This window comes from Carassius carassius, chromosome 36, assembly GCF_963082965.1.
Source record: "Carassius carassius chromosome 36, fCarCar2.1, whole genome shotgun sequence".
Classification (NCBI taxonomy): Eukaryota; Metazoa; Chordata; class Actinopteri; order Cypriniformes; family Cyprinidae; genus Carassius; species Carassius carassius.
The window spans coordinates 24,302,995-24,436,994 of record NC_081790.1 but is presented as its reverse complement, the minus strand read 5'-3'; the positions used below and the strand labels follow the sequence as shown (position 1 = coordinate 24,436,994).

Here is a 134,000-nt window from a genome sequence, read left to right as displayed (position 1 = left end):
AAGAAAGTTAATAATAATAATAATAGACATGGTGTGGAAATTGACTTTCAAAATAAAATATGCCCTAAAATAAAAGTGTGTGCCAGCCAGTCCCTGTCTGTATTTGCACACACACAATGCTATTAATGCCACTGTGAGTATTTTCCAGTTATTTAATTATTTATTGCACAATTAATGAAGAACATAAGGATTTATAACATTTAGTTTAGGAAAAGTACATACAGTTTCCTTGTATATATCTATGCAGCTCCAGAGTGCCTCTTATGGTCTTGCCTCAGCCCTCTTTATCTGGTCACTTGAGACCGTCGTAAGGGTTCTTCCATCAGGCTGGCTAAAGTGGGGATTAAGTAGGGCATTTCTCTCTGTCAATATATAATCATTGAGCTCAGCTGGGATGACATAGATCTGTTTCCTCTTTGAGTGAGTGATTGTGCTAGTCTATCAAAGGCTGTGTTGCGCCAAACCACTGATTTATGCCCCCACTTCTGTCACTGTTGTTGTTCTTTTCTCTGCGTGTTGATGTCGAGGGAGTTTCAGTGGAACAGAGGCATGCTGTCTCGTTTAATAATCAGTGACAATAAACTGCAATTGAATAAGCTCACTGAATTCCCAAGCTGGGATGGTGGGGGGGTGACACATCGGGGTGCTTGGATATGACCCAGTTTATATCTGAACGAACATGACAGAAAACACCATAAATGTCTGATGTTAAAGCAGACACACTGATTGTGTGAACAAAACTTGATGTTAACAAGTACAAGTATAGTTCCAAACCTGAATTACTTTATTTTGAAAGATATTTCATCGGGTTTCAAAATGTTGACTTTCTATCGGTTTGGAGTGACATGAGGTGAAATGACTACAATGCTAAATAAATGACTTTTAAAAGGGAAGAAAAAAAAACACTTCCGTTTGTAGTCGATAGCTGTCGACAGTTTTTGTATTTGATCCTAGAAATCTTAAACAAGCAAATGCAACCAAAAGAGTATGAGCGAGAAAAGGAAATATGCTCATGAACCAACTAGGTTCCTTTGAAATAATTGAGTCAGCGGCTAATGGGTTAATTTAATTCCACTAGGCAGCACACTCTGTCTTGTTGCTAACAATTAGCCGGGAATGGAGTTGTTAATTTTTAATGATGAGCAAGGTAAAAGGAGAATACAGAGGAAAAACCTTCTGCACTTAACAGAGCTAACGCCAGTGGCATTTGCTGTGTGCTTTATGCACACAAAATATTACAACTATTATCTATCTATCTATCTATCTATCTATCTATCTATCTATCTATCTATCTATCTATCTATCTATCTATCTATCTATCTATCTATCTATCTATCTATCTATCTATCACTTGCTGCATATGTTTATGGTCTCTATCTCTGTTGTATCTGTCTTTCTCACAAACTCAATATTGTTGATTTGTATAACATCCACAATGATGCTCAAGTCCCTTCACTCACTCGCACATTAAAATGCTGTTATTGTAGATACTGAATCAGCACTTCAGAGACCATTATGAAGGAAGGCATTGACAGAAGCAGAGGGGCAGACAGGAACATAGGGTCTCTAGTTTCTCCGTCCTCACTGTTTATTTCACCACCTGTGTATTTTCCCTTCTAATGTTTATTTTCTTGTGTAACACATTAAAAGATCAGATACCTGAAAAGATGAGGAAGAACGTACAGCAATTATAGTAACATTAGAGTAATCAAACACATGGCACATGCAGCACAACGGTCTATATTTGTAGAAGGATTATAATGCAAATATAATGCAAATTCAAATGTGTGTGTGTGTGTGTGTGATGTGGGAGATATGATAATCTTTAAAATAAGGACATGAAATCATTAAGAAAACTTGGAAATGTCATGTAATTTCCTTTAATTCTTTTTGAAAGCTAGTTTTTAACAAGTTTCTTTGCTTCATCAAAATGCCTTTTCAGTCTCAGCCAACTGCATTCAGAAAAAAAAAAACTTTTTTTTTTTTGCAATTGCTAACTTAGACAAATTTAGGAATAATTTTGTACTGTGATGTAAAGCATGGACACTGTAACATACTCCAGTGAATTCTAAACTGTTGTCATTGTTGTTTTGAAGACATTTACATGATTAATCATTGTATATAATGCAACCTGTTTTTTAAGTTATTGTTTTATCAGTAACAAAGTGTTTGTTGGGTGACATGGGTAAGAAAAACTGTGTTGAGTTTTGAAAAAGTACAAATGTAATGTGTCAGAGTGAATGTAAAAACTGTAATTTTCATGATGATAAACCCATAGGCTTAAATATGAAATATAATTTCCACCTCTAAGTTAAAAAAAATTAAAGTGTGACTATTTCATGTAATAACATTTTTTTTTTTTTTTTTCATAATCTAATTTTATGTTTCACAAGGTATATATAACAATGGCTAAGTAATCATTCATGGTGATCTGGTCTTTAAGCAAGCTGTTTCGTTTATTGATAATTAGCTAAAGCTATGGATAAGCCGAGTTCTTTCCCACACAACTAGTCAAGTATGTGCACATGCATCAAGCAGTACTATTCAGCCTAAGCAGTAAACAAACTTTATTGTTTCGTCTAAATAATTAATGCCACTAAGACTTTATCTTGGCAAGCACAAATATCTGTTGAAGAAGATGCTGACAACTTATTGAACAATCTGTAGCTCAAACAATACAACAGACATTTAACAAAAATGTGTATAACGGTGTGAATTCCCTCACTTTCTCCTATACACACACAGGTTAGGCCCGTGTCGATCAGAGGCTGTTGAAGTGTTTACAGACAGACAGGGCAGATGAATAAGTGATGCCGTTGATGTATAATAAATGGCACTGCTTCGTTACACATTCCCACAATCAGGAGGGCATTCCAGAGGGCAGTCGGGGATGGACACCGTGAGCCCCGGCATGCTAACATCATCAACACACGCCTAACAAGCGTTCTGCTTAAATGTGTGCAGCTGAGCTGAGAAACCTTGTTGTTGTGTCCCACACTGGGATTTGGAGTACTGATAGTATTGTGTCTAAAGGAGATGACTGTGTAAATATACTGTCAATACAACAAATTTGCTGCTAAGGTGAAGGTGAAGAATAGGGTTGCACTTTATGTATACAGAATGTGTACTTACAGTGTACGTTCCCAAGAAGGTACTGGGTAGTAGGGTAAGGTAGCTACATGGGTTAAGGTTAGGTTCAGAGTTAGTAACTAGTTATTACCCAGTTATTGTAATTGCTAGTACAAAGTATTCACACATGGAACAAGATTGTAAAATAAAGTTTTATTATGGCTATTGAGCACATTATATCAGGCATTTTGTACCATGTCTAATTTTCTAGTTAAAATATATCTAAACATCATTGAAACAAGATGCATGTACTTGGGAAGCAACACTGCATAAGATATCAACACTTGTTTTCTGGGGATTTATCTTTTTCCATCTTACTTTAAGTATAAACAATTTAAATCCATGTGAACAAATCTTCCAGTACTGGAAGACAAAATACACATATATATATAAAAAAAGCTGTACAGTCTACAATCCTTTATATATTATGCAGTGTTGATCCTCAAAAAAATCGATTTTGTTTTCGAGGATTTTTAGATATTTTAACTGGAAAATTATACAAAACTCCACTGGATACAGTGTAATTGTTGATATAGGATTTGTTGTATGTTAATACTATTATTAATATTATTATGTATTTTGTTTCTTTATTGTCTATGTGTGTGTGCGCGTGTTTATCTTATCTCGCAAGCTTTCATGAAATGTGTCTCTCTCTTTGTCAATTAGTAATTAATGTCCTCTCTTCAGGGCGTTTGTGTTGTGGAATGCTTTTCATTCTGTTGGTCATTCTGTTGCTCTTGTGTCTTTAATCTGTCCACCTCCTGCTCTCATCCTTTCCTAATCCTCTTCATTGGAAGTAAAGAGGAAACTGATATTCTCGTCCCATCTGTCAGTAGTTTGAAACTCCTCTAAAGCCTGGGCACCGACGCAGAGTCAAAGAACCAAAACAAGTCAACAAATAAATGTGCATCACGCCGGCTCAACGGCTGTGTGTGTCTGTGTTTGCTGAGGAAAATGAACTGAACTTCAAAGTATGGATTTGCATGGCCATGGAAATGTAATTTGAAGCAAACCTTTATGTGGCAGGTCAAATAAATGTTAAATTTGGTCATTTCTTTCTTTCTTAGGAGAACGACAACCGGGGTGCATTAGCGTGCATCTGAATGATGTGGGCTGTGTTATCTGGCGTGATGTTCATCCACAGCTTCATAAAAGAATTTCATGGGAGCTGAAATTGTTGCATCAAACCTGTTTTATCAGTGGGCACCAATGATGGGATTTTTGTGGTATGTTATATCTCTCTGAAAGCATTTCTACCTTCTTTTGTAGAGATGTGAAGAATGTTTAAAAGCAGTTGGACGTTCAAGGCTTTGTGGATTTAATATAATTTTTTTGAGAGGAAATCCTAATGTGTTACCTAGTCGCACAGCTGGACACAGACCCTGAATGGCTGAGCCAAATGGAGTGAGTGCCGAGATGATCAAAGAAGCCGCCCTGAGGGGAATTCGATGACAGGGTCTGACTGTAACTATCTCTATTAGTTTTATTGGCTTGCCCCTCTAGTAAGCACCTCCTCTACTCCCCCAAGGCCTGCCATATGATGAGCGTCCAGGGGGCCTCTACCCCCAGGGCCGTCCTTATAGGGTCACACGGGGCCCTGTCAGCTGGGAAGCCTGCCACCAGTTGCCTGGTCAAAGTGGTGAAGCATGGACCATGTCGGGATGGTTTCTCTCCCCATCTAATTAGATGCTTAGCCAAGTCATTAAACTACAGTTGAGCTGACACAGAACAAAGTGTGTTGTGTGTCGCTGTGTTTTGGGTCTCCTCTGAAAGGAACCTGCGTGAGAGGGGCGCAAAGGGTCAGCTGTGAAACTAGGAGTTTTTTGCAAGTCTCGTTCCACTTTGACCCCTCGCTCGCATTTCTCAGCAGTGAGAACGGAGATACAATAGGACCCATGGGCCGTTGTGACCAGTTACAAAACTGCCACTGCAGGAGACAAATTGAAGCTGTTGTTCAGGCTCAGAGTTGCGTTCACAGGGCTAAAGACCTCAGCCAGCTTTTATGGAATCATTTCAGTCTGTAATATGCTTTGTATTACTGCTTGATCCAAAGCAAACTGAATTGTTCTTTATCAGTATGTTTAATGAATACATTTCTTTATGTTTGAGTATATGCATGCAAAATCGATAACCCTAATGATTCTTAAATGTAATATTTGTATCTGCAAGTGTAGGGTCATATACACTTCTCGATAGTTTGCAAGAAAGTCATCACAGGTGAACAGCTTTAATATTCAGATTACAGTATGTTCAGTTTAGGTTTTTATGATTTAAGCTGAACTAGTGAGCACAACATTGATGTTATGGATTTAACAGTGAATATCATGGATGTGTCAGAAGGACGGAATGAAAATAAATGTATGAATTATTGAATACATTTAATGGAATTGATTCAAATATGTAGATGATATTACATTACATTAAATATATGGAATAAATAGCATGTATCACATGTATGCTAAAATCATTATGCATTCTATAAATTAAATATTAAGAACCAGTGTTTAAATTCTTAAACACGGTAAGAAAAACAATTGTCCTGGCAGAAAACTACCAGAACATTTTCTGTTGATTTCATGGACATTCCCTTTAACCCTAAACCACAAAACAATGCAATGCATAGTTTAAAATCAATACAATCAATACAGAAAATATTTTATATTAACAGTTTATTGAACCTTATTTTATACAAACTTATATAGAGAGAATATTTTGACAAATGTATCTAAAGTTAAGCGTAAATAATACACTTTACTTTTTAAAAGATTTCCATACATTGACGTTTATACTTTTCTTATGTACAGTATGTGTGCTAGAACTACACTTTACACACTTTACTGTACTACATATGTACAAATATTTACAAATTACAGGTCACGTTGATGTAGGAGGAACTTTATACTACATTGCCTTTACAGGGTGCATTAGATAAAGTTTTAGCAATAGTACTAACTATTTAAATTTACTGACAAATTGAAATAGATTGGTGTAAATGTGTATGTGTGGGGAAGGTGGATTATTTAACTTTTTCACTAATCTCTGTTGTACGACATAGACTCACGTTTCTCTTTCATTTACGTCATAGATTGTTTTCAATAACTCCCAAAGTTTAATGAGTCCCAGAGCTCCTTAAGTCTTTCTTCATTCATCATTAACCCTTGAGTTGATCCACAATATTTTCCTTTTCTATTCAAATTTCTTATTTAACTTGCCTCAGGCAGCTGGTTTCAAACACTGGATGGAACAGAAAGAGCTCCACAATTAGAGAGAATGGCAAATTGACAAAAAAGATATAATTTGGATGAGCGCAGAAATGCTTTCGCTGAAATCTGTCTGCAAACGTTGTGCGTGTTGAGCGAGCAGCTGTTGCAGATGCATGAGAACTCTAAGCCTGACAGTAAATGAAGTGAGTCATCTCCCTTTTCCTGCTGTTCTCTGGCACTTTCTTTCTCTGTTACTCTTTGTGTGGGCAAACGGACAGTGTGCAAAGTAACACCCTCTGTCTTGCCGCGCGTGGCTTGTAGCATTGTCTTGGCTTTTCTATTGTGAGGTATAGGCAAATCAATGACTGAAGCGTTGGTGGGCAATTTGAACTGCACTTTTCAAGGACTTGCCCTCTGTCTGCCGGCTTGTAAAGTCAGTCACATGCATTGTTTCACGATTGTTGAGCCCTTAGGGTGAGTTAACTGCCGGTCTTCAGAAACATTACTTTGGAGGACAAGACCATATGATTCATGTGTCTCTTAACGATGCTTATTTTCTAAGGAATATCCTTTCACTGTCTTTCAAATGTCAGAGAATTTAAAAAAAATAAATAAACAAGAATAAATAATGAAACATTTAGTACTGGTTCTAGAATTACAGTACTGGTCAAAGGTTTTCAATAATCACTTTTTCTTAAATGACGTGCATTTATTTGATAGTTATACTGTGAATTTTTTATAGCATTTTTCATTCTTCAGTGTTACATGATCTTTCCGAAATCATTATAATATGCTTAATACGTTCAAAAATCTTTGTAATTCCAAACTATTGACCTATTATGGATGTTCAGTATATACATATAATATAATATGGAATGTATTAATTAATATAGATTAACAAATGATGAAAAAAGTATGTTCTAATATTATATCATAATATATATAATGCATTAACAGTGTTAATGAATTGAACCTTATATAAGTAATTGAAGTATATAAGTAATTGAAAATGCTTTATTTTCTCATTTAATACAACATTTTTACTATCAACTTAAATCATAGTTATTAATTTCATAATTTCTTAGTATTTGGTTTATCTCCTTCATTGTGTATTTGATTAATGACCTAGAAATCTGAATCAAAACATTATTTTTTCATTTTATGTCAGAATTCTGAAATTGTGTTTTTTCCTCTTAATATATGAATATCACAGATTGTTTCAGCCCCATTCCCAAACTCCCAGTGCTGTTCCCAGATTGGTTTAAATGCATTAAATTGTTAGCAAAGTGCTAAAGCTTGGCTGATTAGCCACAAACAAATGTGGTACCCTACGGTCCACCTCACAAAGTGATAATTCATGTATTTTCGAGATTTAGTCAATCTTTGCTAGTAAGAAACACTGGCACTGGTCCTAAAATGTGGTAAGTGATAAAGCATGCTGATTAATGGCGGTATTTTATTCAAATCCACTCATGCAGGTTTATTGAAGCTTGTGTCAATAAGTACTTGTGCATCTAGATTATTTGTGACCGCTATCGACTGGCCACATGTAATTTGTCCACTTTGATTCCAGTTTGTGCTTAGACCTGACATAAGAAAAACATCTAGAAACCTGCCCCCAAGTGCCACAGTATTCCCCGTCGCCGCTGGGACAAGGAGAGACATCTCCAGAGCTTTGTCGCCACGTGCCCTCAGTAAGAAATCCGTCAAGGAACAGCTTTCATGGGAGTAGCGCCTTTGCCGGATCAATAAATCTGTGGAGCACTTCCCAAGATGGATGACACAGTCCCTTCTTGTTAGCGATACTCCGTCATCCAGCCATGATCCGGAATTACCTGGATCACAGAGCAAGATCCTTAGGGACCCTGATCAGACTCCATCACATAGCAGTCGTTTAAGGCTTCTAATGAATGTTAGTGTTGACAATGATAGATCTAAACAACTCGGATTTAGGTAATATACTGTATGATTTGCACATGGGGGGCTGGAAATAGTAAGGGCATATTTGGAACATTGGAGGTTGATGGGTCTTAAATGAATTCATGGTTAAATGCCTGTCAAATTATTCTGAACATTGTCTTTAATAATCACGTCATAGATGAAACCTCGCACATTCATTTAGCTGCGAATTACAGTGGCCGTAAAAATGGTTGGACACTGAAAATGTCTGAATGGTGCTGCATTACAGTAGATACAAAATAGATTTTGTCTTCAATTCAACAGTCTATTGGTATTTAAACCAGAACAGTTTTTTTTTTTTTTTTTGTTGAAATATTTAGCTTGAAATGTGTTTTTTTCCTATGGTACTTCAACATAAATGCCACTTGGTTGATATTTTGCAAAGGCATTCATACATTTATAAAAGTATGGGTAAGGTTTCAAATTAAATTAAATTAAATTAAATTAAATTAAATTAAATTAAATTAAATTAAATTAAATTAAATTAAATTAAATTAAATTAAATTAAATTAAATTAAATTAAATTAAATTAAATTAAATTAAATTAAATTAAAAAGTTACTAAATAATAACAAAAGTATTTTATTTATATAACAAATATGAAACAACATTAAAATAAAGAAATATTGATTTCTAGTAAAGCTGAAAGGAAATGTATAGAGATTTGTGCAGGTATATATCATGTTTGTTCAAAGCATCATGCTGTGCATTGCATGAAAATGAGTATGAATTTTGTATTGTTTTGAGTTTTGTTTTAGTTCATTTGTTGTATATTTTATCCATATAAAAATAACTTACACAATATTCTAAATAAAATAAAAATTAATGATTTCTAGTATAGCTAAAAGAAAGCGTATGCAGATTTGTGCAAGTATACATAAAAATATAATGTTTGTTCAAAGCGTCTGGCTTTGCATTGCATGAACAAGACTTTGCATTCAGCGTGACTCCTTATTTTTAACAAATGCCTAATAATAGACAAGTGACAGATTTTAAATGGGAGTTGTAATCTCATTGTTGTGCCTCACTGGAAAAGAAAATAACATGCCACATTTTCATTGTCATTTCCACCACAGCAGGTGTGGAATACAGACTGAGCTCAAGGTGGCATGTTTAGGCCCTGAAGCCAGTCAATCCCTATAAGCGGCAACAACAGCATGAGAGCTGCTGGTTAGCATGGTCATATCAACTCAAGTGGGACAGTGCCAGTAACCCAAGTTGATAAAAAAATTGAGATTAACCCTGCAGAGGAACAAAAAGAGGAACTGCAACCACAAACCAGTGATTCCCCAGAACACCCTGACAGTTCAATAGGAGTCCTTATGCAAATATGTTGGCCACTAACGGTTTTTGGGTTATAATTTGCTTTGTCAAAGTTTGTTGAGGTGTAGCGTATCTGATGTTTGAATTTTCAATTGTGCAGCTCAAAACTAACTACACTGAACACATTTATGAATGGGGGTTTTAGTCAAATTTAGTTTTTCATTTTGGGAGGTATAGTCATATAGGACTGGAAATAGATGGTCTGTTTTATAAAGCATTATTCCAGCTAGCTTATGAAATCGAAGCATATCGTTTATTGATTTTTTTCAAAGCTAATTTTCTTGCATAGAAAATGTTCAAAAAACCACAAAGCACTTTCTGGAGAAATCAGTTTGAACTTTTTCTTCCATAGAAATGATGAGATTGGGAGCCACCCGTCGACACGCTTCATTTATTGATCAACTGATGGTTGGGCAACGACACTAGTTGCTTAATAATGAGGGACTGATGGAGAGCCCTACTAAGTGTGTGTACAAAGGGAACAAAACGGGGTTAAGTACACAACTCACAGGAGGCTGATGACTTCAATGAACGCTATCCACACTAGTGAGGACTGAAGATCAGTTTGGGGCCAATAAAACATATGTTGAGCTGCTGGCTGTCAGCTTTGTGTGGTTATCTGACACACCTTTTATTCATGCCTGTCATTCTCTTTGCCAGCAACCGTTCTACCTCCACCCAAACTGTCCATTCTCGGCGTCGACAGTCTGTTTTGGTGTATTGGTGGGAAAGAATACCTTGCTTGTTTGAAAATTATTGTGGTCTCTAATGTCTGTCCTTATAATTCACTTAACGCTTCATATTAAAATATAGTCATCGAATTCAAATAGTTGTTTTCTTTTGTCTAAAGTGGGTGTGATGTATCAGTAACCAGATGAATGACAGACTAATACGACACGATGTCAATTTGTCATTAGCTAGGATTCTGTTAAGACAGAACACTATAGGCATATTGTTTCTTCATGCACGGGTCAGTTTTGACATTTTGGGTGGCTAGAATTTCATAACATGTTGTTTCAGACTAGTATAAAGAAAACACCCAAAGTACACTTTTAAAGATTTATTTTATCATACTTTATCTATTTGCGTCTGTAGATTTCAATTACCATACATAGTTTAAAAAAAAAACTGTTTTCTCAGAATACAGATTTTTTTTCTCTAGCACTGAGCCAAATAAAAAAAAACTACTTAAGTAGCACTTAAACTACTTATTCTTATTTATTTATTTTCTCCTGGCTGTATTTTCTGATTTATAGAATGCTAAAAAGAGAATACCAATATCTCCTCTGTAAAACAAATGTCAACAAAATTAAACAAGAATTTTGAACCTGGCTTCATCCAGCGTTCACATTTCTGTTCTAGAAATGCATGCAAACTAGTGCATATTTAATATGATAATCCCTTGTTTGCATATTTAACATAACATTTCAGAAAACTTGTTTGCAGTGTCTGCAATTTTCAGTATAATCAATCATTTGGGGAAGTATGGTGATTTTTTTTCACCCAACTTACCGGGGGTTTCTTGCCTTAATTTCACTCACCTTTAACAAAACAAATAAATTAATAATAATAATAATAAAGGAAACAATAAATAATGACTGACATCCCCACCCTGCGATAGATTAATGCTCCTAACATTGACAAAAAAAAAAAACACTTTTAAGAAATGAACTGATTCTTTGACAAAAACAACATACAGCTTCACAGAGCATTTCAGTGTAAATCAAAGGGATATTTTGATTTTTCATTATTATAGAGGTCACGTTTGGCTTTCTAACAAGACCTGAGACGACTGGGCCTGTGTGACTGTTACTCATGAGGCTCACTGCAGTGAGAGAGAGGTGGAAATGATTCACTCTGCTGTCTATGCAATATTTAAGGCCCTTATCCTGGGTCCCATTAATGGATACCTTTCGCTGCTGTTTTCTTCCTCTCACTCAAGTTCAGAAAAAAAACTCTCTCTGACATGAATTACATTTACATCTCTCCAGACTGGAGGGATCGCCAGCTTTTGCCACTTCTTTGTTGAGGCAGAAAATGATTTTTAGAGTTAATTATAGTGAAACCACTCTGCGGAATGTGTATCATATGGATTATCCATTCATTCCCTTTTCGCCTGCATAAAAAGCAGTGCAAGGACTTGGGGCAAAATACTATTTCAATATGAAAGTGTAGAGGAGGACTTATTGGCTGATTTTAAGTCCCAGTAGCAGCTTATATGATTCCTGCGGGATGCAATCTATCTGTTGATGTGTTTTGTCTAAGGATGTGTTCCAAGTCATGTTGGATAGATTGTATTTAAGAGTTCAACGCACGTGACTACCACAAAGTCGTTGTTACAAATTGGAAACAAAATTTTCTTTAAGCCCGAAGTTTCTAAGGTGTCCGTGAGAAAACGTGCCGGATACAATGAACGCAGCCAAAGATTATAGATATGAAGTGTCTGTATTGACAGCTTGCAATATCGAACTGATTTCGTACAGCTATCTGGAAGCGGATGACACCGGAAGCCTTGCACATTCAAGTTACAAATGGTTGCTCCCGCTCTCACATTAAAAATAAGGTGGAAAATAATGTGGGTTAAAACTAAACTTTGCACTGAACCTTTAAGAAGAAGGAATATTTCAGGTTCAGTGTGAGTTAAGCTCAACTGACAGCACTTATGGGATAATGCTAATGAATTTGGGCTTCAAATCGAGTTTACAATGAGACAATGGAAATACGTAAATGTTAAGATACAATTTCATTAGTATAGCCAAAAGATGTATACAACATAACATTGTTTCAGTGTAAAAAAAAATCACCTATTAACCTTCTCTTTGCAAATTTGTTGTGATGAAAATCATAAAAACAGCAGCACAAATAGGCTAAAACAATAATTAATGCAAGCGCTTTTATAAAATTGTAAGTAACTCGATTGTAAGTGCTTCATCGCAACACAATCGTCGTGATTGAGTTTTTTTGTGAATACATTTTTTGTGGTAATCAACATTATTCCACAATGCAATTGAATGAGTTTAACGTCTATTGATGTTAATGTTACTACGAGTGTGGCACAGTTCGAGCCCCATCTAGTGATATCCTAGCACTATGTACAGAAATCCATGCGTTGTTTGTTGTGTGGCAGCATGTCAAGCTCAAGCTGCGATTCATTTTTGATGATGCTCAGCGAGTCAACTCACTCTAGTGTCACTGTTTTGACAGGCTGTTGTGCGTAATGTGACAAGTTACGCTGGCCTCCATTTTCAATTCACCAGCATCAACATGACAAATTCAGTACAGCACATGTTGATCCGCTCCTTCCCAATCAGGCCTTTCGATATCACAGTCCCGGGCCGCAGAGAATAATGACATCTCAGGAGATCATTAGGCCTGGGTTGACGGACAGGCCATGTGATTTTCTACCTCCAAAGTCCACAAGGCTGTGATCCCGGCACCTAACCTTGATCTTGGGGCTTCGGCCCCTTTCTTTTGAGACTGCCGAACAAGTGGCTCCTGGTGTTATGGAAGAGTGAGACTTAAATATTTAATCTTTCCCTTTTTTCGTCCTCCCTCTGCCCTTCCTTCATATAATCCTGCGGTTCCAATGCCCTGCAGCTGTGAGTGACAGAAAGGCACATGGTGCCCTATGAAAAATGTATCTTCAGAAGCTGACACTGTATGGGAATTTTACTACAGGGACGAGGCTTGATCTTGCAATGAAATAAATATGTTTCCTCGGCTTTGTGCCGTAGCAGGCTTCGCGGGATGCCGGCACAGGTGTCGAGTTGAACTTATGTAACATCGGATACCCGCTGTGCTGAAACAAAGAAGCACTCCATCTCCATCTGCGTCTGCAGCCATATTTAAGACAAACTGTTGTTTTGAAGCATGCAAACATCAGAGGCTGGGAAGTTTTCAAACTCAATTCAGTGCTTCGGGATGCGCCGATGCTGCTGTTTAGAGCCGACAGAGCTCATAAAAGGGAGAATATCTTGATAAAGGTTTTCCAAAAGAGTACTTTTTTCTTGTCATTTCTGGTCAACAACTCTATTTAACATTCTTGGTTTGCTGAGGTTGACTTTCTCGTTTATATCTGGCACACCAGGGCCCACGAGGAATGAAGTGTTCAAATAATAATAGTAATTTCCTAATGAATCTCTTCTTTTTCCTTTCAACTTCTTGAAATATGCTCCTCTGACCTTTTCAAAAGCCATGTACTGTGAAATAAAGTTAGCACAGAACTTTTCTAAATTGTGAATGTTATACTGTACGCACTTTAATTTAAGATGTCCTTGTTACAGTGTAATTATACATTTATGTACGGAGTAATATTAATTAACTACATGTACTATGGTTAGGATTTGGCTTAGGGTTACTTGCATGTAATTAAGTATAATGTATTGTTATTATAATAGTAAGTACATGTAATGTGTAACCATATATTCTAGTAACGTTGTAGAAAAATATAACAAAATATATAATAGATAATAAGACGTGACCTTACAGTGTGAACACCATCCAGAGGATCTTGCGGTGTGAAAATGAATTGTATTTAATCCTGTTTTTATAATCGACGCCTCTGAGAATCCAAACAGGTGTGATCTACATTGTGGGTGTGTGATATGTAAAGTTTTGATCATGACCTTAAAATTAGAAACAGTTGTAAAGTATATATTTTTAAGATATTAAATGAGGTTTGGGGATTCTCGGACCCTAAAAAGAACCAGAGTGTGCGTTGTAGATGCCCAGACACATAAAGCTGGTGTGCTCTCTCAGACTGAACATTTATCATTTTAGTTCCTCTTCCTTGTTCCATTTTCTTGTCCTCTCTAAACTACTTTATCAAAGACAGATAGGCTGAAAAAAATGCAAGGGGCGTCCAAGTCCAAGACCACAGTGAAAATATAGGGTTTAAAAATGTATGTGAAATCTCAGTTTGAAAGCTGCAGAAAAATATTTATTGGTTACTAATTAAACATGAAATAAAAAGTTAATTTAGTAATTAAAAGTTAATAGCACAGCTCTTCGGATCGTTCTTAAATCATGCTGGAGAGTATTATCATCAGGTTTTACACAAACATACCCACTTAAGCTAACCGAATACTAAGGTTTTCTAAAATTTTACCTATTTAATTTTTTATGCACACATTTTACTCAGCATCAGACGCTGCTAAAATGATAATACATGTATAACATCAAATTTGAATTAAATTATAAAGAAATATAAGACAGACAGTATTTCTGGACAGACAGTAACAAGTGCAACAAAATCAACTCAGGCGCGCACCTGTTTGTGTGCTGTGAGCTGCAGAGGTCTGTGAGTGTCTCAGAGGTGCTCTAAAGAGAGGGGTGGAGGAAGATGGAGAATGAAGGAGTGCTCTAATGGATTTGCATTAATGGTGCCGGAGCGATTAGAGCAGGAAAGCCTGTGGACTTCCAGCCCTTGTGAACCCTCGCTGACTCTGTGCCATGCAGCTAGAGTGAATTACAGCACATGCTCACATTTACCTTTGCCTATTTTAAACATACAAAAGTTTTTTAAACAAAGCCTATTAGTTTTATTGTCTTGCACACGTGTGAAGAGGAATGTGGTAGTGCATAATTGAATGTAGGTTAGGTCTTTTAATAAAGCACAAACAGTTCAAATGCATAGAAATTTATATGACATACATTTTGTAGGCCTGCCTAACAATTAAGGCATGGCAAGGCAGTGTGATGCATTATGTGTTTGTTTATATGCATGTGTGTGTTTGTGTATGTGTGTGGTGTGGGGGTGGGGGTGGGTGGGGGGTCTTCATTAAGCAGCTTGGCATAATGTTGACAATCTGTAATGTGATGCAGAGTATCTCAGTGGGACTGCTTGAGTGATCTTAATGAAGAGAACATCAGGTGCTAATTAGCCCACATTAAATGTCACTAATATAAAAATGGCTGTTTGCCAAGTGCTTCTTTTGACAAACAAGAGGCAACTTTCTACTGTTGGGCCAGTCACTGTATTCTGGTCAACTACTGCCCCCTGGAGACGTTATGCTGGTAATGCAATAAAAGAGCTGTCGGTTAAATCTAAAATACCTGAAGAGTTCAGTGAGGTCAGAAAAAGTCAGCAAGTTTATTCAACAAGGACACGTTCAACTGATGAAAAGTGACTGAAAAGACATGTAAAATATTTCGATTTCAAATAACAGTTGTTATTTTGAGCTTTCTATATTCATCAAAATAATCCTGATTTTTTTTTTCAGCAGTTTGCACAAAAATATTAAGAAGCACAACAGTAATAATACATGTTTCTTGAGCACCAAATCAGCAAATAAGAATAAGTCATGTGACAATGAAGTCAAGAGCAATGGCTGAATGCATAAATTACTCTATTTTATAAATATTAAAATAGAAAACACTTATTTCAAATTATAATATCACAATATTACTGTTTTTCTTTATTTTTTAATCAAATTAATGCAGTCTTGGTAAGCATAAGAGACTTGAACATATCATGAACAGACATTAATTAACAATAAATAATAATATATTTATTCATGATATATATATATATATATATATATATATATATATATATATATATATATATAAACGATTATTTATATTACATATTTATCCATCTGGATTAATAAATCCTGACAGAAAAATATAATTGTTACCCAATAGATTAATTTATGTTAATAAATGTAAACTTAAATTGAAAAATTTAATAATAAAAAAAATATCCGTGCATAAATCTGTGGATTTTTACATTTTCAGAAGAAAATGCAATCTGTGTTTGCTTGTGGCATACGTGAAGCTCATTTGACCCTTTTCACATGTCCAGGTTGTAAACTATAGCAGAGTGTACAAAATTGGCAAACATAATTTCTGCATTTGCTCCAACAGCAAAAGAAAACCCCCACTATTGCATTCCCAAAACTATGCAAAAAAGATGACCATGCAACATTTTTAGTCACTCCTTTAAAATCTCTAACAAATGAATGAAGGTACTGTGGAAATACGTCATCACAAATCGTCATCTCTAAAAGGGTCCATTAGAGTGTTGTGGGTTTACTAAGGTGTTAAGCATATTGCTATGTGGTAGCTAATGGACTCTTATTGGGCCATTTTTGTCTTGCTCTTATTTTTTCAGTCTAAGGTGTAAAAACAAAATCCCAGAACAGAATCTTTTTCCACAGGCATTGATATCAGTTGACGGGCTTCCACATCTGTCCAGACCCCCTGCTCTTTTTACTTGAACCCCTTGGGGGTTGAATATGGAGAGGGGACGGCGAAGGGTGTCCAGAGTGGGAGGAGGTAGGTCACTGGATCTTTAGATAATCAGTGTGGGCTAATGACCCCTCCAGAGAGAATGTGTCTAATCCATTGAGCCTTAGGGAGCACTTCTCCCTACCCCCTCAATTCACAGACAACACAGCTGAATACTGAATCCAAGTACTGTGTGCATGTGTGTTTCCTTGTGTGCATTTAAAATATATCACCGTGTCTACACTGCAGCAGAGCAACATGAAAATGCTGAAGTCCGCACATTATCAATAAAACGGTGTACATTGCAAGCGATGTGATAGAAGTGAGCACTTACAAAGACAAATCGCTGCCTTAGTCCAACTGAAAGTGAACCTTTATAGTGCATGTAAAGGCACTTATACTGACAGACAGAACCCGATTTAAGCACATAACAGAACCCATGTGTAACTATAAATGACATAAATTTGGTTTATATCAGATTTACTGAATAGAAAATATTTGTGTCTGTCACTGCATGTGGAGCTTTTTAAATTCATGAAAGCCTTTATTTGCAAAAGGTTTATATATCTCAGATTTATAGTGCATTTTCACCACAATTAACCATATGATGCCTAAGAAATAATTTCCTTAATTACCTGTATACTTTTAGATGGACATTTTTCAAAGGTATTTTCCACGAATTTTCACATAAATGTTTAAACTTTATGGCTAGAGTCATTTATTTTAGACTTACCCTTAAAGTCACATAAAAGCTTAAATTGTGGTTAATTCAGAATCATAGTCACTTTATTCACAATAAACTACACAGTTACAGGTAGAAATTTGTCTTAGTGTTTAGTATTCAATACACACATCTGAGACACACAACACAAGTCTCTGCCTGTATAATAGAATAGAATAAGATGCAAAGTGGACCAGACTTGATGCTATTAGTCAAAAGTCTGGCTATCCAAGAGTAATAGCAATTTTATAGATTACACACGCTAACTTGTTCTTCACTTCAGACTGACAGCATGGCTTCACACTAAGACATATTGAAAGAGACAGCAGATTTCTCTAAATTAGCTGACTAACACACTGGAACACTAGCTAATCGATATTCCAGTGTCTATTAACAGTATGTTGTTCAGAAGACTTAACCTGGAGTCCGGATTAGTACATTTTTCTTCATGTTTTTAAAATATGTTTATCTCATCAATCTCTCTGTCTGTCTTTACATTCATCATTGCTCTTTGTCTGGATGATAGATCCAATGTTGGGTCAAAGTCCCTTCTCCAGACTTCCTTATTACATTCAGTAATTTATTACACTACAGGATATCAATTCTTCCTCATAGAGAAAAAAATTACAACAGTTGTATTTTTCCCATAATTGTGAGTTATGTTTGGTCATTACTAAACCACTATCTTTTGCCATGTTAAATGATGTGTGTGTGTGTGTGTGTGTGTGTGTGTGTGTGTGTGTGTGTGTGTGTGTGTGTGTGTGTGTGTGTGTGTGTGTGTGTGTGTGTGTGTGTGTGAAGTTATTGAGGAAGTGAATGGTTTCCTGTGATGATGTGGACATCTGTGCGTCATTTGATCAAGACTGTCTTCTGAGGAATTCCAGCATGGCATTTTTTCAAACAAAGTCAATATTTCAAGTTAGCTTTGGCACAGATCTTCATTTTGCATGTCAGTTGATTGTTGAAATAATGAAATGGATGTTTTGTTTCAACATACTGTATGAATGAGGCAACAAATATTTATGTGCAAATACCTGTAGATTTTCTCTGCTGTCCAGCAGAGGGTAGTGTTAGCCAGAAAGAACATTGCTTTGGACATATATATATATATATATATATATATATATATATATATATATATATATATATATATATATATATATATATATATATATATATATATATATATATATATTATAATAACCAGATATAAATAGTATGGCACATGATGTGATGTCCCAATAATGGCTTACTACAAACTCAAAAGAATGTACTGTACTTTCCCACTAGCACTACTCACAAACAAACTACATACTTTTAGGGATAAGTATGTCAATTCACATGCAGCCAGAATGTCAATGTTTGGCATAATTTATACATTTCTTTTAGGCTAGTTAGAAATATACATACATATACATTATAAGTACATACTTTTAAAAATGTATTTAACCCAATACATGTATGTCAAATCTGACCGCTCATATCAGCACTTCTTCTAGAAAAACATTATCAAACAAAGGAAAGACATTATGTTTTTTAATCAGATTATTCACTGGAGTTATTTACTCTGTTTTTCCACTACGCAAGAGAAGAAAAGTAGTCCCAGCGCTCATGTGTCTGAACACAATGCATTCAGGACACTGAGTAAACAGTTTATGCACATTATCTGCTTGAGTTTGCTTGCTGAAACAGTTTAACTTGCTGATTTCTTGAGTCAGGGCTGAGATTTTTATAATATACAATATAAAAATACATTAAAACACAACATTGATAAACAACAAATTTAACTGTTGGTCTTGCAAGTTTTGCAAGGTCAGATTTGGGCAGATTTATTGCAGGTTTTTTGCAGGCTTTTGTGATTGTTAAATTCAGTCCTTTATCATAGTGTAGGAGTCATTTTTATAGTTTTGGAATAAAATGCTGTGTTTCTCAAAACGGTTTTGTTGAAGGTGTGGCTCAAATTTTTTACTTGTTTGTGTACTTTACATTGTGTTTCTGAATAGATGCAGCATTTTTGTAGATGAGTACAAACCAAGGGTGTAGTAATCATGGACATGGAGTTCAGATTCAGTAGTTTTAACATATGTGGGCAGCTGATCCCACAATTTGGATTTTGAAATGTGCAATATTTAATGTTTACATTTGAGTCTTTTGTTTAATTTTTAAATAGATTTTTAGTAACACACTCGATTGCAATACATTTATTTTATATTATATACATTATAAAGATTTGTATATAACATAAATGTTTTTATATCATATAGAAAGTATTTGTTATACTCAAAAATACTGAAAACTGCAGATAATGGATTATAATTTGATAATTAAATATATAAGTAAATATTTACGTCACATCAGAGGTATTGAAAAGTTAACAGTAAATAGTAATCAATAAAATCATGAATCATGAATTCGCATAAAAGTATAAAATAAAAACACAACTAAAACAATACAATTTTAATAATAATAAATATTATTAGATGATAGATTAGATTTGATTAGATTAGATCAGATATTAGAAAAACCACAATGTTTCCATATATATTGCGAAAAGACGATTTCTATGTTTTCAGAATATGAGTAAATTCTGAGTATTCATAGTATTATTCCTAGTTTTTTTTTCTTTCCTGTGTAATAATTAATAAAATTAACTCCGCCCTAGCCAGTCCCAAGCCCGGTTGAAAAAGAAGGAGGGTTGCGTGAGGGGCTAACAACCCCTCCCCGTAAAAAAAAAAAAAAAAAAGATTGCAACAGAAACGGTCGTACTTTTTCAAAGTTCCAGAACTTTAGGGGGCGGGACTTGGGCGCTAAACATCCTGATTGGTTGAGTTCACGCAGCATTGTGATTTCAACCACCATTTATTCGGACAATTTTCAAAATATTACTGTTATTGTGTCATGAAATGTAATTTTAATTACAGTATTTCAGGCGAGAATGTAGTTGTTTAAAACTCAAATCTGCGGTTTATTTATAAAGACAGCGCCTATTTAAAAATGATGTTTCGCTGATCTTGGCAGAGGTGGAAAGAGTACAAAAATACTACTCAAGTAAAAGTACCATTACATTAATGAAATTTTACTTAAGTACAAGTAAAAGTACCAGTCTAAAACTTTACTCAAGTAAAACTAAAAAGTAGCTCAAAATGTACTCATAGTACAAATTACTTAGTTATATTTTAACAGTGGGAGCGAGGCAAAAATGGGACAGGCCTTCGGTGTCAAACTCAGTTCCTGGAGGGCCACAGTCCTGCACAGTTTAGATATAACCCTAATTAAACACACCTGATCCAGCTAATCTAATCATTTAGGCTTATTTGAAAACTACGTGATATATGTGCTGGAGCAGGGTTAGAACTAAACTCTGAGTCTGACAATCCTGGGATAGACCTATTAATCTCAAACTAGTTGTTTTTAATTAAATGAATCAGTTATTTTGAATAATAAGACATTTGGGCTGTTACCAGGCTAATCAGTATCAACAAAATTAATCTTTTCAATGCAGAGGAAACGCAGAAGCTTCATCAGAAGTGGCATTTAGATGTATTTACAGACTGTTTAATGTCGGACATGAATGCATTTAACCTGCAGTTACAAATGCATGAATAATGTTTTGATATACAAGACATAAAATGTTGAATACTCATTTAAAATGATAAGAAATTAATTATTAAGAAACAAATCAAAGTATACTTTAAATGTGAATTTAAATTGGCCAGTATGTGTCAGCAAGTCACTGTTAATAAGTGAGTCATTGCAACTGAACCAATCAATTAAACAGTTGATTCATTCAGGAACTAAACACTGTCATGTTGCTCAGAGACGCAAAACTGTGCTTTGGTGGCTGTGTTTGGAATTGTTTTTTGCTGTAGAAATAGAGTAGAAACAGGCAATATGGTGTCTAAAATGCAAGTCTCTTAATTAACTTGTTTACTGAACTGTTGTAAAAAAATAAATAAATAAAAAAATCAATACAAATCTGTATGTAATCATGCTGATTTTGGAGGAATAAAATGCATTCTTTAAGTGATATTGATTTACTTTATGAAATTATACAAATATATAAATTTTCTGCCCATATCTTTAATTTTGGGATCATTCTAAATGCATTTTAGCAGACTGAAACACACAGTGAAAGAACGCACTTTCAACAATTTATGATATTATCACAGACGATACTGTATATATCAGTACACTCCGCATCACTGTCGTTTTGGCTAATTTGTGCAAAACCTCTTGCTAAAATGTCAATGGTTAATTTTACCACCCATGTAACGATGCAACTATTTAGCTTACCTCTACATGCTTGCGAAGGGTTGATGTCTTGTCGAGATTTTATAAGCTGCTAGTTTGGTCTTCCTAGGCAAGTACAGCTTACACTGCATAATAGAGCATACATATGGCCAGGGGTTCACTTCATTTCCTTCAAGTACAACTTCAGAATATGACGGTGTTTCGTTTTCAGCGGTGTCTGCACCACTAACACTTGTTTTGTCCGTCTGCATCTTTCTTGTGATTTTAGCGCCAGCTTGCCCTTCTGCACATTATTTACTGCAGTAGTTTCAAGGGAGCGATTTTTTTTTTTTTACTAAGTAAATAATGTGTTTTAAAATGTAGCGTAGAGAAATACTTCAAACAAAATATACTTAAGTAAAAGTAAAACATTACAGATTTTAAAAATTACTTTAAAAAGTAGAAGTACACAAAAAAGCTACTCAATTACAGTAACGCAAGTAAATGTAATTCGTTACTTTGCACCTTTGGATTTCGGAGACCGTCAGCTCCATGCGATGAGCGGGAGCTCAGTGCTCAGGTATCCGCCGTAATGGCTGTATATATATACATTTCCCTGAACTAAGTACATTTCTGCTGCTATTTTTATGTTTAAATGAAAACAAAAGGAAGCAGGGGTATTTGATATACTATTTCATTTTATTGTAAATATACAGTGAGGAAAATTGCAGAAGCCAAGGCGAGCTGACTGATGTTATTAAGTACGCTGCTGTTTGCAGAATTACTGGATTTGCGTCGTCACGGACATCACACTCCCGAGTTGAATGCACAAAGTCCGAACTACCAAGGATGCAAGTCCAAAATCAGCAAAATTTGTATTGAGAAAAACGTGCAGCATCTTCGCACCGAAGAATACACAAAGTGACATAGGTATCACCAGACCTGTCTGCTGAAAACCAGATAGACCATGTGTGTATCATAAGCAAGTTCAGGAGATCTCTGCAAGATGTGTGCGTAAGGAGAGGAGAAGATATTGCTTCAGACCACCACCTAGTCATGGCCCGCCTGAAGCTCAAACTGAAGAAAACCTGGAAAGGAAAAGCAGGTCAACGCCAGAAGTATAACACCACACTTCTCAAAGAACCGACCAAGTGCGAAGAGTTTAAACTTGTTCTCAGCAACAAGTACTAAGTTTTGCAGGAGTTGCTTGAAGAAAAAAACCATCAACAAGAGCTGGAAAGCAGTAAAGGAAGCAGTGACCACATCCTGCCACATCCTGCTAGGCCCAAAAAACACAACCACAAGGAATGGATATCAGCAGAATCCCTGAAGAAGATCTAGACCAGGAAAGAAAAGAAAGCAAAATGGAGGTTACTGGGGGCGCATGTGCAAGTGCTGACCCCAGACGCTGGAGTGCTTGTGTGTTTGCTTGCTTGTTTGTTTGTTTTTAAACTGTAAACAGTCCACGTTCTAAAGGCAACATGCTTTTTAAGATAATCGTTGTGTTCTGGATTCTAAAATGCGCTATAGACTGTGTGTCTGCGTTGGGAGATGGAGTGGATTTGGGAAATCTACGGAACAACGGATTAATGAGGACAATGTTTTACAGCCGCGAAGATCTGTTGAGATTCCGACACAATGTTAGAACCCCACCAAAGTTCCTTCATGAACCTCCCGAAATAATCTGTTCCATCCACACAACAAACAGAAAGAAGAAAATAAAACGGAGGGGCTCTAGAGGCGGAATCCGAAACAGACTTAAATCTCCCGGCAGTCGGTTTCCTCTTCCTACAATAACTTTAACTAATGCTCGTTCGCTTCAAAATGAAATGCTCGAACTTACAGCATTGGTGAAATATAACAGAGACTTTAAAAGAGCTAACCTGATCTGCATTACGGAGACATGGCTGACGGGGGGCGATTGACAACATACACTTGGAAGGATACTCATTAATCCGTCTGGACCCCGACAGTGCCAAGTCAACCAAAACAATCGGAGGAGGACTGTGTATGTTCGTTAGTAGCAGGTGGGCGAATAATTTTACAGTACGTGAAACACATTGCTCTGCTCACTATTCACCTCGTGAATTCGGACAAATAACAATTATCTTAGTCTATGTGCCTGGACCAAACTTTGCACTTGCTGCCGAATGCATAGCTGCTAGTTACAACAGAGCACTTTGCAATTCTGCCGATGACCCAGTCTTCTTGCTTGGAGATTTTAATAAATGCAATGTATCTACGCTGTTGCCAAATCTTGAGCAATACGTAACCTGTCCAACAAGACTGGTTAAGACTCTGGACAAATGCTTTGGTAACGTGGAAGGTGCATATGTGCCAAAGCTATATCCACCTCTGGGACGTTCGGATCACAACGTTATTCATCTGTTACCAAAATACAGGCAGCTTTTAAAGAGGATAAAGCCTGCCATTCAGCAGGTTCAAACGTGGTCCAGGGACGAAATAGAAAGGCTAAGAGGCTGTTTTGAGTGCACTGAATGGGACTTATTTTTTAACGATGATGACTGTTGTGGTAATCATGAATTGCTGAATGATACAATAACCTGTTATGTTAATTTCTGTGTAAATTCAGTGGTTCAAACAAAGAATATCAGATTCTATCCAAATAATAAGCCGTGGATTAACAAAGATTTGAAACATTACCTAAACATGAAGAAAATTGCCTTCTTGCAGAATGATCAGCAGAAAGTAAAAGAGTTAAACAAAGCAGTAAAACGTAAGATAAAAGATGCACAGAATGAATAGAAAGAGAATGTTGAAGAGAAATTAAAAACAGGGAATGTAAGAGACGCATGGAAGGGTTTGAATACAATGATGGGTAGACAAAAGAAAAGAGTTCAACAACATGAAGACCCTCATTGTCTTGCAAATAATCTTAATATTTTTTATTCACGATTTGATAATGATTTTAATGATGATTGTCTGTTAGTAATGAATTAATGATGACCATGACTCAATCACAGCCTATGATTATGCAGGAGAGGGAGGTTGTCACAGTGCTTCATAAAATTAAACCGCATAAGGCATCTGGCCCAGATGGCCTGAAGGGGAAAGTTCTGAAAGAATGTGCAGCACAACTTGGACATGTGTGTACAAGGTTATTTCAAATCTTCCTGGACAATGTTTTCGTACCATTAGCCTGGAAGAATTCCATTGTCATCCCAGTGCCGAAAATACCTAATGCTAAATCTCTCAAAGACTTTCGCCCAATCGCACTCACACCTATTCTGTGTAAATGTATGGAACGCATAGTATGTAAGGAACTGTTATCCCAAATCGAGACATGCATAGACCCCATGCAATTTGCCTATAAATAGGAGCACTGTGGATGCTTCTCTCACTCTTTTAAATAAGTTTCAAAATCATCTAGATAACCCAAATTCCTATGTTCGAATACTATTCATGGATTTCTTATCTGCTTTTAATACTGTCCAACCTCATCTTCTTTTAAAGCGCCTCTAAGAGTTAGGTGCAAGTAGTTGGATGATTTCATGGATTAAGGAGTTTTTAAAAGATCGCCCTCAATGAGTTTGTGTTAATAATGTTATGTCGGATTGCTTGGGTTAAGATACTGGGGTACCGCAGGGATGTGTACTGTCTCCAATACTTTTTTCCGTATACATAAATGAACTGAAGTGCAATGACGATAACCTTACCCTTATAAAATATGCCGATGATATGGCATTGGTCTCATGTCAGAAAGAAATGAACTGCACCTCATATTTTGAGTACATTGACAGTATTGGTTTGAGAGTAGTTTTTTACATCTTAATATTGAAAAGACAAAAGAGCTATGTTTGAGAAATCAGTCGAGAAGAGTAGATACCGCATCTGAAGATAAACCAGTTGTCATAAAGGAAAAAACTGTAGAGCAGGTCTCGAATTTTAAATACTTGGGTACAATTATAGATGAGAAACTTAATTTTGAAAGTAATGTGGAGTACATTCATAAAAAAGCACGACAACGCCTGGGTCTCCTCAGGAAACTCAGAAGCTTCAATATTAGTCAGCAGACCCTAACTATGTTATATCGATCAATGATTGAGAGTATTCTCACATATAATATTGTTTCATGGTACGGCAATCTAACATTAAAACAAAAGAACAAACTCTCACAAATAATTAATCAAGCAAATAAGATTACTGGACAAAAACAACAGCCACTTCAGAGCTTGTTCAATCATTTTATGGGTAAAATGGCAATTGCGATTTTTAAAGATAACACACACCCTCTTCACTCTGCTTTTGAATTGCTCCCATCTGGACGTAGACAAAAAATTCCCTTGGCTAGAAAAAATGTCTATAAAAAATCTTTTCTTCCAAAGGCAGTGATTATCTTAAATCGTACAGTGTTTTAATTGAAACAACAGAACGGTTGTCAATATTTTTAATTTTTCTTTCTTACAGTGTTTAACTATAGAATTTTTTTTGTATTTGTGCTGTTGATGTGTGATGTGATTTTTAAGCAGTGAATGTATGTTACAGTGTCAAAGAAAAATTTCCTCTCTGTGAAAACAGACTGGACAATAAAGTTCAATCAATCAATCAAAGCAGCTCTCAACAACAGCCGCACAAGAGCAGAGAAGACCAAGGTGCAAGAAGCATACAGCAAGGCCAACAAGTGTGCCAAGCAAATTATAAAGGCAGACAAGAAGAACTACATTGACTGCTATTGATGAGGCAGAAGAAGCAGCTCAACAAGGCAACATTGCCACAAAGATGTTGTCCAAGAAGGTTGGCAGACCAGAGGGACCCGTGAAGGACAAGCAAGGGAACAGGATCATGGTAGAAAAGAGAGACAAAGAAAAAGGTGGATGGAACACTTTGAGTTGCTGAATAGACCACCACCAAAGAACCCGCCAGAAATAACTCCTGCAGACAACGACCTACCTATAGACTGCAGCGAACCCACCAAGGAGGTTATACGCAAGGCTGTCAAACACATGAAAAGCGCAAAGGCAGCAGGGCCAGACAACATTCCAGCAGAAGCTCTGAAAGCAGATGTACTGTAGAAAATGCTGTAAATTTATTCTACCCACTCTGCAAGAAGATAAGGGAGGAAGGACAGATACCAACAGAATGGAAAGAAGGCTACCTTATCAAGCTCCCAAAGAAAGGAGACCTCACCAACTGCAACAACTACAGAGGGATAACTCTGCTATCCATCCTCCACAAGGTTTTTAACAGAATTATTCTCAACAGAATAAAAGACGCAATAGACACACAACTACGTGATCAGGAGGCTGGCTTTCGGAAGGAACGATCATGCACAGACCAAATCGCCACACTGAGAAGCATCCTGGAGCACTCCTTGGAATGGAACTCATCCCTCTATGTCAACTTCATTGACAATGAAAAGGTGTTTGATAGCATGGACAGAGGAACACTGTGGAAGCTGCTGAGACACTACGGAGTTCCGGAGAAGATTACCAACGTCATCAAGTACTCATATTAAGGAATGACCTGTGAAGTAGTCTACGGTCAACACCTTACGAACGCCTTCCAAGTGAGAACAGGGGTGAGAGAAGGATGCTTGCTGTCCCCGATCATGTTCCTGCTGGCAATTGACTGGGTGATGAAGACCTCAACATCAGAGTGGCAGAACGGGATATAGTGGACAATGTGGAAACAGCTGGATGATCTGGATTTTGCAGACAACCTGGCGCTACTCTCCCACACAAGCCAGCAAATGCAAGATAAGACCACAGCTGTTGCAGAGAACTTGGCACGGATAGGCTTAAACATCAACAGAGGGAAAACCAAGACGCTACGAGTAAACACCAACAACGGAGCACCCATCAGCCTTGAAGGAGAAGCACTGGAGGAAGTGAATAACTTCACCTACCTTGGCAGTATCATCGACAAACAAGGAGGCATAGATGTTGACATGAAAGCCAGAATCGGCAAAGCAAGAGCAGCCTTCAACCAGTAAGGAGCATCTGGAAGTCTGGAAACATATCCATCAAGACCAAGATCTGCCTCTTTAACTCCAATGTGAAGGCAGTTTTGCTGTACGGAGCTGAAACCTGGTGGACCACAGCGACAACCACTAAAAATATTCAGACATTCATCAACAATTGCAATGGATCCTCCACATCCACTGGCCCAAAACCATCAACAACCAAGAACTTTGGCAAAGAACAGGACAACAGCCGACAGAAGAAACAATACTCCAGAGACGGTGGAGATGGATTGGCCACACCCTGAGGAAGCCGCCCTCAACCACCACTAGGCAAGCAGAACGTATTTCACTTTAGCAAAAGCATATTCTATAATTTCACATAGTGCTTTAAAAAAATCACACACATATTACAATATATTACAATAATATATAATAAACATATTAAAATTGTTTGTGGCTCAACTTGACAGATTTATAGCACAGATGTTTAAATGAAAAATATTTCGTAGTTAAAGCCTTACACTGTAAAAGAAAAGAAAAGAAAAATTCGCTGCCTTAAGTTTTTAAATAAAGTTGATTTGTGTAACTTATATAAAAAGTTGAAAATTGCTTAACATTTTTTATGAGTTAAATTAACAACACATTGTCATGACATATTGATCATATAATGTTTTACAGTGTAGCTTTGATTGAAGTTAACTTAATATATTTTTTAATGTGTACTTTCATATTTTAACCAACTTAAGTTTAAGATCAAACTATAATTGATGCTGTCTACTAAAAAATCCTGCAATTATAGAATACAGAAAGAAATTTGTTGACAACATGGTTACAGAGGGTCCATGATGAAATGATGACTGAGTAGTATTTTGTTATTTCATGAAAAGAAAAAAAAATTGTGTGTGTGAGAGTGTCAGTGCTGTCTTAGACATCAGCATTGTATTTATCCGCTCCATCTTCACTACGCATCCACCCTGGGAAAAGGCCTGTGACAGCACTGCGCTGTGAGAACAGGTATTATCGATGTGTTTTCACATGACCGATGTAATAATCTGTCTGTGTGTCTGTGTAGTCCATCTACACCTGTCACTGATGGAGCTTATGGTATAAAAGTATCAGTGTAAGCGTTACATGTCTGGACAATAGAGCGATAACCCAAAAGTGAGTGCATGTGTGCGTAGGTCAGGTTTACATTCAAACTTAATTAATGGTCTAAGTAATGTCAATTAAAATCTATAAATTGCTTATTATGGCTTGGTTTAGACATAAGTAGGATTGAGTTTATGTATAGCAAATATTAATATAAAATAATAAAGGTAAAAAGTTTGAATTGGAGTTTTAGTTTACTTTATTTGCTATTGTGCTCATAATCATTTTAGCAGTATACACACAGAACAATGGTTCCACAGCGTTCGGCACAGCTCATCTTTCTGTAAAGTTGGCTCAATGATTTCCATGTTGGCTCTGCATCAACAGCAGTCGTCATTATAGCTCATGTTAATCTTGTCATCCGTTTGGCACAAAGACACCTTAGACTTTTTCACTGACAGCTGCTGTCTAAAAGGGAGGGTTACTCAACCAAAACACACCCTCAAATATCATGCTAAGGACGTTATCATTGCCCAGATATTAATTCACCTTAGACCTTAGCGGTTAAACCCAAGGTGGACATGAACATATGAACATATGTAAATCACAGTGTACTAGACATCAACAACAAAAGAGATTTCTACCATGGAGAATGTAGAAGCCTTTCAAAATAAACATTTCTTTTATTATTTTTAGATTATTATTTATTTATATTTTTTTCTGTGAAACATTATGTTCACCTTTTTTTCTTTTTTTTTTTTTTTTATGTACTATGATTTTGTATTTTTCATAACCACAAACTAATGTTCCCAAAACATTCTAGAAACCAAAAATTGTTAGTGTTATTTCATTTTTACTTGACTTTCAGACAGAATCATTTTTTTTCATCCTACAATTGAACGTTTTTATCATGTTTAACTGATTTGTTTAACATCTTTGTAGATCTTAGATCTTTGTTTGTGCTCTTTTTACATATTAGACTGATGATAAAATTATATTTAGGTGCCATAAAGACATTTACACCATTTTAGCATTAAACGAACGTGCTGCATCAAAAATGAATAAAAAAAATCAGTAATATTTTAAATATTATTGTAATTTATAATAATGGTTTTCTATTTTAAAATATTCTAGAATTAAATGTATTTTCTGTGATGGCAGAGCAGAACTTTCATCAGCCATTCCTCCTGTCTGCAGTGTCACATGATCCTTCAGAAATCATTCTAATATACTGATCAGGGGCTTTAAAAATTTTTTATTTTTAAACAATTGCCCCAGTTACCCTAATGTGACTTATTGTAGAAAATATTCTATTATAGGCTTTGTCAGGCCACATCTTTCACAATATAAATTGGCTGTATAAATAGACTAAATTATATATATATATATATATATATATATATATATATATATATTTATTAGGGGTGTAAGGGTTCACAAAATTCACAGTTTGGTTCGATACAATACACTGGTGTCACTGGTGAAAAAATTAGCAGATAAATTTCCTTGATTTTTATAAAAATGTTTTATTTATTAAAACTATCAAAGTATGTTTTTTTTTTTTACATTGAACAATGATGGAGCTATTCTTTACCCATCTTCTATGGTGTTTTCTTAGCAGCATACTGTATAAAACAAAAACAGCTCCTTATAAAAAAAAAATGAAAATTTTATATTAGTTATGAACAAATACAAAGATGTAACTTTTTATATGGAACTCTATAACTCTTTATATTGAGTGTGTTTTTACTCAATTGGTTCTCTATAGGGCTTATGTTTTTTGGAACAAAGCAGGAATTACGGTCTGTCTGACATGGGCTCGTGAAGGAATATTGTAACGGGGCTCAATTACATTAAGCATGTTCTTAAAAAACCTACGTTTTCCACTACAGAGTAAGGCGCTCGCTCACTCAGTACGCGCTGAAGGCTCGTTGCAAAATGGCTTATGCGTTTAACAGACCAGAAATAGAAGATCCTCCAATAACCAACAGGTCTGGTGTTTGGGTGCACTTTGGATTCCCTGTTAAACGCATTGGCCATTTTGCAACGAGCCTTCAGCGTGTATTACTGAGTGAGCGAGCGCCTTACTGAGTAGCCTAACATAAACATATAAGTTAAGTTGGTGTTTTTTTTCTTCTTCGGGGGTGTCAGGGGCGTTGCCTGTTACGTCGTTTGGGTTATTGGGCTACCTTGTTGAACGCATATCATTATATTTCACAATTTTTTTTATTTTCCAAATATAATTAATTAGTCCAACGAACCATTCGGTCCATAATGCGTACGGCGTACCGAACTGAAAGCCTCGTACCGAACGGTTCAATACGAATACGCGTATCGTTACACCCCTAATATTTATATATATATATATATAAATTATGTATGTACTCTTTTTCTTATCTCAAATAGTTATGCCTGCTTTTACTTACTATTAATTGTCAAGTAGTATTAAGTCTGTTGGCAAAAGGGAACCTGCTACTTGTACCAACATATCCAATGTGTTATATTATCCGACAGTACTTCCCTAATATCAAAGTCTACACAATAACACGACGGCAGCCTAGACTGCTGTGGTTTCTTTGAAATATTTAACCTCGTGTCCAAACAAGTCACAGCTATTTCCTACAGGAAAGTGTTCATTTTCATACAGCAGGCGTAAATTGTCTTTAACTCTCTTGTCATGATCTGTCAGTTGCTAAGAAAATGAACATTTTTGTGGTAAGACTACAGTAAGTCTCAGAACTACATTTTTAGGCACTGCATGATCTATGAGCATAAAAAATCTGATAAGAAGGAAAATGCAAGGATAAATCTATTCAGATGTATGCTTCATAAATGTTTATGGCCATTTTAATTCATTCTGAGGACTTGCAATTGCACAAATTTGATTCAATGAAAATTGGGGCTTTAAGGGATTCCGGTAGTCACATTATCAGACAATTAGCTCCATTGTCTGCTGTCAAAAGTGTAGTGATGAAGCATTGCTCACACAGAAGTCACTTTCAAATCAAGCAGCTTTTTGTTTCTGGCAAATGTGTGTGACCAACATGAAGCTGTTGTGAAATCTGTGTCGCAAAATCTTTCGTCCTGACATGAAATTCCTGATTGTGCTGAATTCTTTTGAAATGACTGGTTTTCACCAGAACATTTTTACAGCAAAAGTTATTGCACCTTTATCTGAGTTTTGGGGCTTGAAGACAGATTTTGTGTTTCAGTGCTAGTTGCAAGTATTCTCAAAAAGTTTAACCAACTATTTTTAATCAGTAAAGGCAGGAGTTTTCACCATAATGTTTAGTAGTACTGCTGACTGGTGGTTTATGAATGAACGAAGAAAGACAGATTGATTCCAGCAGTCCTAATACATGAGTACACAGCCAAGATTTGGGTGCATAGGTGTTATCACCATTAACCATTCTGTTCATTCACCCTGAAATCCCACCAAATCCCAAAGGAGAAAAACGACACCTCTGGCACAAATCAAAAGTTAATTCAGAGCCCTTCTCATTTTCAGTTTGCCGTTGTGTCTCGCTCTGCTGTTAGAGCCTTTGTTTTACCGTGTTTTGTATGGCATCTATGTGAAAGCTGACCCCACAGATGCAGGCGCTGAAATAATTTATCACTTCTGGCACCTTGCGGCAGCGTCATAATGACCCAAGGCTCTAAGTGAGGAAACAACATCTCGCCACTCGTGCTGCAAGACAAAAGCACAGGTGAAATTCCACACTAGTTACCGCTTAGTTGGCTGCGTTACCACGCATGCAGCTCCCCGAGGTCCTGTCGCTTAAGTAAACGCTGTTTGGCTGTCACAAGTTGCCTGTTGCCTCGGTTTACCTCGCGCTTTGTACATGTCATGTTTGTTAGGCTCTTCTGGTAGTGTGATGTTACCATATCTAGCTGATGTTGCCATGTTTAAGTGGTGAAGATGGTGACACAATTGTGATTTCTTTTAGTTTATTTTTTATTTTTATAAAACAGTTCATTAAATGTGCTAGTTTTAACAGGTCTGTTGCAACTTCAAATTAATTATTCGGCTTTATTCAATTAGTGTGGGTGTGTTTTGCATGTTTTTTTCTTTTTATCATGTCATTTTTGTATAATTGTTTGTTTTTATTAATTCACTTTCAATGGGCATATCCAGCTGAATTTGACAAGAACAAACACCACAGGCAATTCACTCCCCTTACGTAAAATCATTTTTCCATTTGCTCAGCAAGTCATCTGTTGACATTGTCATTGGGCCTGTGTTGCGCACGTTACCAGGACAACCATGAAAAAGGAGAGCCTAACATTTAAATCACACGCAAAACTAAAACCACAAGAATGTACAACTGTTCCCGCCCACTGCTAATAGCTCTGAATGGAGACTCCTGACGTTAGTAGGTGGACCGTCATACCTCCAGCTGTGAGAAACTTCTTGAAAAAAGCGTTGATTGACACAAAAGTCCTTAAGTGAGAATAAGTCATTGTATTGCACCATTGTTGTGGCTACCTAACAAAAAATTTATATAAAACACAATGGTAACACTTTATTTTACAGTGTACATGTTAGGGTACATGTACTCACTATTATAATAACAATAAATTATGCATAATTACATGCAACCAACCCTAAACCTAACCCTATAGTAAGTACATGTAGTTAATTAATATTACTCAGTTCTTAAATTATAATTACACTGCAACAAGAACATCTTAAGAAAAGAAAAGAAAAGAAAAATGGATGTTTGAGAGTTACTTAAATTTTGTATATATTTTATCGTACCTTTAAAACATAGTTATAACAGGTTTGACCTGTTTTGTATTCGAAAATGTGCTGATAATGCAATCTTACTATGTGACAGTTCAATGTTTTTTGTTGACTTAATTAAGTCCTGTCAATTGTCTTTTACCAAAGTTGAACCATCTAGAATTTTATAGGTAGGGAAAACCTCAGCTAGTTCAAAAATCTATATTTCACATCATAGTTATACCTCACACTCCACCCATTTTTGGAAATGTACATAATCATTATATTCATACAGTGTTGGGGGTAAAGCATTACAATGCAAGTAACGTAATCAGATTACTTTTTTCAAGTAACTAGTAAAGTAACATATTACTTTTTCAAAAAAAGTAAGGCTAGTTACTTTGTTTTCCATGTTTTGACTGACAGCTCTCGTGTTGCCATGTTGAGAGAAATCGGGAGTAAGTGCAGAGGCGTTGTGTGCACTGTTATGTTACTGTAGTTCTAGACTAAATATGAACATTATTTACTCTTCTCATGGCACAAAAACAGATTTAGTATTCCTCAAAATGAATAAAAACAGTCAAATGCAAACTCATAATATTATCTAAACCTGCAATAATTAAATATGTTTAATAAGACCTATATCATTTGTTTTTAATCCCATTTTATTAACCAATGTCTTTGTTACTGACCTTCGATGATCTAATTCAACCATACTAATAAGCAAAAATGGCACATTTGTGTTTCATTTCTGTTATTGCTGAATAGTGTTGAACTTTCTTCTCCTGCGTCATAGTCTTCATGCAATTTGTTTGAGCTGCGTCCTCTACTGTATAGACATGAATTTACATTTCCTTTAGCCTGAGGCGTATTAATTTCACTTTTTGTCTGAATTGGTTACATGTGTAAAATAAGGACTTTTTTATGTTAAAAACAAACAAACAAGCCCTGCCCAGATTTTAAAGGTAACTCAAAAGCAATTTAATGCATTACTTTCCACAAAAGTAACTAAGTAACGTAATTTCTTACTTTTTTAGGGAGTAACGCAATATTGTTATGCATTACTTTTAAAAGTAACTTCCCCAACACTGTTCATACCATTTGCAACCCCCCCCCCCATGCACCTCAAGTGTCTTATTGTCTTTATAATACATTTTGCTACTTAATAAAAATATCAGCAAAACTGTTTGTTTGTTTGTTTAATGTTTTTGTTTGTTTGTTTTGTTTTACAGTATGTGCAGTGAACTTACCTGTACTTACAGTGTACTTACCAAAGAAAGTATTGAATAATATAAGGTTTAGGGTTAGTACTATTACCCTGTTATTGAGATTATTATAACAAGTACATAGCATGTACATGTGGAATAGGACTGTAAAATAAAGTGCTACACATTTTATATAAGGCTCATTCAGTACATGCCAACATTCTACTTAAAGATATAGTCCCTGACTACGTGAACAAAAGTCAATATTTGGCTTGAATGGTTGCTGAGTAATAATATACACAGTAACGGGGTGAAAAGGAGTTTGCCTCATACCTGTCACAATTATGTGTGTTTTAGCATTAATAGAGTACTACACCAACTCGCATCCAGTACTGGTGATACTGCTTATTATTGTTCTTATACTTTAGATATCAGATCAAAAATATTCTATCACCAGCTCAATACCAAAGATATTCTAATGGGCAAAAAGGACCATAGTTTAATTGATTTCTCAAGCCCAGGAGATCCAGTAGACTGATACTACACTTACTGTAATAGTTTACCTTCAGTCATGATTCATACTGAAACAACCAACCGCTCTTTGTTCAGTGGAAAGTCCACACGTCCTGTCATTTTTCAAGTACTTTCTAGACCTTTTAAATCCATGCCTTAACAGGAACTAAAAGGAAATTGCTTCATATGGTCATTTGTGTGAATTCTTCCAGAACTATTATTTTCTTAATCAGTATTTATGTTTTATTATAAATTGCATGATATATTTAGAGAATCTTTAGAGAATTTTTGCTTTGTTCAAATAAAATCTAAAATAAAACTGTTATGTTAAAGGAGATTAGGACAAAAATATTTTTTTACAGTTTGACCAATGGATGGAAGATTTGCTTGTTACAAATGGGCAATCAAGTCTTTTTTCATTCAGATTTTGATCAGGGATGTTTATTTTAGACTGTGAATAACAATGCTTTATGACACTGTTTTATTCTTCTTATTTCTGCAATGTTCTCACTGACACTTCCTTTTGGGATTCTAGAGGAAATTATGAAATGTCATTTATAAATGAGATCATTACAGCCCCCATTAGAGGCTTTTGACTGTTAGAGCATCAATACAATACAAAAGGATTCTCAGACCAGATCTTCCATTGTTGATGTGTTGACGCAATTAATCTTTTGACTGACGTCCTGAAGTTACATCAGAAGAAGGATCTTTTTATTTACTGTTTGTGCCATGTTTCCTAGATACCTTTGCATTTGTCCCACGAACACAGTCTCTCAGTAATTCCAGTCTGTGGGTTTTCTGGCATATTCTCTATACTCGACATTTTCCAAATGCTGCAATCCATCCACCAACCACTAAAAAGAGATGACACTTCAAAATGAAATCTTTCATATCATCAGATGATCTTTAAAACTTGTCTTTAAAATGCAAACACTGCCATTTGGCATAAAACTTCCTAGAAATCAAAACATTGAGTATGCACTGCAAACCACGCATAAAGACAATAAACCAAATTCATTACAATAGCAGTATTGTTCTTTCCTGTTGGTGCAATTCAAAACTGTTCAGAAATCAGAAAAATTGAATTTTGTCCAGTTGACGTGGGAGGCAGGAGGATGCAGGTGGAAAAAGAAATAAAAGAGCTTTTTAAGATGTAGAGTGTGGGAATCTCCTGGCCCAATTGTTATTAGTTTATGGAGTAACAATAGAGAGTTGATCCCAGAGCCTTCTCTCAGACTGGACTTAAGGTAACCTGACACTGTGGGACCAAAAAAGCAAATGCAAACACACACGTTTCTTCAACAAAGTAAAAAAAAATAATAAGGTACCTATATATTTTTATGAGCAAACAGACACTTGAGAAATTCTGCATAATACTTTCTGATGAAAAATCACATTGAATTTGTCAATTAATACAAAAAACGTCCCCTTAGCAAACTCTGAAAGTTAAGTTCTTTGTTGTGATCTTTTTTCATTAACTTATAAATGATGTTCTGTACATTTCAATATGTAGTTATTGGAGTAACAGTATTGTTAAAGATTTAACTGTTCTTCTTTGGTCCCTGCGAAGCAGGTTTTCAAGTTTAAGCATCATATTATTGACCAGTTATGCCATAAAAGCTTGTGTGCAACAGATGGTTACTGCCTGTACAAGGACAGAATACTATTTAAAAGACTTCAGCAAACAAGGCAGCTGCTGTAACAGGTGACATACACAGTGAGATCCAAAAGGCTGAAAATACATTGAATATATATATATATATATCAAATTTAAAATGTAATTTGCAAATAAAGTTTTGAAAATTTTCAAAAAAACAAAAACAAAAAAAGTCAACCTAAAAGTAAATTGAAAATGTCTAACGTTCAACAATATACATTTATACATTTTTAATAAACAAAAATGAATATGCTGATACTCTATAAATAGATATGTAGGTAAATGCCACATTTGACCACTCCAGACACTGCCATAACATTGCACAGCCCACGGTTGTAAAACCTGGTGAATTTAAATTCCTGGCAAAATTAGATAAAGGTTTACATGTCAAAATGTGTTACTTTGTGTTTTTAATATGTATTAACTCTATATTACAGGTTTTTTTAATGCCTTCGTCTTGCTGTATTGTGTTAGTTTAGCCAAATCATCTGCTGAAGTCTATTGCAAATAAAGATATTCATACAAGCGGATAACTAGGGTTACAGACACAGAGGCAACTTGCTTTTGAGTGTTCACAGACATGCTTTCAGCTTTTAAATATGGCAGATGGCTTATGTTTTCTGCTTTGTAATATATTTTATTTATTTCTGTGATGGACATTATTTCAGTCTTCAGCATCACATGGTCCTTCAGAAATCATTTTAATATGCTGATTTGGTGTACAAGAAACATTTCTTATTGTTATCACAATAATAGTTATGCTTCTCATTATTTTTGCAGAAACATGACACATTTTTCAGGTTTCTTTGTTGAATAGAAAGTTTATGCATACTTTATAAATAAAAGTATTAATTTATTTCAATAATAATAAAAACAATAATAAATTAAATAAATAGTAATAATATTACTGACCGTAATCCTTTGAACAGTAGTGTATACATGTATATATGTATAAAATGGGTGACATGTATAAAATGGGTGACATAAAGGTGCTTAACGTGCATGAAAATGCACAAATTCGTATATTACATCATCCATTATCACAAGTTTCTTCAAAAAAATATGCAGTTGGTTAGATTAAGACATGTTGACAGTAACGTTTCACTTTTCTCACACAAGGTTGTTGTGACTTAGTGTACTACAGATAGGCGTATCAATGGTGAAAGACTCAATGGTGAAATTGCAGATTTTATTGATAGTGCACAGAAGTCATTTAACTCCTTGTTCTCTGACCCCATTACATTGAAACGTCATTCCCTATCTCACCTGAAGAAATCCCAGCATTTCCGGGACCCATATATGTTCACCTCCCACTGAATTCCGGTGCTCAAAATTGCGCAACTACCCCCTTAAAGTTATATTCAACATCCTGCTTGATCTCAAAGACGTTATATTGGACATACGTCATATTGTTAGAGCATAAAGCAAACATGTCTTCATTAACCCTTTGGTTTCCTTGTGATTCATATAACAGTTATTAATATAATGTCTGTGGGTAGTCAGTTATTTTCTGTGTATTGATATTTGCTCTTTGTCTTTTTTATCAATAGGATCTTTGAAGTCTTAAAAAAAAAAAAAAAAAAAAAAAGGATAAACAATCTGGTTAAAATTTACAGTAGTAAGAAACAGACTGTCTGAAAGTCAGAAAACTTTTTTTCTGTAGACCAGTAAAGCTTAGCAGTTATATTAATAGTCAAGATATATCACATTAAAACAAACATTATCTTCTTAATGTCGCAACAAATGCTTTCATTTCAAGATGTTCAATAGCTCACATTGTTTGCAACATATTTGTAAAGCTTCACATGACCTATATGAAGTCCTTCTGCGCTATTGTGATTTTGCCCATTTTGTTTATCCAGGTGTCTCTTTTCAGAACTGCAATGTATGTGAAAAGTTGTCTGTGTCCTTACTGAGATTCACAAGCAACATTGCTCGACCCTTACTGATCTTCTCATACTGTTTGTACAGTAGTCACCGATTTCTGGACAAAATTATTTCATACTTATGACTGCAGACACATGCTGTAAACACTAATGTGCTGTGTACTTAAAACTATGTTTACTATGTTGTTATATAGTTATATTTACTTACATATTCACATTTACTTCTCAACACTTGTAGTGTAAACTGTAGAAACATCATAATAGAGGTGGTGCAAGATAATAAATCAGAGTTCATCATAAGGATGACATTAAACTAAGCCAATACTTATTTATAGATAGTGAACAGGATAAAACGCAGTAAATGTGTCACACAAAGACGTCTGGAAGTGTCCTTTACTGTTTTTTTTACCATAAATTCATCATCACATAATCATAATTTTGATAGCATTTTAAAATTATATATAATGCTAAACTAGTTTTTTTTTTTTGCTGTATATTATAAGGTGACTTACAGTTAACCAATTAACATGTGTTTACTGTATAGTTTGTACAGTTTAGTTCTGTAAAATTTAGAAACTTACAGTGTACTATTTGAAACAAAACTGAATAAACCTAAAAAGTAAAAAATACAGCTTTTTATGTACATAAAAACGTACATTTTTGTTGAAAACAGTTGGTTACCATTATGGTGATTAGTGTTCAGTCTCACACTTATCAAATCTTTTTTCAGCAGTTTACTTTACAGCATCCAGTAGTACACAAAGCATGCTAGGAAAAATCCCTGTCCATCAGAAATCATGAAATGAAAACAACAGTAGGCTATTTTAATTGCAAATTTTAGTTGACTGCAACTGGTTAGTCTTAATGGAATGATTATCTTAACTCATTGTGAAGGCCACACTAGGTGATCCTAAGAAATTAGTTTATAAATATACATAAAATAAAAACTTTGTCCATATTGAACATGCTGATTAATTCTCCTGAAAAGTTCACATGTAGAGAGATGTTTTGGTTTCAAAATCCTGTCACTGAGGACATTCAAAGCCAGGAGCAATTTTAGATTTGACATACATTGTTTTGAATGTGTATGTATTTATATGTGAGAAAGTATGAGGGAGAGGGTGAGAAACATAATTTTTCTGAATGCTTTCAGTGTACAGACAACACAAAATCCCAATTGTGAATTATAGGACACAGTAATGCATTTCTACATTATGAGCATTGTGTTTTAGAAAGTGGTCCTAGTTTGTATTCACCATAGGAACAAAAAAATCAATTTTTCACCTTTTGTCATACTACTCTTTTTGACATTTAACAATGAGAGTCTGGGTGTGTACACGGTTGGTTAGCGCTGCACGGTTTGCTTAGATCAATGCTGATTCTTACCTTATTGAAAAGTACACATTTTAGCTGCTGTGCTGTAATAGGAGTGAACAATCAGAGCCTTTTCAGGGCTGAAGGACACCCTCCCTCAGTCAACATTTGGCTCTCAAATCCATAGCCGGCACCGGCTCTCTGGCCCCCGGAATGCATCAGTTACTTTCAATGTTCAGATATTCATTTACAGAGTTGTTTTGAGGCCATTTTGTGCTGTTGACTGTGAAAATGTACTGAGAGAGGTTTTCCAGCTGCAAAAAACAAGATGCTAAATGGTGAATGTTCATGGTAGGACATCTGTCATACCCTCTGACACTGCAATTGGAAAATTAGGCATAAAAATGAAGCAAAACTGCATCGAAACGCAGCACAAGTGTATACCTGTGAAGTGCCCCATAGCACACGTGTTCAGGAGTGTGTGAGAGAGAGCTGCTGATGTAATTTGACCTCAGGAAGGTGAGCAATTGCAGGCAGAGCACTAGTAACCACACACTGAAACTCACCACAATCCATCAACCAATTGCCCATGCAAATTTGATACGAGTCAGGCAAGGCAGGTCTGTTGATTACACAAGCACACATGCTGCTCTCAAGGTGCTCAGGCAAGATTCTTTATAGTTAGTGTACTTAATTCTGCATAAGCACACATTCAGTATCCTAGTGATTCTTTTTCTGAATGTTTTCAGGATACCAGTGATTTTATATGGCAGATATTTTTACCTGTTTTGCCACTATTGGTTTCAAAATGTTTTAAAAGTTCCTGTATTTACTATTTACATGAATTCAAGTGATGCTGATTGATTGTTACAGCTGTTAAAGCAATAGTTATATTAGAGTTAAATAATATGATTTTTTTGTTTTATTTATTTTATATGTTTAATTTTCTCTTGTTGAGTACAAGAGGAGATATTTCAAATAATTTTCATGCAGTTCTTTTCAAAGTATCCCCTCTTGTGTTGCATAGAAAATAATACTATACGTGTTTGAAACAACATGAGGGTGAGTAAAAGAATGCTGTAGGGTTAATTGTTCCTTTAAAATGTGTTTATTATCATGTGAAAACCATCTATCTATCTGTCAGGTTTGTATTGACGTGTTTTTTTTTTTCAATAAAAATATCATACATAACAAAACTTTTTGCAATAATCTTTTAATTTTAACTCATCCTATAATATTTATACTGGAACAGCATCCTGTTTTTTGTTGTTGTTGTTTTTTGTTTGTTTGTTTGTTTTTTGTTTTTTTACCACAGTTCAATTTCTGTTTAAATTCATGAATGAGATAAAACAATTCATCAGGGACACCGCAATGGTTTCTGGTCCCCCGAACATCATATCGACTCGGGGCCCCCTATGATCGTGTAAAAATCGCACTTGGAATCCTCCTAACCTTCCCCCCTTTTCGGCGTCCCTGCAAATCATACACATATACCCACACAAGTAATACTTAATGTTCTGAACTGTGAGGTGTTGAGTCTTGACAACCAACATTTTGTTGTAAATTATTATAATTACAGTGTGTAACAGACTGTTCTGTCACCAAGGTCCTTCCCTTCCCCACTTTGTATGTCCATATACTTTAACATTCATATTAAAAAAATAATAATAAGCATTTTGTTTTAAAGAAACAGCAGGGTTTTTTTTTTACTCAGTGTGTCTTTAACTGGATTTTATATAAAAGTAAGCATTACTATCCTTTTTGGCATTACATAATGTACATTATATAATGTGCGCATTACACAATGCATGGCTGTTTTTTGGCATACTGCACTGAGCTCAGTGAATCTTTGCATCATGTAACTTTCGTGATGCAGCAACCTCATTTAAACCCAGGAACAGGTGTTTCCACCTTGTCTGACCTCTGACAGTTGCCTTCCAATTGGCCTTAAACAATGTCACCTGCAGTGATCACATCTGTTTTTGACTGACCCCGTCTGTACTCAGGCTCTTTGATGAGGCATGTGATGGAAACTAATTAATGCTCTAATTTGTTTCGACCTGAGATACGTTTCAGACAAAACAATAACAGCTTTCAGATAAGTGGGATTTACAGATTTTCAGTTGTAAGTTAGTCTGCTTTAATATAATCACTAAACATGGGCATGTTACAATATGCACGGATGTCTTATGTAATGTCTGTGTGGGAGCTATGGAATTATGTTATTATGATTGAGAGAGCCAGACAATGAAGTAATAAAATATATTTATTTATGCAAGCTAAAATATGTTGTTTTTAGTCAATTCAGTTTAAATTATGTTTGATTATGAATAATGTCAAATAAATAATGCAGTATTTAAACCTAAATTAAGTTTACTTGCAACTAGTAGTGAACATTATGTCTGAGGCAAATCATTTTTTCTTAATTTATTTATTTAATTTATTATTATTATTATTTTTTTAATACATGAACAAGCTTAGGTTGTTTGCTGGTTTCCCAGCCTGTAAGCTGGTCTATAGCTGGACGATAAAGTGATGTACAAAACCAGCCAATAAACCAGACTTGAGAGTCCTGCTAAGACCATTTACTAGCATGATATTTTAATTCATAAACAAGGTTCTCATCACAAAAAAAAAAAAAGTTCGTTTTCATGGTGAGCAAAGAAATAATTTTTTATAATACTAAAGCCTCAGCATAAATTTCCTGATGGGTATACAGAAAAGCAACGCCTCCATGTTAAACACCTCTAAGGTGAGCCACGCCTACCTGCTTTGTGATTGGAGAAGGCGCTCTTTCCTTCGCTCTGAATGGCTAACGCAGCTGTCACTCAAGTACTACGTTTTCACAATGTGATACTTTACAACAGGTAAGGCTACCTGAGTGGCACAGGGAGGGTTTTTGGATACACCGCTCATCTGGATGTAACGACAAGGACGTTAAAAATAATCACGTATATGTGTATTCGTAAATAAAAATAAGATTAAAATATAATATCCGATATTTGCATATAGAAATGGCAAGTGTAGGACTGGCTGTTGGCGCACCGAATGCAGAAGAGAGGGCGGTTTTCACGCAGCTGAAACCCGTGCGGATGTGTAGCGCAGATGGGCCGGAGGACTCGTCTGTGTTTGGACACGTCAAACCCTCGGTGAGACTAGTAACAAACGCTGTCGAAATGGCTCAGGTATGACAAGAGCTCTGTGGTATCTGAATTAAACTGGAGAACAAAATATTTCAATGTCAAAACCTCACAAAAAATATATTAGAACAGATGCACTTTTAAGAGAAAGCACTTGCTCAGTAACAACAAATGATCTTCACGTACGGCGTTTTTTTTTTTCAAACTGCTCTCGTTGAAGTGTGCATGTTACATCTTCACATTAGGGTCAACTAAACTGTTGAATGTTTGTCTCGCATTGCGTTTACATTTATTAATTTAGCATAAGTATGAATAGTTGTGCAATGTATTTTTAGTATGAGTATTCATATTATTATTACTATTAACACATAAAAACAATAAATCTCATAGTATTTTTATGGTTGTTTTTTTTTTTTTTTTACATTCAGTAATTGAAAGAAATCAGAATTAGATTAATTGTGAAGTTACTAAAGTAAATGCCTCAACACCGTTCTTTATTTTATGCAGTAACACCAATTTATCTTTAAATTTGCATGTCAATTTTGCAATAAACACTGACGTCATATAGTTCTGTACATAGTCTAGTTTATAGCTGACTCGAACTTGACTTTATTTTGAATATATTATCTCAGATGGAGGAGAGATCATTGAAACAACTTTTACATGTATACTACGACATTAACACAAGTTCAGGCCCTTAAAACAGCCTATATTATAAGAATCAAATGTGTGTACTGTAAAGTGTACTTGAAAGTGTTAGTTAAATGTTTAAGATTTAGTTTGCTCTTTGCCTTTGGTCAGACTGCCTTTAAAGTATCACAAAGGCCTTAAGTATCTTATATACATATCTGTTTTAATGATCATATCTGAGACCACAATGGTTGGGTCTGAAACACAAATGGAATGTGCTGTGTTGGATCTAGGGATATGCTGGTATCAAATTTTCATGTTGCAATTAATTGCTAATGCTTTTATCACGGTATACGGTATTATCACGATATTGAAAATTAGTTTTTAAAAAGTGGTCATAATATAACATAGTATAACATGTTTAATAACTTTTTTTCTTATAACAAAAATAACTATGCAACAAAGCAATACATAAAAATATATAAAGTTAAAAGTTTTACACAGATTAAAGTGCAAAAGAACTATAAAGACCAATAGGTATCATGTTACAATAAGATCTCATTAGTCAACCTTAGTTAATGCATTAACATACACAATGAGAAATAGTTGCATTTGCTACAGAAGTTATTAATCTTTGTAAAAAAAAAACAAAAAAAAACCTTAGTTCATGTTAGCTCATGTTAGCTCACAGTTGCAATTTTCTATTTTAACAACGTGTTATATGTTGGATCACCCAAGATTAATGAATGTTCAGAAGAATTTTTCATTGAAGAATTTATGTTCACTAATGAATTAACTAATGTTAACTAATGAAGCCCTAATGTAAAGTGTGAACAAACAATAAAGAATCGAAACAGTTTCAAACAATATCTAGTGTATGTTGTAGTCCAGATTAAAATGTAAAAAAAAGTTTGAAAATAAATAACCTATTAAGTCTAAATATTTAAGTATTTGGCTCTGTGATGAACAACACAGCAAATCCACAAATCTGAATGGCTATTTAAACACTTTTAGAAAGTAGAGCAACGTTTTAGAAAGTAGAGCAGCTGCTTTATTTATGGGGTTTCCAGGTTAACGGCTGCATTTTCTGCAGTTTAGCGCCATCTGCTTTCAGAGAGTGAGTGCGCTTTTATTCAGCGCGTCTCTCACGTGTTCCTCCATGTGCTTCTCATGAGTGCTTGTTTACATCAGAGCACACACGCGTCTTTTAAGCAGCATACAGCGGTGTTGTGCATTTTTACCAGTTGATGGGAAAAGTATTCTTAAAATGCATTCCAAATTCAGAGTAATTTGTAATATATAATTATTCACAGTATTTAGAAGTGCCCACGATAACTATGTTGTGCATATTTATTACCGTGATATATCGCATTACCGAATACCGGCACATGTCTAGTCTGATCATATGGCGTCCTAACTAGAACACCACTAGTTTATGACTGGCTGAGCCAATGACTGATGACCTTGTTGTACTCCTTCAAAACTTTGTAAGGCCACAGGGAACATGTAGGTTGTTGGCTACACTGAAGAAAACAGCCTGGGCTGTTGCACGGTCTGTTTGACCTCATGACCCCCAGTACTTGTTGGCTCTAAATTAAACTAGATTACTAAAATAATCCGAAAACCAACAAAAATCATGATTGTAAATGATTATCTTAATTACATGAATGATTTGGCACATCTATTCATAAAACATGGCTGAGTCACATCGTCTCGCAGTGTCACACATCGCTATTGCAGTAATTAACTTTAATTTTCTGTTACAAAACCAGCGGTCACTGCTGTGAAGAGTAGTCAAGATGTTTCCTTCAGTAGTCATGGTCCTGAAAAGCCAAAACAACTGTTATCTATTTCCCCCAAAGCCATAAAACATCATTTTCATCTCAAAGGTTTTGTTTTCTCTTGCTGCTGCCCTCGGATGATTTGTGCAGTTATGGCTCCAGTAAACGGACAAGAAGCCTATCAGTCTGGTTTTATGGGGATCTGTAGACGAATCTCCATCTTTCTGAATTCCTTTTAGGCCATAAAAATGATTATTTCAAAGGGAAAGACGTTTTGTGTTGTAATTAGGAAAAAGGTCTTTGGGCTAACAGGGTTTTTGGACTCTGGAATATTCTGTGAAATCTCACGTCGGAGAAACAGTTCGGAAGACAAATATCATGCCGTTTCCAAGACTTCTGAGCTTCATGTGCTCCTTTACAAATAATACGACTTTTTTAATGGATAAGATATTTGATGTTTTAACGCATTCTAAAAGGGATTTTTCGGCAAAAACTATAATGATATTCTGTAATCATTTACTCACCTTCATGTCATTCTGTGAAAGATAAAAGGAGGTATATTTTTTATGAAATGATGTCTTAGTGTTTCTTTTTGGTGTCCATGCAGTGAAATGTTGTTCTAGATCTGATTGACTTTGATTATATGGACAAAACATTCTTTACATTTTTACACTTTAGATTTTATTGGTTTATTGATTTTTTTTTTCTGGCTTAAGAAATAAAGTCATACAGGTTTGGAACAATGTGTAGGTGAGAGAATTGATGGCAGAATTTAAATTTTTGGGTGAAATAACTCTTTAAAGAGTGAATGGAGTGAGCAATATTTTCAACGAACATCGACGCTGAGCGACACGGAAACCTCCGGCTTATTTATCTGAAAGATAATTTTTATGTCTAACTCGGCTCCCAGCCGTTATCGGTCCCTAAAATACATAACTTAGCTGTTGTAAATGTTCTCCAATCATTAACTCAGTTCTTGGGCCAGGGTTCAGCTGCTGTTCATTCTCCTTACACAAACCCAGTGAACAGAACCGGGTCTCTAAGGCCAACGGAAGCTGTAGCCAAGGGCACTTGCCTCTTTGCCAGTACCACATAACACAAGGCCTGTTTGTGCACAGAACTAAGGGCAGGGGCAGTACGCTTGCCAGGTCTAAAGCTATTTTCCATTAATTACCTGGTTTTAGCTTTCCAAAGCTGGCCTGATGGGGATGAAGGTGATATTGTTGACGTTAACATTGTGAGAGTACAATTGTCTGTAATAAATGGCTCATCCACAGCGATATGAAAAGCTGCAGAAGCATCAGCATTCATTGTGCATTCCCCGAGAGTACATGACCTCACATGTTAGGGTATGAGTTACTTGAAAGGATGAAGATATTTGTACATGAAACCACATCAGTGGGTTGTCAAGGAAATGCATTTTGACAATATATGCCATATTGTTGACATAGCTGCCACTTTAGACAGCTGGACATTACAGTTCTTTTGAAAAAATTATTGTAAAATATAATGACTGCAGTAAGTTCAACAATAAAGGCAGCTGTGTGTTTTAAGCGGGGTACAAATGTCTGCAACAACATTAAAATTCTTAAAAAAATAGAACTTATATTTTTAGTTCTTGTATAGTTTTCTCTCTATATATATGACATTTAAAATATTTTAGAAATTAAAAAATAAAGATTATAATTATGTGCTCTCGTGTATTCAAGGTGTGAATTCAATGTGTTATTAATTTTACTTAATAGTTACACCACAAGTCATTTAATTGAATCTTTTCTTGAAAGTGATGTGTATATATAATTATATTTTTAAAAAAAATCATGAATCCAACATGAATACAAAGAGTGTGTTTCTTAGAATGTAGCACTTGCAGCTTGAGCACGGCTGTCCTTAAAGGGTTAGTTCACCCAATAATCAAAATTATGTCATTAATAACTTATCCTCATGTCGTTCCAAACCCGTAAGACCTCCGTTTATCTTCGGAACACAGTTTAAGATATTTTAGATTTAGTCCAAGAGCTCTCAGTCCCTCCATTGAAACTGTGTGTATGGTATACTGTCCATGTCCAGAAAGGTAAGAAAAACATCATCAAAGTAGTCCATGGGACATCAGAGGGTCAGTTAGAATTTTTTGAAGCATCAAAAATACATTTTGGTCCAAAAATAGCAAAAACTACGACTTTATTCATCATTGTCTTCTCTTCCGTGTCTGTTGTGAGAGAGAGTTCAAAACAAAGCAGTTTGTGATATCCGGTTTGCGAACGAATCATTCGATGTAACCGGATCTTCTTGAACCAGTTCACCAAATCGAACTGAATCGTTTTAAACTGTTCGCGTCTCCAATAAGCATTAATCAGCTAATGACTTAAGCTGTTAACTTTTTTAATGTGGCTGACACTCCCTCTGAGTTCAAACAAACCAATATCCCAGAGTAATTAATGTACTCAAACAGTACACTGACAGAACTGCTGTGAACGAGAACGAGTCAATCTTTTGTTCGTTATCTGGCTCGGCTCGGTGTTTATCTTCAGTTCTCTCTTCACAGCAGTTCAGTCAGTGTACTGTTTGAGTAAATGAATTACTCCAGGATATTGGTTTGTTTTAACTCAGAGGGAGTGTCAGCCACGTTAAAAAAGTTAACAGCTTAAGTCATTAGCTGATTAATGCTTATTGGAGACGCGAACAGTTTAAAACGATTCAGTTCGATTTGGAGAACTGGTTCAAAAAGATCCGGTTACATCGAGTGATTCGTTCGCAAACCGGATATCACAAACTGCTTTGTTTTGAACTCTCTCTCACAACAGACACGGAAGAGAAGCAAATCTGAATAAAGTCGTAGTTTTTGCTATTTTTGGACCAAAATGTATTTTCGATGCTTCAAAAAATTCTAACTGACCCTCTGATGTCACATGGACTACTTTGATGATGTTTTTCTTACCTTTCTGGACATGGACAGTATACCGTACACACAGCTTCAATGGAGGGACTGAGAGCTCTCGGACTAAATCTAAAATATCTTAAACTCTGTTCCGAAGATAAACAGAGGTCTTACGGGTTTAGAACAACATGAGGGTGAGTTATTAATGACATAATTTTGATTATTGGGTGAACTATCCCTTTAAAGCAATATGATGGCATACCAAAGTCATTCTAAAATCCATTGAATCATATTTTTCTGTATAAAATAATATGCTAAATATAAGCATTTTCACTAGAGGTCTCATGCTTGGTTGGTTAATTTTTGGGGTTATTTTGGTTCAACACTGAACGTTTTGTTCAAGACAGGTATTTAGGCTGTTCAGGTTTTTGCATATGCTAACCAGTTCATCATCACACATTTGACTTGCCAATTGACTGGTTTGGTAAATCTGGTTCTTCATTATCGCACAAATGCCCTCATCTATCAGTCTCGGGAGTTCACAGCACTGTTGCACCTCAATGGCTCTCCAGGGTGCACTCGTTTTTAGAGTTCTATTTTTGTACATTGTTTGTGCCCAGATCTCCTCTTGCTATCACATGTCACTGTTTTGGTTTTGCTTTGTGTTCCAATCCTTCATGGCCGCCACACCTATGAGGTTTCTATTTACTCTGTGTTGCATTGGAGCACTGTGCAGAGCTGCTCCATTGAACTTGCCATTGTGTGCACGGTTAAAGCAGGGAATGATCTCCCCCTGCTTGTACCTGGTGCTGCAATCACAAATCAACTGTGAAAGACAATAACACTGTATGTGCTTGCCTGATCTCCCTTTTCAAATACAATCTTTTAAACAGCTGTGGTGAAGCGGAAAGGGTAAAATGGCAGAGCAGACATTTCAGTTTGACGGCAGCTAATCCAATTACTAAAGCATGCACAAAACCTATCAACATGGACTGCATACAATTAAAAAAATAAAAGCATACAGTGAACTTTAGAAAAAAATGTTTCCATGCAATTAAATGAAGGCATAATTAGGATCTCCGTATCGTCTGTTGTTTTGCAACTTAGAATTCTTTATTTATTTCTACTAGATGCAAAGAAAATTCAAATAAATTCTGCTGCAACAAACAATTTTAATGCATTTTGCCAAAATAGAGAGGGCCACTGGCTATTTTATAGGACACAAGAATTCATAAATAAATAACTTTTATTTATTCAATTGCTAAATTAATTAAACCAAAATGTTTTTTATTTTATTTAAACAATATATAAAGTAATGCTCAACTTAAAATCTGGTTATGACTGATGAAAATTATTCAGACAAAAACATTTTTAATTGATAACTTCCATTTTACAAATTGAATTTGATTGCACACAATGACATTAAATTTGGATAAAGTAATCAATTTTGAATTAGTAGGAGCGATGCACACTTTATGTTTTATGTTATCTCATAATTGTCATCTTCTGTTTCAGACACGGATGGAGATGGATAAATATTTGCCCCAAATCACCCCACTGGTTTCTCCAAACATTACGGATAAGAAGTTCCGTCGGGAAAGCGCCTCGGTGGTGGATGAGTATTTTGCAGATGAGAAGCCAGCCCCTTATAGTCTCAACATCAACGTTATCCTGCCTAATACCACACACCTTCGCACGGGCCTTTATCGCCCAAACAAACCTCAGGTGCATCAGATCAAAACTGAGCCAGGGGTGGACGAACCCTGTAGCATTCAGACACTCCCCGAATTCACCTCCGTCTTCAGCGTGCCCCAGACGGTCAACAGCCTCTTTATCAAACCTGACATAAACGTCACAGACGAGCTCCACATCGGCCCTCAGCAGCCAGCGGTCTACCAGATGCCCGTCAGCAGTAGCGACCTTACCACAATGACCTTCTCCCAGAGTCAATCGATGAATGGAATCAGTGCATCTGGCAGGACCATGCTCAACCTGAACACAGTGGCCTTGACGACGCAATCTGGCGAATTTGTCATGCCCGAGCCATTCTACACTTCACCCCAGCCGCACAGTTTGCCTCCGTCGCCCCCCAACTCCCAGCCTGGGAGTCCCGAGAACCAGGCAGAGCTCATTACCTCTGTTCACCCTCCCCCGCCGTACCAGGCTAGAATTGGAATGAAGGTTGGACAGATGACCCCTCACTCCATGCTAATGGCCCACGGTCAGGGCATCCTCACCGGACCCAGATACAACCGACGGAGCAACCCTGAGCTGGAGAAGAGAAGGATTCATCATTGTGACTTCCCAGGTTAGTGTGCCATTCCAATGAGTAATTTTGGATTGCATGTGACATACCATCCTGAAGATGGGCAGAGATTATCAGGGACGTTTGTCAACTAACATCTGGGCAATTTTTCTCTGTACCAGGATGCGCCAAAGTTTACACGAAGAGCTCTCACTTAAAAGCACACCAAAGGACTCATACAGGTAAGAAATCAAATCAAACTCTAACATAGACACCCTAAAATAAAAATTCTATACAGTTTTTTTTGGAGAAACATGGAGAAAGGGGAAAATGAAGGACTTTTTCATGCAGTTACAAAGAGACTGAGGCTTTTCAAGCTTCAAAAGGTCTTCTGATGTTATACAATAGCTTTGGGTGAGGAACAAATAAAATGTGCTGTATCGTAATCTTGACATTCGTGTGTCTGATTTGAATGATTGATAATGTTTGCAAAACCAACTTAGTAAAAAAAGTAATATATTTAAAATACATTCATCTCATAATCAGTATAGTTCAGATCTATTATCATATTTACTGACATATCGCTTAAGACTTACTGATATCAAACTTTTAATTCAAATTTATTTGGAGTACTACTTGTGCACAATGCACATTTCTTAATATTAACCCTAAAATGTGTTTTAATGTCACTATTGATGAGGATTTTAAGATATTTGAATAATATTTTTGAATAATGTCTTTAAATTAAGTATACTTGCAATAGTTCCACTTTAGCACAATCAAATATATTGTATCTTTAGTTGGACTTCAGCACTACTTCCGCACAATTAAAGTGCATTAAGTACAAAATTAGTTGTTCCAATTTAGCAGACTTTAAGTATACCAGTTTAGTATACTAAAAGTACAATATAAACATGTAAATGTATTAATATTCTTATTTAACATGAAATAAATGTATTTCATATACATTTCAGAATGTATTTTTCCATAGGGCAGACTATGGAAAATTAATCCAAACTTAAAGAAAAACATGACCGTTTATCCATATTCCTCTATGTTCTTCCCTCAGCTTAGATGTGTGGATACATACCTCTCCCGTCCCACTGCGTGCACTCAATCGCTGTAGCGCGCGGCGCCACTATGCTAGAGTTTAGCTTAGCACCATTCATTCCTTAGGATCCAAACAGGGATGGATTTAGAAGCCACCAAACACTTCCATGTTTTCCCTATTTAAAGTAGGTTACATGAGAAGTTACACAAGTAAGTATAGTGACACATGGCGGAAGAGCACTTTGCAGCACTTCGACCTCGGTGCAGTAATATCATCAGTCCTGAAAACTCCTCACTTTGGTTGTATTGACGGAAGTTAGAGGGAGAGGGGTAGTTTTCAGGAGTGATGATATTACTGCGCCAAGGTCAAAGTGCTGAGAAGTGCTCTTCCATCATACATTATAATTATAATTTATTATCCACTTAGAAAATGCCACGTTTTATTTTGTGTCACCATACTTGTGTAACTACTCATGTAACCGTCTTTAAATAGGGAAAACATGGAAGTCTTTGGTGGCTTCTAAATTCATTCATTCATGTTTGGATCCTAAGGAATGAATGGTGCTAAGCTAAATGCTAGCATAGTCGCGCCGCGCACTACAGCGATTGAGTGCACGCTCTGACAGGTACATTATTCAAACTTTCTTCAGAAGATTGAAAAGCCATAGAGGTTTGGAATGATATAAGGTCGAGCTAGCTATTCAAGCAGTTGTTTCTACTTGACCAGTTGCAATGTACCATCAACACAAAAACTACAAATGCTGCAACAGCTCACACAGAGATGACAGCCCAAGGACAAGAGATGTAGAAAGACAGAGAACAGGGTGGAGGGAGAGATTAATTGACTCTCTTTTCATGCTTTTATACACATTGTGTCTGCATGCCTGTACAAGCCCTGCATGCTTTCCCGAGGGGGAAATCGGCAAGTAGTGGAGGAAAAACCTGTTCCTCCTGCTTTTTCTGTCTGTGTTCGGTGGGGAGGAGGAGTGCACCGCCGGGACAAAAGAACTTGGCAGTTTCCGTGTGTTCAGCTCAGCGTAAGATGAAACCCACTGCAATCCCACCACAACTTAGAATGAAACCGAAATCTTCTTTCGCAACACAAATGGGTCTAATTTTGTTCACATGACGTTAAGATGATAAAAGCATCTTTTCCGCCTGCTTTTTTCATTCTTTTAGAATCTATTCCGGGTGGTCACAGTCACCGAGAATGTACAGGGATTCCCTGTAGCCTGAGGTATAATTATTGTTGTACTCTCACTTCCTGGCACCCTAGAGGTATCTTCGTAACTCTTTAAGCTTTGTATAAAACGTATGTTCCCGTGTGGTACACTGTAAATCAAGTACATGTTGCAAGTGTGCAAAATGTGTTATAATGTATACAACTAAAGAATTATAGTAATTTGGGCAATGTGATTACATTAATTTTATCACAGGGCATTTTTAGGCATAAAACCATGGTAAAATCACTGTAAAGCATGGCCTTGTGTGGCTTATTGCCCTATGGTAAAAGACACTAATATTTAATAAAAAGTTAAATGTATTATAATAATTGGGCTGTCAATTAATAATAAAAAAAAATACAAGTAATTTAATTTAAATTACAGTAAATTAAGGTCAAAAGTCAAAGAATTAAAAAATTTAAAAAAATTAAAGTCAAAGACATGAAATTATTTTGGCAAACAAAAGCAGAGAATATGTCACATATCACAGTTTTTCATCTTGGACCATAAAAAAACACGTTTGTAACTCGATTGACCAGTTTTTAAAAATATTTTTTGAGATTTTAAATTTTAGATTTTTATATAGGTCATTTTTAAAATAATGAATTGCACTAAAACATAAAACCTCCCACATAAAATAAAATCAAACAAAATTATTTGACCAAAAGTGAAGTTATGTATATGCATTCCCTATTCTAAAGTGTTACCAAACTATTTTCAGTAGGTTTTGTTGCTTTATTATCACGTTAATCTTTTAGTGTTCTTGCCGGACATTCAATTTCAGAACTGCTGCGATATGTACAACAACCAATTTAATACATGTTGCCAGATTAATGTTCATATTTCAGATAAAACTGACTTTTTTTTTTTTCTGATGAGCCTGTGTTGTTTGGCTCTCTATCCATCTGTAAGGTGTGTTTATGTTGTCACAGGTCAGGTAGTCACTCCTCAGGTGGACATGGTGTGGAGTTATGTTTCAAAAGATTTTGGGGGTTGGGAATGATCCCGCCACACAGAAAGCTGTCAAACAACAGTTTAAGAGCTCTAGAACATTCCGTGCTGACAGATGAAAGTCAGAACAGGTCGATAGCACATGTAATTTTGACGTCTTCAGGAATGACATGTTCTATTCATGATTAAAAAGTATGTCAGGATGTACTAGATGTGCTCTAACAAAGCAATTAAATACAAGCCTGCAAAACTTGTTAGCTTTGTAATTTAAGGAGTAATCTAAGCAGCTAGCTTGGATCATGCTAGCGGCTCTTCAAAAAAACACTTTGCCAGTTTGGTGGTGCATATCTAAACATGCTTTACAGGAATGTTACAGAATATATTCTAGAAGCCTGACTTTGTGTTCACAACCTAAACCGCTTTCAAAAGGCTTGTGATAATTTATCAACTTATTATTTCAAGGGCACTTGGTGCGTTTGTGAAAGCCTTGTATTATCTTAGTAATGGAACTTGTTGCCCACCTTCCTCAAATAGAAGCCACTGGTAAAAACCTTACAATTGCCTTATTTTATGGGTATCCATTCAAGTTTGTGGTGATTAGTAGCGATTATTGATTAGTATTCCTTGTGGTTTTAAGTGAATACAGACTAATACTGATGGTTGTTCTTCGTATTCTTATGATGGTGAAATAGATGTGTAGCAATATTCAACTTCCACATTTAAAGGTTGTGTGAGCAGTAAAATACTTTAGCGATAACAGATTAACCGTTGCCCAACCTTAACCTAACCAAATAGTATCTCTGTCTGAAGTGTTTGAAGGGGCACATTAACTTGTTCAAGACCCTGAGCTATTGGAAGCCTTTGCCAGATTAAGAGGACATCAGTTCATCTCCTTTTGAATTCTGGTTTCAAGTATAGAAAAGAGGGAGGGATGAGCGCAATTCAGAGAGCCAGTCAAAGAGCAAAGATTGTGCTCTCTTCAGTTATTTCTGAGAGCTGTGGAGTTTCACTGTGCTGAAATTAGTAGGTTGAACTGAAGCATTGTGTTTCAAAACAACAATTATTGTTTGATGTTATGTGGTTAAACACTTCTTATGGAAAACTTGTTTATTGGACTATAATCAGAGTCTTAAGTGACTAATGAAAGTTAAAAATGTCTTTGTAGAGTAAATGGTAACTTCATAAACTTTTTTTTTAAGCAATTTATATTTTTATTCAGGATGGATTAAATTGATCAAAAGAGACAGTGAAGACGTAAATCCAGTACTTTTGAGTTTTTGTTTTGTAAATTTATTGAAGAATTTAAAAAAAAAAAAAAATTAAGCGGCATTACATCTTAACATTGATAATAATAGGAAATATTTCTTGAACACCAAATCTGAATGATTTATGATGAATTATGTGACACTGACAACTAGTAATGGCTGCTGAAAATATAGCTTTGCATCACAGTAATAAATGATATTTACAAATGTATGAATTATGTTGTGTATTACTGTATATGGATTTTTTTAAGAAACTCGTGGGCGGTTAGCAATATTTATGGCTGGTAAAAAAAAAAAAGTCGCTTCTCATAATAATAATTCATGACATGCACAACAACATACCTGTACTAAATAAATATTTATTTCAAGCATTAAACACAAACCTTACCTATTGTTCATGAAAATCAACTGAACAAAAGCTCCTGCTTACATCTGTCAGTCAAACTTCAGTTGTCATGAAATAACATGTTACCAAAAGAAAGGCTAGGATTTTAGTTTGACATTTGACATTAATGCAACAGATAAAAGATTTGAATTATAAATTGGAAATATATTAGAAATCCTCTCTCAGTTTGTTTCTCTTTCCCCTTAATTTATCTCTCCATGATGCACAAACATACAGATACAGTGGTAGTTTAGGGTCACATGTGTTGAATGAACGTTATCTGTTCTCTCTGAACGTGGCTTTTCAGGATTCAGTGCTATGGCAAACCTCACAATGTCAGATCTTATCAGCGTGTGTTAAGCACCATAGGAATGACTTCCGTGTTTACACATGGGAGTTGTATTACTCTCTAAACCACAAGCACATACACGTCTAATTCCTCTATAACTGCCATTTAAAAATGTAACGATACACATTGTAACATGTTCAAGCTGGACGTTGTATGAATTGCCAAATTAAAGTATAGAATCATTCTGGTTAGCTGTTTAAGTTCAAAGTAGTTGCTTTTAAAGTAATTATTTTTCTATTTGAATATATTGTAAAATGTAATTTATTCCTGTCATGGCAAAGCTGAATTTTTAGTATCATTACTCCATTCTTTAGAGTCACATGATCAAAGAAAGAAAGAAAAAGAAATTTTTACTGAGCAAGGACGCATTGATCAAAAGTGACAGTAAAGACAGTCAAAAATAATTTAATTAACTTTTTATTCATTAAAGAATCCTGATAAAAACAAGGTTTCCATAAAAATATTAAGCAGCAAAAACATTTTAAAAATAAAAATAACCACTGCTCATAATTGAGCAGCAAAATGGCATATTAGAATGATTTCTGAAGGACCATGTGACACTGAAGACTGGAGTAATTGCTGCTGAAAATTCAGCTTTGTCATTACAGGAATAAATTATGTTGCAACAGAAAACCGATACATGAAGCTGTTTTTAAGGTAAATCAGCATAATGTTTTTGTGATTTTTCTAGGTGAGAAGCCATACCGGTGCAGTTGGGAAGGATGTGACTGGCGTTTTGCCCGCTCAGATGAACTGACGCGGCATTACCGCAAACACACCGGCGCAAAACCCTTCAAATGTGTCGCCTGCAGTCGCTGCTTCTCTCGTTCAGACCACCTGGCACTGCACATGAAGCGCCATCAAAACTGACCAACTTCACATCCTTACTTTTTCAACTTTTATAACAGTTTTATTGTTCTAAATATTTCACAGCCAGTTATGTACGATGATCAAACCAATGAAAGCTCTGCCGTACCAGCACTCCAAACGTTTTTACTGTAATGAAGAGGACTGGACATGACTACAGCATCACAACACAGGGCTCTAGTAGAATGTATACTGTATACTGTACATATGTTTTGTATGTGTGGATGTCTGTAGATTAATGTGAAAAGATGTTATGAGTTTTATACTTGACTTTCCTCCACTTTGTCTGGCTAAATTTGAAAATGTTCCTTTGGGACAGTCTTCCTAATAACTTGAAATGTAAAGTTTGATTCATTAATTCCAAGGTAATAGTTAATTGTTAATTTTGGATGACAATAACAATATTTATATGGAATTTCCCGCTCACAAAAAGCCATTTGCATTTGGGTAAAATGCTACGATAAAAAAGTAGTAACTCTAATGTTTGCTGTTCTCACAGTTGTGTGTCCATGGACACAGATCTTTATGAGACTCTTTAAAAAAGGCGCTCGGATCAGTCATGTGTTTGACATTTCGTCTCTTTGAATGCCAGAGAAAAGTCTGATGAATGAGACAAATGCGTTCTCAGAAGCATTTGAGCATGTGTGCCAAATTTTCAGATGAATATTAGCTGTTTACGTGTATTTTACAAGAGAGTTGATTGTTTTTATGCAAACCAAAATGCAGCATTGTCATCTAAAACTTAAAAGAAAGTGCATCAATCCCTCACATTTCCCAAGAACAAATTATTCATATTAGTTGTGAACATTGTAGCATTTCCCTTTTGTAATGCCCTTGAGACCTGTCTAGGGCTTTTTGCAGCATAATGACCGCAATTTATAAATGCCTCTCAAAAAAGTTCTCAAGTTCCCTTTATTTGCGTCCTTCACTTATGAGGGGAACTCTGGTGGATCAAAAAATACTGTACATACTGTAGTTAAAGTTAAACTTCTTGTAAATACTTTACTCTTTGAAGATAATTGTTTTTATTATGAACAAATGGGATTTTTTTTTTTTTTTTTTTGAATGTGGGTGAATTGAGTTTGTAGATCTTGCATACTAAGTGATCCGTTTAGCATTTTGTATGTACTTGTATGAATACAGAATTTTGGAAAATAAAAGAATAATTACATTTCTTGTTGAATAGGGTTTTTTTTTTGTCATATGCTAACCTGATTAGGTCCTAGGATTGTAAATAAAGTCCTCACTGGAATGTCATTTCAGTATTGACTACCTAGTTAATAGGCCTACTTATGTGATGGAAACTGATATTTCCGTGTTAGCCATGTTATATGAGGAACAATGTTCTTGGAACTATATAAAATGGTTACTTTTTTATGCATCTATGTAGGTCTATATCATATGAGACAACTTCCTTAAACTAAGGTAGGCTATTTAAGGATCGATTATCTTTAGTTTTCGACTGTTGTAGTTAATTATTGTTTTAACCTTGACATAACTGCTGGGGAATAGGCCTGGGCTATATTACGAAGTGGTTTTAAATAGTTTATAAATAGCATGTTTTCAGATTTCGCCACATTTTTTATTAAACACACGCTTGTTTTGTTAAGTATTAACTTTCAAACTTATATTGTTTAACGTATGTTTAAAACAGTGAGTCAGCTTGTAAAAAAAAAAAAGTCTTACCAGTTGCAGTTAGCGGAGGACTGAATTGGGTGGGGAGCAACTTTAAGATGAAATTTATACTAATTATAGTCTGACAAGAAAATTTACTTCAGCCTACAATAACAGACGATGACTTGAGGGGAACACCCATTTACTACAGTACAGCATGTGTTCTGTGGAAATGAAAATATGTAAATCATTTAAAAACAGTGAGCGCTACTGCTCTGAACAAAAGTAAAACTGCGAGATTTTGTCTAAAGCCTCGCTCATTCCTGAGGTGTTAACTGTGCTTAACGCAGCAGAGCAAATCCAGTTAAAACTTGCCCTGCTTCTTACACAGCTCGACAGAAATAAAGCTGGTCAGACAGTCTTTCAAGTCTATAAAAATGAATTAAATATATTTCAGATGGGTTAAATGTAATTTGTTCGATATTTGTTTGCTGAAAGAAATTGCTGTAAAGAACGATCAATAAATTCGCATAGCTTGTATCCGTGTCAGTGTTAATCATTATTGCACCAGTTGAGAAGTGAGTGTCATAAAGATTGTGGTTTGACCATAATTTATCCCCCCAGACACTGGGGTAATATAATTTCAGGAACAAACAAAGGACTAGCACCACTTATGAACTTTACTTTAAAGTCCTGACCGAGTTAGCCTACAACATTGGACTTTGACTTCAGTGGTTAGACTATGTCGGGTAATTTTATTGACAAAATTATAAAATATTTCACCATAATACATATTTACCTACTTGATATAAGTGGAATGATAAAACTAAACGAGGACACTGACATTTTGCACATTTATCACACAGTCCTCCAGTGCTTTGACGTCAACTACAATGTGCACCACTAGATGGCGCCAAACGAAAGACCTGAACCTGAAACAACAGCAGGACATCTCACTACCGCCACGTGGTTGCACAGCAGACACTGAACACCGAATCGTTTTATTTGGATCATTTATACATTTGAACAAACAGCATGAGTATGGAAGCTCTAAAATGAGATTAATACCATCGTAAGTGACGTGATTTTATCAAGTAAGACACATTCCTTTAGGAATATTCACGTCAAAAAAGTGCCAGAAATAAAGAAAATGATAGTAGAACACATCCTACTAGGATAGTGATCTCAATGAAATTAGCCAGTTTTTTTTTATCAGTTACAAATCAATTAGACAATATAGACTGTACCAGAATTATAATACACAACACATCTTGTTGCACCAAAAACATTTTATTCTATAAAAGGAGTGGGTAATCACAACTGTACAGGGGAAACTGACTTTTAACACCATTTCTCACAGTATCAAAAAGCTCGCGTTTTCCTTGCTGATCCTTACACACTTGTTCTGTACAAATACAAAAGAAATAACATTAATTACTTGTTTTATTATAATGATAACTGCATTGCACTGAGTAATATAGTACTGGCCCATAAGTTACTGCATTCAATATAAAATACCTATGATTCTGAAAGTTTAAAAGAGAATTTAATGATAATCACACTTGCACACATACACTCACACAAAACCCAAACTCTTTCATGATTCGAGCACAAGGTCGCACACTATTTTAAACAAATCAAATACAAACGATGAATGCAAACGTGCTCAGATAGACAAGGATGTCACAAATTTCAGTCGTGGGCAATTAAACATTGATAAGGGGCCGACTCCTAATGTTACGCCAACTTGGAATAGAATAATGTAAATTTAGGATGATATGAAGATATGTTTTACCATCATGTCTTGTACTAATTGGAAATAGACCATGCATGTGCCACGAATGGCCATGGTTTCATGGATTTCATGTGGATTATCAGTGCTTATAGGCCACATTCTGTCAGGGCATCAACGACATGCTCACAGACTTCACCAAAAAAGTTTAAAATAAAGTGGGGGGAAAAACTACTCTCCATGCAACACTTTTGGGGTGTACAACACATAGGGGAATCAGTTCAAGGGATATATATATATATATATATATATATATATATATATATATATATATATATATATATATATATATATATATATATATATATATATATATATATATAAAAGAACAATTACTTTTCAAAGAAACAACAAAAATAAAACGAAAACGAGTATTTCACATTATCTAGTCAGTGTTAAAAATAGAAATCCACCCGTTACATTTATTCAAGAACTTTGTAGATTATATACAGTATGTACATTAAATCTTTAATTATTCATTGTCTGTATGTCTATGATCAGTAAAAAAAAAAAAAAAGGATCACAGTCAAATGCATACACTATTCTAGAAAGATGTGCTTAGTAACGTTTTTTGAGTTGAAGCGAGAGAACGATACAAGATCTTACAAAAAAAATTGCTCTCTGAAAGTCATGCAGCTGCTGCAGACATGCACTTAACTCTCACAGGCTGGAATCGAACAAGCGTTGGTTCTGAAAAAAGGCTTGACGCGCACTTAATTAGCTGCTAGCGACTGAAATTATGACCATGTCTATGAGTGTTAGCTAGAGGGAAGAAATTTGTCAAAGAAACCATCTCCTCAGACTTATGTGGACTGTGCCCAACATTTTCTTGACACTAATGTCAAGTAACATCAACAGAATTTTGGGGGGAAGTGGGGGGGGGGGTGTTAAGGGGTAGTTTTGCATATCATACATATCAGGGCAGGAGCTGTTCAGACATGTTTTGTCACTGTGAACTAGGTTCAAATATGGATTTTCAGAGTGCCTAAAAAAATAGGGGTCCTAGTATCGAACCCTGAGGAACTCCGAAAACCTGTTTACTTCAATTAAGGCTCTGATGGGCTAGAAGAAAGAATGCATCTAGACATCTCTACTATTATATCTCTGATTATGTCTTCTTAACAAATATGCAAACAAGTGTGCTTATACACAGACACACACACACACACACACACACTTACCCCAATTCAGTAAGCTCCCCCTTTCCCTGCGAGTTATGCTTCTTTTTTCAAACGTTTTCACAGCCTTATGAAATAATATCTGAAGGTTAGATTAAGATAAAGAACACCTTCTGATGGGTGTTAATTCTGTTAGACGCCATTAACGACAATAAAATAAAAAGAAGAAAATACTGTTTTTTTTTGTGCCAAACTATTTTTGGGAAGATGCTTAGACAACGCATACTAATAAAGAAAAAATAAGTACAAAAATTCACAGTCTTGTCAGTCCCCTGCCTCTACTTCTCATTTGGTTTAGGGTTGATATCAGAGAAGGAACCCAACTAATTTGTTTAAAGAAAAAACAAGCAAACACTAAAAGAGGGCATGGTACAACTCTAAAATGCATGTAGAGCGTGTGTATACAAATTTAGCACAACAAAAAGTTTGGATAAAATGTAAGAATTCAACAAGGCAGTTGTAGATACATCTCCAACCCACCCATCTCATTAAAATGATCAAACTTATCACATAATTCTACCTTCTCTTCACCATCTTGCATTCATCTTGCATAAAATCCTTTACTTTCTCATATTTTTCTGTACTTGTTTTAAAAGAATCATCACAATAAGGAGTACCTTCCCCAGTCATCATTCTCGGTTATAGTTATAGCAGTGCGGCATGCAGTTTGCCTTTCTTGTAGTCACTTCAAGTAACGACTAATGAGCAGGCATTGAGATGGCGGTGGAGGTCACCAGTGGACGGGTGGTTTGTGGCTTTTGGAAGCATGGCAGAAAACTGCATCCATGTTCTGACCAGTAGGGGTCCCCAATATGGTCGTGCCACCCCTTATATCTCCATATTTAACACATATGTTCACATCTGGAGACTGGGGAGGTGATGTCAATAGCATTTTGGAACCCCCAGATGGGCGTGCATGTCTCCTGAGGAGCAGGCAGGGAGGTGAGGGCTGGTGAGGGATGGGCACAAAGAGTTTCACATCATGACGTGGCGCCTTCGGTGTAGTGCCAGGTGGTCAGAGCGGGAGAAGCTGCGGTCGCAGTCGGTGCAGCGAAAGGGTTTGATGCCGGTGTGCTTGCGAAAGTGCCGCGTCAGCTCGTCCGAGCGGGCAAAGCGCCAGGTACAGCCCTCCCATGTGCACTGGTATGGCTTTTCACCTGTCAATCAACATATGCATTTTATATTTACACACATTTATTTGAGCTGGATGATGTCATCACTGTTTTCTCCAGCGCTGCTTTAAAGATGAATTCAACTCATTCCATTAACAATGGACACAGTTACTAAAATTAATGGATCAACAACAAACAGGTTTTATCTCAATAATGACTGTTTACTATTATCCTTTTAGAGCAGAAGTGAATTCTGTTAGAATCACTAAATCACAATTCTCTTGTTTATCACTGTAATGCTCGAAACTATCTGTATTGTACAGTATAAAGCACTATATACAGCTGACTTGATTTTACTTATACAAGGAAAAAGGTATACCTGTGTGTATTCTGCGATGGGCTTTTAGATGCGAGCTCTTGGTGTAGACTTTGTTGCAGCCGTCATAATCGCACATGTGTACGCGCCTTCTCTTCATGTCTGGTGAGTCAGGGTCAACTTGGATGTCCACATCTGTATTCATACTGAGAACAAAACACGTTTTAGTTATTAGGGTGTGGCGACTAGTTCAAGTCATACGTAAACCTGATAATCTAAAGATTAAGGGAGCATTTGTGCATGTGAAGGCAAGTACAAACATCTTCATGAGTAAAACTGATTAATCTAGCAAACATCCTTGGGATTACAGTGATCAAACTAGACGTTACAATAAAACCATACAATAAAAACATGTATTGCGAAACTCTTAAAGGTGAAGCGTGGCATTTCTGCACCTCTAATGGCACCAAACACGAAAACAGTTTGAAGCTGGAGGTTCAGTGTCGCTGCACAGTGATACCAATAAGATTTCAAATGAATCACCCCTTCTTGACTGTTCCATTTAATAGCCTATATGGCCTTACATTTGATTAATTTATGTAACATTTTAAGGTACAGTGTCTTTGACAATAATAATAAAAAAGCACAAATTCCAATAAAAATTGTTTACAATTAAAAAAAAAAATTCTATTTTTATTTTGGTACCTTTATCTACATATGATTTTAAAATCTTAAAGTTGTGTTCATTTATTAAAATGCAGTAAGTAGATACCATCTTAATTTCTTTATTTTTAATGAGTGCTGATTTAGCAGTAAAAAAACCTATGTAATTTCTAATTTGTAACAATTTTATATCGATATCACTTCTATTTCCTGGGATGTAAAAAAAGATCACCTTTTTAACCTTTTTTTGAGCGTAAATGCAAAAATACATAAAATATTGTAAATACATAAATATATGTGTGTGTGTGTATATATATATATATATATATATATATATACATACATATATAAAACTATGAAAATGTTTAGCTATATTGCCAAGCCCTGAGAAACCTGTTAGGAAACGACCATTATTTTATTAAATAACACATTGCTAAGCTTACATTTGACTTGTTTGATGTTTATTTTTACTATGTTACATAAAAATCTTTTAAAAGCGCAATGGCACTTATTTATTTTAGTGCACAGGATGCCAGATAGCAAAACTGACACCTGTTTTGAAAACCCTACTGATTTTAAACGATACAACCAATTAAATCAAATATGAGCCTCTTATTACTATACATATAATAATCTGGCATTGTAAACACACTACTTAAAATGATTCTGGGGCAGAAGTATGAGTAATATATAGCACCATGACAGGACCCCTGGTACAACCATCCTAACTGGCCACCAGGGAGGGCTGAGGAGCAGGCATGTATGTGTGTGCATCTAAATTCCATACAGCTGGAGAGTTTCCAGTTCAATGCCGATCTCTCTCCCTTTCTCTTCCCACTCCAATCCTCCCTCCCCTTGCAATGTTTTTTTCAGCCCGTGTCTCTCTCCCCTCCTTTCCTTCCTCTCTTTTTCTGTTTCTCAGCCTCTTCCTTTCCCCTCCCAGGCTGCAAACCAGTACACTCCCTTTCCCCTCTTTCTCCCAACTCATTTCCATCAAAATTTCTTTCTCCCAGCAATCATCTGACTGCATGTCCGAACAATTATACACACGACCTTCAAGACCTTCTTGTTCTCTATCCTACCCCATTACCCTGCCACTTCAGTCTGTCCTTCTTTGCATTTTACTCCCGCTTTAAAAGGTTTGACGACATTGCAAGTTATGTAACATTGTTTACACCCAGTTTAGAGAGAACCCTGCCCAGCAACACACACTCACACACACCCAACAGAAAAGGATGTATCCAGCTTATAATCAACGCAAAAAGAGCCATGGGCCTCCAGTGTGCTGAAGGTTACATAATCGTCCAGAGGAGTGGTGCAGTGATGCCATCAGACCAGGAGGCCAGACGCTCTACTACATACATATCCCAACAATGCGATATACAGATGTATCTGGATATGCAGACACACTCTCTCTCACCTGGGTTCCATCCCTTGTGTGCTGAAAGAGGCAGATCCAGACTCTGTGCCACTCTCAGCATCACTTTCAGACTGATACTCGACTGGAGATGTTGAGCCCGGCTTTATACGAACTGAAAAAAAAGAGAGAGAGATTTGAGTGAAATTATACATTTTAATATAAACATGAATTTCAGCTTTTTAAGTATGCCATCCTTCATTTCTATTAATATTATTATTAATTCATTTTTTTAATACTAATTATGTTTTTCAATGTATTTTTTAACTAACAAGATAATTTCTGTAAAATACATAATATGCTAAATCTAACTATGTTGTCACATCAACATGTTAGTAATACTATTTTAAGTATAAGTCCCACCATATAGCACAGTAAGCTATAAGCTGTATGCAAAAGAGTCATTAGTTCGGTAATCGGCTGGACTATACTGGTCACACTGTATTGTTTTGATCCAATAAAAGAATCATTTTGTTTGGAAATTGGATTCAATAGTGTTGTGGTGCCACTAGAGCAATTTTGCATGCATGTAAGAATGCACCTCATTAACAGAGCTGACTTATATTTTTGGTTCCAATACGGTTTTTATTAAATGGTAGTGGTTTTGAATAAAAAATAAGCTCTTACTTTTAAGAGCTGATCTTATTTTTTAAGAGCAGACCCTACCAATGAGCATTTTTTGTCAAATATAATTTAGACAAAGGAGTTCACGTGATCAATGCCATAGATTTGCAGGTTTAAATTTGTGGTCTCATACTTTAGAACGCCACTGAATATATTGTCCTGTACATATGTTATGATTGTTTAAAAAGCCTCACACTGAAATAAGGTGTAAGTAGACCACTGGGTCCATTAAACTTTAGGCCTTCCTGCCTAAAGTTTAATTCAAACAACATCACTTCCAGGACCTAATATGATTCAGACCATTATTATACATTTGCGAGAAGTCTTTGTGTTTTTTGGCACCAGAACATCCAGTTCACAAGTCCATAGGACAAAGAAAAAGAGAGAAAAAAATATCACAAGTTAAATACATGCTCCATATTGACACAGGGTGTGTGGATAGTTAAGTACTGGCCTGAGATCTCTGGATGTGACCTTTAACCCGCCACAGAGGAGATGATTTGTAGAAGCCCCAGAGTATTCAAAAAAGATTACCTTTTAAATGAAGGGGGAAGGGTCCTGCCCATTCATTAATTGTCTCCTCCCAAAACCCAACTGCCCCACATTACTAAAAAAAACATATATAGAGATCCTTTTTCACAAAAAACCTCTCACTAGAGATAATTTGAGGTGCTAAGGGCCTGTTCAATAAAGCACACCGAGTCCTCCACCTTGGTAGTTTTCCCATAAAATGAGTCCAAAAGAAACTGATCTACTTTACAGTCTCTTTGAAGATGGTCCCCACCCAAATAACACAATTCACTGACCTTCATAATTTGTTTATTACATTCAACTGGGTTTCACAGAGCTACATACAAAGTTAAGAACTGAGAAAAAATTAAATAAAAAATGGCCAAGCACAACTCCTCCCTGAGTTCAGACTTTGGGATTGTATTAGTGTGTTAAACAAGCTTTAGTGTTTCCTCATACTTTCATTTGGGTGGGGTTCTCCTATTAAAAAAACATTCAGCATTTGTGTGTGTGTGTGTGTGTGTGTGTGTGTGTGTGTGTGTGTGTGTGTGTGTGTGTGTGTGTGTGTGTGTGTGTGTGTGTGTTTAAATGTTCTTATTACGGTCCAAGACCTGCATGCTGTCTTTTCAGGGAGGTTGAAAGCCGTGAGATTAAAAAGACTCAAGTAGACCGAACCATTTTCCTCTGAAGCGGGGTGAATCATGGAAAGATCCAAGTTTTCGGGAAGAAAGCTGAAGTCTTAAACCTAAATATTGATGGTACCTCTCTAAAAAAATAAATTAAAAAATTACAACAGAAACCATAGTTTCGTCTTGGGACAAATTATGCACCAAAGTTTAATACTTTGGTTTAGAAATTTCAACAAACCCCTAAAAGAAAAAAAATAATAGTGCCAAGCAAGACCACTAATAACCACTGTAACTATGGTATTTGTGGAAAACTATGCTACTACAGTTTTATCATTTGTCCTACTTAAAAGTTAAACATATTGTCAAAAGCTGATGAAATATGTTTGTTTCATCAAAAAGGCGTCATAAACCTAAAAAAAAAACTTTTCATGAGTGATACTGTAACATTGTGTACATATCACTAAGCAATTTCTATTTAATAACAGCTTTTTAATAAAGACCGGTAAGATTTGCTTTATTATCTCCTTTGTAAGTTTAAGCTTGCATCTGCCTCACCCTGAAATCATCTTTTGTGTCTTTTATATGCATGTCCACATGTGTGGGATGAAGCAGCGCCTGTATGCTGATAACTAAACAGCAATGGCACGAAACTTCAAGAGGGCGAAACCAAGGGTGTGACTGCCTAAAGGAAATGGGCAGACAGATGATCAGCAGTGCCAGTTTCAAAAAGAGGAGACAGGATCCATCCCAAGCTCATATTTGCATTCTTGCTTTGCAATGGCACTTCACGCATGCCATCCAAGTAAGAGCATGTCATTCTATTGAATATGGATGGGGTTTATAAAGAAATTAATGATTCTGCTTCTATTCCATTTAATAATTTGGATTTTGAGGAAGAATGAAGAGACAATATATGCAAAATAAGACTTAGTGCATTTACTGCTTTTATAGTAGCTGTCAACTAATGAGATTAAACCTTTCAGATTTCTACAAAATGGTTATAATGACAGCTGTCGAAGTTAATGGTGCAAGTAAATGAAATAGAAAATAGAAAATCTAGAATACGAGTAAAGAATGCTGTTGCATATATCGGCCTCTGTTCAGTTCAGTTATATAGAAACGCGCTTAAACCGTGTATATACATATACATACACACACACACACACACACACACACACACACACACACACACACACACACACACACACACACACACATACACATAAATACATTTCTTATCATAATTAATGTTGAACATAGCTGGGCTGTGGAAACAGTGATAAATATTTTTCAGGATTCTTTGACAAAGTTCAGAAGAGCACTGATTTAAAACAGATAGACATTTGATCAATTTTAATTCAATTTTCTTGGTGTAAAAGTTTTTATCTTACTAACTTTCAAAATCATTAAGAAATTAATAAATTGATTTAAACATTTAATGTTTAATAAATGTATATAAAATAAATATTAACGTTAATAAAACCGAACTACAAGAAAAACATGTTGTACAAACATTATTAAGACTATTTAAAAATAAATTTTCTTTAACATCCTGCTTACTGTAGGCACTGATTATAATATATATAATATTAAGATTTTTTTTAAATAAATAAATAATAAATAAAATAATAATGATAAAGATTTTAATATATAATAAATATAAAAATATTTTATTTTATTTAAAGCTTATAGTTATTATTTATATTGTTGTTTGTGTTTTTCTTTTTTTTGTTGTTGTTAAAAAAAAACTTTAAAACATATAATGTCAAGATTAAAGCGGTTCTGAAGAACAGGTTCATGATTCCCAACCCTACTATTGTAGCTGTTTTGTAGATGTATGAGTTTGTGGAAGCTCATTCTAGTGCTACAGCTGAGCATGTGCAATAGGACACAGTCATATTACCTGACCCCTCCGACCGGCCGTCGCTTCCGATGAGAGGCACTGTGATGGCGGCGGTAGCCACTCCGTCTGTGGGTACGGTTGTGTAGACCACCGGTAAGGACTGCACCACCACAGGAATGGTCTGCAGCTGCCCCATTTTACTGGGCATGCTCACAGAGGGTATGGTGTGGATGAAATGCAGGATCTGCTGACCTCCAACCCCTTGCGTGGACGCCAGGATGGAGCCCGGCGACAGCACCGCCGGGATGGTGGCGCTCGCCGTGATGTTCGCAGGGGTGGAGGTTGCCGTGGCTACCGGAAGGGAGGGGCGGGGCTTGTTGAGGGACAGGTCCACAGGTTCCGTCTGGTCGTCATCGTTGTGTTGGGTGCTGATGTCACGGAGCGGAGGGGGCGAGGATTTGATTTTGAGGTCTGTAGGCTCGGGACAATCGTCTAATGGCTCTTGTTTCTGTGGAAGCACAAAAATAGAAGAAAACTGTGAGGAAAACTAGGGTATAAGGGAGATAAGGAACGAATATGGAAGAGCAAACGAGGCAAGGAAGGAGATTACGAAGGACAGAAAGGAAAGGGAGGGTACAGAGCACTCATGCTCAGCTGTGCAGCAGCTCCACAAAACATAGGAACAATGGCTGGCCAGATTGGGCCTCCGCGCTGCAGAGGAGAAGGCCTGAAGCTGGCACGAGTCCAGCTCAACACAGCCAAGCCCAGACACACACATATACACATATACACAAAGATCTGTGTGTGTGCGCGCAAGCTACACCCACTAAACTCCCTCTGCAGTGAGACTTCTAAGTAGCTTTAAGGCCTGTGTGTTTATGTTTTCGGTGAGGTAATAAAACAAATGAAAAGTTTCAAACTAATTCCTGAATGACACTTCATGCAAACAGAGAAGCTGGCATGTTTTTAGCATCAGCAATGGAACAGTGAACTTAAAATGTTAAACTTGTGCTGCCTTTCTGTGCAAACTCATTTCCAGGATGTTGTGGGTGGTTGTCAGGGTGTTGCTATGTGGTCGATAAAGTGTTCCGAGTGGTTTTTAGCACATTGCTTAGCAGTTGTTGGGTCTCTGTGATATTTCAGTCTCTAGTTTCATTCTTCAATGCAAGTCTATGGAATTCTAATGGTGCGTTCACACCAGACACGAATGAAGCGTTAAGCGCGAGTGATTTGCATGTTAAGTCAATGCAAAGATTAATTGAATAAAGACCAAAAATTACCTGTTAGATTTACCCAAAACAAATTATATTTTATGTTTAACCACTAAACAGACATCAGAGCCAGCAGCAAATGTCCGAAGGACTAGCGGAGTTGAGAGTGCTCTCGCCGGTAAAATGAGCACTAAGCCCCCCCCGTTGATCACGTGGAGCTGATCGTCTCTGAAATCGTCGAAACTCATTTTTAAATAGGCGCTGTCTTTATAAATAAACCGCATATTTGAGTTTAAAACAACTACATTCTCGCCTGAAACACTTTTAAAACTATATTTCATGACATGATAACAGTAATATTTTGAAAATTCTCCAAATAAATGGTGGTTGAAATCACAATGCTGCGTGAACTCAACTAGCAGAAACCCCTCCTAGAATTTCACGCTCGAATGAAGCGAATTTCACGCATGAATAAACTCAAAATGTTCAAGTGTCCTACTATGTGCAAATAGTGCGATTTGCGCAAGTGGTGTGAATGCCCCATGAAGATGTAAAAACACTATCCAGACTATTCAAAAATTATTTTTCTTTTACATCCTGCTTGCTGTAGGCACCAATTAAAATATTTCAAATAATTTTTTTATTAAATATTTTTCGCGCCTTCTACATTTTAAACTGGCATTTAAAAGGTTTTGACACAGTATTCAACAACAAAATTACTTTTGTTATTATTTTATGCTTTTATTATATACTCATCTACATTTTTCTCTGAATAGAATGAAATACAATCATAGGTTTTAAGTTATTATTGTGATGACCGCAATAATAAAAATAAAGTTTTAAGTCAATTTGTTGTAATGAGATCTTTCATCTTGAAGCTGACCTTTCCAATTCACATGCTTAAATGACATCATCAGAAACATAATATAAAATTTTCAGCATGGCAAATTCTCATGACGTCAATCAATAAAGTAAAAAAAAACAAAGGGAAGACAGGTACAGACAGAAGCTGAGTTGAGTATCTGGAAGTGTTGGGAGGAAACGAGTAAGAGAAAACAAGAGCGAGTGGGCCAGGTTGGGAGCGAAACACAGAATAAGGGGAGAGTGGGTGGGAAAGGCCTCCGGTTGTCATGGAAACTGGGAGGTATATCAGCTGACTCATTTTCCCACCCACCTCTCTCTCCATCTCTCTATAGTTCTCCACCCTGCCACCTCACTCTCTCTGCATCCCCACCCTTTATCAAATCCACCTTTCTCATTTTCTTGAGTTGTTTTCCATTGCTCAAACTCAAAGAAATCATGTAAAGATGTAGCACTGGAGTCGGGAGAACAACATCAATAAGTGACCCAATTATCACTAGCGTGCTGTGTGGGATGCTAATTGAGTATGTTCAATATCTATAAACAGTTGTAGGAAACGGTCTGTGAGTGTTGAGAGAAGGACGAGCCTTGATGCTGTCCTTATCAAAGGATGCATTTAATCTGTGAGATCTTTCATATTACAAAATTCATATTAGCTATACAAGTAGGTTGAGTTAATAAGATGCAAACAAAAACTAATTGTAAGAAACAAATTGGTTTCTTCTTGGCATATGGTAACTGTATACAATCCAATAAAGTAATTTTTTGCTATAAATGCAGATTTTACATGACCACGGCTATTTAAAAAACATAATCTAGTGACAATAGTTGCACACTCCATCTTACAGGGCCAAGTCACGACAACAGTAACCTACTGGCTACACTATGGCAGTGTTGCATGACATATCAAAACAACACTAAACTAACATGTGCTTTCTGTGCCTGTGTGAGAGGAGTTAACTCTCTATATCAGCCATAATCAATAGTATATATTCCTCATTTAAACAAGGATATAAGAGATATACACAGATATTCTAAACGTAAACAATGCAGCACTTGCTTACAATTTTGAATATCAGTTATGTTGATATAGAGACTCTGTCTCCCTTTACCTGGGTTACACTCACTTTTAAAATGCCATGTGTAGCGCATTTTTTACAGTCTAGGATTAGACCGTTTGTTTTTTATTTTATTCTTTGCCATCTTATCCAGTAGGGGGCACTCTAGACGTATTGTAGCGTGGGCCCATGACCAAATCACGTGAATAAAAGCTTTTAGCCAGGCACGTCTGTGCACTCCGGACGTGTGTTCTCCACCGTGGGGAACATTGTAAATAAAAAGAGACCCGCACTTAATCCAGATCAAGTTGATAGACTGGTGTTTCTTGCAAACAATATTAAGAAATGAATTAGGCTAGGCTATATGCCTTACTCCTGCTGCTGTTTAAGTTGTCACGTTATTGTTTGTGCCTGTTCTGAATCATTTATTTTTTTTTTTCTAATGTTGTGGGATATGCATAGTGGCACTTCATATAAAGTCGATAACCTGCTGTTTCAAACATTAAGTTAAAAAATAATAATCCAGACAGTACTGTTTAACAGACTGTCACTGTTAATACATGTGTGATTGAATCTCCATTAGGCTACGGGGGTTTTTTTATGTGCGGGGTGTGTGTGTTGGGGGGGGGTATTTGAATATATTCGAATACATTGCATGATATTCGATATCCGTTCGAATTTGTTTTTTCTCAAAAGTGACAGCCCTAAGTCACAGTGAAGACACCAGCTCCCCTGTTTATTTTGTTTACCTTTATCCACTTGGACATGTTATTCCCCTTTTTGGTGCTTTTTGGAGATTTAATTTATGTTAAGTGTAATCCTCTCTACGGCCTGATGCCACACCCACTGAGTCTGCTGTTGCTCCTCCCACTACACAAAGCTGACTACAATAGAAGATCTAGCTGTGGATGTACTGCATTATAAACAAATCACACAGGTAAAACAGACAAACCAATCAAAACAAAATAACAGCCAGCATATCAAATGCACACAGACCAGTGAGAAATTGGCATAAACAGAAGAGCAAGGACAGAAGAGCAACTACTCATGGTAAAGGTAGGCCGCACAGAGAGAACTGCTCCCCGTTTCTCACTGTGTAGAAATGCAGAACAAATTGAGAGTGAGAGAAAGAAACCAGAACTATTAAGTGAGTTTCCGATGAAAAATCCTTCTGTTTAACATTGTTAGCAATGCTGGACTGATGGCAGTAGGACTCTCTGCTGACCTTACCGACAACCATTAATGGGAAAATTGGCCATTAATAATATTCCCAAGAGATTTTACATTCCACCACAGTACTGGGAGATGAAAAAGCTCCGTTACAAATTAGGTTACTAATCAGTTACAACAGCCAACTAATGACTGACTGCAACGATGTGCATTTGTCTTGGATCATGAAGTTCTATGTGTTAATGACAACTGTTTTTACGTTTTACAAAAACAGGGAGGGGCTGCCTATACTACTAAAGTTCAAAATTCAAAGATAGGACAATGGGGCTGCACTGTACGAAGATTACTTACAAATTGTAGCATGACTATACCATGTTATGTACAAGAAGATGAAAAAAACACAGGCGCAAGTGGAATTTTTAATTACATTTTTAAGTAAATATAATGGCCATTATATTGCTCCACCAAAAATTATTGATGTCATGTACATATATTGCACGATAAGTCGATATATTGATTATTGCGACAGGCCTAGCCAGGGTAAAACTCATTTTACATACAGAAAAAGACATGAATATGACAGTGGGCAAATGCATAAAGCGCAGCATAATTTGGAATCACGAGTTTAAAGTTTCAAGTTTCAATTCAAGTCACCTTTATAGAGCATCACAGTCCCGCCCACAGCCCGAGAGAGCTTAGGTGCCGGAAGTAAATTTCCCATTCATTTTTCGCATTGATGTTTTAGAAAATCCGTATCTAAAGAGTTTTAGAGCATGTCAGAGGATAACCAGCTACGGCTGAACTCATAAGCATACAACATATCATTTCGAGTGAAAAAACTAAGAGAAAATACAAAAAAAAGTCAAAGGTACAAGACTGTGTACATATTTTTATCTTCGAGCGAAGGAACTACTCATCCCGTAAACCACCGCGCCTCACTGAAGTCGACTGAAGCCACAACCGCGAAAGAGCCTTTTGAGCGACCTCCAAGTCTGAAGATGGCCATGCAAACTTTTTCCTCCAGTGAATTTTATTTTATATAGTGAATGTGCAGTTAATAGCAGTTCTTTCAGTATTAATCATGTAAATAAATAGTGTTTTATATAGGTATTGTGTATTGAATTTTATATTTATCATTGTGTATTTTATCGTGTATATTATATTGTGTGCGTGTGTGAAAGCGGTTAACGATAACATCAGCAACATGGTGCAGTGCTTTGTACCTGACTGCAATCACCGCTTAGTCATCAACACACGTCGTTGCCATGAATTATTACACAAATGTTCAGTAAATGCTAGAAGATGTATGCCTAGGCTAAATATTGTTTTGACAGTGGCATCATAAAATGCTTGATATGACTCATACCATATGAAGGCTACAGTTAGCCTAGTTAAAGGGAACGATAATGCTAACTAACGTTACCAATCTCCCTGCAAAACTCACCAAAACTTTGTAGGTCTTGTAGGTCTTTGTAGGTCCTCATGCTGGCCCTTACAAAACCCACAAGCTGACCCTCGGACACGCTACACTCAACCACTGTTGGGAACGTTACTTTAAAAAAGTTATTAGTTATAGTTACTCACTACTTGTTCCAAAAAGTAACTGAGTTAGTAACTGAATTACTCTATAATAAAAGTAACTCTTTACCAGGGGAAGTAACTATATGCGTTACTGTTAAAGAAAAAAAGTTGCAATATGTCAAAGAATTTGTATTTTTTTTTAGCAGTTTTCACAAGTCAGTTGAAATGAGTAGAACAGACAGGTGTTTGTACATAACTTTCGATATTTATTGCACATCAACAGACAGCAAGAGTTTATCCTGCACTTCAAGTATTATATTTGTAAGAAAAGTGTTTTTGGCCACTAGCTTTGTTGATGCATGTCTCATATTCCATGTACACATTACATGCACGTTCTTGCCTTTGACCACAATGAATTTGAAGTAGTGCTTATATCTCCACCTTGAAAATGCCAACTTTTCATCGGATTGCTCCTGACTCGCCATCTCTGTTGCTGCCGCGAATCTCTGTTTAGCTGTTGCGTGTTTGTGTGTGTGTGTGGCGCCACTGGCGCGTGTGCTGGCATGTGTGTAAAAACACTGGATCTGATTGGCTACCATGAAACACATGACTCTGCCTTAGCCAATCATAATCACTTATCTCATTATTAACCCACCTCCTCACTAGCTGTGTGAGCCAGGGGTACGTTCAGATTACATAGTTTATTAAATCGATGCATAGTAACGCACCGAATTTAACGTCCAGTAATGTTAACGGCATTGTAACGACGGGAAAAGTAATTCGTTAGATTACCCAGTTACTGAAAAAATAATGTCGTTACCTAACGCCGTTCTTTTAAACGGCGTTATTCCAAACACTGCACTCAACTAACGTTAATGACCCGATCTGAAGTGGGTTTCACCCCTTTGAACACTTTTGTTTTCCTCCTTGAAAAAAGCCATCATGGTAGCCAAGGAGATCTACCGTGCAAAAACGCAAAAGTTTTTTTTATTTTTTATTATTAATTAATTATCTTCAGTCTTCACGGATCTTCGCGGGGTTTAACCAGACAGTTACACGAGTTCAACCAATCAGATGCATCACTAAGGGTTGGGGGATTAATCAGGATTGTAGGTAATGAAGTACTTATCCAAGACATCGCAAATTAAAGGCATTTATCTCAAAACAAGGTTAGTGCCCCATGAACTTTTGGCGTTTATATGAGCATATACTATCGCTTAGTACAGCCGTAGCTGGTTTTAAGTCTACCATGTATGGTTATGTTTTTATGGCTTATAATCCAACTGGCAATGGAGAAAATGTATTGAATTCTTACTTCCTGCACCGGCTGTGGGCGGGACTGTGATGCTCTATTTATAAAGTGCTTTTAGCAATACAGATTGTAACAAAGTAACTGTACAGCATTAAATATAAATAGTGAGTCAATAATGCAAAAAGGCAGTTCATCATTGAATTCAATAATGTTGTGATCCAGCTCAGTTCAGTTTAAATAATATCTGTGCAATCAAGTCAATGAAATCACTGGAATTGAAGAAGTAGTCAAGCATTCAATTCACACGGACCGACCATCACACAGAGAACACGTGATCATGCAGGATAAAAACGCAGACTTCACAAGATCTCACAGCTGGATTCAACTAAGTTTGCAAGGTTTGTGAAATTAAATGTTCCTTAGCCATTCAAAGATTAGTTTAATTATATAAATGCTTATATTTGCCTTGCCGATATATCAGTTGACCACTATTTTTCATACCACAAAACACTGAAAATGGTATACACTAACTACTAACAAAATCAAAAAATGACATGTAGGCTTGAAGTACTGGTATATTCTTGACATCCTTGCAGTCAAAGGTTAGTCCGGTTGTCTCGAGCTCTGCTCATTATGCTGGAAATGAACATTTGGTACATGCTGCTTTAAAGACCCGAAGCGGTAAGACTTCTGTCTGCTTATGTCAGGAACATAAATAAGAGCCCATTTTGTTTTGTCTCTCCAGTCTACCATTAAACTGTCAAAATGATGATCACTGTCAAAGTCCCCAGTGTATCCAGTACACTGCTCCAGGTTCACAGGCAAAATAGCCCTGTAATAAATCCCAGCTACATCCACTCACAATGTCAGTATACGCAGACTGGATTCATGCTTGACACAAAATCCAGTGTGCACAAAATCCTACCCTAAACTCAAGCTCAAGAGCTTCTGAAACCCTGTTGCAGGTTTAGGATGCATGTTGTTTAGTCAGGCCAGTCATTTAGGATTCAGTAGGGTGTGGTGTACAGATACGGATGATAAAATATAGGAGTGGAAGGAAACGGTAGTAACTGAGGGTGATATTAGCATCTAAGTTTGTGGCCCTGCCTAACATTTGAAAGGGAGTGTCATGTAGCCTCTCCCACAAACAATTCACCAACTACCCACCCTGGGCCTCATTGACCTACCGGGTTACAATGTCATGTTGTTTATGAAGACCTACTCCAACTGTGATATGTTTAAGCACACAACTTTGAAATACCTGGCAACCGATGGAGAGCCCCTAACTTCCTTTTCACAACCGCCTGCCATATCAGATTGCGCAGGTGGATTCGACAGCAGATCTTAACGGCAACTCCAAGGTACTTTTTCCCAAACTGAAGAAGAGCAGCTGCCTTCAACTTTTCCTGTGTGAATCTTTCTACAGATTTCTGACCAGTGGCAAAGCTGTTTTATAATAAACACTGGTTCCGAGTCGAGTCTTTATGAAGCGCCGGCTGGGTAAAAGCACATTAGACACAAAAAAAGCTGTATGTGTGTGAAGAGGATGATAATTAACGGGTGTGGAGCACATCTTTGTGCCTAAATGTTACCGTTAGCTCCAGAGTGAGTGCATGGCAGTCATGTATGGTGCATGCGAATGCAAGCATGTGTGTAACCCTGCAGGTATGTGGTGTTCTGCATGTGTCTCGTGGCTTTAGGAGTGTGTGAGGGGGTGGGAGTGTTGTGAGGGGGTGGGGTGGTGTGTCAGTGTGTGTGTGCTCAGGCGGAGGGGTGTGGGGTGGCTAAATCACAGTCGTTCCAACTCCCGGCAGAGCCTCGTTGCCATGACTACAGCAGAACGGAAGCCTCCCTCAATATATCCTAATAGGGCATTGGCGAGACTTGGAAGGAAAGATAGAAGGACAGAGTAGGAAAGGTACAAAAAGATACCCCAACAACATGAAGAGGAAAGAGCACTGGAGGACTAATGTTAATACATAAAATATTATATTATGACTCCTTATGGGGAACTTCAGACTGTAAACAATCGCCCGCCAGAGGGAATTGCCTGTTAATGATCACTCTTCAGTTACCTCATGCTCTCTTGTATATTTAGTAATGGAAAAGATTTCAATTTAAAGATAAGGAAAGGAATACTGTCTACAAATAATTTATTTAGCTCTTTCCTGGACTCAGTCGCAAATGGGATGCATATCTGAAGCACACTGAATGCAAAAAGAGAAGTGCTTTTCGAAAAAAAAAACTGTGATTGGCTGAATTGGCGCAATTTGCAGAGGTCAGGGTGCACGGGTTTGTATCGGTCTGCTGAGAAAAAGTTTGTAAGTTACAAGGGGTTACTATGAGTTTTTTAGTCAAGAGTATTTGTTAAAGTTTGCAAAGGTTTCATGATAGAAAGTAAACACCACAAATAGCGATATGCCAGTATCAAATTTTCCTGTTGCGATTAATTGCTCATGCTTTTGTCACGGTATAAGGTATTATCACAGTATTTAAATTTTGTTTTAAAAAAAAAGTGTTCACAATGCAGAATATAAGGGTTAAATAACTTTTTTCTAATAACAAAAATAACAACTTTTAAATACAATAAAGCAATACAGAAAAATATATAAAGTTAAAAGGTTTTCATTTAAGTTCATGTTAGCTCATTAAATAACACAGCTGCAACTTTATATTTTAACGTGTTATTATATATTGGAATACCTAAGATTAATGAATGTTTAGAATTTTTCATTGGCAGTTTATGTTAACTAATGAATTAACTAATGTTAACTAATGAAGGCCTAATTTAAAGTGTGAATTAACAATAATCAAAACACTTTCAAACAAAATCTAGGGCACGCTGTAGTCCAGATTAAAAAAAATTTGAAAATAAATAGCTATTAAGTCTAAATACTTAAGTATTTGATCTGAATATCTATTTAAAATTATTTAAATGTTTTAGAAAGTAGCGCAGCTGCATTATTTATGGGGTTTCGAGGCAGAATTTTCAGCAGTTTAGCACCACCTGCTGTCAGAGAGTGAATGTGCTTTCATTCAGCGCGTCTCTCACATGTTCCTCCATGTTTTTCTCATGCATGCTTGTTTACATCAGAGCGCACATGTATTTTAAGCAGCATACAGCGGTGTTGTGTATTTTGACCAGTTGATGTGAATAGTATTATTGAATTGCATACCAAATTCTGAATAATTTGTAATATATAATTATTCACGGTATTTAGAAGTGCCCACGATGACAATATCGTGCATATTCATTACCGTGATATATTGCATTACCAAACATCGGCACGTCTAATCACAAAACAATCTTATGCTGGTCGCCTTACATCTCATTCAGATAACACCTTCATGTCTAATTGAGTGGTTCTTAACCAGGACAAGCATTGTGCAATTGGTTTTATTTTAGAAAGCATTCGATTGGACAAAAAAAAAAGTGTAGTCATTAGGATTTTTGGTCTGTTTTCCCAGAAGAAAACTAAATTTCAATGCATGTCTGCAAAGGATGCCTCAAAGCAGATATGGACTAAAAGCCACAAAATTCAACCTATTTTAATTTAATGGGGGACGATGTAACCAATTCATCCAAGCATGTTTGATTAAATAAATGCCCTCATAATTTTTAATTAAAATGTCATAACTATCAGAACTTCATCTTCTGCTGAAACAAATTCCCTCTAGTATGCTGGACTTCTCCAGTCATTTAATCTAAAAATCCCTATCCCTTTCCTTTCCTACAGTCAACTGCAAGCTCACATTCACACCTTCCTCCATCCAATCAACAACCAATGTATAGAAGCAAGTCCCCACCCTACTTTTTTCTCTTTTTGACAATCCATTTCACACAGATGTTATACTGACAAAAGGATCTGTTGCTACATCTGTTTAATTTTGACAGTCAAATAGTCCAGAGGATTATATTATAAAACTATTATTACATACATTTGCAGAATAACATGTAGATATGCCCTGGCCTTATCTAGAAAGAGGAAATCCAAGTCTAGAGGAACTCTGTGGTCCACTGACTTCATCTTAGTGACACTGCAACCACATCCCTTTCCAGTAACTCAAAGCTTCATACTCTCCATCCCACTATGAAGTTCAAACCCCACACACACATATGCCACATTACAAAAGCTCACTCACCACCATACACTCCACCTCCTCTGGCTCCGGCTTGATTTGTATGGATGGCATCTCCTCAACAGGCTCAGAGGTGGCTGCGGTGGATTTCTTCGGACTCGTCTGACACTGCGAAGGAGAAACAGAGAACACTTAAGAACTAATCAGAGCGTCAAGTTGTAGTCTTACCAACAGTCTCATGAGTTAGCAGAATGCTAACCTCTGACCAGATTGACGATATAGACAATCCGCCTGAAGTTTAGATTTAATTTGAAAGAAAAGTTAGCATGAGACTACAGAGAGAGAAAGAGAGTTAATGATCCTCGCCAGACTAATGTGAGAAGAGTCAGAAGAAAGTTAGTCTCTTAAGCACAAGTTAGTTGGGGGAGGAGGAAACAAAAGAGATGGTGAGTGAAAATCAAGTACAGGTCAATCAAATGTGGGGGATGTTTGAAGATGGAGGGAGAATCACAGAAATGGGAAAAAAAGAGAAAAGCAAAAAAGACTACATTAAAGATACTTTAGACATTACGTCTATGGTACCTTTAGAAACCTAATGCCAAAGGTGTAGAAAACAGAAGATTAGAGGCAAAAATATGGTTCTAAAAGACTGACCAGCTGGAGAAAGACAAGAGGAGAGAAAGATTGAACCAGTAGGGAGGAGTAGTCAGCAATCCTGCGTTGCCTCCCTCTTCAAGCCGAGCCGAGTCACACCCAATTCTTTAAGACCGAATAGCAGTCGAGAGACCAGTCTCATAGAGTAGAACAGCAGTATTAATGGAGAGAGAGAGAGAGAGGGAGAAATGTGATAATGCTTAGGCATGGGGGTGGAAGTGGGGGTCATGTGACCCAGCTGCAGTAGATTCCACAAAGAGGTGTGGCCCCCAATAAGCTTGGGTGTGGTTGCCCTCAATGTGCCCCTCCTCCCAACCTGGCACGGACACATTGTGAACACACATGCACTATGAACAAACATATATGCATTCCTTTTAATGGCTAATGTTGTCTGAGATGGCTGGTAAACACCAGTGTAACCCAACGTTTCATGCACACTGAATATGAGCAGAACGTCTGTAAAAAAAGCACTCACCAAGTGGCTTTGGTGAGTAAATAAAATTGTGTTACTTGCAAATGGGCAGGAACTGCCACATTTAAGACAATTGTTATGACTGATGGGCTGACACCTTTTGATGCAAATAAACGAGAACCACAAAGAAATGGAAAACAGTCAACTTGACCGTTTCTAGCTTTGAAAGACACTTACAATTAATAATTAAAAATGAATAATTTTCAACATTAAAACTAATTACACAGTAAATTAGTTTTCTAACATTTCTAATGAGCTCTGAATAGTGTACCCATAAAAAGTTCTCTCAGACAATGAAAACGGGGGAGGGGTCTCTACAGAGGGATACAATCTTTCCATCCATTAAGGAATCCCAAAAAAGGCTAAAGACCTCTGTCCTGGAAATGTTATCATTAGTTTATCTATGATGCCTAAAGTTTTTTTAAACTTTCAAACTCTATTTGGCAACACAAATATCTAATATTCCTTGCATAGAGCCACAAAGATGAAAATATGATGCGCGCTTATGTTTCTGTTTTAGCTGCAGCTAGACTGGGGGAAGGGGACTCACAATGTGAGGCAGTGGCTCAAATATGCAACGAATCACTGCTAAATAAAACCAATGTCAACATTCCCAAAGGATAAACATAGATATTATCTTTAATTTATTCTAAAGCATGATGCAAAATACAATTTCTTGCCAGGTAAGTTTTTTTCTTAATTCATCCACAACTGGCAGAAAGTGACTTTTGGACTCTGTCCGCAAGTTATACACACAAGACTGGCTCCAGCAATATGGAAGTATGTGAGCACTTCAATGATTGAGAGTAGCATTCGCCCACTGGCAAATCCTTTTGGAGAAATGATGATGATGTATATTGGTGAGGAAGCATCTACCAAAGAGTGTGTGTGTGTGTGTGTGTGTGTGTGTGAAGAGGCTCCCCTGGGAGCTTGTGCTGTGGGTAGTTCCAGGAATAAAAGAGGGTGGGGTGGGTGTGACCCCAGTCCCTCTATGCCCCAGCAGGAAGTTACAGAGAGAGGAGGGGGTTCTCATTACTGAGAGAGGGAACATCAATGATTAGAGAGGAAAGCACAAAGTAGAGAGGATAGCAGAGAGTAGAAAACGAAAGAACGGGAAAGAAGAGAGGGAATGATTGGGGGTGGAGGGGGAGAGGAAGAGAGAACCATCACAATGCGGGTCATGGCGATCTCTCTCATTCAGTCACTTTCAAGCCCCCTTGGCAACCAGTCCCCGCCCCAATGCGGCGTGGGTAGAGTGGCCGTCTGGGACTGCATAGCTCACCATGCACACCCTTCTGTCCATCCCTCCTTCTCCAAAGAGTCATACTTTGGTACTCATATTTAGGTTATTAGTATTGGCTTCCTTGAACAATAGTAGAAATTATATAGGAACCTAACAATCCTCATCGTGAGGGGAGAGCAGGAACCGAAAGAGAATGTTGGATGGATGAAGAGTGTGTGAGGGGGTGGGAGTACCTATAATCCATGATAATGATATAAACCAAAATGTTGGGACAACTAGTACAAAAACACTAGTGCAATGCCAAAATTGTTAAAAGTCATCATCTTCTACTTCAAGTGTTTCATGATGGAAAGGCAAGATTTATCAGATTTATGGTGTACAATACTTTTGGCAAAAAGTCCTAAAATTTAACCAAAACTGCTTTCAAATACAGATGGAGTTACATTAGCACATGACACTGTAAGTTTTTCTTTATCTTTACAAAAACACTTGGAATAAAGGAAGCCACACTAGATTAATTGACTATTGCATTTGTTGCAGAAACAGTTAGCAGTACAAACCCATCCCTAATGCCATGACACATTATATCCCTTGGGCACTTCCAAAAAAATAAAAAATATCAGGGTCTTCCCAGGCTTGAATCCCAGTTTTATTTATTTATTTATTTTAAACTTGACCCTCAAATAAAGCCCCTAGGTCAGCAGAACCTTGTTAAAAAAAGTTGTTCTTGATAGAATGATACTTTGGGACTTAGTACGACCAGAAGGGGCTAAACTCCCTGAGAAGAAAGTAGGACTTTAGCTCTGAAGGGCCGAAAGGGTGTTCAAAGCCGTATGTTGCACAATCATGTAACTCGAGATTGGACATTGGCTCGTGCTCCATACCACAGCTAGGCCCAACTGGACCCCCTAGGAGGAGTGGTTGAGAGGGTGAGGGAGAAGTACATGCGGAGGGGGCAGGGAGGTGTGAGTTGTTCTCTGAGCGGTGTGGGACAGTTTTCCTAGCAGCAGGGAGGAAAGGCAGGGCCTCTCCACCTCCCTTGCTGTCATGTGGCTAATTTTTCTGACCACTGTAAGTACACAAGTAAAACCTTTGCCCAAATTCCAAAGTGCAGGACCTGCTCCAATCTTGGACCTTGTCCTTTCACTGGATCATTGAGGCAAATGGAGGTGGGAGGGAATCTAGTAGTGAAATCATTCCGAGTTTAAGAAGAGATGTGGCAGGCTCCTTTTCCCATCATGAAAAATGGGTATCACATATCCACCATCTTCACCAAGATTTTATTCCAAAATGATATTACTGCACTAATTATTGTAGATATTATGAGCACACTGAGAATTCAAAAAATGTAACTTAAAATTTTAATCTTGATGTTACCTTACTACAGTAAATGTTGTCTCAGATTAAGCACTCTGGTCTACATTAACTATCATATGAAAGCTTAGATAAATAGCAGGATACATGAGTTGTATTAGTCTAGGGAGCATTTTGCATATACACATTTACACACAATCTACAGTTTAAATTAAATAAAATTATCAACATAAATGATATTAAAAAGAAACAAGCTAGCACTGCTTTGTTTACGTTTCGTATATCTGCTAATATCTTGTATATTCTTGTTTCGGTTTCTGCTTTTAAATGACAAATATATAATATTGATAACTGCTGATATAGACAGCTAATTCCTCTCAAGCATGCGTAGAATGCATGTGTTTGCAGTTGGCTAAAGTCTGAGCGGTGTTTTCAAGGGCAGCTTTTTGGTCCAGATGCTGCCGAAGCAAGGCGACAACACCTTCAGGTTTCGTCGCTGCTAGCTCTTTGAAGTTGGCTTGGTGTGTCCCAATCTCAAAGCCCAAATAAAACGGGAAAAACATGATAGATCGTCTTTTTTTCCCTTCTCATACGGAGTAAACACAAAAAATATGACAGCAGAAACTGATTTGAGATCAGATTTTGTGACATGGTGCATAGCATAGCTTGATAATACAAAGGTAGAGTAGTTATGTGAAATCTTGTCTCCAAGGATCCTACTCATGAAATATCATTGCTTACCTCAGTGTGACTAACATTTTATCTAATCTGAATTAGTAGGCAAAAATCTTGTTTGCTTGTTCAATCTTTTTTGTTTATACATAATTTACATGTTGGTGTATTTCTGCACTAGTTTGCAGGTTTCTTTCCAATCATTAGCTCGCACACTTCCACTGACAGCGCTTTTTTGCACTTAGCCTTTCTAAAGGATGTCAGGTAAGCTGCTTGGTCAATTGATGTGACACATTTTCACATTCAGCAAGGAAACTAGTGGTGTATGACTTTCTGGTTTGAACAAAGAATGTCATCATTGATTCATGTTTGAAAAAAATAAATAAAGTGTAACTGTAATAATTTATTTCCCTGACATGAAATTCCTGATTGTGACTGTATTTCCCCTGAGAAAATCTCCCAAGCAACAGAGAATGTGACCACACCTTAAGAAAAGAGGATGCTGTTTGACCAATATGTAAAAAGTGATCAACTATGCTAAAACTATTCGGCAGAATGTAGTACATTCTTTTTTAGCTTTGAGAAATGAAGGTATCTATGTGCTAGGGGTTGCATGACTACTGATTTCTACTAGTCGATTTTTTATTTAAAAAATACTCGAGTTACTCGATTACTTGTGGTTCATGCTACTGTAAATGAAAAGACATTAAATAGTTTTTTTTTAATCAATAAACGCTTATTAATTCATAGCCGTATTCAACAATTACATATGTAAATTGTCAATATAATCATGACATTACATATAAAAATGTTCATGTAACAGCGAGTATTTGTATCAGTATTTGTGTCTGTAACAATCAAAAAATTTTCGTATCTGCATTCGGATACAACGTTGAAAAGACCGTTATGGCTATCTTTTTTTTTCATAGTTATCACTGAACAAGTATGTCGTGTTAAACTAAAATAATTATTAATTTCTTAAATAATATTTATCATGCAAGCAGAGAGATGTCATGACAAACGTTTAGTGATCATTTGAACACAACTGCATAAATTCAATGCACAAATTTTCATTATGCAGAACTCTTTAAGCGAGTCCATAACGTTTAGTGAACATCACTAAACAAATGTGTGTGTGCTGCCCAAACCAGCAAAAGGTAAAGATGCAAACACGTAGGACAAGTAGAAAATGTATCCGTATCTAAGCAGATTATTAGCCTGCTAGAACTGGTTTGGTTTTTGAGAGACTGGCCCACAACGCGGCTGTTTGATTGGTGAGTGCGCTGTGCTTAATCCATTCATTGGTATCATATCGGAGCCTAAGGTTTAAATCATTGCCTTTTAAACATATACAAATAATAGAACGTGTATGATGTATTATTATAGGTGATATAAGGGGCCGTTCACATATTGTGTCTTTTGCGCGCTCAAGTTCATTATTTCCAATGTAGGCGCGCAGAATGCGCGCTCATAATGGAAGCGACGTGGTCGCGACGCGCACGCGATGCGACGTGCTCGTTTTTTCCAGGCGTGTCCGCACCGCATCGAGTTAAAAACATCTCAACTTTTCAGAACGCCGCAAGCGCACCTCGGGGTTATGTGACAAGAACTAACCAATCAGCTTCATCATTTCCCGTAACAACGTTGATAGCTCGGCCAAGATGAAGGAACAGCTGATCATAGCTGTATATGGATTGGCATTTTGAAATAAATTTATTAGCAGAGCTACTGAAAGCGATTTTTAGTACTGCAAATCTATTTATCCTTTGCAGAAATTTCCGCGTCTTCATGGAGAGAGTGGGTCATGGTTGCTTAGCAACGCCAGTCGCCTCAGGAGCGCAACTGCCCGAGCGCTTTGGAAAGAAGGAGAAAGCGGCGCACCAAGCGTTTTCCACGCGTTTTTAGGTGAGATATGTGAACGGCCCCTTACTCTTGCAAAGCTCTGATTTCTGAGAGATGCACGGAGAGACAACAGCTGTGTTTGATTTGCCTCACATTATCACAGTATTCAGGCATTTACATGCTAATGTAATAGATAACATTTTCTGTTATTTATTTTTAAAGCCATTATCCGTGCCATTCCGAATAAGGAATTTGGCTTCAGGCACACCCCTAATTATTACATTATATATTAAAATGTTACATGCAACATAGATAAGGTCATAGAAAGTAACAGCTACACGCAATTTTGTAATCCTAAAATTCATGTTGTACTTGCAAATGTACGCATTATGGTAAATGCATGCTCGACTAGTCGATTGCTTCAGACAGCGCCGACTAGTGGTTGAAGTATTCGATCCCTCGACTAGTCTATGCAAGCCCTACTATGTGCTCATGTAAATTTACATTTAGCAGCTATATATTTTTTAGGTATATTTGGATTTTTGTAACTTTTAGCAGTTGATGACTCATCTAGCACTCAGAGTATAAAACATTCTGTCCAAAAAGAATTAGCAATAGCAGTAGCAAATTATGTTTCACAGCTGTTACATAAGCTAAAAGCTATTCTATATACATAAAATAGAAAGAACCCAACAGTATGTTCCATCTTGACTTGCTGTTTCAATAGGAAATAGTTAGCATAGGAAGTTAAACTGTACTTTTAAAGACATTTCATCAGGTCTTTAAATATAAAGTTCTCTCTCCTTTCTGTAAAATGTTTCTGGGGATATTTTTCTGTCCTTGTTTTTGGTATGGTAACTTTTCACCTTTCTCTACTGTAATCTTTATGTGAAGTAACAGTATCTAAGCATCCATCTTAGTTTTCTAGGATGCAAACTCTGAGAACCTGTCATTTTTACAAATTTATTTGATGTAATTCTTGTATTCTGTAAAAATAAGTTGTGGTTATGAGGGTGAAGTGAACCAAACTCTAAAGGATGAACTGACTGACACGTAAACTTACTTTGTCATTGCTTTTTTCCACTAACTCCATGCACTGCCAAATAAGGTGTTCGAAGACCAGCTACAAACACAAATGAGATGTTCCTTTAATGCTCGTGGAAGAAGACAGCCTCTCCAGCACTTAGAGGAAACTACTCTTTTGTCAAGAAAATAAGGTCTCTGGTTGTGTATGCATGTGTGGATCTGTGTGTACGTGTACATGTTTGCTGCTGCTGTTTAAATATGTCAGAACAGTGTAATTTAAATGCAGTTTGTTGGGGCCTGGGGCACATCTTGTTCTGTGTACCAGCCAGTGCTGTCACCACGTCCCTCCATGTAATCAACTCATCGGTCCAAAAGCTAAAGAAGAAAAACAAAACGAGTGAGACAGAGAGAAAGGAAGAGGCAGAAGAGGAGGATACACATGTAAGGTCACAGCTGCATGGGGTGTGTGAGGGGGATGAGCAGGCAGAGGGTTTGGTGACACACACAGAGCACAGGCTGTGGTGCAAGGACTCTGTCCTACCCTCTGGTTCTTTCCATTAGCCTCTTGAAGGTACAAGGCCTCCCTTTGGCCAAAGACCACCCTGTGTTTCAGGCTTCCCTCTGTAAAACACTATGCCCTTAGACAGTACTGCTTTGGAAGCAGTAATAGTTTCCGGTGGTAATACAATTGCACTTTGATATTAGTTTAGTTTGTCAGCTGCCATAAGGTCTGGCCCACTTTACTGCTTATTTTAGAATCACTGCACACTAAAGGTAGTGTGCGTCACATGAGTGAAAAGGTAGTGTGCGTCACATGAGTGAAATTTCTGCAAACTTTTGTAGGTAAAATAAGTCTATTGTCAGTAGTGCAGCGATGTATGAAGCACAGCTCACACTGAAGTTACTTTTAAACAAAGCAGCTTTTACACTGCACACTAAAGGTAGTGTCACATGAGTGAAATTTCAGCAAAATGTTGCAGGAAAAAAAGGCCTACTGTCAATAGCGTAGCAATGTATGAAGCACAGCTCACATAGAAGTCACTTTCAAACCATGCAGCTATCTTTTGGTCAATGTAGCATGTGACAAATTTAAACCAGTAGTGAAATCTGCATGAGGAAACATTTTGAAAATTCATTGAAAAAAGCCAAACCACGGTAAATATCACCGCTGTAAATGTGACAAGGACGAAATTGTTTAACCAATATGTAAAGTAAAATGTACTGTATATGTATTGTGAAATTATATGTAAAGTTAAATCAATTCGGCGGAACTTTCCAGCACATAAAATTCAAAAGCCAGTTCCTTTTGAGTTAGAATATTATGATTACAAAAATAGGAAATCTTTAGATCAGTACTACACCTCCCCAAAGCAGAGACTAAGAGATTGGCCTTGAGTGAAGCTTCTAGGCTGCCTACAACTCCACCCTTCCTCTTCAGCGAGATGTGTGAGACAGCGTTGTGTCACCCTCACACACACAAGTTGTGGTGGAACAAAAGGGCTGTGTGCAACAAGAAGGGGCCCTGCCTCAGAAGAGTCTGCTGGAGAATGAAACAAGAAGCAGCAAGCAGCGAAAAGAGAAGCGTAGGAGTTTTTTGAGGTGAGAGTTGATACCAATGTAAGATAGAATCACCTGAATAGGTCAAGGCCAACTGAATGGCTGAAGCAGGAAACACAGGGATTACAAAGGGTCTGAAAGAAGGACACCACTCTACTTTAAAACTTCACCTGAAAACAATGAATTCCAAGGAATTGTTCTCAGAAAAATGAAAATTCTATTATTATTTGATACTTTGCAATCTTACAATAAGTGTAAGATTAATGGATTCTGGTCTGTTCATCACACAAATCAAAGCCATTATTTACTGAACATTTCCAGAGTAGCTCTCAAATCAAACATGGCACCACTGATGTCAACAAAACAAGGGGTGCTCCGATCAACCAGGTTCCGATCACTATCTGCTGGTAACTGGCTCCTATTGATTCACTGTGATTGGTGATCTCTCAAAAACATTATAATTAAAAGTAAATATTATTAATTAATAAAACCCCTGGGTTAGAAATTAACATCAATCTAGCATTAAGCATTGTAGGCTCTTTCCTTATAAGCCTGTCTGTCTTAATAATAATTGTTGTGTAAGCCTCTATTTAAAAAATATTTTATGTTTTTTTTATTTTATTTAACTTTTTATTTGATCAATATACAGTAAAAAAATCATGTTATAAAAATGTTTTCACAATTTGAAATAACCATTTGTAGTTGAATATATTTTAAAATATAATGTATTCCTATACCCCAATCTTCATTGTCACATGATGCTTCAGAAGAAACCTAATTTTATTATCAATGTTGTACTGCTTAATATTTTTTTGAATCCGTGAAACAGTATCCCAGGATTCTTTGATGAATAGAAAGTTCAAGAAGTAAAAAATTGAAAGTACAAAAATCTTTAGTAACATTATTTTTGCTGTAAATTTTGATCAATTTAATGCATCTCTGCTGAACAAAAGTATTAATGTGTGGGAAAAAAATCTGATCAGAGCATGCCTATAGCATGATAAAAGGACGGCTTCAAAAGATGGTCTGTGATTGGTATTTCTTCCAGTAAAAAAAACTAAACAAAAAAAACTGATCAGAGCACCCTTACACAACACATGCAAAAAACATACCAAATGGAATCAAACAGCAATAGCATTAGCACTTTGTAATCATATAATTTTAGGATATTTTTAATATAGTGCTATTTCAAGGATTTATTTTATTAATTTTTTTTGGTCCTTTTTGAACCTTGTCAGAGTGGTCACAATAAACAGGAATTTCCTCTTATTTTGTGTTCCCCTGAAAAAAATAACAGTAGGAGTAGGAGTAAATAATGACAGAATTGTAATTTTTGGCTGTACTGTTTCTTTAAGAATACCAACAAAACATTTTAAAACACACAACATTTTTACACTTTTGTGAATAATTACCTGCCAGGGTCTATTTCTGTGTATCGGTACTAGGGCTCCACGATATTGGGAAAAAAATGACATTGCGATATTTTATTTTTCTGCGATATATATTGCGATATGAAATCTAATCAAATTTTTTCTTACAAACAAAAATGGGGTGGCACACTTACATTCTCATTTTAAATGATTTAAACATCGACACCATCGTGTCAAGTGATTATTATGCACGAGGGAGAGAGAGCAAGACAGCGCTCGTGTTGTTTGAAGACGGTGAGCGTGCGCCCGGGGCTCTCTCGCTCTCTCGCTCTCTCTTTCTCTCTCTCTCTCTCACGCTCTCTCTCTCTCTCTCTCTGGCGCTCTCTCTCTCTCTTGCTTTCTCTCTCTCACGCACGCCCTCTCTCTCACGCTCTCTCCCTCTCTGCCCTGTTAAACTGACAGGACTTAAAAACTATGATGGTTAAGCTGGGCAATTAATCCGCGAATCACATTCCTCAAGGGCCGGGGAGCAACTGGCCCGTACAGTTAATGAATAACGGATCAACTACGACAGCCTACATCGCGCATCCTGCGATGTGACTATCGTGGATTCGTACATCGCGATATCGATGCTTAAACGACACTTTGTGCAGCACTAATCGGTACTGTTGTCCAATTGGGATTTTCACTCCAAAATGGCGGTCCCAATACTGAAGCGCCACCTATCAGCTATTATCCAAAACGTTTTTCCTCTTGTGCTGCATCCAAGAGGCAACATTCTGGTCTCTCTCATGAAACCAACACAGAAGTTACTAAAACTGCAATTCATTGACTGGCCCCTGAGGCTGGCTCCAAAAGAGAGTAAGTCCCATAGACTCCCCATGTGGAAATGCCCAAATGTACAGCAGAAAAAAATATGTTTACAGCTTGGAACAAAAAGTGGTTTTGGTCTTTATGGCTAATTTTGCCCTTCATGACAACTGTGAGGGGGGTGGATTTGTTTTTATAATTCATCAGTTTCAATTATAGTAAGCCTTAATGTTCTGCATAATTAAGGGTATGGCCACTTGAGTGACAGGTAGATTGCCAATGTTGACACTGCCATCGAGCTAAGTGGGCGTGGTTTCAGCAACCACTTCCTGCCTCTTTACCCATCGATTATCCGGAAGTGATGCATGTCTGGTTTCACCTACTTTAGGCTTCAAAAAGTCTCTTCGGAAACCTACAGGTGACATCACGGACAATACGTCCACGTTTTTATACTATGGCTGCATCCCAGTGTGCAACGAGAGAGAGAGAGAAAAATCGGTTCACTCCGGTTTCTTTTCATGCATTTCTCTGTATTATTACTGTTCAGAAACCGGTTTGAGTGGTTCAAAAATGGTTAGCGTCATTTCATCATAGCATCAAAAAATATGAAGAGAGTCTTATACTAAATTGCATTTAGTCATAGCCAGCATTATCTTTTCTAGATTATGGCCAGACTAAAAAAAAAACCGGTCAAAGCTTTAAAGATATTAAAGCATTTTTCAAGATATTTTAAATGTTTGCTGCATGGATAAAAAAACGCTACTTGTATAAATTTGTGTTTTGAGAGGGGAAAAAAAAATATGTCGCATTTTATTATTACATTCAGAATAAATGTAGGCTAAAATACCGGAAAATCGAAATGTTTACAAACATTATAAACACAGGCTACTTCCCTCCAAAACAAATCCTCTTAACAGTAGCCTATTTAGTAGGGGGGTAACGGTACGCAAAAATCGCAGTTCGGTACGTACCTCGGTTTTAAAGTCACAGTTCGGTTCATTTTCGGTACAGTAAGGGAAAGAAATGCAAACATTAAACTGCAGGTTGTTTATTACTCTAAACTTTTTTTAACAATGTGTTTACACTTTTTTTAAACACTTTTTAATAAAATATTATATATAATAAAAAAAGAATAAGAAATCAAATACTGCTGCAAAGTTCTCCACTAAATAAAATACTCAAACCAATATCACATAATAAAATATAATGAAAAATATAAATAAATAAATAAATAACTATGATTACAGTGCAGCATTACCAATCCCAGCTTGTAGGCCTGCTCATATTTAAAAAAAAATATATAACTTTTCCAAAGTGTAAAGTGCAGCGACAACAGTTTCAGTTTTAAGACCTGCTCAGATTTTGTTATAGCGTTGGCCCGATCGGAATTAAGAGCAAAGGTCTGTTTAAATGCCGATGGGAGCTGCATTTGAATTACGGTCGTTTTTTTCCTAGTTGTAGTGATGTTCACACTCGCGTGATGCCTTTTGAAAACTTTAGAATCAGCTGCAGGGCGGGATTTGTGCTGAACGCGGAAACTTCCGCCACTTAATATGTTCGTGTGGAAACACGAAAATGTACCTATGTTCCGCACACAAAATATTGCATTCGGCCATTCGGTGCACACGTGCACCGTACCGAAAGCCCTGTACCGAAATGGTCCGGTACGAATACATGTACCGTTACACCCCTACTGTTTAGACTATATAAACTTCGAGACAAAAATAAATTTAAAGGTAAAGGAGGCCAACCTCTCTCTCGGCACAAATCCAAATTTTTCCATATTCGCGACATATTTGGATGCTAAAATATTTTTAAGTTTTACACTTAGCTCACATTATCTATGTAAATCATCATCCTTCACAAAGGCTATAACAGCACAGTGATGCTCTGGTCACGCTGAATGCAACAATGGACTATTTCAATTGAGCATTGTAACTTTTATATGTTTCTTTTGTATGTGTATTGTTTTGTTTTGATAATGAACAGGCTGCGATGTCAAGGAAGCAAAAATGTTGTGTGTGCACGCATGAGGTGCCAGTGTGATAACTGCATGGTTTTTCCAACTGTTATTCGTAATTATTCAAATACGAACACTGGTTGGTCATACAAGCAAGACATCATTCATCACTGTAAAGCTATATGCATGTGTTGTGAAGGATTTGCAGCGTGTTTCGTTATATGCATGTGTTGTGATGGATGTTTTTGAGGATTTGCAGCATTTGTGTTGTCAAACTGATGAAGATGTTTTATTTTATTTGCTGGTGTTTTTTCAATTTGCATGTTTTCTTAAATTGCAGCGCGTTGAGCCATCTTGGCCACCGTAGGATTCCCCGCGCTCGCCACATTGACAATAAGCTGCAGTCAAAGACTTTGCGCACCAAGACGCTTGGAGAGCGCAAATGATTCAGTAGAGTTTTTGCTTGTTTGTGCTTGTCACTTAATAAAAAGAATAAATAAGATAATTGTAAAAGCTGGTAAATATCTCAAATTATCACATATAGTTTTTACTTGAATTTGATTTTCTCCTAGTTTTTTCTCTGTTCATATACTGAAAGACATGAATTTTGCTTGCATATATATATTTTTTTGTATATACTGTATATGTATATACAACTGTATATGTATATGTTTTGTATATATACTGTTTTTTTTTTAAACAGTTAGCGAGTCTTATGTAGAACAGTGTTTGAACTGAAATGTGTTGGCCATTAGCCTACATGAATTGCATCAATGCAATGATAATTCACCACATTCACTCAGTAGTATACTTGCAGCAGGTGCACAATAACTTTTCGTACATGACATCACTGCTGGTGGGAGGGGCCCCATCTCGTTCTTTGCTTGGGGCTTTAAGATGTGCGGTATGCCACTGCCAATGTGCCTACATATACTACACTGTTACAGTATGTAGTTTTTTGGAGAGGAAAAAGTACACACTTTTGAGTGTGTAGTACAAAATTACGCGAACATTAGGACATACTTGGAGAGGAAAAAGTACACACTTTTGAGTGTGTAGTACAAAATTACGCGAACATTAGGACATACTATCACGTCATACAATTTTGTCTTTTATTGAGCGCTCTGTGGCGCTCCACCACAAATAAATCAATGTATGGGAAACCCTGGATAACATAAAACAAATACTTTTTTACAAGGTTAAATGTTGATTATTAGTAACTCAATACCTTTTATCTAAACCTATCTACTTAACCCACGGTCATGCACATCCACTATGTAGTTTTTTTAACACTTTTTATTCATGTTTGTAGTTCTCAACCGAATCATTCGTCAAAGCGCAATGGTTTGTGGGTAATATTAGCCATTGGAGTGTGCAAGGATCCACACTTCAAAAATCAATCTGAAATAGTAGACTACCCGACCTGACTTTTGGCATACTCTTTTCAACATACCATGCTTTGGGACACACTAATTTTAATCTCACAAATGGATAGTATGAACATTGGGATGCATGGTTGGTCTTCTATACTCTTTGGCTACGTTCACACTAGGGATGTGCATGGATAGTCGAACATTCGAATATTCGTTCTGCTCTAATTATTCGATAAATAAAAATGATATTCGAATTTCGCAAAAAAAAAAAAAAAAAAAGTTCACAATAAAACCTAATTTGGTCACTTTCTGTGATTCTCCACGGCATATTTGAAGGTGTATGCAAGCAAAAAATAATTAATGAATGATTAAGGGGCCATTCACATATCGCGCCTAATAAGGCGTGGAAAAGGCTATGCGCGCCGCTTTCTCCTTCTTTCCAAAGCGCTCGGGCAGAAGCGCTCCTGAGGCGACGCGTTCTCTCCATGAAGACGCGGAAATTTCAGCAAAGGATAAATGGATTTGCAGCACAAAAAAAATCGCTTTCAGTAGCTCTGCTACTAAATTTATTTCAAATTGGCAATCCATATACAGCTATGATCATCTGTTCCTTCATCTTGGCTGAGCTTTCAACGTTGTTACAGGAAAGGATGAAGCTGAATGTTTAGTTCTTGTCACATGACCTGCGGTGCGCTTGTGGCATTCTGAAAGTTGAGAACTCGATGCTGTGCGGACGCGCCTGGAAAAAACGGGACCGCGTCGCACCGCATGCGCACCGCGACCGCGTCGCTTCTATTATGAGCACGCCTACATTGGAAATAACGAACTTGAGCATGCAAAAGACGCGATATGTGAACGCCCCCTAAAAGAACTGCGGTCTTCTACAGTACTTCAAATATGCAGTGGAGAATTACAGAAAGTGATCCAAGAACATTGTTGCAGCATCTCTCAAGCAACGAATAAACACCGCTAACTTGGAGAATGCAGTGAAAACTCCTCTTCTCGCGTCTGCCCTAGACCCTCGGCACAAACATCTCAGGTTTCTCGATGAAAACATGAGAGAAGTAAGAAAAAAAACTTTTTTGAACATTATCAGAACATTTTCCTTGATGCGAGTGGTGCGGATGCAGTCGCCACGATGAAGAAGATGCAATGCCCACTCGTCGGAAAAGGCTGAGCCAGTTCTCCAGCGATGATTACAGAGAGTCCAGCCAAGACGAGTGGGAACAGTTCTTGCTGGAGCCATGTATTCCACCAGATGAGGATCCCATTCAGTGGTGAAACGAAAACACGAAGCGCTTCACAAAACGTATTCCCTTAGCACACCGTTATTTGTGAGTCCCGCCATTGTCTGTGTCGTCAGAGCACGTTTTCTACACGGCCGGCCTTATTGTTAACAGACTAAGGAGCCGACTTTCCCCCAATCATGTTTACATGCCCGTATTTCTTAACAAGAACATTTGAAACAATAGAAAAAAAAGCAAAAAAGATTTGCTGACAGTGTAAAAGTTAAGTGTAAGCTACATTCTGTACAATAGCTTAATTGCTGCAGGCTGCTTTATGTTTTTTCTTTGTTCACTTTTTTTTTTTTTTTTGCTTTTAATCTGTACTTTTGTTTGTTTTCACGCATTGTTAAAGGTTTTCAGCTACAAAACACAATGTGTAATGTTCAAGCTTATTGTAAGCTTGTTCAAAATGACGAAAACAAATGTTGCTGAAAAATAACGTCTGACTCATTAAACTTAATTTAAATAAACGAATATTTGAATATTAGTTTTTTGTGAGCTCAAATATTCGAATGTGATATTTGTGGAAAACGCCCATCCCTAGTTCACACTGCAGGGCTTAATGCTCAATTCCGATTTTTTGAAAAAATTCGATTTTTTTGCAAGGCCGTTCACATTACCAATTAAATGCGGATTTTTTGATCTCCTGTGTGAACGTGAAATGACCCAGAAGTGATCCGAATGCGCAAAAGAGTACTCAAACGTCCAACGACGTCACTCGTTGTTTGCGGAAGTAGCTAAACATGGATGTCAACAACAGTGTAGTCAACAGCGGAGCTCGTTTAGCAATATTAAAGTTATTTAAGCAGCATCGTCCGCCATGGTTGTTGTTTATCTTCTCATTCCCGCCTACTTCAACGCAGAATTATGACGTTTGTAGCGTATCGATGATGTACGGGTCGGATACATGTGACCTGGCCGTTCAGACGGAGGTTGAATTTCAAAAGATCGGATACTAATCGGATTTAAATAAAAAAAATCGGAATTGGGTCGTTTCAGCCTGCAGTGTGAACGTAGCCTTTGTCTCACCACACCCCTCTGATGCAAACTCTGCTGCTACTTCCCACAGCCCTACCCACCCTAAAACACACACAAACACAACAATCCTAATATGCTCATTCCTTTACCTCAAGTTCATTTATTTAAAAAAGAAAGGTCTGTCCTGCTGTATACATGCAGAAATGAAGTTTCTTCACATGATGCTTGGCTGAAATGTAGCCTTACTAAAGTGATGCAAACCTCAGAGTTTCAAGCCATTTAATGTCCATGAAGCAGATGAGCACCCAAGACAGGAAGGAAGAAGTTTCTCTCTTTCTGAAAGCCAGCTCATTTCTGCTGCAGAGCTGCACAGAGTGAGAAAAACAGCAAGAGAGAACTGGTGATGTCAACTTTAAGGGCACAAAGTCAAGATGCAATTCCCAAAGAACATACCTGAGTGGATAGTCTATACTTCCACTGGAAGAATTTGCTCGAGACAGATATATTTTTGCGCCTCATTATTAAGCTACAGTAAAAGGCCAATGCAAATGTCCTGCAAATGTCCTGCATGTCCTACATACATTTAGAGGGGGCTACAAGAAAACAAAGCTTCGCAACTAGCTTTCCAAATCACATAATTTTCACATTCTGAGCAATGGCATACTGTTTCCAACATCAATAGTCGCACACACATATGGAGACACACCCTCCCCACCCTGAGCACCCCACCCCCGCTCCCTCTTTTTCATTGCAGACAGTTTGGCAGAACTGCAGGGGTTGCTATGGGGATGGGATTCTTTCCCTGGTTAATGATTGTGCCGCAATGGTAGGGGGTCATTCTGTCACATCTCCTCTAATCTAGGGAGACATAGACAATTTCCTTACAGTCCCATACCACACACACAAGCAAAGCCCAGAGCCCCCATTCTTGCAAAACCTCACCTCTAACTTGTTTTACTTCCTTTAGATCTGGGAGCTAAACCACGTAACGCTGCATGTCCCCTTTAACCTCTCAGTCCCATTTTCCCTCCAGTCAGTACACTGGTGCCTCACTTCCTCTGCTCTCTCGGACAACCGAATCCTCCTCAGGCAGCTCTCAAAGTAAGAAAAGACCTTGATTGTATCTGAGGTACATTCGTTTCTTCTGCCCTCAGCAACATATATAAACTCTTAAAAAAACAAAGCACCACCAGAAATAGTCCAGCACATTCTCCATGCTATTGCTGAACGTAATCTCATTTTTATTTTAAATCAACATGAAATGAAAATTTGCCTTATTTAATTCAAGGGATTGCACCAATACCAATTCTTCCAAAATGAGTACGATACCAATACTTACATTTTTGGTACTTTTTTTGGTACAGATTACCGACATCTGTTTTTTCATTGCATTTGTAATAACACAAAAAATATATATATAATTAGAGAAAAGGAATGTGCAATTCTGAAGAAAAATGAAATATACGATACGACAGTGGCAATATTTGCACTGCAAAATATATGGGATATAAAATAGCTTGCAATATAAAAATGCAATATTCGATATGTGATACGATATTTCTGTTTCTAAAATCAATTTAAATTGAATTCAAATATATTTTAAAAATAATACAACCAACATACATATGTTTCAGAAAGAAAGCATCACAACACTTCTGAAAGTGAACAGCCATGTTTTACTGTTGCTTATTACACGGCTCTGTGGAATACTTGATTATGATTGGTTAATCGTGCCATTCAGTGGTATGTTATTCCCAGATAACAACTGCAAAATTGAATAACACACTGCTCATCCCGGTGCTATGAGTTATCTTGACTGATACTACTTATATGCTTAACAAATCACTCGACGATCATTGACTGTCTGGCGGCATCTTGTGACTGAAAACAATTAACCACCGCGCGTAACAATGGAAGACTTCAGCATTAATTTAGACATACATGGTAAAAACAAATCATTTTTGCCGCGCAATAAGAGGAATAATGTACATCCAGCCGGTTGTTATCTCAGAATAAACCCCTACAGGCTGATACAAGACCATGCCTGATCACCCTGTCAGGGTTTATTCTGCGATAACAACCGGCTGGATGTACATTATCCTTTACATAAAACAAATTCTATATTATTAAAGGGTTAGTTTAAAGGGTAACCCAAAAACTTTAATTAGCCCGTTTTACTCACCCTCAAGGCATCCTAGGTGTATATAACTTTTCTTTCAGACAAATCAGAGTTATATTAAAAATTGTTCTTGCTCTTCCAAGCTTTACAATGGCAGCAGGCAGGTTTTTTTCAGCAGTCCAAAAATAGTCAAATAAAGCACACCCATCTATAATAAAACTGTTAATAAACAACTCCTATAGCAAAGTTTCTGTAAGAAAAAAATAAAAATAAAAAAATCTGCAAGGTTTGCAACTTCAAGTTCTGTTGTAAAAAGTTCCAATCATTGTGCGCTGCAAACTGAAACGCTTATTTTCCAAGTACAGTTTGTGCAAATGGAACTGAAAGCATGTACAAGTCCTGTGAGTGCAAAGAATACGCTCCAAGAGATTTAGCTGGGTGAGGGAACAAAGATATGGAGGCAGTAAACCCAAGATAGATTAATAGATAAACATTAGGGGTGTAACGGTACGCAAAAATCACGGTTCGGTACGTACCTCGGTTTTAAAGTCACGGTTCAGTTCATTTTCGGTACAGTAAGGGAAAGAAATGCAAACATTAAACTGCAGGTTGTTTATTACTATACACTTTTTTTTATACTTTTTAATAAAATATATATAAAATAAAAAAAAGAATAAGAAATAAAATACTGCTGCAAAGTTCTCCACTAAATAAAATACTCTCAGTCTCAAACCAATAACAAAATATAAATAAATAACTATGATTACAGTGCAGCATTACCAATCCCAACTTTTAGGCCTGCTTCACCAGAACCGTGCCGTGCCGTGCCTGCTGCTGTAGGTGACAGGGAGACCGGCGACGGACCAGGCTCTTGTCTTTATGACAACAATATCAATACTTCATGTTGAGCATAAATATAAAGCCTACTGATAAAAGAAACCGTCAACAGTATTGATGGCAAAATAGACTATGTTTGACTGGTGCAATATTTGAAAATCGATAATTATTAATTTATTTTTTAAATTACATTTATATCTGAATTTATGTCAACCTATAGAATTTCAAACATCAAAGAATCATGAATTAATATGTATTTGTGTACAAAATGACATATAAACATATTTTCCTATTCTATTTTGCCTGGAAACGCTTTCAACACGCTTGCGTGTCGGGTGAAAAATAGGCGTCGGTTCTATTTCTAGTATACACGCGTTTTCCATGCGCGTCTCACGCAGGCAGTCTGCAAGCTCTAACCTGTTTACATGGGAGCCAAATTCAAAACGGACACGCCACGCAGCTGAGACGCTTGCGCCACGCATCCAGTGTGTCACCGGCCTTAGAATCAGCTGCAGGGCGGGATTTTCGCTGAACGCAGAGACTTCCGCCACTTAAGTGAAAGTGAAAGTGAGAGTGAAAGTGAAGTGACATTCAGCCAAGTATGGTTACCCATACTCAGAATTTGTGCTCTGCATTTAACCCATCCGAAATGCACACACACAGAGCAGTGAACACACACACACACACACTGTGAGCACACACCCGGAGCAGTGGGCAGCCATTTATGCTGCGGCGCCCGGGGAGCAGTTGGGGGTTCGATGCCTTGCTCAAGGGCACCTAAGTCGTGGTATTGAAGGTGGAGAGAGAACTGTACATGCACTCCCCCAACCCACAATTCCTGCCAGCCCGGGACTCGAACTCACAACCTTTCGATTGGGAGTCCAACTCTCTAACCATTAGGCCACAACTTCCCCCCTTTAATATGTTCGTTTGGAAACACGAAAATGTACTTATGTTCCGCGCACAAAATATTGCATTCCGTCATTCGGTACACACGTGCACCGTACCGAAAGCCCTGTACCGAAACGGTCCGGTACGAATACACGTACCGTTACACCCCTAATAAACATGTATCAGTGATCACGTCTGCGTGTTGGTAATGACATCCAACCAACTCTATTAATCAAATCAAAGTGATGGGTACTAACATTATAATTTAATATAAATCTGAGCAACCTAAAAGCTTGAAAATGCAGATTTATACAGAATGTCTCCATAATCAAGGACTGGCATAAATTTGGCAGAAACCAATCTTCTTCTTGCCTCGCATGAAAGGCAGGGTTAATTTCTGTAATAGAACCCAATCTTTAACTTAAGTTTTGTCCTTAGTTGATTAATATGGGTTTTAAAAGATAAGGAGTCATCAAGCATAAAACTGACATATTTATATTCTGTCACTATATCAATTATAGTACCCTGTGATATTTTGAGTGACACTTGATTTCCCACTTGTTTCTTTGATCTCGATAATAACATAGCTTTAGTTTTAGTCCCATTCAAAGTCAGTTTTAGGCCACAAAGCCTGTGTTGCACAACATCAAAAGCACTCCCCCAAAAGTAGAGGCCCCAAAACAGATTACTGAAGAACACCCCTCATAATCTGCAATGGTGCAAATGAATGGCCTTCCATTTGCACAAATTGTGTTCTACCCACTAAGTAGCTTTAGAACCAAACTTCAATGGTATCGAAAGCCTTGGACAGATCGATAAAAAGTGATACACAATAATGACCTTTATCAAGCACCTCAATAATCAGAGATGTATAAAGTACTAGAGACCCAGACTTGAGTAAAAGTACAAGTGCTCTATCAAAAAAATTACTTGAGTAGAAGTTGAAGTGCTCTTTAAGCACCACACTTAAGTAGAAGTACTAAAGTATTCAACATTTTTTGTACTTAAGTATTGCAAGTAGTCTATTTGAAAATTTACTACTCAAGTACTGAAAGTAAAAGTACAAGTATTGTGTTACAGGGCTCCAAACTGCGACTAAAACGGTCGCATTTGCTACCATAAATATTAAAATGCGAGTGAAGTTTTTGCTGAGGTCGCCACTGGCGACTAGGCCTATGTATTTACATGTTATCTCTTAAAAAATTGCATGTAATGCCTTTTTTCCTGATTGTTTTGCATTCACATCTTTTGTTATGTTCGCGAATTGAGAGAATACGCATCGAAGTTTTAGTGGGAAAAAGAGTTTTAAACAGTCCTCATTTGCCGCGCAGCAGCGCTGACACACACCTGATAAACGCGCGAGAGAGAGAAATGATGGAGACTTGAAGAGAAAGTGCAGAAAAACAGCGTCTATTTCGTTCATAACTTGAACAAACTACAACAGGTAAAGCTGTCATCTGTGTGGATATTGGCAATATCGTTAACAGTTCTCGTTTATAATCATAAGGCTTCTTCTTAACAAGATCTCAGTCCATGCTGTGTTCTGTTAATGCATTAACTTCATTATTTGAAGTGCACTTGCCGTCCAGTAATCGCAAAAAGCTTTGTGCTTTGTTACTTTTTAATTTACAAAGTATCAGCTTTAAAATTATTCCAAATTCATAACAAAATTCAAACAATAAATACAGTTTTGGTGCTCTTTAAGGGGCCGTTCATATATTGCGCCAAAAAACACGTAAATTTCAGCAAAGGATAAATGGATTTGCAGCACTAAAAATCGCTTGCAGTAGCTCGCTTGTCTACATGATTCAACTCCTCCTATAAAATTTAATTTTACTAATTAAGAAAAACAGACTGAAAGTGTGAAAGACATGCACTCTTAAAAATAAAGGAGCTTAAAAGGTTCTTCACAGAACAATTTTGGTTCCACAAAGAACCATTCAGTCAAAGGCTCTTTGAAGAACAATCTCTTTCTGACCTTTTCATAATCTGTTATTGTCTTCAAATGTTAAAGGTTCTTTATGAAACCATTTAGACAGGAAAAAAGGTTATTTTATGGTATCATGAAGCACCTTTATTTTTAAGAGAGTATGACAAAACTCTCATAGGACCCCAAACTATACTCAGGGGCCAAGTGATGCTTATGGTCCATGATATTGGTACAGATTTTGTGTAATAAACAACGCATGACTGTATATTTCAAGTTGGAAAAGACATTTAGCTCCCACTTTAAGTGAACCTTCATTCCCAGGTCATCTACAAGATGGATTAAAATGCTGATAAAGTCAAGAAAAGATGAGACAAACACGTCAGTATGATTAAAAAGTTAAAATGTAAAATAAATAATTTAAATAAAATGCATAAAACATGTTTATTCTGTGGCACCTAAAAAAATCATTTGGCACCTAAATTGCTCCTTACTCGATTTTTTTGTTTGGAGCCCTGGTGTTATGTAGTTATTAAAGAAAGTAGTCAAAAGTTTGAACCTATTGTTTTTACTATTTCAAATGATTAACCTAAAGGACAATCACAATTCCTTTGACTGTAACTTTTTGTAAACAAAAAAACAGATTAAAGGGTTAGTTCGCCCAAATTGCTAAATTATGTCATTAATAACTTACCCTCATGTTGTTTCAAACCCGTAAGACCTCTGTTTATTTTTGGAACACAGTTTAAGATATTTTAGATTTAGTCCGAGAGCTCTCAGTCCCTCCATTGTCCAGAAAGGTACGAAAAACATTATCAAAGTAGTCCATGTGACATCAGAGGGTCAGTTAGAATTTTTTGAAGCATGGAAAAAATACATTTTGGTCCAAAAAAAAAAAGAAAACAAAGACTTTATCCAGCATTGTCTTCTCTTCCGTGTCTTGTAAGACAGTTCAATACAAAGCAGTTTGTGATATCCGGTTCGCGAACGAATCATTCGATGTAACCGGATCTTTTTGAAACAGTTCACCACATCGAACTGAATCGTTTTAAACGGTTCGCGTCTCCAATAAGCATTAATCCACAAATGACTTAAGCTGTTAACTTGTTTAATGTGGCTGACACTCCCTCTGAGTTCAAACAAACAAATATCCCGGAGTAATTCATGCACTCAAACAGTACACTGACTGAACTGCTGTGAAGAGAGAACTGAAGATGAACACCGAGCCGAGCCAGATAACGAACAACAGACTGACTCGTTCACGAGTCAAGAACACTGATCTATATATATAACTTATATTATAGATCAGGGGTCAAGAACCGTTTCTGTCAGACGTGTCCGATTCGAGAACCGAGGAGCTGATGATACTGCGCATTTGTGATTCAGCGTGAAAGCAAACCGACACACAGAGCTTCTGAACCGAACGGATTCTTTTGGTGAGTGATTCTGAACTGATTCTGTGCTAATGTTATGAGCGCTGGTAAACCGAAAGCTTGCAGACAACGCCAATGACGCCATTACGTCGAGCGCAAAAGAACCGGTGAACTGTTTTCTTCAACTGGTTTATTCAATCGAACTGTCAGAAAGAACTACTGGTGATCCGAAAACCGATGCAACCAGTTCTTGACTCGTGAATGAGTCATTATCTGGCTCGGCTCGGTGTTCATCTCTCTCTTCACAGCAGTTCAGTCAGCACGCGCAGTCTTCGCTTCCGAATCGCTTGATTCGCTCAATGATGTGCCAGCTTCATCAAACCTGCGATCTACAGTTCTGTTTGTAATGGAATGATTCGTAACATTTTTATAATTGTAACGAGTAACGATGCAGCACATTAAAAAAATATCGGAGTAAAAGTATTAAACTCATCGAAAATATGTACTGAAGTAAAAGTGGAAGTAGGAGAAAAAAATAATACTCTAGTAAAGTACAGATACTGCCTTTTAGTACTTAAGTACAGTAGTGAAGTAGTTCTACTTCGTTACTATACATCTCTGTCAATAATATATACAATTATAACCCTAGTTGTAGCTGTGGTTGTACTTTGTTGTTTCCAAAAAACAGACAATATCATGTTCCGTATGATATGAATTCAACTGCTCACTAATAAGAGATTCAAAAACATTAGACAAAGTACAAAGTTCATATCGGAAAGGATCTCCTCCTTTTAACAATAGGACAACAAAGGCTGACTTCCATATATTTGGGAATTCATTTAAACTTGGTGAGAGACAATATGTCAAAGGGGCAGCAATGTAATCTGCAGCTAATAAAAAAAAGTGGTTCTGATTTGTCAGGACCAGCTGACTTATTTAGATCTAGTAGTTTGAAAGCTTTTTTATCTTATGAAATTAGAAAGCAGTTTATTAAAAAAGTTCAGCATCTACAGTAGTATATCGTCTGTCCTGTTTGTTTGATTAGTGATTTTTTCTTCCATTTTACGCTTTCATCTTTCATCTTTTTTTAAAGGGTAAAAGCAAATGGGTTTTGTTTGTCTGCATCTATGACTGGAAGACGTAGATGAGCTGCACGAGATCATCATTGGACTTGTCATTTGTAAATGCAACTGGACTAGATGGCCCATATTTGATCGAGATTTAATCTTTGGGCTTGTCACTTGTGGTCTGCAACACTGGATCGGTGACCTACATGAACCCTGGTCTGCTTTAAATTGCTGCTTTGAGGAGGTGAAATACAGCATGGTTAGAGTTTTCTTACTATTCTGTATTTGGGAAGAGTGTGGTTAAGTGGGCCATGGCCTGGAGGTTCCAGGCTGGATTTGTTTGGAATCTGACTTTAGGTGTACATTCGCTGTTCAAGTTCATCGATCTATAGTCCCTGCCTTTCCGTGGATCTAGAGGAGCAATGCAGTACTGAAGCTGGCAAATAATTTTGTACATTTTATTCACGCTGTCATATTCAAACAAGCTATGATACTAGCAAATACTCTTCTACCCTCTTTAGACAATTAGACCTTGGTATTTGCATATAACGGGAGGTATACCTGTGCTTAAATGACTGTGAGTTACCATCAAAATCTAAACCGATGTGTAGTGATTTATATGCATAACTCAACGAAGTTGTATCATTATGTTCCTCAATATGTTTATACATTGCCCTGTCTTTTTCAACATGTAGCATAAGGGGATTCTTTACCCAGATCAGCTTTGCGCAAAAGTATTACAATGATTTTTATGGTATTGTTCATTATGTACAACGGAAGTCTTTTTTTGCACCTGAAATAGAGTCAATATGTTTCCAGAATTTCTTAGGTTTGTTTAGATTACAAGTTGTTTCATTTAAAAAGTAATCAGATTTGACTTTCCTTGTCATCGTTGTACATCTGTTCCGTAATTGTCTAAAATAAAGCCAATCGGACTGAAGATTGGAATGTCTTGCTCTAGCCCAAGCAACATCACGCTCATGAAGCAAACTGGGGTTATCGTGACCCTTTACACAATATTTTTTGAAAGGCACATGTTTATTAATGATAGTGATAGGACAATTTCTAGAACAACAATAACAACAAACACAATGTCCGGAATCAACAAAATCTTCTCCCAGTCAAGCTAAGCAAGCTCATGAACAAAACCTTGTTCACTAAATCGTGACATACTCCACATTATAATTAAACAAGGTTTGGTCTTAGGTTATTTTGAATTTTTAACTATTGCAACAGCACAATGATCACTAATATCAAGTTCGTAAACAGATGCTGCTGAATATCTAAGGTGCATTAGTAAAAATTAGTTTGAGAAGTGATGATTTCTCTTTTTTAAGTTTATCCTGGTTGAAGTATTTACTAATTGCTAAATATTAAAAGCATCACAAAACAGTTAAACTTCAGCAGACAAAGACTGTAACCAGTTCCAATTTAGATCTCCAATTAATACTTTTTCCTTCAAATTTAACTTTAGAATATGTTAAAGATTAAAGAGATTCCTTTGTTGCTGATGAATTGTATAAACTTGTTAAATCATCTAAACCAACAACATGAATTTTAGACCCTATACCATCTAAGCTCCTAAAAGAGGTGCTTCCAGAAGTCATAGATCCTCTTCTGACTATTATTAATTCCTCATTGTCATTAGGATATGTCCCCAAAACCTTCAAACTGGCTGTTATTAAGCCTCTCATCAAAAAACCACAACTTGACCCCAAAGAACTAGTAAATTATAGACCAATCTCGAATCTCCCTTTTCTGTCCAAGATACTAGAAAAGTTGTATCCTCACAATTATATTCTTTCTTAGAGAAAAATGGCATATGTGAGGATTTCCAGTCAGGATTTAGACCGTATCACACTGAGACTGCTCTCCTTAGAGTTACAAATGACCTGCTCTTATCATCTGATCGTGGTTGTATCTCTCTTTTAGTTTTATTGGATCTTAGTGCTGCGTTTGACACAATTGACCACAACATTCTTTTGCATAGACTTGAACACTTTGTTGGCGTTAATGGAAGTGCATTAGCATGGTTTAAATCGTACTTATATGACTGCCATTAGTTCGTAGAAGTGAATGAAGATGTATCATATCGATCACAAGTGCAGTATGGAGTACCTCAAGGCTCAGTACTAGGGCCGCTACTCTTCACGCTTTATATGTTACCCTTGGGAGATATCATCAGGAAACATGGTGTTAGCTTTCACTGTTATGCTGATAATACTCAGCTCTATATTTCTTTGCGGCCCGGTGAAACACACCAATTTGAAAAACGAATGGAATGCATAGTTGATATAAAAAAACTGGATGACGAGTAATTTCTTACTGCTAAATTTTGAAAAAACAGAGGTGTTAATTATAGGCCCTTAAAACTCTGCATGTAATAACCTAGAACACTGTCTAAGACTTGATGGCTGCTCTGTCAATTCTTCGTCATCAGTTAGGAACCTAGGTGTGCAATTTGATCGCAATCTTTCCTTAGAAAGCCACGTTTCTAGCATTTGTAAAACTGCATTTTTCCATATCAAAAATATATCTAAATTACGGCCTATGCTCTCAATGTCAAATGCAGAAATGTTAATCCATGCATTTATGAGCTCAAGGTTAGATTATTGTAATGCTTTATTGGGTGGTTGTTCTGCATGCTTAGTAAACAAACTACAGCTAGTCCAAAATGCAGCAGCAAGAGTTCTTACTAGAACCAGGAAGTATGACCATATTAGCCCGGTCCTGTCAACACTGCACTGGCTCCCTATCAAACATCGTATAGATTTTAAAATATTGCTTATTGCTTATAAAGCCCTGAATGGTTTAGCACCTCAGTATTTGAATGAGCTCCTTTTACATTATAATCCTCTACGTCCGCTACGTTCTCAAAACTCAGGCAATTTGATAATACCTAGAATATCAAAATCAACTGCGGGCAGCAGATCCTTTTCCTATTTGGCGCCTAAACTTTATTATATATAAACTAACATTGTTCGGGAGGCAGACACACTCTTGCAGTTTAAATCTAGATTAAAGACCCATCTCTTTAACCTGGCTTACACATAACATACTAAGGTTGCACTTTATTATACAGTACGTGTACTAACATGTACTTATAGTGTATCTAAGAAAGTTCTGGTAACACAAGGTAACTACATGGGGTAAGGTTAGGTTTAGGGGTAGGTTCAGGGTTAGTATCTAGTTATTTCATAGTTATTGTAATTACCAAAACATAATTTAATATCCAAATCCGTTAAAGGATTTTTAGGCTGCATTAGTTAGGTAAACCGGAACCGGGAACACTTCCCATACCACCCGATGTACTTGCTACATCATTAGAAGAATGGCATCTACGCTAATATTAGTCTTTTTCTCTCTTATTCCGAGGTCACCGTAGCCACCAGATCCAGTCTGTATCCAGATCAGAGGGTCACTGCAGTCACCCGGATCCAGTACGTATCTAGACCAGATGGTGGATCAGCACCTAGAAAGGACCTCTACTGCCCTGAAAGACAGCGGAGACCAGGACAACTAGAGCCCCAGATACAGATCCCCTGTAAAGACCTCGTTTCAGATGACCATCAGGACAAGACCACAGGAAACAGATGATTCTTCTGCACAATCTGACTTTGCTGCAGCCTGGAATTGAACTACTGATTTCGTCTGGTCAGAGGAGAACTGGCCCCCCAACTGAGCCTGGTTTTTCCCAAGCTTTTTTTTCCATTCTGTCACCGATGGAGTTTCGATTCCTTGCGGCTGTCGCCTCTGGCTTGCTTAGTTGGGGTCACTTCATCTACAGCGATATCGTTGACTTGATTGCAAATAAATGCACAGACACTATTTAAACTGAACAGAGATGACATCACTGAATTCAATGATGAACTGCCTTTAACTGTCATTTTGCATTATTGACACACTGTTTTCCTAATGAATGTTCTTCAGTTGCTTTGACGCAATGTATTTTGTTTAAAGCGCTATGTAAATAAAGGTGACTTGACTTGACTTGACTGATGGAGGTCTCTAACAACCCTCAACAGTAAGAGCTAAAGTCTTTGAAAATACTACATCGACTGTCAGTAATTCAAATTGTTTAGATATTGATTAGATATAAACAGAGTTGCCGCTAGAATTTGGTGATGTCTGCCAAATTGGCATCGGACGACGTCTACAGTAAAACATAATGATGGACGATGACATAGGGGGGCATGGTGGGGTTATGGGTGTGCCTGAAGCGTGAAACAAATAACGCATTCTACCGAGCCACTAGCTAGCGGTAGCCTGTTGCCTAGATAAAGAATACCAATACTGATGTATTGGTTAGTTAAGTAAATGTTACGTTTTAGTATATAACAGTCTAATTGCAACAGTATATGATTCTACCATCTGCTTAACATCGTGATATCTGTCAGCCATCATCTATCGACCCAACCCTAATTGCCACATACCTATTTTTTATAGAAACCGCTAAATGACCCCTCTTTTTGGCCGATCAATTCCAAAAACATTATATCCCTCAATATTAATAGCATTATCTGTGATTGAACTTTTAAAACAGGTTTTAGAGATTACCAAAACATCAGTATTGGTATTCTTTATCCATATATGCACCGTGTCCATTTTAGGAAGTAAACTTCATACATTTAAATGAACGAAGACTAACCCAGTAGAATATGAGGCTGGTACATCTTGTGGACCTGGATTAAGAGTAACATTCCCAGAAATCAACAACAACATCACTGTAATAGTTTTGTGCAAAGCTGACCTGGGTAAAGAATCCCCTTATCCTACACGTTAAAAAAGACAGGGCAATGTATAAACATATTGAGGAACATAATGATACGACTTCCTCAAGTTGATATACATATAAATCAACACGCATAGGTTTAGATTTTCATGGTCTCTCACAGTCATTTAAGCATAGGTATACCTCCTGTCCTGTTATCAGTCCCTTTTGACAAATGCACGCAAATACCAAAGTCACCGATCCAGTGTAGCAGACCACAAATGATGAGCCCAAAGATTAAATCTCGATCAGATACGGGCCGTCAAGTCCAGCTGCATTTACAAGTGACAAGTCCAATGATGATCCCGTGCAGCTCATCAACATTTTCCAGCCATACATGCAGACAGACAAAACCCAATTCTTCTTTACAAATCCTCAGTCTGTGCTTGTAATTCGTAACCAGTCGCACATTTTATTGAGGATACACACGCTTTGACTACTTTTGGACTGTTGAAAAAAAAAAAACACCCGCCTACTGCCATTCTAACACTTGAAAGAGCAAAAGATCATTTTAAATATAACTCAGATTGGATTTGTCTGAAATAAGTCATATACACCAAGGATGCTTTGAGGGGGGGTAAAAAATTGCCGAATTTAAAGCCTGATGCAATGGATTGCTGCCTAGAGTCCGCTCTTGTGCTGAAACTCCAATTATGCCCTGCAGAAGAAAGGTAATGCACATCATTCCAGGAAATCCCTATGCTGTAGCTCAATAAACAGAAGACTGAACACACAACTTTGACAATATATGGTTATTTAAATTTCTTCAAGCCTTCTCTGGTATTTTCATTATAGTAAATAGTGTTGTCACGGTACCAAAATTTCAGTATTCGGTACCGATACCAGTGAAAATCCACGGTTCTCGGTACCAATTTCGGTACCAAAGCAAAACACAAAAATATGCTAATTAAAAAAAAAAACTTTTATCACTAAAAATAAAACCAATGCCATTCTTTATACTTACTTAAAATAGTTTTTAAAGTTCTTCTACAAGTAATACAATTATGAAAAACAGTAAACAAGTTTCACCCAAATTTAATTTGTCTTTTAATTTATGAAATTTAAACATTTTATTTTTTGGTAAATAAAGGGGATTTGCTATTAAAATTAAAACATGGAAGAAATATTGTGTGATTAAGTTTTAATTAACAGTAGTAGCAGTATCACATACATTTTACAAAATAATAGTAATATTTCTAGCACAATGCCTTTATGTAAAAATGAATTCGTAATGAATGCATATTTGTCATTTATCTGAACTTAAGACTGGTGGTGATGCTTAAGATGTTTTTGTTCATTGAGGGTTTCTGTAAAAAAAGAGTAATAGATCATAATAATTATTATTAAAAGATAATACTACTAATTCTACTACCATACTAACAACATACAATGCACTATGGATTGATGAGCTGCTGGGTTCATGAATATTAATCACGTTGTCTGCGTTCGGTCGAACTGATTTGCTGAAATCAAAACAGGGACGGTAAAAGATGAGCGCCAGCCAATGAAATTGACATTTGCGCATTAGCGCCGCCCACTACCGGAGAAACCGGCATATCTTCTGCTTGTTCGAAAATATTAATAATTCTAAATGAACTACATTATTTTGACAGGAGAAGACAACAAAGAATATAGTTTACATGTAGCATGTCGATTCAGCGTGGTAAGACTCTCGCTCTCTCTCTCTCTCTTTGCATGTGTGAGAAAGAGCTATCAGCAAAGCGACGGCGAGTCGTGCTCCTTCACACAGAGTTTACAGTTCGGCAAATACCATAGACAGTAAAAGAGGCAAATATTGGTGTACTGTGTGTCCATTGAGATGAATTGAAAAGTACAGATCGCTTGATGGAAAGAGAACTCTGAAGCCTCAGTCAGTGTTCAGCGAGTGAAAATATATCTGCGCCAATCTTATAATAGCCTCGAACACACACACACACACACTGGCGAGTAAAGAATCTAAGAATTTATTAGCCAGTGGCTAACAAGACATAATTTACTCGCCCTGAGTAAAATTTAATCACATATGCGAGTGATTTACTCGCAATGTAGAGGCTGTTTTGACAGTTTTCCGTGAATACCTTTAAATTGACACTGGTTTTACTCAAATGAAACGGTAAAATGCTTGTGAAGTGACTCAGAACAGTTCTGGTGATGTTGTTTGTCCTCATTATTGCAAGCATCATGCACTTCAGTCTATGTAGTAAACAAACCATTCATTCATTCACACAGAGACGCGCAGAACATGCAGGATGCAGATTTCAACCAACTTTTGCGGCTTAACATTTACAGATACTGGTCCATATGGAGATTTGATTTGATTAATTTATGCTAACTTTGACAAATTCCGTGACTGTCCATATTAAAATGTAAGTTTCATTTTCAGGACTGGATTTTGAGATTCCGTCTGCGTTTTCTGCTTCGCGGAAATCATAGCCCTGTATGCGTCAAGAACCGGGTTTGAACGGGACCTCGGTACCACCGGTACTTACAGAAACCTGGTACCGTGACATTTTCATTTTTTTAGTACCGACTTGGTACCGAAGTACCGGGTCTTTTGACAACACTAATAGTAAAGTACATTTATATTGCCATGTTAATCAACATAGCTTTTAGAGCTGTAGTCAAGTCCAGCTTTGTCGAGTCCAAGTCAAGTCCAAGACCAGGACTAATCGAGACCGAGTCAAGACTGAGTCCAAAGAGGTTCGAGTCAATGTCAAGTCCAAGTCCAAAAGTTTAGAGTCCAAGTCAAGACCGAGTCCAAATGAGAGGGAAAAAAAAGGATCCTCTTCAAGACCACATAGCCTACTTAACTACTGATAATATAGGTAATGCGAGATACTGCATATTTCCTATTCAAAGAAAATAATTTTACATTATTATTTGTAATGATCAAAAAGCATGTGCAAAGTAACAACTCTGTAGGACAGGGGTCTCCAAACAAGATCCTGGAGGCCCAATGCCCTGCAGAATTTAGCTCCAACTGGCCTTAACACACCTATCTGTAAGATTCTAGTGTGTCTAGTAAGAGCTTGATTAGCTGCTTCAAGTGTGTATAATTAGGGTTGGCGCTAAACTCTAAAGGACACTGGCCCTCTAGGACTGAATTTGGAGCTGTAGGGTCAAAAAAAATTTATGTACTTTATTTACATTTTATTTACTTTATAATGCTGCTGTTTGCTTACATTATGTCTGTGGTAAAAAATGTAAATGACTTATGCCTTGGCACAGCGCACACACACATGCAAAGCTCGGGATATGACAAATGCACACGGTTAAGGCTAGAAGGGATACTTTTGGCTCTACTGGGCATGCATGTTCCATTTACGTATTATATTTACATTCTAAGAGTGTGTCATTGACTGTTTTGTATCACACTGAACTTCTTTACATTATCAGGTTACTTTAACATGTTTGTTACTTTATCAGGATTTATTTGCAGTTGTACTCTGTTGTAATTTTGAAACACAATTGAAGACATGGTTGGTAATTGTTACTAGAGGTCGACTGATATATCGGTCGGCCGATATATGTAATATTTTAATATATCGGCATCGGCCGATATCCGTGTTTAGTAGCGCAGATTTAAAAGTCAGGCACGTCGGTGGGCAGCCCCGTGTTATTGGTGCGGTGGAAAGTGCTGCTGCCGCATGTGAAGCACCCCAAGCCAAAACTTTTGGAAGATTCAACAACAGTCCTGGGAGATAAAGAATTTCACTCTGTAAATGGGGTGGAGAAGTTGGCAGCTCTTACAAAAACTGCGACGTGATTGAGGGCTCCGTTACTCCGCCCCGCTCACAGACAGCAGCATGCTCGGAGAGACAGATGTCCTGGAGCTGCCCAGAACGGTGAATGACATATGTTCGGGAGCATGGTTTCATGCAGACAATAGCCAGGTTTCCATCCAACTCATTTGTATTTAGGGATGTCAATATTCGATAATTTCCATGATCAATCATCGTTTAAATTAACGATCAATTAATAACCTTAATACTGCAAAATGCGTCTGCAGCGGTATTATTATTAGGTGCAAAAGACACTTGGAAAAAAAGCTTTCTCACCCGAATTAAAGGGGTTTTAGTCTGAATAAAATGCTAGTAGCAGGACTGTAAAATGAATAGATGTGATTATGATCATTTGATAAAATGAAAAGAGCGCACCATATTTCATTACTGTAAAGGGTAACTTTAAGGCTATCTAGGTGTAGATGTAAATAAAACAATCTAACAGGTAGAAAATTTAATTAGAAACATCTAAACTTTTCAGAAGCAGCAAGTGCACCGCTGCTCATGCACATCCTTTCCCGTAACAAAATTGAAAGCTAAGCCAAGATAGAGAAACAGCTGATCATAGCTTTACAAGGATAGCCATTTTTAAATTAATTTATTAGCAGAGTTACTGCAAGGGATTTTTAGTGCTGGAAATCCATTTATTTTTTGCTGAAACTTCTGCATCTGCATGGAGAGCGGGTCATGGTTGCCTAGCAACAGCAGACTCCACTGGAGCGCAGGCGTAAAGCCACTGGAGTGCAGGCGTAAAGCGCAGGCTAAGGGGTGCTTTGGAAAAAAGGAGAAAGCGCGGTGCCTAGCGTTATCCATATTTGTTTTGAAGGAGAATTTTTGTTGTTGTTGTTGTTGTTTTTTTTGCTGGCCTCGGTCGAGACCAACGAGAACATTTGGCGAGTCCTATGACCAAGTCCAAGACAAGTCCAAGTCCAAGTGCAAACGCAACGAGTCCAAGACAAGTTCAAGTGCAAACGCAACGAGTCCGAGACAAGTCCCGAGACGATAGAAAAATGTCTTGAGTCCAAGACCGGACTCGAGTACTACAGCCCTAATAGCCTTTATCATGGTTTAGGATACTATGAAATAAAATGTTGATATGGTGAAATAAAATATTATTGAAAAGAAACTCTTTCAAAAGTAATGTTTTTCCATCTCTAAAATGATGCAACCAAACCCTCTTATTTTACATTTTTCATGATTCACCACTTTTCAGGATCCAATCAAAATCCTGTTTAACTTGGAAATATGTCACATTAAGGGTGTAAAAAGGGTTGTGAGCTCCTGCTTCAAAGCAGTGTTAAAAGTGGATGGCCAAAAACATAACCTTAAATTTGTCCACTTAGCTCACTAACTTAATACTGAGGGCCTTTCAGTACTGTGTGCTCAGTCAGTGAGCTAAAAATGGTGGATATTAGTATAAAATATAAACTTAACAGAAACCAAGATGACAAGAAACAGAACGGAATGAAGGGGCAGATGGTTATATTGAAGTCAATGGTCCTAAAATTGTCATTTTTCTTAGCTCAAGCTAGGCCTGGATTATTGCATTTAGTGAACTGTCATATCTACAGATGGCATAGAGGGCTGATTCATTTGTAATTTCCTTGAGAATATATACAATTTCCTTTACTCAAGAATATAAAAAGGCTTGAAACCCTTATAAAACCGCTCAGCATGGCAAATAATTTTGCTTCTTATTAATGCTGTTCAGAAGCATGTGATATGTTAAATGCTAAAAAGTACTAAAATGTGAACGCATCTGTTTGAAGCTTGTCAATTAAACCCAAATATACTTAGTTTTTAATACAAAAGTATGCATTAGGGTTGGGCGGATAGACAATGCCATCGTCCATTGCCGATAGCTGACAGACATCACTATGTTAAGCTAATCGTGATTCCTTTCCCCAATCCACTGCATCCAAGTTCAATGTTTTGAAAGGAAATGAAGTGTACTACAGAAACCTACGAGATGGGAGGACATTTGTTAAATTCTTCGGGCATACCCTACGATGTGGAAAACAGAAGATGAAATCACAGAATCCGGTCATAAAAACTGAATTCCCAATTTAACGCGGAATGTCACGGAATACACAACACGGAATTTCTGAAAGGTAAAAAAAATTCAATAAAATCACAAGGCTACTTTAAGAATAAAAAGCAATAAATTAAGCTGTCTTATGCATTCAAATAATTAGACATGCTAAAACATAATTTGGTAACAATAAAAAATATGGTGAGTAAAAATAAAACATTTCATAGGGTACTAAACGTAATGTTTGTTAGACTTTTATTACATTGATGCAAAAATTTATAAGTTTCATGGTTTTAATTAATTAAACATGCTTTTTGTTTAATAAACTTTCATTTAACTATTAAAAAGGAGTCGAGAAAAATTAAACTGGAAAATTAAACAGAATAGAGTAAAATTTTAACGGAAAAAAAAAGGAATTTGGAAAAAAAATAAAGCTGATGTCATAGGGCCCTTCATCGCCCAATCCTATATGCATACACTGGGAAAGGAGCAAATTTCGCCATTAGGCACACCTAATTGTTTTTCTGAACTAATTAGATAGAAATGAAATGTCTAATTAATCTAATTAGAAACTAATTACAAAGTGGCCAACAAGTTGCCCGGCCTGTTGTTTTACAGTCAGAGAAGAAATGGAGGATACAGCACAACAACAACAAAATATTGTTAACGCAACAACAATAAATGCCTGCATAGATTTAAATAACTGCAGTTTAAATAACTAAAAAGGCATATTTTATTGCTCAGAACTTCTGGAGAGAAATAGCGCAGACACTGGACAAGTATTTGGTTGTGCATGCTATCAAATGGAATAAGTTGAAAGAATAGATGTATATGCTCAACATTTCTTTAAAAAAAGTGACAGTGAGACCCGACTGGTCCCCTGCCAGGAGTAGTAATGAAGTTTGATTCCCAAAACTGTCAAATAAACAACAAGAAAAACTTCAGATCTACAGGTGTAATGTTGACCCCAGGGCCGTAGGGTGTAAGAATATAAAAGGATTTTACACCTGACTAGGTGTGAGAGTCTTTTATGACCTTGTATTAGTGGATCATAAAAGACAAGCTGGACTGTCCCACTTTTATCTGTGTTCACACACTGTATTCAGAATAAGGCCTAAACTGAAGGCGTCAGTGGCACAAGGTCCTATTACTAGCCTGTCTAACTTCATAATGTGGTTAAAATTCTTGAGAATAGAGTAAAAATAATGGGCTTTTAAGAGGGACAATGGTCAAAAACGCATGCTATGTTGAGGCATTACACCATATTGTTGACTTACCTCAAACATCTAATGAGGAAGTGTCCTACTTCCAGAGATCTATAAAGTACTAGAGACCCAGACTTGAGTAAAAATACAAGTGCTCTATCAAAAAAGTGACTTGAGTAGAAGTTGAAGTGCTCTTTAAGCACCACACTTAAGTAGAAGTACTAAAGTATTCAACATTTTTTGTACTTAAGTATTGCAAGTAGTCTATTTTAAAATTTACTACTCAAGTACTGAAAGTAAAAGTACAAGTATTGTGTTATGTAGTTATTAAAGAAAGTAGTCAAAAGTTTGAACATATTGTTTTTACTATTTCAAGCGATTAACCTAAAGGACAATCACAATTCCTTTGACTGTAACTTTTTGTAAACGAAAAACAGATTAAAGGGTTAGTTCGCCCAATTTGCAAAATTATGTCATTAATAACTTACCCTCATGTTGTTTCAAACCCGTAAGACCTCTGTTTATTTTTGGAACACAGTTTAAGATATTTTAGATTTAATGTTAGTCCGAGAGCTCTCAGTCCCTCCATTGAAGCTGTGTGTACGGTATTGTCCATGTCCAGAAAGGTAAGAAAAACATCATGTGAAATCAGAGGGTCAGTTAAAATTTTTTGAAGCATCGAAAATACATTTTGGTCCAAAAATAGCAAAAACTACGACTTTATTCAGCATTGTCATCTCTTCTGTGTCTATTGTAAGACAGTTCAAAACAAAGCAGTTTGTGATATCCGGTTCAACAACGAATCACTCAATGTAACCGGATCTTTTTGAAACAGTTCACCAAATCGAACTGAATCGTTTTAAACGGTTCGCGTCTCCAATACGCATTAATCCACAAATTACTTAAACTGTTAACTTGTTTAATGTGGCTGACACTCCCTAGGATTTAAAACAAACCAATATCCGGAGTAATTCATTTACTCAAACAGTACACTGACTGAACTGCTGTGAAGAGAGAACTGAAGATGAACACCGAGCCGAGCCAGATAACGAACAACAGACTGACTCATTCACGAGTCAAGAACCGTTTCTGTCAGACGTGTCCGATTCGATTCGTGCTAATGTTATGAGGTAAACCGAAGGCTTGCAGTCAACGCCAATGACACCATTATGTCGAGCGCAAAAGAACTGGTGAACCGTTTTCTTCAACCGGTTTATTGAATCGAACTGTCGGAAAGAACTACTGATGCAACCGGTTCTTGACTCGTGAACGAGTCATTATCTGGCTCGGCTCGGTGTTCATCTCTCTCTTCACAGCAGTTCAGTCAGCACGCGCAGCCTTCTTAATCACTTGATTCGCTCAATGATGTGCCAGCTTCATCAAACCTGCCATCTACAGTTCTGGCAGTGGTAATGTGGGTTTGTAAAGGAATGATTCATAACATTTTTATAATTGTAACGAGTAACGATGCAGCACATAAAAAAATATCGGAGTAAAGGTATTAAACTCATCGAAAATATGTACTGAAGTAAAAGTGGAAGTAGGAGAAAAAAATAATACTCTAGTAAAGTACAGATACCGCCTTTTAGTACTTAAGTACAGTAGTGAAGTAGTTCTACTTCGTTACTATACATCTCTGCCTACTTCAAATGATACAGAATCAAGCTTATACAAAACAGAACACTGACTAATTTGTGTTGCACATTTGGAGCTAAGCTTTAGGACAGGTTAAGAGTGTAACGCTAAAATGCAGTCAATAACACGAGAGGCGATTTAAGAAAGGGAGTGAGAGGAACTGCTAGGCGTGCACCACTGCCACCCTGCAAAAACACAACCACAGTCACACCCAGGGCCGACTGCACCCTTCTCCTAAAAATAACTGTGCTCAAGGACAGTAGCAGTCCCTAACGGTCTCAACTCCTAAAAACAGATGCACTTTACATCACCCCCCAGCTAGTTGGCTTGATTAGACTGCCAATGGATGCCTCAACCTATAACACCCTCCTGAAGCGATGTCACCCTGATAAAACCCAAAAGCTGAGACCTACAGTGGATAGCTGAGTGTTTAACCACTTTGATCAAAGTTTGTCCATAGATGTTAATGATTACCAGCTGTCTGGCACACCCAGAGCACTCTCTGTTCCTCCAATGATAATGCCTCAGTCCACTCACCTCCCTGACTCCGTCAATAACAACTCATGCAGGAGACTCTGCTCCCAAGAATGAGTTCAGGTGCAGAATAAGCCATATTAAAGGTAAAAGTGGTATAAAATTACATTAATTAGGTCTAATAGGTAGCTCTACAGAGGTAGAGTAGACTTAAAGATGCAACAGACCTCAGACACGTTAGACACCACATTGAATTTAATGTGAGTGAAATGATGTTGTATGGGGTATAAAGACGTTTCATCACCTAAACAATCAGTAAATTGTTTGAAAACAGTACAGTCCTTAGACTGCACTGTTTGTCTATCCCTTTCAGCCTTGTGTTCATTTCTTTCAAAAATTAAATATGGTGCTATAGCCGGATTAAGGTCTATATCTTAAAAATGCATCTTTGTAGGGATGGATCAAAATGCCAAGAAAATGCCAAACATATCTAATAAGCTGGATGCTAACAAATATTTTTTGCTAACATAATAAAATATTTAAAAAATATATTAAACAATTAATTTGAATTATTATTGATCCTTTGTAGCAATAGATCAATATATCAGGCAGGCCAATTAATTGCAATTGTCAATTAATAACTAAATAATAATTATTAATAACTATTTGGCTAATATTGAGATGATAGTATACAATATCCATTGTTAAACACATAAATGACAGATTATATATACAGGTACTTCTCAATAAATTAGAATGTCATGGAAAATAGGGCTGTGCAATTAATCGAAATCGTCATAAATTCACGATTTAAGCGTGCATGATTTTCCGCGGCCCTGACCTATCCGATCCAATCAGAATGCAATGCGCCAAGTGCGAGAACAGAACAGACTGGGCATATGCCTATGTAACTCCAGGTTCACACACTGTCTGTGATATGCCTTTTTTCTGAGCCCATGTTAACAAATCATAGCGTTCACACTCACGCGGTAAAAGGTTAGAAACAGAAACGTGTGAAAATAATTAATATCTACCACATGAGCATAGATAGAGTTGTGAGTGCACAGGACACAGTTTGAGTGAGAGGAGACATGTTTTAAGTGCGCGCACTCTCCAAGCGAAAGTAGCGTGTATCTGAGCACGCGTGTCTGGTTTTGTGACAAAGCAAAGGAGATCTGCATGTGAGCGGAGAGAGAATCACGCTCGAGCATTATTTTAATGTGGTTTCGTGTAGGGATGCACTGGTTGTCTGGCCATAAATCGGAACTGGACGGTTTTTGCTTAAAATACGCGATCGGCAATCGGACGCTTTTTGGTCTTTTTTCAGCCGATTTTTCCGGAAGTATGCCGGAATATTTTACCTTAAAATTACATCGACTTAATTTGATTTAAAAATCACCTGCTGTAGCACACTGAAAAAAAGTGTTTCATTCATCCAATAAAAATATTTTAGGGTAATGATTCATATCTATTTTTTTTTACTTGAGACAATAGTTATTTATTTTTCATTGGCTCAAGTAAAAAAAAATATGTGATCATTACCCTTATTTTTTTTTTTTAATTGGATGAATGAAACACTTTGCATCTTTGTTTTATTCGCACCAACGTAATTTGATTTTAACATTTTGGAATAATGTATTTATATAGCATACTTTTATTTAGTCTCACTGGTAAAGACCTTTTTTTTTTTTAAAACCAAATTTAAAAACTAAAATACTGAATGCTGATTAAGAAACCTTTTATTGAATGTGTGTTGATTGTGTGGTTTGGACTCTAGAACTATGCAGTTATTGCCTTTAATTTCACATGGTTACAGTTAATCTTAAGGCCAGTTCTATGTAGTTTCAACCCAATTCAAATACAAAAGTTAAATGCTGATGTCTGTGCCATCTGTGTTTGTATTAAATGTAGTCTAGTTGTTCAGATACTGCCGTTAATTTCAGATGGTTATTGTTTTCAATAGTCAAAAGCCAGTTTGGCCTATTAAATACCAAATAAACATCTTGTTTATGCACACTTTCCTTCTTTCTTGTTTGTTGCTTAAAGAAAAAAAAAATCGGAAATCGGAAATCGTTATCGGAATCGGACAGTTTGCTTGTAAACAAATCGGTATCGGAATCGGCCATGAAAAATCATGATCGTGCATCCCTACTTTCGTGTTACAATAACGCGCTCTCGCTGCTGCTTCTGCACCGCTTACACATACTGTATACGCACTGAAAAACGGAGTACGTGTGAACCTGTATAAATGTATAACAAATATATTTCAACACCTGAGGCACTTCTACAATGAGCTCCATGAACAATGCATGGCAAAAAAGAAAAAAAAGTCCCTGGACACAGGATTAATTTATTTATATTTTTGTGCCATATGTCTAGACATTTTGTTGTCATTTTTTGTTTGTTTGTGAAGATGCCGATTTCAATTTCCAGCAGGATTTGGCACCTGCCCACACTGCCAAAAGCACCAAAAGTTGGTTAATTGACCAAGGTGTTGGTGTGCTTGACTAGCCAGCAGACTCACCAGACCTGAACCCCATAGAGAATACCGGTATATGGGGTATTGTCAAGAGGAAAATGAGAAACAAGAGACCAAAAAATGCAGATGAGCTGAAGGCCACTGTCAGAGAAACCTGGTCTTCCATACCACCTCAGCAGTGCAGCATACTGATCACCTCCATGCCACGCCGAATTATAGCAAAAGGAGCCCCTACCAAGTATTGAGTACATGTACAGTTAATGAACATACTTTCCAGAAGACCGACAATTCACCAAAAAAAAAAAATTATTATTGGTCTTATGAAGTATTCTAATTTGTTGAGATAGTGAATTGGTGGGTTTTTGTTAAATGTGAGCCAAAATTAGGGGTGCACTGATATATATCGGCCAATGATTAATGCACATCTAGTCCATAAAGCCGGTTATCTAATCAGCTGTAAATACCATCAGGTGCGTGATTTCACATAGAGCAGCTGTTACAACACAGAGTCATTGTTAACTGACAAGCTGCGCAAATCAGTGGTGATAATGAACGTGAATTTGCATAGCTTGTCAGCCAAAATCACCACAATTAAAAGAACCAAAGACCTAAACTACCTCAGTCTGTTTGCATTGGATTTATTTAATACACGAGTTTCACAATTTGAGTTGAATTACTGAAATAAATAAACTTTTCCGCGACATTCTAATTTATTGAGAAGCACCTGTGTGTGTGTGTGTGTGTGTGTGTGTATATATATATATATATATATATATATATATATATATATATATATTCAAATACACACTTCTTCTGATTGGCCAATCACTGCATTCTGCTGTCAAATGTTTCTGAATAATGAGTGTTGTCTGGGCCTTTGTCGTACAACTGACAGTTCATTCTGTAAATCATTATGAAATACAACCAACTGACAAAACAAATTACAAAATATCCCCTTCAGATTGAAGACCCCTTTGCTATACGCTGTGTTCACAGTTCACACTGATCATCCTGTTAGGTCTTATTTTGTGACAGTGACAAGCTGACCATACATATACACATGCAGCTGTCTCTCGATATCAGTGTAACCCATTTAAAAGTTCTAGTACATACTTCTGTGCAGCAAAAACCAATACAGTTTCAAATACACTACAAATGTGACTCCCTTCTTCCTTGGCATCATGGGATGTTCATGACAGTTTTCAGTAGCCTCCAGTCCTTAACAAGCTTGTTAAACAGTGCACTGCCGACAACACATTGATATTTAGCCCTTAACAACTGAAAGATGGTTTAAAAAAAGTCAATAGCATACAGCATCACTGGGCAGCAACAACATAAGAGAATTTCTTCATCCGATGCAAATACAAGGCTGCTGTCCCTTTAAGAAAGCAGATAAGATGGTGTCTCTCCAGCTAGCTGCATTCGGCGCGCTTCCTTCCTGCCCTCGCCGCTTTAAAACAGCACTGCAGATAAGCGACGGCTCTGACAGATGTGCCACACACCGACTTTGTCACAAGTTGCACAAGTATTTCAAATGCACCAACGTTATCGTTAGGAGGCTTTCGGATAAGCACGGGCTCAGAACCGCAAGCACAGGAGTGAAGTAATCACCCAGCAGCTCAGATATTTATCGGCTCATTACGGTTAGCGGCGAGCAAACCGAAACCGGGTGACACTCTCATAGATGAGGAACTCAGGCGGAGTCCTACAGAATGGAAATCGGACAGCGACAGCCGTCAAAGGCAACCGGCTGCGCTGCCAAATGAGTCGATAGCGAACGATAAACGGACTTACTTTTTTGTTCCGAGTCTCCGTGTGCATCTCGGTATCTAAGCGGCGGTGAAGGGGTGGAGTGGAGGGGGGTCGATCGGATCGGGCGGGTGATATTTGAATAACAGTGAGCTCGATGGCAGTGTTTCCACCTCCGTATTAGAGGAGAAAGGTGCGCTCGTTGCCTCGGCGGATCACAGAAAACATATCCCCGGCGTCGAGAAATAAACCCTCTTTCCGTCGCCCCGGTCGTCTTTCAGTGTGTGTTTGTTGCCGTGTTTCAGGGTTGGGCTCGAGCTGTGAGTCTCTCCTCCGCCTCTCCCTGCTGCTGACCCCACCCTGCGTCCCCACCCCTTTACTGTGTCAATCACAGCCTGTGTGTGTGCGTGTGTGTGTGTGTGTGTGTGTGTGTGTGTGTGTGTGCAGCCCAAACCAGCAGCGGCGCCACCGCGATAATACACCTCAGAATCATTATCACCTAACCTGATGACGTCAAGATGCACCGGATGCTCAGAGCTGAACTATTGTGGTGTTTTTGCATGAGTTAGCGGTGATGCCCCATATGTGCATTCATTGTTTGCCTTGACTTTGGCTTGTAACTGAGAGTGGAAGGTTACTCAGCTATAGTTTGTAGAAAAAAATGCCCATAATGTAAGCTAAGGCATACAAAAACTTTATTAAGGGCCCCATGAGTGTTTTCTCTTTTTTTTCCTTTTTCTTTGTAGTCTAAAATGCAGAGCCTTTAATATAATTAGCTGCATAAACACAAGAGTCTTTAGCAAGAGTTTTCAAACTGGGGTCCAGAAGGCCACTAAAGGATCTTTGAAAAATAAACATAAGAAATGAACACTCACTGTACTTGATGTGGTTACAGTTTCATTCTGCATCTGTGGAAATGAGGAGATTAACAGTTATTATTAAATTAAACCTTAATCCTTAAAATAAAGTTAACCTAAAACCAAATAATAAAGATCACTTTTTTGAAAAATGTCATATAAATATTACACTAGTATCACAATATTAATAAGTCCCTTGCAAAAGGATCACTATTTGGGGGTTATTTGCATTAAAAAAATACATGATCATGCCCCTGCATTTTAAAATTGTGCATTGATTCATTATCCTCCTTTATATTTCCCCTCATGATTGAAAGTTATTGTACATAATTATCAATAATAATCGAGTATTAATGAATAATATTTATTTGGAGAGGACTGTAATGTCTTTTCCCTAGGTTTCAACTACATTTCCCATAATCCTTTCAAACTACACTTCCTATGATAACCAGAAGCCTCTGCACATGGGAAACATGAAGCTGTAAGGTACAAATCTGTTACATTAGATCGTTCAAAGAGTTTTTATAAAATTACTTACATTTTCACGAAATATGATGGCTAGATAATGGACAGGTTTCTATGGATTTTCTATATCATATATATATATTAGTGGTGGGCATAGATTATTTTTTTTAATCTAGATTAATCTCACTGTGATCTTGATTAATCTAGATTAAAATGGCTCATTCAAATTCTGCCGAAGGCATTCAGAATATGTGTGTTGCCCAAATAAAATTTACAAACAGTAAGTCTTTGAGAAGGGGTTTATCAAGCTAGGTGGTGCATTAGAAAAGGGGCTCATCTCTTGTTTCCAAAATGCATCACAAAGTGCTTGAAAAAGCTGTAAACTAATTCCACATTGCACAAGGTGCAAACAACCTTACGCCTGTTTCACACCAATGTTTAAGTTTTTTTCAAGTTTGTAGGTGTCAAGGTACAGAAACCAAATAATTAAATGTAAAATAGCACTAGTCTTCAATGTAAAAATGAAATATACAATCAAACCTTTTATTCAGACATAAAACATTTATTCAGACACCTTCAACATTTCTCACATTATTACAGTTTTGCTATATATATAAAAAATTATATCTGGTGTCTGAATAATTTTTGGTTTAACTGTTAAAACTACAAAGTAATTCAGTCAAGAGCAGTGAGTAATTTTCTTTCATTTTCTTGGATTAACATTACAGCAGCCAGTAGCTAAATTAGGCGCGGTCACTTTAAGAGACGATGAACGCATCCAATATAATACACATCCCATTTTTTTCTCTCAACTGTTTACTTTCACTTAAGAAATAACGTACAGTTTTTTCGAGCATAGTTTCGAAGGTGGATATTTTGACATATTTTGTATGTATTTGTCGGCACAAGAGCAAAAATAAGCAAATTCGATGTTCAAGTGTTTTGAGATGCCTTTCTCTGCGTGAGCCCTGAACACCAGAACACCGCGAGTACTAAATTGGGCTCTTTCACATCTTTTTGTTTGTTCAAACTGCGATTTGTATTTGTTCGTTCAGGTGCAGGAGGGACTTCGAGGAGAACTTCGCAGAAGAGAGCTCGGTTCAGTGTCGCTGTCCGTGAGACGCGACTCTCTCTCGTGCGCACCGAACACAACGTGCGAGTAACCCGCTACTCTGTTCAGCTTTTCCGTGTCTTGTGTTTGGATGCTTTAATGTTTAAATCGACAAGCGGTAAGGCTTAAAAACACGTGAAAAAGGTAAGCTTTCGTGTTGATGCGCAGCAGTGGCCCGTCAACTGTCCTGAGCATCTTTTTAGGCTGGCCTCAGCCAGTCGGTTATATAAAATATCAAGGTGAAAGTCATCATAGCTTGCTTAGTATAGACCCAGCTCCCAACCCAACTTTGAGAGTAGATTAACGGCGATATTTTTCTTATCGCCCGATAAGAGTCTCACGTTAACGCAGCAAATTAACACCGATAACGACCCACCACCACACACACACATATATATATATATATATATATATATATATATATATATATATATATATATATTTTTTTTTTTTAAGCCACTTAATATAGCCTGTATGAGTTTGGTGAGGTTGATGTGTTTTTCATTGTGAGAATTGGCATTCAACTATTAAAGTTTAAACTCAAAATAAATTGAACAACCTCCTCAGTTAAAAAAGTATATATTTCTATCATTCAAATTAGTCATGATACTATGTTGTGATACTGTACCGTATTAAATTACTGAGATTTGCTATTTGCATTTCAGTGAGATGCCTAACTTGTCTTTTGATTTAAACTACAGCTCCCATGATCCTTTTAGTCGAAGCGTTCTTCCTGCTGAAACAGGAAGTGTGGTCATATGTAAACATGAAGCGGTAATAGAGGATTGAAAGATGTTTTTAATGGTTTAATGTTTGATTTGGATCTGAAACTACTTGCATATTAAACTATGACCGCATTCTGGCACGGAAAGGCTTATTGCTTCAGTGGCATATGATAGGGTGATAGGGTAGTTTTCCAGAAAGAGGACAGTAGAGGGCGGGTACAGGGGCGGGGCTTCGCCGAACAGTACATGTAGCAAGGTTGTTGTTTTTTTTGTTTGCTTGCTCGCTTATTTAGTTTTTATAATTGAATATTATTATTTTTTGTTTTTATAATAAAAAATAGAAAAAGAATAGGGAATGCTAGTGTTAGATGGACATTTTTAAATATAATAAAACAAGAAAATAGAAAAATAATAAATAATGCCAGTGTTAGAAGGTCAAAATTTATAATAAATAAAATAAAAAATAAGTAAAAATAATAGAGAATGCTAGCCTTGGAGGATTTTTTCTTTATAAATAAAACAAGTAGTTAGAATAGAAATAGAATAGAGAGTGCAAATACTAGAGGGTCAAGTTTTTTATTAATTAATTTTAAAAAATCCGATACAATTAGAAGTAGCATTAGAATAGAGAGTGCTAGAGTTAGAGGGTCAAATGAAGATGAAAGAGATGTGTTTTCAGCCGTTTCTTGAAAATATAAATCCTTCATTTCACCAGGAGGAAACAGTTAATGTAAACGTCCATGAAAGTTTCATCATAGGAAGAATGCAAAATGTTTCAATAGAAGCACTTCAGTCAAACAGTATTTGCTGCTCAACAGATCCTGAGCTCATTGAAAAATATCTGATCTTGTAAGATGTGCTTCCTTTACACAGAGTGCATTTGATCGCGAAATCGAAAGTGAAAGTAAACAGCGCAAATGCTTATTCAAAAATATCAAAATTTTTTGATACGCCAAAATTATATACAATATTAGAATGTTTAAAGGAGTGGACACAAAAGTTGTGGGAGCAAAACACATGTTGCGGGAGCAGGCATCAATGGGCTAGACGAGATTCAGAGATGTGAATAATGAGCGTCTGCAGGCCATCCTGGATAAAATATCAGCACATGCAGAGCTGCTGTCCAGACCACAGTGTTTCTCAAGCAGTCAGCCACTTTCCCGTGGGGAGATGGATATTGAAAAGGCTTTTTTCAAAGCAGTGACCTCTACAGCTTCCTCACTGCCCTTTACCATAGAGTGTCAGAGAAAACAGTAATACTAAGTAGTTTTACCTTCAGGCAGTTTTCGTTCCTGTTTGAAACCTTGCTCTTTTCTATCCACAAGAGGAAGAGTGACCAGTCAGCCAGCAGGGGGCTACATCCACCAACGCAATGGACCATTTTATAAAGACTTTCCTGAAGACCACAAAAAAAAGAAATTGCTGATATTTCAGAGGCTTATCTCAACCAAAAATTTCACTGACACCCAGTGTAAATCACCAAGCCTTAAAACAGACCAAATCACAAACTCACACAGTCCATGATTCCAGCCCAAACAAAGACTGGGAACCAAGCCCTGTGTCTGCCACTGTCAACCAACCTCAGTCTCAAGAAAAACGCGTTATACCTATGAAAGTGACATTAAGCCAGTCCATTGGCACACTAAGTGCAGCTTCTGCCCAAGGCCACCGTGAGCCTGTTATTGTAAGTGGAAGGATGGAGGAAATTTCAGATGAAGAGATAGAGAACAAAGGAGAGGCTGAAGAAAGTATAGGGAATATTCCACGATTTATGATCTTCCAGAGAGGAGAGCCATCTAATGTAAGTGGATAACAGCAACATGACTGCTTTAGAAATGTTACAAAATGTCTATGAAAGAAATAACGCATTAGTATGATATCTGTATAATATAATATTATATAATATAGTACAATAAGTAAAAGTTGGTTTGTATCATATCATGTTGTCATATCATATAAAATATTCTTCAAATGTTTGGGGTCGATAAGCTTTTTAAACTAGTTTATTATTGCCATCAAAGCTCTTTTTTATAAAAAATAAAGGTAAATGGTAATATTATTACAGTCCTGTGATGGCAAAGCTGAGTTGTCAGCATCATTACTCCAGTCTCCAGTGTCACATGATCTGTCTAATATGCTGATTTGGTGCTCAAGAAACATTTCTTATTATCAGTATTGAAACAGTTGTGCTGCCTAATATTTTTCTTTGATGAACTGCATTTGTTTGAAATGGAAATCTTTTGTAACGGTGTAAGCCTTTACTGTCACTTTTAATCAATTGATAGCATCCTTATAAAATAAAATGTATTAATTTGTTTAAAAAATATATCGTATTGACACCAATTAATATATTTCTAAACATATATTCTAGACAAACACATTTCTCTCTCCCTCTTGTGTGTGTATGAGTGTGTAAAGAACATGAGTCCACTGGCATCACTGGCTCAGCTGGTTTCTCTCTTTTCAAGGTTTTAGAAAGACGACAAACAGCCCATTCTGTATCGTTTGCTGAGCGGCCCACTCAAGGGCCAAGCTTTCATTACATTCTCTGGCAGGAGAAAGACATTACAAAAGTTGTGCATTATTATCTCCCATAACAAGCCAGCATATAGGGCATTAAATTCAATTTGCCGGGCCGCAGGACATTACACCATTTCTACAGTTTAAAGTGAATAGCACATCAAAACAACAGATCTCTACACACCACAAGCATTTAGTCATCGGTTGTCATGATCTTTCAGTGCTATATCTTCTAATGTTTTTATGTACAGTCAAACATGCATCATTCAAGCCCTTTCTGCTCCATGCGCATTGCTTCTCTGTTTTCTCCGACATAAAGTGGGACTAGAACTACATATGACATGGTTATTTTAAGTTGCAGAAACACAATGAGCAGCAAAACAGATTTTTTGCTAAAACGAGAATGCAGCAAACAGACATATATGACTTTTTCTTTTACAAAGTAGTGCTGCTGCCTAAAAAGTAATTTTTAACTATTCTCAAAAAAAGAACGAAACATCCTGCAATGAGAAACCTGCCTAGCTGTATTTGATAGGCTCTCTTTAAACTACCTTGTAAATAATATTGTAAATGATTAGTTTCATATACTAATTATTTTGAAATAAAATCTCATTGAGAATTTCTGAAAGAGTTCCATAAACAAGCATTTCAAGAGAATTATAATTCTTCTATTCACCACCAGATGTCACCATTTCTCCATTACTGCATTACTGAATACAAGATGTCAAAACGGCTTGGTAGATGTCATGTCCTGAGCCATGAATGTACAGTGTGTGTATATATATATATATATATATATATATATATATATATATATATATATATTATTATTATTATTATTATTATTTCATTATTGTTCTTAAAGACATTCCAGGATGATTTTACAGTCGTGGCCAAAAGTTTTGAGAATTACATAAATATTAGTTTTCAAAAAGTTTGCTGCTAAACTGCTTTTATATCTTTGTTTCAGTTGTTTCTGTGATGTACTGAAATATAATTACAAGCACTTTATACGTTTCAAAGGCTTTTATCGACAATTACATGACATTTATGCAAAGAGCCAGTATTTGCAGTGTTGGCCCTTCTTTTTCAGGACCTCTGCAATTCGACTGGGCATGCTCTCAATCAACTTCTGGGCCAATTCCTGACTGATAGCAAACCATTCTTTCAGAATCACTTCTTGGAGTTTGTCAGAATTAGTGGGTTTTTGTTTGTTCACCCGCCTCTTGAGGATTGACCACAAGTTCTCAATGGGATTAAGATCTGGGGAGTTTCCAGGCCATGGACCCAAAATTTCAACATTCTGGTCCCCGAGCCACTTAGTTATCACTTTTGCCTTATGGCACGGTGCTCCATCGTGCTGGAAAATGCATTGTTCTTCACCAAACTGTTGTTGGATTGTTGGAAGAAGTTGCTGTTGGAGGGTGTTTTGGTACCATTCTTTATTCATGGCTGTGTTTTTGGGCAGAATTGTGAGTGAGCCCACTCCCTTGGATGAGAAGCAACCCCACACATGAATGGTGTCAGGATGCTTTACTGTTGGCATGACACAGGACTGATGGTAGCGCTCACCTTTTCTTCTCCGGACAAGCCTTTTTCCAGATTCCCCAAACAATCGGAAAGGGGCTTCATTGGAGAATATGACTTTGCCCCAGTCCTCAGCAGTCCATTCACTATACTTTCTGCAGAAGATCAATCTGTCCCTGATGTTTTTTTTTGGAGAGAAGTGGCTTCTTTGCTGCCCTTCTTGACACCAGGCCGTCTTCCAAAAGTCTTGGCCTCACTGTGCGTGCAGATGCGCTCACACCTGCCTGCTGCCATTCCTGAGCAAGCTCTGCACTGGTGGCACTCCGATCCCGCAGCTGAATCCTCTTTAGGAGACGATCCTGGCGCTTGCTGGACTTTCTTGGATGCCCTGAAGCCTTCTTTACAAGAATTGAACCTCTTTCCTTGAAGTTCTTGATGATCCTATAAATTGTTGATTTAGGTGCAATCTTAGTAGCCACAATATCCTTGCCTGTGAAGCCATTTTTATGCAACGCAATGATGGCTGCACGCGTTTCTTTGCAGGTCACCATGGTTAACAATGGAAGAACAATGATTTCAAGCATCACCCTCCTTTTAACATGTCAAGTCTGCCATTCTAACCCAATCAGCCTGAGCCTGACATAATGATCTCCAGCCTTGTGCTCGTCAACATTCTCACCTGAGTGAACAAGACGATTACTGAAATGATCTCAGCAGGTCCTTTAATGACAGCAATGAAATGCAGTGGAAAGGTTTTTTTGGGATTAAGTTAATTTTCATGGCAAAGAAGGACTATGCAATTCATCTGATCACTCTTCATAACATTCTGGAGTATATGCAATTATTATTATAAAAACTTAAGCAGCAACTTTTCCAATTTCCAATATTTATGTAATTCTCAAAACTTTTGGCCATGACTGTACAATCGCCAGCAGCAGTACAGCAACACTGTAAACTAGCTCTGCAGTTTGCTTGTCTGTAAGTTTAACCTCTGCTTTTCTGATATATAAACAAGGTTGTGCTCAAAGTCAATGAACCCTATGTGTACAAGACCCACCAATTACATTTCAGTGTGATGTCTTTCCCACATAGTTACACATTAAAATGAAGTTAAAATCAATGCAGTCGAGTTTCAGCTGGAGTGCTTCAAGTGCCTTCACTGTAAATCATTTGTTAAAATGATAAGGTCACCTCAACATAAACAAGTTACACACAACATATTGTTTTGAATGTGGTTGCCTGCACAGAATGTCTACAAGGACATTTTGGGGTTTTTAGTGAATCAAAATGTACCCATTTGTTGTGTGTACAAATGCTTGAGTAGCAGGGGCCACCATTCAATCATGAGCTCAGCCCACCCTAATGAAAATCACTGTCAGCACCCACATTCATAAAAAAAAATCCCCAAATTCCATTCAACATTCAGTTCTTTATTTTGTATCATGATGAACATAAGCAGAAAAAAAATAATGAACTTTCATGCTATGTGACATGCATTCATTATGAATGCAGTATATTATTTAAGATTTTATTACTAGCTATTACTTTGAAAAAAAAAATGTAATTATTTTCTTTTCAAAATTGGTAGTAAAATTCACAATTACAAAAAAATGTCAGTAACACTATATTAAACGTGATTTTTTTTATGTAGTATTTTCTTGTAAAACACTTTTTTACAACTTTTCTTTTGTCTTTTTTTTACTTTTCTTAGTGTACAATTGACATTTGTCATTTGAAAAATGAATTTTACATAATGCTGGACCATTTAAAACTAACATCTGGAAAAAAACAATGGTGACAATTTACAGGATCCAAGATTTATAATTTCCTTAACACACATTTAATTTGAACTAAAAGTTTTAACCAAAAGAGCTAAAAGATTTAAAATGATTACACATTACTTTGTATATTTTAAATGCCACGGAAATGTGATCATTCTTGTGTGAGCTAAACTTGTTTCTTTTGTAAAAGCCTTCCCGTTAACACTGAAAAATTTATAAAATATTAATTGAAAAATATTTTTCTGTTACATATTTTCTCACTATTAAATTGCCTGCTTCTTAGCTTTAGGGATTGTATTATTTATTTACTATTTTCAAATGCATTTATTTTTCTCACTCACCCGCAGGCTTCTAATGGGTCCCCAGACCTCAGTTAAAAACTGCTGGAGCCCAGCATACTTTTCTTGGAACTCACAGCTACAAAGTATTCCAGAAGTCTCTGTCCTCTTTATCGAAACACACCCTTCTACATTTTTTCTATAAAATATACAGATGCTTGGATAATTAACCAGATCATTGCATATTTATGATGGTGCTTCCCAGGTAGAGAGGAAGAAGTGTTTTTAGCTGCTAGCCTTTCTGAGATGTTTACTGTGTCTGCAGAGTAAAACTAAAATAGAAGAGCTTTATGAAAAGAATTTGGGGCCAAAGACTAATAAACAACTCAAATCTTTATTCAGAAAGTGAATATGATCATTTAGTGTTTAAACTGAGTGCATATAAATTCAATAACAAATTAAAGATTACAGTAATTAACAAATTAAAACAATGTTAATAAAACAGTCATAAAAACTTATTACATTGCAAAATACTATGTGTGAATACAAAAACAGTTCAAAATTTTAAGTGCACTTAACAAGTTTAACATTATGACAGAGCAGATGAAAAGTCAATGTCAAATATTAGCTTTGCATATTTATTCTGTCGATCTATAGTGAAAGCTATTTTGATGTTTAGTTTGAATTTTTGAACAGCAATGTCTGTTGACAAAAGAAACCAAAAGCACCTCATATTCTATTCAATCAAACACATTTGCTCTTTCTCTGGCAGTGTATCCATTCCTCTTGCACCTTAATTCAACATCTCGCTTAATATATGAAAGAGTCTTTCAACAGTCCAGGTGTTTTTAGAAAAAAATGGTACAGAACGACTAATGCAAATCCTCAAACGTAGCCTGTGACGTCATACCCAGCTGCTGTGTTCTGCCGAGCCGATTTCCTGGAATCCTGAGCTGGCATGTTGGAGTGGGTACTAATGCTTATATGGCTGTTAAGGGTCTGGTTCTTGTTGGCAAGGTTGGGGCTTGTGGTTGAATGTAGCGTGGTTGGATGGTAGGACATCAAATGGGACGGTCCACGCAGTCCGGTGCGGTCAGGGTAGGGGTAATGTCTTCTGGTTCCCCTGCTACCGTCCAAATCATCACAACATGATGCACTCAAGAGCCCTCCACCTAGCATGGACGATAGTGAGCAAGCCAAGCCCACATATAGGCAGTCACCTATCTCAAACTTTAGACTGGGCGGCATGTTCTGCATGTTGAAGGTCTGCACCACCTCATGGGTATTCCAAGACACGGGGATCAATGACAAGAGCCCTGCCAGGAGGAAAAGGAAACCACCTACCCCAGCCACCTTGCTCTTGACTGAAGAGCCATCTATGCAGACAGTGCACTGCATGCCGACAGTGGATACCGCGCAGGCCATGACAGAAATGATGGAGGAGATGACCATCATGGCTCTGGCTGCTTGTAGATCAGTGGTGAGCCCCAGAAGCGTGTTGTAGGTCTCACACTGGAAGACTCCAGTGCTCTGGTAGACACACTCCATCCACAGACCTTTCATGCTCTCTACCGCCGTCACGATGTTGGAACCGACGTGTGCGGACCTTGCCCAATATGGCAGAAGAGTGGCTACAAAGGTCCCGAGCATGCCAAAGAGGCCAAAAAAGAAACCCATCAACTCCAGCGCTGCTATCGCCATGTCGCCCACTGGATGAATGTGTTCTCCAAGATAAAAATAAAAACCTTCCGGTTGATTACTGTAAGGGAAAATAATCAACACGTTAACTAAATAAATCTATTTTTTTGTCTCAGCTGAAGCAGTCCGTTTATGAAAAAAAGTGTGCTAAATTATATTCAAAGTATATAAAAAAAAAAAAAAAACTCGCTTTGGTACATTTCTCGAATCATCCTTGAGATTTGCAAAACAGTAAGTGCATTTCTCAAAACAACTCGTACAAATAGCAAAACACCATGGATTACCTGCAAAAGCCAGTCTCCTGCTCAAAATCCTTAGTTCATCTCTCAAAAATAAATATCTGTGTCAATGAACATGTCAGTGCCATCAGAATGACAAGTCCTTGTGTCATAGTTTACGAATAAGACAGTCAAATTGC

The 134,000-nt window shown here is 36.9% G+C and overlaps 3 protein-coding genes across 6 annotated transcripts in view; 1 reads left to right on the top strand and 2 right to left on the bottom strand.

The window, feature by feature from the left end:
- The first annotated feature begins 42,983 nt into the window (after nucleotides 1-42,983).
- Nucleotides 42,984-58,040, top strand: LOC132117460 (Krueppel-like factor 5). Of its 2 annotated transcripts, none has more exons than XM_059526759.1 (4): nucleotides 42,984-43,256; nucleotides 50,052-50,844; nucleotides 50,964-51,023; nucleotides 56,696-58,040. In XM_059526759.1, the coding sequence occupies exons 1-4, from the start codon at nucleotides 43,122-43,124 to the stop codon at nucleotides 56,872-56,874; spliced, it is 1,167 nt and encodes a 388-aa protein (XP_059382742.1). In that variant the 5' UTR covers nucleotides 42,984-43,121; the 3' UTR covers nucleotides 56,875-58,040. The 2 variants fall into 2 exon arrangements, with proteins under 2 accessions (XP_059382742.1, XP_059382741.1); XM_059526758.1 differs by having other exon boundaries at nucleotides 42,984-43,292.
- Nucleotides 58,041-61,834: 3,794 nt separating this feature from the next.
- LOC132117459 (Krueppel-like factor 8) lies at nucleotides 61,835-122,988 on the bottom strand. Of its 3 annotated transcripts, XM_059526757.1 has the most exons (7): nucleotides 80,377-80,978; nucleotides 79,982-80,013; nucleotides 79,786-79,890; nucleotides 68,630-69,077; nucleotides 64,967-65,078; nucleotides 62,947-63,089; nucleotides 61,835-62,612 (listed from the first exon to the last, which is right to left on the bottom strand). In XM_059526757.1, exons 3-7 carry the CDS (start codon nucleotides 79,834-79,836, stop codon nucleotides 62,431-62,433), a joined length of 936 nt encoding a protein of 311 aa, XP_059382740.1. In that variant the 5' UTR covers nucleotides 79,837-79,890; nucleotides 79,982-80,013; nucleotides 80,377-80,978; the 3' UTR covers nucleotides 61,835-62,430. The 3 variants fall into 3 exon arrangements, with proteins under 3 accessions (XP_059382740.1, XP_059382738.1, XP_059382739.1); XM_059526755.1 differs by lacking the exons at nucleotides 79,982-80,013; nucleotides 80,377-80,978 and adding an exon at nucleotides 122,666-122,988; XM_059526756.1 differs by lacking the exon at nucleotides 79,982-80,013.
- Nucleotides 122,989-132,264: 9,276 nt separating this feature from the next.
- Nucleotides 132,265-134,000, bottom strand: part of LOC132116794 (claudin-14-like) — a 3,701-nt gene continuing 1,965 nt past the window's right edge. Inside the window, exon 2 of the mRNA XM_059525655.1 lies at nucleotides 132,265-133,643. Coding sequence (XP_059381638.1) covers nucleotides 132,770-133,585 — 816 coding nt within the window. The 5' untranslated portion in view covers nucleotides 133,586-133,643 and the 3' untranslated portion in view covers nucleotides 132,265-132,769. The remainder of the gene's footprint in view (nucleotides 133,644-134,000) is intronic.

Excerpts from the sequence above, each read along its gene's own strand:
- LOC132117459 (XM_059526755.1), bottom strand. The coding sequence starts at position 122,692 with ATGCACACGGAGACTCGGAACAAAAAA. Across the intron at positions 63,090-64,966 it reads ACACAAGGGATGGAACCCAG|TATGAATACAGATGTGGACA; the intron begins GTGAGAGAGAGT and ends TTTTGTTCTCAG. Across the intron at positions 62,613-62,946 it reads CCATCGCAGAATACACACAG|GTGAAAAGCCATACCAGTGC; the intron begins GTATACCTTTTT and ends GTTGATTGACAG.
- LOC132117460 (XM_059526758.1), top strand. The coding sequence starts at position 43,122 with ATGGCAAGTGTAGGACTGGCTGTTGGCGCACCGAATGCAGAAGAGAGG. Across the intron at positions 43,293-50,051 it reads ACGCTGTCGAAATGGCTCAG|ACACGGATGGAGATGGATAA; the intron begins GTATGACAAGAG and ends CTTCTGTTTCAG. Across the intron at positions 50,845-50,963 it reads TCATCATTGTGACTTCCCAG|GATGCGCCAAAGTTTACACG; the intron begins GTTAGTGTGCCA and ends TCTCTGTACCAG.